A 137879-nucleotide genomic window follows, 5' to 3' on the forward strand; every position below is an offset into this window, starting at 1 on the left:
AGAAGAAAAGAAGGATGAGGGGTGGAAGGGTAGGTAGGTAGGTAGGTTCAGGTGCACAGTCACAAAGTAAGGAAACACTCCTGTTTCCAGCAAACAGTTCTTGTCGCCACTCTAGCCAGAGTGGGTATTGCTCACCCGGATAGGTCCCTCTCACTGGCCTAGCAGCCGGGATGGTGCACAAAGCAAAGTCCAGTTTCTGCCACAGACCTTCCTTTGTAGATGAGACACTTTTGGTCCGGAATCCCCTGGCACAGGATTCAGCACCCGGATCTCTTTAGCTTGGCTTCTTTAGAACTTCTAGATCCGACAGGCGACACTATCAAGCCTCTCGGTGTACGGTGCATCCTTCGATTAAGTTTCTGGGCCTTCCCCCAAGGTACCAGCCTCTTGCATGGCCCTCTCCAGGATAGGTCCTCCCCTGGCTTCCTTCATCAAGTGGCTTCCTCCCGCAGGACGGACAGCACAGGATCACCCCTTCAGCACAGGCCCCAGCCAGACAACTGGGCCCACAATGAAGCCGCGGCTCCGGGCCAACGTGGTCCCGGAACAAGGATTCAGGACGCGCACCTCGGTAATCGCGGGGGGGCGCGCAATAGCGGGACAATTGCACTGCTCGCGGGACCGCAGGATTTAACTCGAATCGCTAAATCCGGGATGGTTGGGAGGTATGAATACACCCTGACCTTGCTGCTACCACCCTTGGCCTGGGGTGGTAATGACACCCCCAGGCGAGCAATGGTGGATACTATCAGCACAGCCATGACTGGGACAGAGGCTAAATTGCCCTTAATTACTCTGTCTGAGCCAAATAACAGCTCAGACCCCCCACTAATTTTAAAGCAGCGCCTGTTCAACAGGAGCAGGGTGTTACATTAAAAATGGGTTTAAAAACTAACAAAAATGTTGCACTCACATGTGACTGTGACAGGCCCGGCACCAAGGTGTCTACAGCATGTGCAGATGGATATATCAGACTCGCGGCGGCGTGCATTCCATGCCGCCGCGTGGATCCCTGGGATGGAAAATTGGAGAGGGGACAGAGAAATCTGGTTCTATATGAGGGACAATCGGTGGGGGTACAGGGAGATTTGGTTCTGTAGGAGGGACAGTCAGAGAGAAGGACAGAGGGATCTGGTTCTGTATGAGAAACTGTAAAAGAGAGAGACAGAGGGATCTTGTACCCTAGAAAGGATGATTGGAGAGAGGAACAAAGGGATCTGGTTCTTAAGGAGGAACAGTCAGAGAGAGGGGCAAAAGGATCTGGTTACATAGGAGGGAAAGTCCGAGAGAGGGACAGAGATCTGGCTCTATAAGGGGACAGTTGGAGAGGGGGATTTGGTACCATAGTAGGGACAGTCAGAGAGAGACAGAGGGATTTGGTTCCATAGGAGGGACAGTCAGAGACTGCCACAACAGAATCTGGTTCCATAGGAGGGACAGAGGGATCTGGTTCTATAGGAAGGACAGTCTGACATAGGGACCTGATTCCATAGGAGGGACAGAAGATCTGGTTCCATAGGTGGGACAGAGAGACCTGGTTCCATAAGAGGGACAGTCTGAGAGAGGACAAGAGGGATCTGGTTCTGTCGGAGATACAGAGGGATCTGGTTCCATAGGAGGGGCAGAGAGATTAGGTACCATAGGAGGGACAGTCAGACAGAGGGACAGAGGGATCTGCTTCCAAAGAAGGAGAGTCTGACAGAGGGATCTGGTTCCATAAGAGGGGCAGAGGGATTTGGTTCTATATTAGGGACAGTCAGAGGGACAGAGGGATCTGGTTCTATAGGAGGGACAGAGTGATCTGCTTCCATAGGAAGGACAGTCTGACAGAGGGACAGAGGGATCTGGTTCTATTGGAAGGACAGTCTGACAGAGGGACCTGGTTTCATAGGAGGGACAGGGGATCTGGTTCCATAAGTGGGACAGAGAGACCTGGTTCCATAGGAGGGACAGTCTGAGAGAGGACAAGAGGGATCTGGTTCTATCGGAGATACAGAGGGATCTGGTTCCATAGGAGGGACAGAGAGGAACAGAGGGATTTGGTTTCATAGGAGGGACAGTCAGACAGAGGGACAGAGGGATCTGGTTCTACGTATAGGAGGGACAGAGTGATCTGCTTCCATAGGAAGGACAGTCTGACAGAGGGATCTGCTTCCATAGGAAGGACAGTCTGACAGGGACAGAGGGATCTGCTTCCATAGAAGAGACAGTTGGTATTAAGGTTGTACCTCTCAGATCTTGACATTATAAAGTTAAACTTTAACCACTCCAGCTCAGCAATTCTGTCCTATAAATCTGACACTTAAACACGGACTATAAAATGACTTTATGTTCATATTAAACTTGTTTTATATCAATAGAAATTTTTACACATCAGTATAAACACCACCTCTCCCCGACCTTGAATCCTTGTATCACCCTGACCTTGCCCTCCTGAAATGGCTCCTTACCATTGAAGAAACTTCCATATACATGGCAGAGATTAGGGGCTCAGTGGGGTCCTTTAGGGATCGCAGCAGTCTCTATACACAAATGAGGCCACATCCACACTTCTATGTGCCTTCTAGTTTTGGGCAAGTTGTGTGTGTATTGCCATTCATTTTCCATGACACACTAATGCATATACTGTACATGGACAGAACAAACGCACCTGACCTCAGCGCACAATAACAAACATGTGGATTGCCTTTCAACATGTTGGGAAAAAATAAGGCAGATGTGTTTATTTGTTCCATGGATGGGAGCTGAAGGCCCCCTGAAATGAATCGGCACACGCCACACAAAACATATCTCCATTCCATCAACACACATGCATGCACAAGTATGAATAAGCCAGGAGACACAGGGGTATGCAGGGGCACACTGGAAGTACTAGAGTCACAAGATGACCCATAGACTGGGAATGTATTTGGAGTCACTGGAAGTACTGGAGTCACAATATGACCCATAGACTGGGAATGCATTTGGAGTAGCTGGACACACTGGAGTCGCTGTAATTGGATGTGATCGGCAGTCACATAATCGGAAAACTCCCGATCGCAAGCAGCGATCAGGGGGTTTCCATTAGCCGCCGGTCCAAGCAGGAACGCTCCTGAGCCGCTGCACTGCATGTCTATTCACACACAGAGCTGCTGCTCGGCCCCGCCCCCACTCTCTCCTCATAGGCGCTCACAGGTTGCCCAATGACTTTGCTGCTGTTTCAGCCAATGAGGAGGAAGAGTCCTTGGAGAGCCTAGAATACATGAAGGTAAAAAAACTTAAGCCTTTAGAACCACTTTAATACATGACACATGAATTCACCGGGCGCACTCAGGGCTGGGACAAGGGGTGGGCAGGAGGGAGTCACTGGTTGGCATGTGACCTGGAAGCATACTTGGAGACACTGGGCACAGTTGGCATGTGACCTGGAAGCCTATTTGGACACACTGGAATCACTGGCTGGCATGGGACCTGGAAGCGTACTTGGAGACACTGGTCACACTGGAGTCACTGGTTGGCATGTGACCTGGAAGCGTACTTGGGCACACTGGAGTCACTGGTTGGCATGTGACCTGGAAGCCTATTTGGAGACACTGGGCACACTGGAATCACTGGCTGGCATGGGACCTAGAAGCGTACTTGAAGACACTGGGCACACTGAAATCACTGGCTGGCATGAGACTTGGGGGTGTACTTGGAGAAACTGGGCACACTGGAGTCACTGGTTGGCATTTGACCTGGTAGCGTACTTGGAGACACTGGGCACTGATGCCAATAATTCTTAGTGACATCACTATGCATCGGTAGACCGTGTGCATTTCCATGATCACCAAACCGCACATTAGAAAAAAAAAGGGTCAGGAACTTCTTTGCCTGCGTTTGTCAAGGGTGGTGCAGCCCATTGAAATGAATGGACTACCCTACATGTGATGTGCATGTGTAAACATGTACACATACACTATATTACCAAAAGTATTGGGACACCTGCTTTTACAAGCACGTGAACGTTAATGGCATCCCAGTCGTCAACCCGACAGAACACCTTTGGAATGAATTAGAGTGGAGACTGTGAGCCAGGCCTTCTCATCCAACATCAGTGCCTGACCTCACAAATGCGCCTCTGGAAGAATGGTCAAAGATTCCCATTGACGCACTCCTAAACCTTATAGACAGCCTTTTACAGAAGAGTTAAACCTGTTATTGCTGCAAAGGGTGGGCCAACTGAATATTGAACCCTACAGACTAAGACTGGGATGCCATTAAAGTTCATGTGCGTTTAACCACTTACCCCCCGGACCATATTGCTGTTCAAAGACCAGAGCACTTTTTGCGATTCAGCACTGCGTCGCTTAAACTGACAATTGCGCGGTCGTGCGATGTGGCTCCCAAACAAAATTGGCGTACTTTTTTTCTCACAAATAGAGCTTTCCTTTGGGTGGTATTTGATCACCTCTTCGGTTTTTTGTTTTTGCGCTATAAACAAAAATAGAGCGACAATTTTTTAAAAAATGAATATTTTTTACTTTTTGCTATAATAAATATCCCCCAAAAATATATAAAAAAAAAGATTTTTTTCCTCAGTTTAGGCCGATACGCATTCTTCTACATATTTTTCGTAAATAAAAATCGCAATAAATGTTTATTGATTGGTTTGCGCAAAAGTTATAGCGTTAACAAAATAGGGGGTATTTTTATGGCATTTTTATTAATATTTTTTTTTTTTACTAGTAATGGCGGCGATCAGCGATTTTTTTTTCGGTACTGCGACATTATGGCGGACACTTCGGACACTTTTGACACATTTTTGGGACCATTGGCATTTTTATAGCGATCAGTGCTATAAAAATGCATTGGATTACTATAAAAATGCCACTGGCAGTGAAGGGGTTAACACTAGGGGACGGGGAAGGGGTTAAGTATGTTCCCTGGGTGTGTTCTTACTGTAGGGGGGGTGGACTCACTAGGGGAAATTACTGATCGCTGTTCATACATTGTATGAACAGACGGTCAGGCATTTCTCCCCCTGACAGGACCGAGAGCTGTGTGTTTACACACGCGGCTCCCGGTCCTCGTTCTGTAACGAGCAATCGCGGGTGCCCGGCGGCGATCGCGCCCGCCGGGCACGCGCACGAGAGTCAGGGACGAGCGGGGGGCGCGAGCGTGCACCTCCCACGGCGCGCACGCATCCCTAGTGGCCGCTTCGAGAGCCGACGTATAGCTGCGGGCTCTCGCGCAGGGGAGCCGACCTGCCGCCAGCGGCTGGTCGGCAAGTAGCTAAAGCAGGTGTCCCAATACTTTTGGTAATATAGTGTAGGGCTTCACTTTTGTCCTTGACAAGTCATAAACTGGAGCTGACAATGAGGAAGGGTCAAGCAGAATCACTGTGCAAAAGTAATACATAGGAAGCAAAGCTCACACAGATAATGAGGACTCCATAGAATTATTAATTATACACGGGACCGCGGTTTATAGAAGGTGAACGCAGCCATTCCCCATGCCCCTCCCCCACCCGTGTATCTATAGGAAGATGGACGTGTCGTTATCTGTGCTGGAAGGTGAATCGTTTCTCACGGGTGATAATCTGTCACTGTCTGTTCTGTCCCTGAGATTCTCCGAGGTTTATTGTCCTATACCTGGAGCTAAATATCTCCGACCTCCACCCATAACTCCATCTTATCACCTGAGCTGACACCGGAGCCAATATAAATCAATAAATCTGCTGATCACTAAATCCTGGGAACTGTGGCCCGCAGAGACGCACGGCGCAACCCACAGGACCCCGGCCATGGGCAACATGGGCGCTAGGCTGGGCCGGGCATACCATTCCTTTTCATGGAGAGCGACGGGCATTGCTTATCATAGGCAGGGACGTGACCAATCAGGATGGGGGCTAAAGAAGTCTCACCCGATGAAGATATATTGGAAGCTGTTGGGGCTCCTGTCACACTCCTGCGTCGTAGCAATGTGCGCAAAAATGCGCACATTATTAACAGTGGCGTCACTAGGGTTGGTGTCACCCGGTGCGGTAAAACATGGTGTTACCCCCCCTCTGTCTAGGCGGCCCAGCACCAAGCAGGCAGCGCACGGGCACGGGGCGCACCCCAAACCAGCCCCTGTAAATGATAGTATAGGGCAGTATAGTGGCAGGTTAGGGTAGTATAGAGTGGTATAGTGGCAGGTTGGTGTAGTGGGGTGGTATAGGACAGGTTAAGGTGGTATAGGGCATGTTGGGGTGATGTAGGGTAGTTTGGGGTGGTATAGGGCAAGTTAGAGTTGTATAGGGCAGGTTAGGGTGGCATAGGGCAAGTTTGGATGGCATGGGAAAGGTTGGGGTGGTACAGGGCAAGTTAGGGTGGCATTGGGCAGGTTGGGGTGCTATAGGGCAAGTTATGGTGGCATAGGGCAGATTGGGGTGGTACAGGGCAAGTTGGGGTGGCATGGGAAAGTTTGGGGTGGTACAGGGCAGGCTGGGGTGGTACAGGGCAGGCTGTGGTGGGACAGGGCAGGCTGGGTGGTACAGGGCAGGCTGGGGTGGTACAGGGCTGTTTGGGGGGGTACAGGGCAAGCTGGGGTGGTATAGGGCTGTTTGGGGTGGTACAGGGCAGGCTGGGGTGGTACAGGGCAGGCTGGGTGATGCAGGGCAGGCTGGGTGATACAGGGCAGGCTGGGGTGGTACAGGGCAGGCTGGGTGGTACAGGGCAGGCTGGGATTGCACAGGGCAGGCTGGGCATGTCAGCTAAAAAAAAAAAAAAAAAAACGGGATGGTGTCACCCCTCTAGCGGGTGTCACCCGGTGCGGACCGCACCCCCCGCACCCCCCTAGCAACGCCTCTGATTATTAACATGCGTTGGCACAATGGATGTGGGGGGCACCACAAAGAGATTGGGAGGGGGAATTTAGGGGTAGCAGGGGGGTGATTGTGCTGGTAGGGATGAATAGGGGGATTTGTACTAGGAGAGGAAATTGTTTTTTTTTTTTGGAGGGGGGGGGGGGGGGGGGGTGATTATGCTAGTAGGGATTAATAGGGGGATTTGTGCTAGGAGGGCAAATTTTTTTCTGGGGGGGGGGGGGGGTGTTCTAGTAGGGATTAATATGGGATTTTTTCTAGGAGGGAATTTTTTTTTTCAGGTGGCTGGGGCGAAGTGAGCTGGGAGTGGGGATTTGTAGTGGGGGGAGAGGTTGTGCACACTGAGAGGAGAATATGATGGATCTGAAGGGTGGAGGATTTTTTCTGGGAGGGTGATTTTTGGGGGGGGCATTTGTACTGGGGGGATTCCAGCAGGGGGGGAGCGAATTTGTACTGGGAGGGGGAATTTATGCTTAGAGCAGGCAGATTGGTGCTCAATTTTTTTTAGGGGGGGGGGGTACACATAACACATAATGCTCATACATGTTGGGGGGGCAGGTTGGTGTGTTTCGCCCCGGGCACTAGAAGACCCCTGTGTCCCGACACTAGTGGAAAGATAATATAAAGACAGACGTCTGGAGGTCATATTAGTCGTATTTTACAATATATTCATGTTTTATTTAATGTATCGTCATATTATTTGGGGTCAATTCACACCAGAAGGCGGTGAGGGTAAGGCACGTTCTGCGGCCGCTTCCTGCGCCGCGTTCAAAACAGACTGCCTTTGCCGTCTGCTGCGGGTGCCAATGCATTGTTAACGGCGCCCCAAAAGCCGATCGCAAACGCAGTGCAGTTGTGGGCACCAGATCGCATGGTACCGCAGTACCATGCGATTTACTGCGGTGTGCGGGAGAACGCGTAAGAATCGCACAGGAACGCCGATCGTCTTCCTGTGCAATCCTGGTGTGAGCCGGTCCTGAGTGTTCTGTGTTCTTCTCTGGAGTTCATCCCATCCAGAGTGATTAGTCTATACAGGGTCAGGGCAGAGTGGAGATGGATTACTGTAACAGCCGTAATATCCGCATACACATTGTTATTTATAGTGCGTGATAGGAGACAATTATGGCGGTCTGTATATCACCGAGTGTCAGGGATCGGTAATACTGTATTGTGAGAAAACTCCGCCCATCAATTAACCACGACACCGCCACCATGGGAAGAATCACTGCTCATATTATTTGTATTATCATTATAGTAGTAGTATTATTGTTTATTGTTTGTTTAACAATATTGTTATTGTTGTTGCTTTTGTTATTATTATCATTATTAATATTATTTGTATTATTATTAGTAGTAGTAGTATTGTTTACTGTTTATTCATTGTTTAACAATATTTTTATTGTTGTTGCGTTTGTTATCATTATTATTATCATTATTATTTGTATTATTATTATTATTGTTGTTTTTATTTTTTATTTCCATTATATTGTTATTATTATTTTCATTATTTATTTGTATTAGGCTCCATGCACTCCAAGCTATAAAAAACGACAGTAGCTTTGCAGGGAGCCTTTCAAAGTTTTTTAGCGTTTTTGCAATAGCGTTTATTAGCGTTTTTCAGTGTTAGCGTTATTTCGCTTTTTTTTTCCCCAATGGATCAAAAAACGCTAAAAAACGCGGGCGAGCTGCTTATTATATTATTTATTATTATTACATATTATTATTTGTATTATTATTATTAGTAGTAGTAGTAGTAGTATTGTTTATATATTGTTTAACAATATTGTTATTGTTGTTGCTTTTGTTATCATTATTATTATATTATTATTTGTATTATTATTATTTATATTATTGTTGTTTTTATTTTTATTTCCATTATATTGTTATTATTATTTTCATTATTTGTTTGTATTAGGCTCCATGCACACTGGACGCTAAAAAAAAAGCTATAAAAAACGCCAGTAGCTTTGCAGGGAGCCTTTCAACGTTTTATAGCGTTTTTGCAATAGCGTTTATTAGCGTTTTTCAGTGTTAGCGTTATTCAGCTTTTTTTTTTTTTCAATGGATCAAAAAAAAAACGCTAAAAAAAGCGGGCGAGCTGCGTTTTTGAGCTTTTTTGAGCGTTTATTAGCCTTTTTTTGCGTTTTTTTTCTCGCCGAAAACTGCACTTTGAACGCGAATTTCTTGCGTTCAGGAAAAAAAACCATAATCTCCACTGCTCATTAACGCTAAAAAACGCCCATGTGTGCATGGACATAGGCTAACATATAGCTGGATTCAGAGAGACTGGCTTAATGTTGAGTCGGCGTAGCGTATCGCATATACGCTACGCCGCCGTAAGTCAGAGAGGCAAGTGCTGTATTCACAAAGCACTTGCCTCCTAAGTTACGGCGGCGTAGCGTAAATGGGCCGGCCTAAGCGCGCCTAATTCAAATGTGGAACAGGGGTGCGTGCGCCGTTCGTGAAAGAATCCCAGTGCGCATGCGTCAGATAGAATGCTTAAGATACATCGAACACTGCCTACGACGTGACGTAACTTACGCACAGCCCTATTCGCGTACGACTTACGCAAACGACGTAAAAAGATAGGCCTGTTCCGACGTCCATACCTTGCATGGGCTGAGCCACCTAGGGAGCAGCTTTATCTTTACGCCGGCGTATCTCTTACGTAAATGGACACGTACGTTCGTGCATCGGCGTATCTTGCTCATTTGCGTATTTTACGCTGAAATCGATGGAAGCGCCACCTAGCGGCCAGCGTAAATATGCACCCTAAGATACGACGGCGTAGGAGACTTACGCCTCTCGTATCTTAGCCTAATTTAAGCGTATCTGGTTTCCAGAATACGCTTAAACTTACGACGGCGTAGATTCAGAGTTTACGACGGCATATCTACTGATACGCCGGCTTAACTGTCTCTGAATCCAGCTAATAGAGTGCAGTTTATGGGCTTTAAAAAAAAACACCAAAACGCCAATAAGCTTCAGTCTCCATGGAGCCTTATTATTATTATTTGTATTATTACTATTGTTATTCTTACTACTATTATTATTAGGGGTTATTTACAAAAAGAAAATCCACTTTGCACTACAAGTACAAACTACAAGTGCAAAGTGCACTTGAAATTGCACTAAAAGTGCACTTGGAAGTGCAGTCGCTGTAAATCTGAGGGGAAGATCTGAAATGAGGGGAAGCTCTGCTGATTTTATTATCCAATCATGTGCAAGCTAAAATGCTATTTCTTATTCTCCTTGCATGTCCCCCTCGGATCTACAGCAACTGCATTTTCAAGTGTACTTTCAGTGCAATTTCAAGTGTAGTTTGCACTTGTAGTGCAAAGTGGATTTACCTTTAGTAAATAACCCCCACAGTGTATCTAAATCCAAACACAATAATGAGCTATATTGTATTGTTACCAATCTTTAGCTGCATTCATTTTCTTTTTCCTTTCTTTTGACCCGGTGATCCTGCCAGTAACACACTTCCTGTCTGGTCCTTCGTAGCCTATAATAGCCGATAACATTCGATGGCGGTAGACTGCGCTCCTCCACTTAAAGTGGAACTCAAACACCCGACACGTTTGCTGCATTCTGTTCATATTAACCCTTCTGCTGTTTTTGCTTTTTTTTTTTGCACACATGTTAAAGTATTAGGGCCAGATTCCCAGAAGAAATACGCCGGAGTTTCTACTGATACTCCGGCGTATTTTCAAATTTGCCGCGCCGTATCTTAATTTGTGATTCACAAACAAGATACGACGGCATTTGGCTAAGATCCGACAGGCTTACGGCTTTGTACGCCTTCGGATCTTAGGATGCAATACTTCGGCCGCCGTTGGGTGGAGTTTGCGTCGTTTTCCAGCGTCGGGTATGCAAATTAGCTTTTACGGCGATCCACGAAGGTACGCGCGTTCGTTACGTCGTCGCTAGTCATTTTTTCCCGTCGCAAAGTTAAGCCTGCTTTTACATGGCTTAACTTTAGACCAGCCATGTTAAAGTATGGCCGTCGTTCCCGCGTCGAATTTCAATTTTTATTTTTTTCGTAAGACGTCCGGGAATACGAAAGTACGTTACGCACGTTGCCGTTCAAAAAAATGACGTCACTTCGCGCAAAGCACGGCAGGAATTTCAAAACGGAGCATGCGCAGTACGTCCGGCGCGGGAGCGCGCCTAATTTAAATGGTACACGCCCCATTTGAATTAGGCGGGCTTGTGCCGGACGGCTTTACGTTACACCGCCGTAAGTTTACACGCAAGTGCTTGGTGAATCAGGCACTTGCGCTGAAAACTTGCGGCGGTGTAACGTAAAGACGATACGTTACGCTGCCGCAAGTGTACCTGAATCTTAATTTTTAGGCCTGAAGACTACTTAAAACCCCCCAAACATTATACACAGGTATATCCTTAAGTAGACAACCTGGACAATGAAATGGTGGTAACTCCAATTATTTATGTCACATGATATTAGCGCAACACTTTATCAAGCACAATTTTCAGTATAGAATACGCTAAAGGTTATTTTAGGGCACAATCACAATATATGACGCAATCTTTTTGGTAAAATATAAAAGATGAGGCACAGGGCCCACAGGTGGGATAGTGGAGCCTGGAAAGCATAGCGAGGGAAGGTGAACATACTGAGGTCTGTGGAAATGTTCCGGTGGCTGTACAGCGATCGCTGACACTCGGCTTTTCAGATTTACATTCTCTCCCGGCTGCGGATAATGTTTGAGTTAAAGCAGAACTCCAGTTTGGATTTTTTTACTCGTCTTTCCTGCAGAGGGCGTCTTACTCCACTTTTTTTTCCTGCTTATCACAGCTCTGTGTTCTTTATGCCCACCCCGTGTATTCTCCTCAAGCAATGGCTTTGCAGCTACTTCTGCCTGTGCAACATTAAGTCTCAGTGACCTCTAGTTCTTGTTTTACCACCACCCCCCCCCCCCCCTGCAGCTATTGGGGTGACATAGTGATGCAGCCCCCGCAGCCAGCGCTCTTTACTATTGGCTCAAAAAGCACAAGGGCCACACCCGCAGAATCCTGAATCGCATAAACCGGTGAAACTGTAAGCTCCTTTGGTGTTGGAAAGTGAAAGCCTCTATGTCCAATGAAAAGGGCTGTGCAAGTAAGTGCCCTGTGAACACCAGAAATAAATAATATTTTGGCTGCAAATAAATTATCAATAGATCTGTTATCACCAATATTTTTTACATTGTTTATTATTCCAACAACGAATGTCATTATCAATAAAGCTGAGCCCACATCACTATTTGTCCTCAATAAGGAGCTCCTGACAGCTGATCATATACAGTATAGAAATACACAGGACGTACAGTGCCATCTGGTGGTGAATCCAAAAAATGACAATTTATATATAAAAACTTAAAGTGATTGTAAAGTTTTGCAACTTTCTTTTTTTTTCTTTTTTTCTTTTTTTTTAAATAACAAACATGTCATACTTACCTTCACTGTGCTGTTTGCACAGAGTGGCCCCAAACAGCGACTTCTGGGGTCCCCCGGAGGGCTCTCTCGGCTCCTCCCCACCTCAGATAACCCCCTCTGGGAAGCTCTCTCCCAAGGGGGTTACCTTGCGGGCGTGCTCCTGAGTTTTGCATTCGGCATCCATAGCCGCTGCGGGTCGTTTGGTCGTTTTTTTCCGGCGTTTTGTCGCGTGTATTCATGCTTATTTGCGCGTTTGCATACAATGTCGTCCGACGTTTTTGTACTTCGACGTTTTTTATTTTAGCCAATAGGAAAAATTATCATCTTTTCAACACTTGTTGCTATGTTGGTAGATATGTTTTATCTTCTGCCTGGGTGAAATGTTCTATTGATCAAAGCGACAAAACGCCCGTAGCAAACGCTCGTTGTCGCGCTAGTCGCTTGAATCGAGCGTTTCCATTACTTTCTATGGGAAATAGAAACGCTCAGAAATGGCCAAACCGCCTGATTCGCGCGACAAAAAAGGGTCCGGAACTTGTTTGAGCTTCAGGCGTTCAGCTTCAGGCGTTTTGGCGTGGAGATGTGAACCATCTCCATAGACAGTAATGTATTTTTTACCCTCTAGCGTTTTTGAGCGTCGCGCTTTAGGCGACAAAACGCTCAGGTGTGAATGCAGCCTTACAACCCCTTTAACGTGCCATCTGGTGGTGAGACCAGAAAATGACAATTAATATATAACCAGGAGGAGCTTGCATGCCTAATCATTTATAATAATTATTATTATTATTATTTAGGTACTTATATAGCGCTGTCAATTTATGCAGTGCTTTACATATATATTGTACATTCACATCGGTCCCTACCCTCAAGGAGCTTACAATCTAAGGTCCCTAACTCACATTCATATACTAGGGCCAATTTTAGACAGAAGCCAATTAACCTACCAGCATGTCTTTGGAGTGAATTATTATTTATAAACCTATAATAATAGTGTATGACGGTGGGGGGGACATTAGAGTGTAAGCTCCTCTGGTACAGCTGATCATATACATTAAATAAAAACACAAGACGTACAGTGACATCTGGTGGTGAGACCAAAAAATGACAATTTACATATAAAACATAACGCACCATCTGGTGGTGAGACCAGAAAAATTACAATTAATATATACGACATAACGCGCTATCTGGTGGTGAGATCAGGGAATGACATTTGATATACTGTATTACCAGGAGGAGCTCACATGCCTAATCATTTATCATTATATTATTAATAAGCGTATAATAATAGTGTATGACGAGGGGGGGGGGGGGGGGAATTAGACATACAGTGCCATCTGGTGGTAAGACCAGAAAATGAAAATTTATATATAAAACATAACACGCTATCTCGTGGTGAGATCAGAAAATGACAATTTATATATTAGACATAACGCCCCATCTGGTGGTGAGATCAGGGAATGACATTTACCAGGAGGCGCTCACACGCCAATCATTGATACATATTAAAGCCAAAAGTGGAACTTCTGCTCCCCCCCCCCCTCCGGTGTCACATTTGTCACCTTTCAGGGGGGAATGGGGTTTTTGACAGGGCCCCTTCCTCACTTCCGGGAGATGGGCAGCAGCCCGACTTCTGAGAAGTTAGACCCTCCTTCCCCCTGCTTCCGGGCCAATTAGAAAGCGCAGCACGCTTCCCGCATGCGCAGTAAGGAACCAGAAGTGAAGCCAATACCAGGAATGGAATTGGGTGCTGACATCGCGGGCTCCCTGGGCAGGTAAGTGTCCTTATATTAAAAGTCAGCAGCTACCATAGTTGCAAGTTCACCTTTACAGAAAAATCTTTACACAGGACCCCCCTCAGTTCCGCTGCATGACAGCAATCACCCGTTCTGAGCCCTGGTATAGCCGCCTCACGGCTCCGGGGCTTAGAAATCCCCTCAGCTTTCTCTTATTCTTCCCCGCTGAGAGTACGTGCTACGCGGAATCTGATTGGTCCACGCCGACCAATTAGAATGATCCTAAACATACCTACTGACAGGGTACGTTTAGATTAAGCTCCGGGGATTTCTAAGCCCTGGACCTGTGAGTCGGCTATTCCGGGGATCAGGACGGGAGATCGCTGCCATGCAGGTCAGCAGAACTGGGGGGGGGCGAGGAGGGGGTCCTATGTAAGTTCACCTTAGGCCCCTTTCACACTGGGCGGATCACTAATGATCCGCCCCGTGAACCTCTGCTTGCTCAGCGGGAATCGCTCCGTTGATCCCCGCTGAGCCGGCGGATGACAGGGCGGTCCCTGCACACTGTGCAGGGACCGCGCTGTCTTTTCTCCGCTCTCCCCTATGGGGGGATCGGATGAACACGGACCGTCTGTGTTCATCCGATCCGCCAGACGGATGGAAAAGTAGGTTTTTCCTCCGTCACACTTTGGCGGATCGGAGCGGGTCGGATGTCAGCGGGCATGTCACCACTGACATCCGTGGCTCTATAGAGGAGCACAGAGCACCCATTCAGGTCCGCCTAAAAAACTGGCAGGCGGACCTGAATGGGCCGCCCGTGTGAAAGAGCCCTTACAGATTTTTGTGTAAGGTGAACTTACCCTTTAATAAGCGTATAATAGAGAGTGACTGTGGGAGGGCATTAGAGTGTAAGCTCCTCTGGTGCAGAGACTGATGTGACTGTCTCAATGTTCTCTGTACAGCACTGCAGAATATGTCAGAGCTATATAAATATATATTAATTAGGGATGTCCCGATACCGATACTAGTATCGGTATCGGGACCGATACCGAGCATTTCCCCGAGTACTTGTACTCGGGGAAATGCTCCCGATGCTTCACCCGATACTTGGGCTGGCAGGCAGAGGAGTTGCAAATCTTCTCTCCCCCATGGTCAGTGTTGTCTTCCCCTGTCCGTGCCGTTCTCTCTCCTCCCCTTCCCCCGTCCGTCCATCCATCCGTGCAGTTCTTTCCCCCCCCCCCCCCCGTCCAGATCTCTCTCCGTCCGTCTGTGCAGTTTTCTCTGCATCCTCCCCCCCCCCCCCCCGTCCGTGTCGTTCTCTCTCCCCCCCCGTCCGTCCATCCATCCGTGCAGTTCTTCCCCCCCCCCCCCCCCGTCCAGATCTCTCTCCTCGTCCATCCGTGCAGTTCTTCCCCCCCCCCCCGTCCGTCCAGATCTCTCTCCGTCCGTCTGTGCAGTTTTCTCTGCATCCTCCCCCCCCCCCCCGTCCGTGTCGTTCTCTCTCCCCCCCCCCCCCCCCGTCCGTCCATCCATCCGTGCAGTTCTTCCCCCCCCCCCCCGTCCAGATCTCTCTCCTCGTCCATCCGTGCAGTTCTTCCCCCCCCCGTCCGTCCAGATCTCTCTCCGTCCGTCTGTGCAGTTTTCTCTGCATCCCCCCCCCCCGTCCGTGTCGTTCTCTCTCCCCCCCCGTCCGTCCATCCATCCGTGCAGTTCTTCCCCCCCCCCCCCCGTCCAGATCTCTCTCCTCGTCCACCCGTGCAGTTCTTTCCTCCCCCCCCCCCGTCCAGATCTCTCTCCTCGTCCACCCGTGCAGTTCTTTCCTCCCCCCCCCCCCCGTCCAGATCTCTCTTCGTCCGTCCGTGCAGTTCTCTCTGCATTCCCCCCCCGCGTCCGTGCCGCTCTCCCCCCTCAATCTGTCAGGGGGGAGAGCGGAGGTAAGCCCGGCTCCTACCCGGCTCCTACCATTTCTGAATGAACAGAGTCGGTGATCACCGACTCTGTCCATTCATATAACTGAGCATCGTAACCTCCTGTGTTTACGATGCTTCAGTTTATGAATGGAGGAGCTTCCCTCCATTCATTTCAGCTGAGGCTGCTGAGAAAGGGACAGGGGAATCTGTGTCCTTGGTCCCTTTCTCTGTCTTAAAGGGGAGATGCCAGAGGTCTGTTAAGACCCCTGATATCTCACCAAAGACCCCCTACAGGGCTGATTAAAAAAAAAAAAAAAAATTGCAATAAATATTAAAAAATAAATAAAAATGTAAAAAAATAAATAAAAAAAAACACACTGACAATAAAATAAATAAATAAATAAATAAAAATCACTGTAAAAAAAAAAAATAGTAAAAAAAAAAAAGTGAAAAAAAATAAATAAATACTGCCACTGTCACATGACATTAAAAAAAGTATCGGTATTCGGTATCGGCGAGTACTTGAAAAAAAGTATCGGTACTTGTACTCGGTCTCAAAAAAGTGGTATCGGGACAACCCTAATATTAATAATGTGTGACTGTGGGGGAAATTAGAGTGTAAGCTCCTCTGGTGCAGAGACTGATGTGACTGTCTCAATGTTCTCTGTACAGCACTGCAGAATATGTCAGAGCTATATAAATGTATATTAATAATGTGTGACTGTGGGGGGACATTAGAGTGTAAGCTCCTCTGGTGCAGAGACTGTGACTGGCTCAGTGCTCTCTGTACAGCACTATGGTATATGTCAGTGCTATAGACAGTATAGAGCGCATTTAATCTCCCAGCAGCTAAATTCTCATCTACAAACACTAATATGTGCACCCTGTACTTTCTTCCCCCTTTATATATGGAGGGAGTTGTGTATCAGTGAAACCTCGCCGATCGGCATTCTCCTCCATCTCCGGGTTCCGGGAGGGTTTGGTTCCTATCATGCTTCAATCTTCCGATGATCTCTATTGGGTGATCATGTGAGGTGAGGGCGGGAAGAAGGCGCGGTGTGAGCGGGGATTGGCTACTGCTGGCTGTACAGAATATGACGGGGGCGGGCTCAGGATAGGAGGTGAGCGGTGAGCGAGTGGAGGCAGGAGAGATACAGAGAGAGGTGAGAGATCTACACTGATATAGTATGTGTATCCTATATAGAACTAATATAATATCTATACTATATACTGATACTATACTATATATATACATGTATGATATACTGATATATTTATCATTCTGGGGTGTCATTTATATATGTAGTACTGGTCAGGTGGCACAGTATGGGTGCTCTGTACATTGTATAATATATATATATAGAACTGATACATTGTATATATTATTGTGATAACTTATACTGATACAATGTATCTTATATATACATTTCTCTATGTATTAGTGATCAGGTTGTACAATGTATGGGGTGCACTGTGTACAGTATACGGTGTGATCTGTCTATGTATGATGTCATTGATCGGTATATGGTAAGGGATGCTGTCTATGTATGATGTCATTGATCGGTATACAATGTGATCTGTCTATGTATGATGTCATTGATCGGTATACAATGTGATCTGTCTATGTATGATGTCATTGATCGGTATACAATGTGATCTGTCTATGTATGATGTCATTGATCGGTATATGGTAAGGGATCCATGCGTGGATCTCTCATTAAACCTGAAATCTATTCCGTGTTCATTTGTACATTATATATTGTCCATGTAATGTATATGATGGTGTGTGTGTGTGTATATATATATATATATATATATATATATATATATATACGATCCATCGATTATTTCCAATGTTCCTCCATTCTGCACTCTTCTCAAATTGCCATTCTCAGACACCCTTTTCTCCTTGTCTTCTCTTTCAGCATCTCGGCTAAAAATGAGGAAGGTGACATGCACAGCGCCCGTAAACATCGCCGTCATCAAATACTGTGAGTAGGTGGAGTCAGGATAGATTGTATGATGTCATCGAATCACTATATACATGGGTGTCTGCTCCATAGGGCAAGGGGGGGCAATTCCCCCCCCCCCTGAAATCGTAAGAGAAGACACTTGACTTGCCCTCTGTGTTGCAATGGCCGCCACGGCCGCCTCTGCGGCAGCCGTGGACTTTTTTTTCTAAATCTGCTGCTGGCCTGGGGGCTGGGGCTGCTCTCAGTCTGTTCCGACATAATCACCACGATACTTACAGACACAGACATCTGTCCCTCCCTCCTCACCCGCGGCCCGAGCATCGGATTGGCTCTGCCGCTCGGGCCTCTGCTTAACATTTAGGCTGTTCTGTTCCGTGATTGGCTGCCTCAGCCTGCCTGCCTGTGTAAATGTATGCAATTGCTATGCCGGTCTGGCCGGCGTGGCGCAAGCTCCTCCCACAGGTGCGTGGCGTGCAGTGGTCAAGATGAGAGAGTACGCTGCCAGTGCCTGCCTTGGGCCTATGATCGATCGCTGAAGAACCACAGGTAACAGCAGCAGTGCCGCATACACTGTTACACACACACACATATTTTTCCAGCAATAGCTCAGCTGTCCAACTTTACAAGCAGCAAATTGCAATATATAATATATATATAATATTCTCCTCTTAACTGGCACAGTGTCCCTGAGTCAAAAAGGGACCGACCATGGATGACCTTAAAATGACCCCCTCCCCCCTGAAAAAAGTTCAGCGGACGCCCATGACTATATATATATATAATATAATAATAATAATAATTATATAATGGGCATTCTCCCTGATCCCGCAGGCCCTTCACAGTGCCTCAGTCAGCATGGGAATGCAGCTCTCCCCTCTGCCTCTTTCTTATGCTGATCTGTGCCCTTCCCTTGCCCCTCATTTTTGGGGGCTGGCGGGGATAGTAGGGGGTTTGAAAACTCTCCTTGTGATTGGTCAGGAGGTGTACATAGACTGTAGAAAGACTGATAGATTTGGGAATTCCTGACTTGCAGAATCACAGGCTCCACATCAGGTGTTTCCAGAAAAGATTCAGATTCTCCAACAAAATGACCAATACTTTAGAGAAACACTGCTGAGGTGGAGTCAGTTCCAACCAGTCAGAATTCATTGTTGGGTGATCTGATGGTGGGATGGGGTTGCTATGGGTTACAGCGCTCTGCTGGTCTTCAAGGGCTACTCCTGTATAATTAATCTTTACATTGAATTTGTGTTCCAGGGGGGAAGCGGAACGAGGAGCTCATCCTCCCCATCAACTCTTCTCTCAGCGTCACCCTGCACCAGGATCAGGTCTGTGGTCTTCATACAGAGAACCTGTCATTGGGTAATGGATGGTAGGGTGTATGATGGATGGTAGGGTGTACGATGGATGGAAGGGTGTATGATGAATGGATGGTAGGGTGTATGATGGATGGATGGTAGGGTGTATGATGGATGGATGGTAGGGTGTATGATGGATGGATGGTAGGGTGTATGATGGTAGGGTGTATGATGGATGGATGGTAGGGTGTATGATGGATGGTAGGGTGTATGATGGATGGTAGGGTGTATGATGGATGGATGGTAGGGTGTATGATGGATGGTAGGGTGTATGATGGATGGGTGGTAGGGTGTATGATGGGTGGTAGGGTGTATGATGGATGATAGGGTGTATGATGGATGGTAGGGTGTATGATGGATGGTAGGGTGTATGATGGAAGGATGGTAGGGTGTATGATGGATGGATGGTAGGGTGTATGATGGAAGGATGGTAGGGTGTATGATGGAAGGATGATAGGGTGTATGATGGATGGTAGGGTGTATGATGGATGGATGGTAGGGTGTATGATGGAAGGATGGTAGGGTGTATGATGGAAGGATGGTAGGGTGTATGATGGATGGATGGTAGGGTGTATGATGGATGGTAGGGTGTATGATGGATGGATGGTAGGGTGTATGATGGAAGGATGGTAGGGTGTATGATGGATGGATGGTAGGGTGTATGATGGATGGTAGGGTGTATGATGGATGGTAGGGTGTATGATGGATGGATGGTAGGGTGTATGATGGAAGGATGGTAGGGTGTATGATGGATGGATGGTAGGGTGTATGATGGATGGTAGGGTGTATGATGGATGGATGGTAGGGTGTATGATGGATGGTAGGGTGTATGATGGATGGGTGGTAGGGTGTATGATGGGTGGTAGGGTGTATGATGGGTGGTAGGGTGTATGATGGATGGTAGGGTGTATGATGGATGGTAGGGTGTATGATGGATGGTAGGGTGTATGATGGAAGGATGGTAGGGTGTATGATGGATGGATGGTAGGGTGTATGATGGAAGGATGGTAGGGTGTATGATGGATGGATGGTAGGGTGTATGATGGATGGATGGTAGGGTGTATGATGGATGGATGGTAGGGTGTATGATGGATGGATGGTAGGGTGTATGATGGATGGGTGGTAGGGTGTATGATGGAAGGATGGTAGGGTGTATGATGGAAGGATGGTAGGGTGTATGATGGATGGATGGTAGGGTGTATGATGGATGGATGGTAGGGTGTATGATGGATGGATGGTAGGGTGTATGATGGATGGGTGGTAGGGTGTATGATGGATGGATGGTAGGGTGTATGATGGATGGTAAGGTGTATGATGAATGGGTGGTATGGTGTATGATGGATGGTAGGGTGTATGATGAATGGGTGGTATGGTGTATGATGGATGGGTGGTAGGGTGTATGATGGATGGATGGTAGGGTGTATGATGGATGGTAGGGTGTATGATGGATGGGTGGTAGGGCATATGGTGCATGGTGTGGTATAGGGTATATGCTAAGGATTGACCAATTATCGGCGGCCGATAGTCACTTTTTCAGAAGTATCAAAAAACTGACCGATATTGCAGCTGCAGGCATCTCCCTCGGTACCGTTCTTTAGAGCAGACGGTCAGCTTTATTGCAATAAAAACCAATGCAGCTTAGCAGCCACTTGGCTGTTATTACAAGCAGCAGGAGGGGACAACCCCCCCTCCTGCCGCTCGCCCGGGTTCTCACGTTCCACCGGGAGGCCCAAGCAACCAGCCAGCGTGTCTGCTGGCTGGCCGAAGACCCGAGCAAGGCCGATGCTTTATTGGGGTCTCGGCTATAGTAACCTGGAACCGATGTCATATCATCACTTCCCATTTTAAATGCGCCTGTTAAAAAAAAATAAAGTAAAATGCAGATCTCAACGTTTGGAATACTTTCAAGTGCAGAGGAGGGGTTTGGGGTCTTATAGACCCCCGATCCCTCCATAAAGAGTACCTGTCACTGCCTATTACTGTCACAGGGGATGTTTACATTCCTTGTGACAGCAATAACAGTGATAAAAAAACAAAAAAAATGTAAAAGGACAGTGTAAAAATGTTAAATGTACAAAATATCGGCAAATAATATTGGCAGGAGAGGTGGCCGAAATATTAGTATCGTATTGGCACTGAAAAAATGATATCGGTCGATTCCTAGTATATGGTGTATGGTATGATGTGGTGTATGGTAGGATGTATGTTATGTTGTATGGTAGGGTGTATAGTGTGGTGTATGGTAGGGTCTATGGTGTGTAGTGGGGTGTAGGGTATGGTGTATGATATGGTGTGGTGTATAGTGGGGTGTACAGTGTATGGTATGGTGTATAGTTGGGTGTAGGGTCTATGGTGTATGATAGGGGCACCTATAGTACATTAGGAAGCATTGCCTCATTATACTCAAACCCCCCCCCCCCCGGCACGTTTTGGGGGTTCTGGAATCCGGGGAGAGTTCAGGCTCCTAATCTCTACTTTGCAGGAACTCTGAGATAAACACTCCCCCACATCCCATAATACATTGCACACACCTTTTATTGGCGGTACACAGAGCGTGACTTCTGTTCCAATCTGTATTATTTACCAGCCAATCAGAGCAGACACTGCAGCAGCTGGCAGCTCATTGGTCAGCTGGTTTACTCAGTATCCTGACTCCGCCGCTTCATTTTATCCATCCTAATGGCAGAATTGTTTTCCCTTTTAAATGTTTCAGTTAAAGACGACGACCAGCATTGCGGCCAGCCGCGAGTTCACCCAGGACCGGATTTGGCTGAACGGAAAGGAAGACGACATTAATCACCCGCGCCTGCAGTCCTGCCTGCGAGAAAGTGAGTGATCCTGCCTGCGGAGTTCCTCTTTAACTCGATACCATTCACCCAAATGTTTATTAATTCATTGCGTCCTCCAATCGCACTCAATGTGATCTTCTTCTCCATTGGCCTCCTCCAGTCCGCCGTCTGGCGAGGAAGAGGCGGAGCAGCGGCAGTGAAGATGGCGTCTCCAGGATCCTCAATGACAAAGTCCACATCTGTTCCATCAACAATTTCCCCACCGCCGCCGGGCTGGCGTCCTCTGCCGCGGGATACGCCTGTCTGGGTAAGAGAAGGGGATGGCGCTACATGGAGGCGGAAAATCATGAACGCCCACAAACCGCACATATACGTCACTGGTTAGCCAATGGTCCTGTGCTGAGAGTGCGCTAGCACTGAGACCGAGCCGTCAAAGACAACTCTCAGCCCCCGTTCACACCTAGGCGTATATACGCCTGTAGTGCGACGCCGCTGCATCCCCGAGACGCTGGAGGGATGATTTCAAATGCACCTCTATGGAGATGGTTCACATCTCCACGCCGAACGCCGTACGCCTGCCGCCTGAAAACAAGTCCCGGACCTTTTTTTCAGGCGGCTTTCGGCGTTCGGCATAGGAGATGTAAACCATCTCCATAGAGGTGCATGTTAAATCATCCCTCCAGGATCCAGGCTGCATTCACAATCGCGGCGTTTTGTCACCGCAAATCGCGGTACAAAACGCCGCAATTTGTCGCCGCAATTCGCGGGACAAAACTCTGCGATTTTGTACGCCTAGGTGTGAATGCAGCCTCAGTCTCGTCTAATGATCAATCGATGGCTGGACCAGCTCTCGATCATGTGACCCCTGTGACAGCCAATCACAGTGGTCACATGATCCACAGTGATCTACAGTAGGGAGGAAGAGACCATCCGTCCAGGGTAGGCACATCTGTTCTGTGTGAACTAACCAGCTGTTGTGAATCCAATGTTCTTAGGCTATTTTCCCTTCTGGAAGAAAGAATATTATGGACAGAAGTAAATATAGGTTAATTTATATCAAACGTGAAGTGAATCAGGAAAATATTGCATCATGACCACCAGATGGAGCTGAAGATCAGAGAAAATGTATACATAAGAGGTACAATGTAACAACTCTAGAGGACGTTGGAAGCAGTGGGAGATCCCGTAGTAGCATCCGTTACATTCACTTCCTAATTCCCTCCAGGGTTCTCTAGAATTGTTGCGTTGGGGGAGATTTACTAAAATTGGTGTAGTTAGAATCTGGTGCAGCTCTGCATGGTAACCAATCCACTCCTAACTTCAGCTTGTTCAATTAAGCTTTGACAAAAACCTAGAAGCTGATTGGTTTCTATGCAGAGCTGCACCAGATTTTGCACTGCATCTCTTCTCACTAAGATGTATTTATTTCCAGTGCTCCTCGGCTCCATCTAGTGGTCATAATGTGCTATACTCCCTGTTTGTTCTACATGAACCTGTCTTTACTGCTGTCCATAATTTTTAAAGAACATTTGACCAGAAGAGAACATTTGATTTTTGCCCCATTCTCACGGAACAAATGTACGAGTGATATCCCTGGATGAAAGCGGTATGGATGTTTTATAATACACCCCTTAACCACTTGCTTACTGGGTACATATACCCCCCTCCTGCCCAGGTGAAATTTCAGCTTCCGGCACTGCGTCGCTTTAACTGACAATTGCGCGGTCGTGCGACGTGGCTCCCAAACAAAATTGACGTCCTTTTTTCCCCACAAGTAGAGCTTTCTTTTGGTGGTATTTGATCACCTCTGCGTTTTTTTTATTTTTTGCGCTATAAACAAAAAAATAGCGACAATTTTGAAAAAAAAATCTATTTTTTACTTGTTGCTATAATAAATAGCCCAATTTTTTTAAATTTTTTTTTTTTTTTTTTTCTCAGGTTAGGCCGATACGTATTACCGTATTTATCGCGGTATAACACGCTCCCGCGTATACCGCGCACCCCTAAAGTGGCCCCCAATCCTGTGGGAAAAAAGTTTTTTTGTTTTTTTGTACTTACAGTTTTGGTGTCTTGCGCGGCGTCCATCGGCGGCCTCGTCGGGTCCGGCGGCCTTCTGCGGCATCGGGTGTCCGTCTTCGGCGGGTCGGGGGTCCTCTTCGGCGGGTCGGGGGTCCTCTTCGGTGGGTCCGGCGTCCTTCTCCGGCGTCCTCCCCGCTCGTTTCCCGCCACGAGTTTGAATACTGCGCCGGCATATACCGAGCGCAGTACACTCGTGAATCTTCGGGCAGGCTCGGCAACTGTCGCGCTGACGTCCTGTACGTTCAGGACGTCAGTGCGAGAGGCGCCGAGACTGCCCGAAGATTCACGAGTGTACTGCACTCGGTATATGCCGGCGCAGTATTCAAACTCGTGGCGGGAAAGCGGGTATCGGCGTATATCGCGCACCCACGATTTTGCCCTGATTTTCAGGGCAAAATAGTGCGCGGTATACGCCGATAAATACGGTATTCTACATATTTTTGGTAAAAAATAAATTTAAAAAATTGCAATAAGTGACTGGTTTGCGCAAAAGTTATAGCGCCTACAAAATAGGGGACAGAATTATTATTTTTTATTATTTTTTATTTTACTAGTGATGGCGGCGATCTGCGATTTTTATCGGCAATGCGGCATTATGGCGGACACTTTTGACACATTTTTGGCACCATTCACATTTATACTGCGATCAGTGCTATAAATATGCACTAATTACTGTATAAATGTGACTGGCATTGAAGGAGTTAAGTGTGTGCCCTGCATAGTGTTTCTAACTGTGGGGGAAGGGGACTGACTGGGGGAGGTGACCGATCTGTGTCCCTATGTACAAGGGACACAGATCGGTCTCCTCTCTCCCTGACAGAACATGGATCTGTGTGTTTACACACACAGATCTACGTCCTTGTCTCTGTAACCGCCGATCGCGGGTGCCTGGCCGACATCACGGCTGCCAGACACGCGCATCGGCATCTCAGTGATGCGGTGGGCACTCGCGCGCCCCCCAGTGGCTGGAGGCCGTATATAGATGGCCTCCCGGCAATTAAGATCCACACTGCGGCCGTATAAAGTCATATAAAGTCGTGGTTAAACACTTCCTGCCCAGCCTATTGTCAATAGGCGGGACATTTGTCGATCGGGGTGGACATCACATGACATCCTCCCGGATTGCGCAATCTGTCACCGATGACTGCTCAGTGTACCGGCTCAACCAATCCCATGACAATTGTAAAAAATGGATGGCTTCCTTTCATGCCATCCATTGTATACAATTGTGCTGCTAGCTGTGATTGGTCACAGTGATTACATGGTACAGACAGGGTCAATCGCAGCCCATCTGTACCATGTGATTAGCTGTGGCTAATCATAGCTAAACACTCCTGAATCGGTTTCATTTAGTAAAAATGGTTGCTTTATAGCAATGAAATTCACTGGTATAAACGATCATCATATGTAAAAAAAAAAAAAAATCCTGATCACTTCCCCAGAGTAGTACAATGTTACTATGGTAACACTTTATTACTCTGGTCACAGTGTGTAAAAAACAAAAAACAAAAAAAAAGACATACACTTGAAATAAGGACGGATTGTTCCACGTCTCCTATATGATGATTGGGGAGGTGGTATTGGTTGGATGTGATTGTGTAAATTGTTGGATTGCGGTCCTGATTGTCATGCTGATACATTGTTTCCTGCCTCTCAGTCTACTCCCTAGCCAAGCTGTACGGTGTGGAGGGCGAGCTGTCCGAGATCGCCCGGCAGGGTTCTGGTAGCGCCTGCAGGAGTATGTACGGAGGCTTCGTCCAATGGCTGATGGGGGATCGGGAAGACGGTAAAGACAGTCTGGCACAGCAGGTGGAGGTGGAGACTCACTGGCCAGAACTTCGCATCCTCATCCTGGTGGTAAGGGCAGAGCAATCCCCCAGCCTGTGATGGCGCCCCCTGCTGTATGGAGACAAGACATCATGGTTTAGATATAATGAACGTTCGATCTGGTTCCATGTTTCAGGCCAGCGCAGAGAAGAAGCATGTTGGCAGCACAGCTGGAATGCAGACCAGTGTGGAGACCAGCCCGTTACTGAAGGTAGGGTCCGCGGTCACATGACAGGGTGACCAAATTTAATCAGTGCCTCATTATCCGCATTACCAGACATGCACTAAAATACCTAAATCTAGATGTTCAGATGGTGGAGAGTGCTGCATAATCACCAATTGTCTGTTTCAGTTTCGGGCGGAGTCGTCGGTGTCGGGAAGAATGACCGAGATGATCGAGTCGATCAGGAAAAAGGATTTTGAAAGCTTCGGGCAGCTAACGATGAAGGACAGCAATCAGTTCCACGCTACGTGCCTGGACACCTTCCCCCCAATCTTCTACCTGAACCAGGTGTCACAGCAAATCATCAGCCTTGTCCACCGCTACAACACCCACTATGGACAGACCAAGGTACTGCAACCTCTACAGCACCTGCTATGGGCAGACCAAGACACTGCATTCTCTACATTGACCACTATGGGCAGACCAAGGTACTGCAACCTCTACAGCACCTGCTATGGGCAGACCAAAACACTGCATTCTCTACAATGACCACTATGGGCAGACCAAGGTACTGCAAACTCTGCAGCACCTGCTATGGGCAGACCAAAACACTGCATTGACCACTATGGGCAGACCAAAACACTGCATTCTCTACAATGACCACTATGGGCAGACCAAAACACTGCATTCTCTACATTGACCACTATGGGCAGACCAAAACACTGCATTCTCTACATTGACCACTATGGGCAGACCAAAACACTGCATTCTCTACATTGACCACTATGGGGAGACCAAAACACTGCATTCTCTACATTGACCACTATGGGCAGACCAAAACACTGCATTCTCTACATTGACCACTATGGGCAGACCAAAACACTGCATTCTCTACATTGACCACTATGGGCAGACCAAAACACTGCATTCTCTACAATGACCACTATGGGCAGACCAAAACACTGCATTCTCTACATTGACCACTATGGGCAGACCAAAACACTGCATTCTCTACATTGACCACTATGGGCAGACCAAAACACTGCATTCTCTACATTGACCACTATGGGCAGACCAAAACACTGCATTCTCTACATTGACCACTATGAGCAGACCAAAACACTGCATTCTCTACATTGACCACTATGGGCAGACCAAAACACTGCATTCTCTACATTGACCACTATGGGCAGACCAAAACACTGCATTCTCTACATTGACCACTATGGGCAGACCAAAACACTGCATTCTCTACATTGACCACTATGGGCAGACCAAAACACTGCATTCTCTACATTGACCACTATGGGCAGACCAAAACACTGCATTCTCTACATTGACCATTATGGGCAGACCAAAACACTGCATTCTCTACATTGACCACTATGGGCAGACCAAAACACTGCATTCGCTACATTGACCACTATGGGCAGACCAAAACACTGCATTCTCTACATTGCCCATTATGGGCAGACCAAAACACTGCATTCTCTACATTGACCACTATGGGCAGACCAAAACACTGCATTCTCTACATTGACCACTATGGGCAGACCAAGACCACTATAGCGACTACTATGGGCAGAGCTAGGTACTGCAATCTCTACAATGCCCACCATGAGCAGACTAAGGTACTGCAAACTGTACATTGCCCACTATTAGCAGACCAAAGTGCCACAAACTCTACAATGACCACTATGGGCAGACCAAGGTACTGTAATCTCTATATTGCCTGCTATGGGAAGATCAAGATACTGCAACCTCTACAGCACCCGCTATGGGCAGACCAAAACACTGCATTCTCTACATTGCCCATTATGATCAGACCAAGACCACTATAGCGACTACTATGGGCAGAGCTAGGTACTGCAATCTCTACATTGCCCACTATGAGCAGACTAAGGTACTGCAAACTGTACAATGCCCACTATAAGCAGACCAAAGTGCCACAAACTCTACAATGACCACTATGGGCAGACCAAGTTACTGTAATCTCTATATTGCCTGCTATGGGAAGATCAAGATACTGCAACCTCTACAGCACCCGCTATGGGCAGACCAAAACACTGCATTCCCTACTATGGGCAGAGCTAGGTACTGCAATCTCTACATTGCCCACTATGAGCAGACTAAGGTACTGCAAACTGTACAATGCCCACTATCAGCAGACCAAAGTGCCACAAACTCTACAATGCCCACTATCGGCAGACCAATGTACTGTAATCTCTATATTGCCTGCTATAGGAAGATCAAAATACTGCAATCTCTACAGTGACCACTATGGGCAGTCCTAGGTACTGCAATTTCTGCAATGCACACTGTGGGTGGATCAAGGTACTGCAAACTGTACATTGCCCACTATAGGAAGATCAGGGCACCGCAAATTCTATAATGCTCACTATGGGCAGACCAAAGTAATGCAATTTCTAGAATGTCAGCTAAGGGCAGACCATGGTACTGCAATCTCTACTATGGTAAGATCAAGATACTGCAATATCTACAATGCACACTGTGGGCAGACCAAGGTACTGCAAACTGTAAATTACTATAGGAAGACCAAGGTAGCACAAAGTACTGCAATGTTTACAACACCCACTATGGGCAGACAAAGGTGCTGCAATCTCTACATTACACACTATGGAACATACCAGCGCCTGCTATGGGCAGATAGGGTACTGCAATCAATGTTTTGCCCACTATGGGCAGATCAAAGGTACTGCACAGTACTCTCTCATTTGCTTTCACTCGCTCACTCTTTTGCTTGCTCTCACGTGCTTGCTCTGTACTCATGTTGCATGCTCTCTTTTGCTCTTGCTTACTTTTTTTCGCATTCACTTGAACTTCTGCTGCCTTTGATACAATCTTTTTTTCTTCTGTCTCTCGTCACTCTCCTCCTCTCCTGCAGGTTGCATACAGTTTTGATGCAGGTCCCAACGCCGTCATCTTCATGTTGGAACCAACTGTCAACGAGTTTGTGGAAGTCGTGAAGCGTTCCTTCCCTCCGGCCTCTAATGGAGACCCGTAAGTTTATTATTCCTTCACATTATAACCACCCTCCTTCCCGCCATGTGAGCTTCGGTGTGCATCAGTGATCCGTCTTGGGTTGACTTGATCTCTGTCTAAAATGCTTAGAGTGTTCTTTACCTAATTCTTCTAGGGATTTTCTCCACCTAAATTCCTGTTTCTAAGTTCTTGTTGCTGCACTGGAGTCATCAGTGAGGCAAATGGACATATGGTTGAAGTGTTGCCAAGACTGACCAGGTTTCTCCATAAATAATCAGCCTGGTCCACTGCTACAACATCCACTATGGGCAGACCAAGGTACTGCAGTCTCTACATTGCCCACTATGGGCAGGCCAAGGTACTGCAATCTTTGCTTTACCACCATGAGCAGAAAAAGGCAATGCATTCTCTACATTGCCCACTATGGGCAGACGGAGATACTGCAGTCTCTACATTGCCTATTATGGACAGACCGAGATACTTCAGTCTTTACATTGCCAATTATGGGCAGACCGAGGTACTGCAGTCTCTACATTTCCCATTATGGGCCGACCGAGGTACTGCAGTCTCTACATTTCCCATTATGGGCAGACCGAGGTACTGCAGTCTCTACATTTCCCATTATGGGCAGACCGAGGTACTGCAGTCTTTACATTGCACTGCCTTGGTCTGCCCATAATTGGCAATCTCTACATTGCCCACTATGGGTAGACCAAGGTACTTCGATCTCTACAGTACCCTCTATAGGCAGACCAAGGTACTGCAATCTCTACATGGCCCACTATGAGCAGACCAAGGCAATGCATTCTCTACATTGCCTGCTATGGGCAGACCAATATACTGCAGTCTTTACACAGCCCATTATGGGCAGACAAAGGTACTGCAGTCTTTACATTGCACTGCCTTGGTCTGCCCATAATTGGCAATCTCTACATTGCCCACTATGGGCAGACCAAGGTACTTCGATCTCTACAGTACCCTCTATAGGCAGACCAAGGTACTGCAATCTCTACATGGCCCACTATGAGCAGACCAAGGCAATGCATTCTCTACATTGCCTGCTATGGGCAGACCAATATACTGCAGTCTTTACACAGCCCATTATGGGCAGATCACGGCACTGCAATCTCTACATTGCCCACTATGGGAAGACCAAGGTACTTCGATCTCTACAGCACCCTCTTTGGGCAGACCAAGGTACTACAATTCTTCTGGGGATTTTCTGCACCTAAATTCCTGTTTCAAAGCTAATGCTGCTGCACTGATGGAGTCATCAGTGAGGGAAATGGGCAGGTGGTTGAAGTGACTGACCAGCACTGTTTGGCAAGCTGTAAAAAGCATTTTCTCTTCATTTCATTATTAGTATTCCTATTCAGCCTGCAGGAGAGCCCTGGAGGATGATGGGATTTGTAGTTCCCAAAAGCAGAACTTGCAGTAGTAATGGAGGATGGTACTTTGTTAGTCATTGATCAGTTCAGGAAGTTGGGGGTTTGTGACACCCAATATTGCCAAACTCAAGTGAATAAAGACGAACGTTTTCGAAACACATTGAATTCAGGCAAGATAGCTAACGTCTTTCGAAAGCTAACATCTTAGCCAATACTGGGTGTCACCTAAACATTCTGCAAAATACAGATCTACTAAGCTAATGACCACATCCTCATTTTTTTTCTCTCTGCCGAGCATAAAATTAAGGTGCTCTATATTCTCTCCAGAACAGAAGCAGGTTGGAATCTTCAAATTGTTAAAATACTCTCTGCAGATCCAGTGAGGTACATAAGACACAATCTAAACATGGCTGCCGTTTTGTTTAAGCCCAGACGCTCCTGATGAAAATGTTCGGCATCTGAAGTTTAATTTGGAATAAAGAAGAGGATTTTTGAAGTGCATATAATATACTCCGGGCAATGACGTTCCGAGAGCTAATAATGATTTTACCATACACATAATGGCCCCAAAATGACTATGGGCCAGATCCACGTACCTGAGCGCATTGTTGCGTCCGGCGTAGCGTATCTCTGATGCACTACGCCGCCGTAACTTACAGCCCATTTTCCTTATCCTGAAAGAATTTGCGCCGTAAGTTACGGCGGCGTAGTGTAACTTTGGCGGCGTAAGGGCGCGCAATTCAAATGGATGTGATGGGGGCGTGTTTTATGTTAATACGTCTTGACCCGACGTAAATGACGTTTTTTTTTTTTTTATGGCGACTGCGCCGTCCGTGGGGGTATCCCAGTGCGCATGCTCGAAATGAACCCGCAACAAGCCATTGCTTACGACGTGAACGTCATTCTACGCAAAGCCCTATTCACGAACGACTTAGGCAAACGACGTAAAAAATTCAAAATTCGACGCGGGAACGACGGCCATACTTAACATTAAGTACGCCTCATATAGCAGGGGTAACTATATGCCGAAAAAAGCCTTACGGAAACAACGTTAAAAAAAAGCGCCGGAAGTACGTTTGTGGATTTGCGTATCTAGCTAATTTGCATACTCAACGCGGAATTCGACAGAAGCGCCACCAATCGGCCAGCGTAAATATGCACCTTAGATCTGACGGCGTACTAAGACGTACGCCAGTCGGATCTAGCCCAGCTTCAGGCGTATCTTGTTTTGTGGATACAAAACAAAGATACGCCGTCGTAAAATAGAAGTTACGCGGCGTATCAATAGATACGCCGCCGTAACTTCTTCGTGGATCTGCCCCTATAACTTTATTACCAAAAATGAACAGCATCCAAATCCAATCCATGGCCTTTACCATAAAATGACAATGGCACTGATAAATCGGGGGGAAATGGCACCACGGTGACCATGCTGGTCTATAAGAGGTCCCAGGGCACAAGGAAACATTCTCACACATTGGGCCACATATAGATCCGGCGCTCATACACGTGTGTTTTTTGTACACAGTTTGCGTAAATTGAATTCACAGAAGCGTGAAATCTTCTCCTACTGTGCTCACTATGTCAGGAATTCACAGTAGGAGATGCAGCCGGCCAGATCCATCCAGTTCTGTGTCTCTGATGGTGAGCCGCTAGTTGTAGATCATCGAGTGATCTGCCATGTTGTATCAGGTGCTATGGGTGCAGAGGGCTGGAACACTCCCACTTCTCCATCCTCCAATGAAATATCAAAACATGATTCAACATAAATATCATCTATTGGCTATCTATATGTGCTTTATACATGGTACAGATCAGATCCAGAAGATGGTGCCCACCAGGTAGAGATGTTTCCACTTGGAGTGATATTCTGCCCCCCAGAGACGCCAGCAGTGAGATCTCCCCATCGGGATTCACAATTTAGCCCAACCATTGTGGGAGGGGCAGAGACACAAACTACTGCAGGAAATCTCCCCATTGTGGGAGGGGCAGAGACACAATCTACTGCAGGGAAATCTTACCATTGTGGGAGGAGCAGAGACACAAACCACTGGGGGGGTCTCACTATTGTGGGAGGGGCAGAGACACAAACTACTGCAGGAAATCTCATCATAGTGGGAGGGGCAGAGACGCAAACTAATGCAGGAAAATCTCGCCATTGTGGGAGGGGCAGAGACACAAACTAATGCAGGAAAATCTCGCCATTGTGGGAGGGGCAGAGACACAAACTACTGCAGGAAATCTCGCCATTGTGGGAGGGGCAGAGACACAAACTACTGCAGGGAAATCTCACCATTGTGGGAGGGGCAGAGACACAAACTACTGCAGGAAATCTCACCATTGTGGGAGGGGCAGAGACACAAACTACTGCAGGAAATCTCACCATTGTGGGAGGGGCAGAGACACAAACTACTGCAGGGAATCTCACCATTGTGGGAGGGGCAGAGACACAAACTACTGCAGAAAATCTCATCATAGTGGGAGGGGCAGAGACACAAACTATTGCAGGGAATCTCATCATTGTGGGAGGGGCAGAGACACAAACTACTGCAGGAAATCTCGCCATTGTGGGAGGGGCAGAGACACAAACTACTGCAGGAAATCTTACCATTGTGGGAGGGGCAGAGACACAAACTACTGCAGGGAAATCTCACCATTGTGGGAGGGGCAGAGACACAAACTACTGCAGGAAATCTCACCATTGTGGGAGGGGCAGAGACACAAACTATTGCAGGGAATCTCATCATTGTGGGAGGGGCAGAGACACAAACTACTGCAGGAAATCTCGCCATTGTGGGAGGGGCAGAGACACAAACTACTGCAGGGAAATCTCACCATTGTGGGAGGGGCAGAGACACAAACTACTGCAGGAAATCTCACCATTTTCGGAGGGGCAGAGACACAAACTACTGCAGGGAAATCTCACCATTGTGGGAGGGGCAGAGACACAAACTACTGCAGGGAAATCTCACCATTGTGGGAGGGGCAGAGACACAAACTACTGCAGGAAATCTCACCATTGTGGGAGGGGCAGAGAAACAAACTACTGCAGGAAATGTCATCATTGTGGGAGGGGCAGAGACACAAACTACTGCAGGATAATCTCATCATTGTGGGAGGAGCAGAGACACAATTTAATTGGGGAAATCTCACCATTGTGGGCGAAGAAGAACCACTGGCATATCATCTACCTTGGCTGATTATTGCCATTAAATTATGACCCCTCATAGGCTTAAAACGAGCTAAAACTCTGGGATAAGAATACTTAGTTTAAATGAAAGTGAATAGTTATTTTTGGCCCAATGACGATTTACAAATGTCAATAACATTCCTAAAAATAACCATACTTATTCTTGCGTAACGTTTTGTGACGTGAAGCCTATAGTGGGAAATAAAACATTTCATTGTGTTTCTGTCATTAAATCTTTCATCTTTTGTTGTCGTGTATTTAGGTTTATTAAAGGTCTACCAGTGAGCCCCGCCCCCTTGTCTCAGGAGCTGACATCTACCATCGAAGGTGACGTGTGCCCAGGAGGAGTGCGTTATGTCATTGTTACACGGGTAAGAATAGAGCGCAATTATTTGTGCAAATAAAAGAGAACACCACAAAATATTCACTTTATAAAGGAACTCAATTTCCTTTGTTTCCTGAGATAGACATCCCCTGTGTGATTGAAGGGTCACTGATACAGTTTATAAATTGGAGACAATGAGGGAGATTTACTAAAATGTAATCTGGTGCAGCTGTGCATAGCAACCAATCAGCTTTCATGTTTGATTGTCAACACTTAATCACTTCATCGCTCTCCCCATTCGTGACCAGGCCATTTTTTGCGATACGATACTGCAATACTTTAACTGGCAATTGCGCAATGCTGTACCCAAATTAAATTTATGTCATTTTTTTACACAAATAGAGGTTTCTTTTGGTGTTTTTATTTATTTATTTTTTTACATTTTTGCACTATAAATAAAGACCAACAATTTTGAAAAAAAAAAATGTTTTACTTTATAAAACACATCCAATAAAAAAAATGTTCTTCATTATTTAGGCCAATATGCATTCTGCTACATACTTTTGGTAAAAAATCCCAAAAAGCATATATTGATTGTTTGCGCAAAAGTTATAGGCCCAGATTCTCAAAAGAGATACGACGGCGCATCTCCAGATACGCCGTTGTATCTATGCGTCTGATTCTTAGAATCAGTTACGCATAGATATCCATTAGATCCGACAGGCGTAAGTCTCTTACGCCGTCGGATCTTAACTGCATTTTTTTTTTTGGCTCGCTAGGTGGCGTTTCCGTCGAAATCCGCATTGAGTATGCAAATTAGCTAGATACGCGAATTCCCGAACGTACGCGTGTCCGACGCAGTAAAGTTACAACGTTTATGTTAGGCTTTTCCTGGCGTAAAGTTGCCCCTGGGTCTGAGGCGCAGTCAATGTTAAGTATGGCCGTCGTTCCCGCGTCAAAAATGTATAAAATTACGTTGTTTGCGTAAGTCGTCCGTGAATGGTGCTGGACGTAATTTACGTCCACGTCAAAACCAATGACGTCCTTGCGACGTCATTTAGAGCAATGCATGCTGGGATATTTTGGGGACGGCGCGTGCACAGTTCGTTTGGCGCGGGAACGCGCTTCATTTAAATGAAACGCGCCCCCTACCCGCAGAATTTGAATTCCGCCGGGTGATTTACGATACGCCGCCGCAACTTTACAGGCAAGTGCTTTGTGAATAAAGCACTTGCCTGAAAAACTTGCGGCGGCGTAACGTAAATGAGATACGTTACGCCCGCACACGTTTGCGCCCATCTATGGGATATTTATTTTCTCTTTTTATTTTTTATTTTTTTTTACTAGTAATGGTGGGGATCAGCGACTTATAGCTGGGCTGTGATATTGCGGTGGACATACTGACACATTGCCTGGAACTTGTGACACTAATACAGTGATCAGCGCTGAAAATGTACACTGTCACTGTACTAATGTCACTGTCTGAGAAGGGGTTAAACATCAGGGGAGATCAAAGGGTTAACTGTTTGCCTTGCCTGTGTTTTCCTATACTGTGTGTGATGCTTTTTCTAGGGAAAGAAATGGAATTTATTCCCTGCTTTGCAGGGACACAAACTTTATCCCATCCCTCCTGTCAGAACAGCGATCTGCCTTGTTTACATAGGCAGATCGCAGTTCTCACTCTTAGCCTAATGATTGGCGGGTACCGGAGGACATTGGGTACCTTTCCATCGCCGATCGGCTGGCAAGCGAGCACCAGCAGTGTGCATGCGTGCCCCCTACCCGGAGGTATATATATATATATATACATGATCTTGCGCACAGGTGTCGCCCTGTAGCAGTAAAACTCCTATAGGTAGTAGAAGTGTATACTATCGATTTTTCATTTTACCTTCACTACCCTTTTTTTTTGTTTGTTTTAAAAAAAAAAATTATAAAAAAATAAAAAAGCTGCTATAGGGCGGACCTAAAGTGGATAATTGAACAGGCTGAAGTTAGAAGCTGATTGGTTATCATGCACAGTGGCACCAGATTGTTCCAGTTTTAGTAAATCTTACCAAAAATTTCTGTATTATGTATGTTCATGGGGGGGGGGGGGGGGGTAAATTTTACAGTTTATTCCATTTAAAATGAATTTGTTCTAAATATATTTCCTGATTTTATTTTATTTTTTTCTCTTTTTGGATTTTGATTACATGACATTGCAGCCGGGACCAGGCCCAGCGCAATCCCAGGACCCCTCGCTGGATCTATTAGGAGCAGACGGGCTGCCCAAACCTTCCACCTAGGAGGAAACCTTCGAAAAGACATTTTATTAATACACAAGAAGTTCCGCCGCCTTTGTTACTGGTTACCCAGCTATGTCAACACTGAGAAATTTCTATCGTCTTCATATAAAGAACTTTAATTACGGGTGTGACCAGCACTAAATATTTATTTTCTCAATGGTAATTGGCCAATTTTCGTACAAGTCCCAGTTTATTATGCAAATAAAAAAACAAATCCTTCCATTTTGTTTGGGATTTTATTTTAAGTCCGAAATTTGCACTAACCCGCATATACAGCATGTCAGACACCTTGTCATGTATTTACAGATCTCTATCAATCATAATGTTGTCTGTGGAGGGGTCGGGGTACAGTAGATGAACCACTGTGGGGGAAAGGGTGTGGAGGGGTCGGGGTACAGTAGATGAACAGCTGTGGGGGAAGGGCGTGGAGGGGTTGGGGTACAGTAGATGAACAGCTGTGGGGGGGTTGGGGTACAGTAGATGAACAGTTGTGGGGGGAAGGGGACAGAGGGGTTGGGGTGCAATAGATGAATGGCTGTCGAGTGAAGGTGATGGAGGTTTCGGGGTACAGTAGGTGGACAGAAAAATGAAAAAGTTGGGGTACAGTAGATTGAGGGCTGTGGAGGGAAAGGTGATGAAAAGGGTGGGGTACAGTAGATTGAGGGCTGTAGAGGGAAGGGGACAAAGAGGTCAGGGTACAGTATATGGATAGCAGTGGAGGGAAATGAGTTGGGGTATATAGCTGTGGAGGGAAGGGGACAGGAGGGTTGGGGTACAGTAGATGGAAGTCTGTGGAGGGTTGAGGTACAGTAGATAGACAGTCGTGGAGGGAAGAAGACGGGAGGGTTGGGGTGCAGTAGGTAAAGCCTGTGGAGGGAAGGGGGCGGGAGGGTTGGGGTGCAGTAGATGGAAGTCTGTGGAGTGAAGGGGGTTGGGAGGATTGGGGTGCAGTAGGTGAAGCCTGTGGAGAGAAGGGGATGGTTGGGGTATAGTAGATGGAAGTTCGTGGATGGGAGGGTTGGGGTGCAGTAGGTGAAGTCTGTGGGGGGAAGGGGACGGGAGGATTGGGGTGCAGTAGGTGAAGTCTGTGGGGGGGAAGGGGACAGGACGGTTGGGGTGCAGTAGGTGAAGTCTGTGGGGGGAAGGGGACAGGAGGGTTGGGGTGCAGTAGATGGAAGTCTGTGAGGGGATGGGAGGGTTGGGGTGCAGTGGGTGAAGTCTGTGGAGGGAAGGGGATGGGAGAATTGGGGTGCAGTAGATGGAGGTCTGTGGAGGGGAGGGTTGGGTTGCAGTAGATGGAGATCTGTGGGGGATGGGAGGATTGGGGTGCAGTAGATGGAGATCTGTGGGGGGAGGGGATGGGAGGATTGGGGTGCAGTTGGTGAAGTTTGTGGAGGGAAGGGGATGGGAGGGTTGGGATGCAGTAGGTGAAGTATTTGGAGGGAAGGGGATGGGAGGATTGGGGTGCAGTAGTTGAAGTCTGTGGAAGGGGAGGGTTGGGGTGCAGTAGGTGAAGTCTGTGGAGGGTTGGGGTGCAGTAGATGGAAGTCTGTGGAAGGGGAGGGTTGGGGTGCAGTGGGTGAAGTCTGTGGAGGGAAGGGGATGGGAGAATTGGGGTGCAGTAGATGGAAGGGAGGGGAGGGTTGGGGTGCAGTAGGTAAAGTCAGTGGAGGCAAGGGGATTGGGGTGCAGTAGGTGAAGTATGTGGAGGGAAGGGGATGGGAGGATTGGGGTGCAGTAGTTGAAGTCTGTGGAGGGGAGGGTTGGGGTGCAGTAGGTGAAGTCTGTGGAAGGGGAAGGTTGGGGTGCTGTAGGTGAAGTCTGTGAAGGGGAGGGTTGGGGTGCAGTAGGTGAAGTCTGTGGAGGAAAGGGGATGGGAGGATTGGGGTGCAGTAGGTTAAGTCTGTGGAGGGAAGGGGATGGGAGAGTTGGGGTGCAGTAGTTAAAGTCTGTGGAGGGGAGGGTTGGGGTGCAGTAGATGGAAGTCTGTGGAGGGAAGGGGATGGGAGGGTTGGGGTGCAGTAGGTGAAGTTTGTGGAGAGAAGGGGACGGGAGGGTTGGGGTGCAGTAGATGGAAGTCGGGAGGGGAGGATTGGGGTGCAGTAGGTAAAGTCAGTGGAGGCAAGGGGATTGGGGTGCAGTAGGTGAAGTATGTGGAGGGAAGGGGATGGGAGGATTGGGGTGCAGTAGTTGAAGTCTGTGGAGGGGAGGGTTGGGGTGCAGTAGGTGAAGTCTGTGGAAGGGGAAGGTTGGGGTGCTGTAGGTGAAGTCTGTGGAGGGGAGGGTTGGGGTGCAGTAGGTGAAGTCTGTGGAGGAAAGGGGATGGGAGGATTGGGGTGCAGTAGGTTAAGTCTGTGGAGGGAAGGGGATGGGAGAGTTGGGGTGCAGTAGTTAAAGTCTGTGGAGGGGAGGGTTGGGGTGCAGTAGATGGAAGTCTGTGGAGGGAAGGGGATGGGAGGGTTGGGGTGCAGTAGGTGAAGTTTGTGGAGAGAAGGGGACGGGAGGGTTGGGGTGCAGTAGATGGAAGTCGGGAGGGGAGGATTGGGGTGCAGTAGGTTAAGTCTGTGGAGGGAAGGGGATGGGAGGGTTGGGGTGCAGTAGATGGACAGTTGTGGAGGGAAGGGGATGGGAGAGTTGGGGTGCAGTAGATGGAGGTCTGTGGAGGGGAGGGTTGGGGTGCAGTAGGTGAAGTCTGTGGAGGGAAGGGGATGGAAGGGTTGGGGTGCAGTAGATGGAAGTCTGTGGAGGGGAGGGGAGGGTTGGGGTGCAGTAGGTGAAGTCTGTTGAGGGAATGGGACGGGAGGCTTGGGGTACAGTAGGTAAAGTCTGTGGAGGGGACAGGAGAATTGGGGTGCAGAAGGTGAAGTCTTTGGAGGGAAGGAGACGGGAGGGTTGGGGTGCAGTAGATGGAGGTCTGTGGAGGGGAGGGGAGGGTTGGGGTGCAGTAGATGGAGGTCTGTGGAGGGGAGGGGAGGGTTGGGGTGCAGTAGGTGAAGTCTTTGGAGGGAAGGAGACGGGAGGGTTGGGGTGCAGTAGATGGAGGTCTGTGGAGGGGAGGGGAGGGTTGGGGTGCAGTAGGTGAAGTCTGTGGGGGGAAGGGGAGGGTTGGGGTGCAGTAGGTGAAGTCTGTAGAGGGAAGGGGAGGGTTGGGGTGCAGTAGATGGAGGTCTGTGGAGGGGAGGGGAGGGTTGGGGTGCAGTAGGTGAAGTCTTTGGAGGGAAGGAGACGGGAGGGTTGGGGTGCAGTAGATGGAGGTCTGTGGAGGGGAGGGGAGGGTTGGGGTGCAGTAGGTGAAGTCTTTGGAGGGAAGGAGACGGGAGGGTTGGGGTGCAGTAGATGTAGGTCTGTGGAGGGGAGGGGAGGGTTGGGGTGCAGTAGGTGAAGTCTGTAGAGGGAAGGGGAGGGTTGGGGTGCAGTAGATGGAGGTCTGTGGAGGGGAGGGTTGGGGTGCAGTAGGTGAAGTCTGTGGGGGGAAGGGGAGGGTTGGGGTGCAGTAGGTGAAGTCTGTGGGGAGACGGGAGGGTTGGGGTGCAGTAGGTGAAGTCTGTGGGGGGAAGGGGAGGGTTGGGGTGCAGTAGGTGAAGTCTGTGGGGGGAAGGGGAGGGTTGGGGTGCAGTAGGTGAAGTCTGTGGGGGGAAGGGGAGGGTTGGGGTGCAGTAGATGGAGGTCTGTGGAGGAAGGGGAGGGTTGGGGTGCATTAGGTGAAGTCTGTGGGGGGAAGGGGAGGGTTGGGGTGCAGTAGGTGAAGTCTGTGGGGGGGAAGGGGAGGGTTGGGGTGCAGTAGATGGAGGTCTGTGGAGGGGAGGGTTGGGGTGCAGTAGGTGAAGTCTTTGGGGAGACGGGAGGGTTGGGGTGCAGTAGATGGAAGTCTCTGGAGGGAAGGGGAGGGTTGGTGTGCAGAGCTGATCACGCAGCGTAGCGATTGGTTGTGAATCTGGCGAGCTGTCCAGTCATATTCCAGGACCGGACATGTTCTCTTCTCCTATAGCTGGGTATACATTAGTAGAATTTCATTTGCACGTTCGCTCATTTCTCTACTGGGGACAAATCGACATTCGCTTTTCATCGCTGTGACCAGAACATTCGAGGGCGGGTGGAATTTTTCCCTCGAATGTATGAATGTCTAACAGTGTATGTGATGTTTGTTTGGTAAAGTCCTTTGACTCCAACATCGAATGTTAACAGCAAACCAAATCTTGCAATCCTTTCAGAAGCCGATGAGTCGGTGTCCCCTGTGACATCACACAGTGCGAGGATTAGGGATGGGGGTGTGGGTGTGCAGTGGGAGTGTCTGTTTGGAGGGGGCGGGGATGGGGGCGGTCCATGGGAGGAATTCTTTGTATATAGAGCAGGAAGTGATACTTTGTAAGAAGTTTTCTCTCCAGTCTGTGCAGATCGATCGTCTCCTCCACCATGGGGCAGATCGAATGGGCGATGTGGGCCAACGAGCAGGCGCTGGCGTCCGGACTCAGTGAGTAACTCTTTATTTTATTCTTTATTCCACCAATCAGATCTTCACCTGTAGAGGAACTACAAAGGCTCAGCATTGGGCAGATCGGGGATGCTGGGGCTTGTAGTTCTTCTACAGATAAAGATCGCAAATGTCCCAAAGTCAGCAAAAAATATTCATGAGATCGGAAAAACGATTATCGACACTTGGCCGGTGTGTGGGGACGATGTCTGATTGGACGATAACGAAAGATCGAGGGAGATTATTTCTTACAATAAAAGCAAATAGCCGTATTCGGCGACCGATCTGACCTATCATCCTGAATCCGCATTCCTGGACACGGAAGATTCGCGTCGTTGGTTTTGTAAAGAAAAACAGTAAAATAATCGATTTTTCATTTCCTGGACCTTTAAATGGAAAATCAGGAAGTGAAAAAATAACAAAACGACATAAACGGGACGACGTTAACGTTTTTTTATTTTTCTAATTTTCACCTTTTTTATACAGCAGAAAAGATTGGGCAGATTTCCCATTAAATTGGACAGCTGGAATCGTTTGTAACCGTTCTAAAGTTCACCATATACGTTACAACCCGATTGTCCAATCAACTCCCTCCTTCATCCATCCGTCCAATCAGATGTCCCTTGTGCTTCTTTCTTGTTGGTAGATCCAAGGCTGTACAATCTGATTGTAAAATCTCCTTTTTTAGGTTTATCAAAATGTAATACGAGGACACGCCTTAAACAATCCATTAAAATGCTATCCAACCAGAGAGGGCCCTTGCACTGGATACTTGTTGAATGAGATTGTACAATCAGATTGTAATATGTGTGTGGTAAGGTTATGCAGTTCCAAGGTTTTTTCTTTCCTGCCTTAGATAGCCATGTCTAGGCAGTTTGGGATGGACTGGCCCTTTAAGTTTCTATTAACCCTTTCATGTCTCAGATGACAGAAATTTAAAAGGCCAGTCCACACAAAACTTTAATTCCTCAGCGGTCTCAGCTTTGAGTGGATTGGCCCTTTAAGTGTCTATTAACTCATTCCTGCCTTAGCTAGCTCTGGTCCCCCCATCCCCTGCAGGCTCCACCCCAGGGGCGGACTGACAACTCATGGGGCCCCCGGGCAAAAGAAGATTATGGGGCCCCCGGCAATAGGAGATTATGGGGCCCCCAGGCAATAGATTATGGGGCCACACAGTACACACACACATACAGTATACATACACACATACAGTATACACACACACACGGTATACACACACATACAGTATACATACAGAATACACACACACATACAGTATACACACACAATACACACACACACACAATATACACATACACACACTGAAAAGGTACTGGAGAGGCAGGGCAGCTATAATCTTGGGAATTTTTTTTAAAACACTGGGGTCGATTCAGGTAGCTTTTACGGCGGCGTATCTCCAGGTACGCCGCCGTAATTTCAAATCTGCGCCGGCGTATCGTTACGCCGATTCTCAAAGGCAGATACGCTGAAAAAATAGGCTTCCTCCGCCGACGTAACTTGAATGCGGCGGCGTATAATTGTGTGCATTCTTACGTTGGCCGCTTGGGGCGCTTCCGTTGTTTTCGGCGTAGAGTATGCAAATTACCTACTTACGCCGATTCACAAACGTACGTGCGCCCGGCTGTAGTTTTTAACGTCGTTTGCGGAAGGCTTTTTCGGCGTAACGCTGTTCCTGCTTCTATGAGGCGCACGCAATGTTAGGTATGGACGTCGTTCCCGCTTCGATTTTTTAATTTTTTGCGTAAGTCGTTCGCGAATGGGGCTGGACATAATTTACGTTCACGTCAAAACCAATACGTCCTTGCGGCGTATTAGGAGCAATGCACACTGGGAGATTTCCACGGACGGCACATGCGCCGTTCGTGAAAAACGTCAATCACGTCGGGTCACAGTACATTTACATAAAACACGCCCCCCTTTTCCAAATTGGAATTAGGCGGGCTTACGCCGGCCGATTTACATTACTCCGCCGCAACTTACGGAATAAAGTGCTTTGAGAACACAGCACTTGCCCGTCTAAGTTGCGGAGGCGTAACGTAAATCGAATACGTTACGCCGCCGCAAAGATACGCGATTCTACGAGAATCTGGCCCACAGATTTTTACATACTGTCCCTGGTTTTACTGAGGCTGGCAACCCTAATTGGGCCCCTAGTGGCATGGGGCCCCCGGGCAGTGCCCGAATGGTCAGTCCGCCCCTGCTCCACCCCCTGCAGTTTAAGGCTCGATTCACACCTATGCATGTTGCTTTTGAGCGTTTTTGCAGTGCTTTTTGCAAAGCTTGCTGCGTTTTGACAGGTGTTTTTACCGCGTTTTGCGTATTTTTTTTTGTCTGCAATTTTACTGCTTATTTTATTACATTTACTATCTATAAACAGGTTAAAAAAAAAAAACGTAAGCCGCATATCGTGGCAAAATCGCGGTATTTGCGTTTTGGATGCGAGTCCATTGAATTCTATTACATGCAAAACGCTGCTTTTTGCGGGGGGGGGGGGGGGAAGTCCCCGACCCTTTCCAAAAACGCAGAGGCATAAAAAAGCATTGATGTGAACGAGTTCCATAGAAAACCATGTTAAAAACTTTCCCTGCATTTCTGCAAAATGCATCAAAAAACGCATCGGTGTGAATGGAGCCTAAGGCTGTGTTCACACTACTGCGACTTGGATGAGGCTTTTCTCCGCATCCAATTCTCATAGCAGGCGATTGGACCGGCTCCATAGAGAGCACATACCTCAGGAGCAGCTCCAGAGGGAATCGCACAGGAGCCCTGTGCGTCTTTTGGTCCGTTTTTCAGGTCCGAATTCGGCCCAAAATTTGGGCTGAAATTGGACCTGAAACAATAAATGGAGACGCACCGGACTCCGGCTGGCAGCCTCTGCGTTCTCCAGTGTGAACCCAGCCTGAGGCTTTAGAACCACCTTAAAGTCACAGCGACTTCAGAGTAGGTCATGCGCTACTTTGGTCTGACTTACTTCAGGGCCATAGAGTTCAATGTTTACCCTCCAAAGTCGCATGAAAGTTTTACATGCAGCAGTGGGTCTCACTTTGCAGAGGGAAACCAAGTCGCACCCATCCAAAGCTGCATTAAAGTTGCACTCCAAAATCGTACAAGTGTGAATGGAGCCTTAGTGCATAGGGGGCGCCATTCAGGATAACCGGTACTGAAACGCATGTTGCTGCGACACTTGGGTCACACCTACAGCTGCAACTGAGCGTGCTCTGATTCTAATTTCAGTGGACTGCCCTGCGGGCAAGAAAAGAAGCGACTCTTTTCTAAGAATGCGCCACCATGCAGTTTGACACCACAGGGCGTCTTCTAAAGGGCAGCGCGTTTCTGTGCGTGTCGGAAAGTGCACAGTTTTGCATGCGTTTCCAACATGCAAAGGTGAGAGCCTGGCCTACAGTACCATCCACACCATGGGTGGGTGGGCATTCCCGTGTGGCACAGTTCATTTCAAGCGGCTGCCCTATGCACAAGAAATAAGTCCCCGATCCTTTTTTTTTTAAATCCAGCCGCACCATGCGTTTCGGTGCAATGCGAAAACACGAATGTTGGCAGATACATTAAGAATAAGGCTGCATTCACACCTAAGCGTAGGCGATTTGCGGCGTTTTTACCACGATTTGCCACAACAAATTGCAGCGTTTTTTACCACGGTTTTGTACAGGTCATTGATACCAATGGAAAATGCCCAAGCCGCCCGATTCGCGCGTCAAAAAAGGGTCCGGGACTTGTTTGAAATTCAGGCGTTCTGCGTTTTGCGTTGGGGATGTGAACTATCTCCATAGAGAATAATGTTTTTTTCCCCTCTAGCGTCTTTGAGCGTCGCGCTTCAGGCGACAAAACGCTCAGGTGTGAATGTAGCCTCATTGCCACTGATGGACGTCTGCTAAAGCGCAGCATGTCAGGAAAGTGTGCGATTTTGTGCGCACATCCCCCGACATGCGCAGATGTAAACGCAGCCTTAAAGGACAGCGCAACTAAACGCAAAATAAGTCTGACCATCTCTAGCACCCTTCCCCCACACTAAGTTGGGCTGGAGATGGGCTTTAAGCTTTTAACGATGTCGGCGACCTGTTCAGTGGCGCGGTACTGGAGCTTCTTGTCGTAGAGCTCAGCAGTCACCTGGGTGGGGGAGGTGAAGGGGTTAATAATAACGCAGTAAATGAGGAAGTGAAATGAGGAAGTCGGGCGTTCAGTCAGAGCCGGGAATTCACCTCCTCCGCCCAACCTGAAACCCGGAGATTGCACCACGGCTCAACGGATCGCAAGCTCTTGGGTCAACACCGGTTGTGTAATGCAGCTGATTTTTCAGCTGTTCCAGGTGTGTGTGACCCTCGCCTCGTCTTTTCTGGAATCCTCTGTGTGTTAAAGGGTCACTTTTTTTTTTTTCCCATTGCCCAGATGTGCAGAAAAATAAAACATGAAGAACCTTGGCACCCCAGATGTTTTGGAACTACATTTCCCATGATGCTCATGCACTCCGCAGTGTAGGTGAGCATCATGGGAAATGTAGTTCCAAAACATCTGAGGTACCAAGGTTCACCATCACTGCTATAAAGTATCCAACTCATTTCAGGGACCTATAGGCTTCTCAGATGTCTCTTGCGCGACCCGTGTTACACAAACCCTGACACCTGCCGTAGCCCCTGAGTAATCATTATGGTGTGTCCCCCCCCCCCCCTCTGGGGAGAGTCACCCCTCTCCACATGTCACGGTGTCACTGAGAGCATTTCCAAACTGTTAGTTGTCACAAGAGCAGGAAGTGGAAGGAAATCATCCAATGGGGCCTCCTGTTCCACTGAGATTCCCCCTCACTTTGAAGAGCTTTGGGCTCACTTCCTGTTGTGTGTCTGGGACAGGAAGTGAAGGGAAATCTTCCCAAGAGACATTTGACAGGTGTGTAATCCGGATGTTTTTTTTATTTGTATTCTTTTGATTGCAAGTTAAATCTCGAGGCACCGCATTCTAAAATGGGGTCCCTCCTTCACATCAAGGGCCCCAATCCCCCTCCATCATGACATCAGAACCTCTCCTTTACACCTTCAAATTTGCCTCCCCCCTCCACAACCACCAACCCCTTCATATCAGAGTCCTCAGCCCCCCTTTTTTGATTAGCGTCCCCCCTCCCACTTCACATCAGAGCCCTCAGTCGTCATCCCCATCCCTTTTCACATCAGAGTTCTCAGGAACCCCTCCCCCCACCCCCATTCACATGAGAGTACTCACATTTGCCCCCCCCCCCCATCTCCTTCACATCAGAGCCCTCAGTTGTCATCCCTATTCCCTTTCACATCAGAGTTTTCAGGACCCCCCCCCCCCCCATCCTCTTCACATCAGAGTACTCACATTTCTCTCCCCCCCCCCTTAATATCTGAGCTTCCGGAACTCCCCCTGCCACCAACATCAACCCCTTCAGATCAGGGACCTTCACATCAGGGTCCTCAGATCCTCCTCCTTCACATCAGGGTCCTCAGATCCTCCTCCTTCACATGAGGGACCTCAGATCCTCCTCCTTCACATGAGGGACCTCAGATCCTCCTCCTTCACATCAGGGTCCTCAGATCCTCCTCCTTCACATCAGGGTCCTCAGATCCTCCTCCTTCACATCAGGGTCCTCAGATCCTCCTCCTTCACATCGGGGTCCTCAGATCCCCCTTCTTCACATCGGGGTCCTCAGATCCTCCTCCTTCACATCGGGGTCCTCAGATCCTCCTCCTTCACATCGGGGTCCTCAGATCCTCCTCCTTCACATCGGGGTCCTCAGATCCTCCTCCTTCACATCAGGGTCCTCAGATCGTCCTCCTTCACATCGGGGTCCTCAGATCGTCCTCCTTCACATCAGGGTCCTCAGATCGTCCTCCTTCACATCAGGGTCCTCAGATCGTCCTCCTTCACATCAGGGTCCTCAGATCGTCCTCCTTCACATCAGGGTCCTCAGATCGTCCTCCTTCACATCAGGGTCCTCAGATCGTCCTCCTTCACATCAGGGTCCTCAGATCCTCCTCCTTCACATCAGGGTCCTCAGATCCTCCTCCTTCACAGCAAAGTGCTTAGCCCCCCATCCCCTATTCCTTTACAATAGAGTCCTCAGTAAAAACTCTTCTCCACTCGATCTGGGACACCGATGTTGGTATTTGCCCGGTATGTCATCATGGTTGGGTTGGTGCCCCCGGCTGCGGAATCCTGATATTAAACCTAATGGTGACCGCAGACAAGGACCGGGCACTCCATCTCATCCGCCCCCTTTTTATTTTCTATGGTTGTCGCTTTGTTGGAATATCTTCCCCTCGTTCATCTGAGTACAGATCCAGGTTTGTTCAAAGCATATTTAATTTACATAGAGGTCTCTGTATAATAAATCCAGAGCCATTCATCCTGTGAGTCTTCATGTACCTTTGTTCTGTGTGATTGGAGGGAAAATCGAATGTTATTCGGCTATTTTCTGTCCAACTTGGATCTCTTCATTCATACAGACTAGAATAAATCAGGAAAGTACCCCATTATGACCACTAGAAAGCGCTGATGAGCACTGCAAATAAATACACATCTACTATGATGGTCGGCTCCATCTAGTGACCATAATGTGGTATTTTCCTAAATCACTCTATTTATGAATTGCTAATATTCGACATGGAGGGGAAAATGTCTTAACATTTGATTTTTGCCCCCAAATGCACAGAACATGCAGAACGAAGAGCTCTATGATTTTTTTTTTTTTTTTATATCCACCCCCTTAGTAAGTTTAGTTCTAAACGTTCCTCCATCTAGTCTGAGGTCATGTTTCTGATCCTATCTTTATATTGAACATCCTGTGAGCCTCATCCACACCCTTTCATAGATCTAAAGCAGGGATCTTCAAACTACGGCCCTCCAGTTGTTCAGGAACTACAATTCCCATCATGCCTAGTCATGTCTGTGAATGTCAGAGGTTTACAATGCCTCATGGGATGTGTAGTTCTACAACAGCTGGAGGGCCGTAGTTTGAGGATCCCTGGTCTAAAGGGTCCAATCATGTCCATCCTTTCCCGTCTTTCCTCCAGCCTGCACATGGGATGTTCCTGACATGTTTCGCCCCCCTCAGACCTTCCACCACCCCGTCTCTGGATTACTTCTATCTTATGAAGCAAGTCTCCCTGGTGGCTGCTGATTGGGCAATTGCACATTTGCAGGAGCCGAGCTCCTTGGCCTTTGTGGAGGGAAGTGGGGAGCGTTGCTGCATCGCCTCTTTCATAAATCGGTATCCTGTCCTTGTATTGCTCCAACCCCGGGGGGGGGGGGGGGGGGGGGGCTTTAGTAAGAGGTGACAAGGGAAGTAAAAAACGGGCGACTCAGAGACGTGACACAGCATTTCCACCCAGCAAGAAGAAGGAGGGGGGGGGGTACTTACTTTGTAATTGACATTTATATACGGTAATGGTTCACTATGAAGAAGAGTATTAAAGTGCAGCAGGTGTCCCCCATCAGAGCCCCCCAGCAAGTGTCCCCCATCAGAGCCCCCTCCAACAGGTGTCCCCCATCAGAGCCCCCTCCAACAGGTGTCCCCCATCAGAGCCCCCTCCAACAGGTGTCCCCCATCAGAGCCCCCGCACAGCAGGTGTCCCCCATCAGAGCCCCCTCCAGCAGGTGTCCCCCATCAGAGCCCCCTCCAACAGGTGTCCCCCATCAGAGCCCCCGCACAGCAGGTGTCCCCCATCAGAGCCCCCGCACAGCAGGTGTCCCCCATCAGAGCCCCCGCACAGCAGGTGTCCCCCATCAGAGCCCCCGCACAGCAGGTGTCCCCGTAGATCAGTACTTGTCCAATAGATCCATGCAGCTCGGGCGCGCTGGGAGCAGAAGCACATTACAGGGGGCGGGCATACGTGGCATCTTTGGTTACTTGGAGGGTGGCACTCTGAGAGCATTTCTGGGAGTGCACGGGATGATTGGCAGCAGCTCCGGCCAACCCAGAACCTCTCATCACACCGCCTATGGGAGAAGAGCCGACACGCGCAGAGGGGGCGGGGCAGACAGGAGACTGCTCCATGCGCACCGGACAGAATTCATTAGTGGAGCCTAGTGCCTGTCATTGAATGTTGTATACAGAGAGCTGACGTCTCACTGCCTGCATTTATATCTATTTCTTTTTTCTTTTTCTCTACAGTTCTCCTCTCCGGCGGTATTGTGGCGGTGGCCGGGCAGTTTAAAGGATGGCAGTTTGGTGCTTACTCCATGTATCCTTCATAAAAACTAAATTTTCCCAGCAACAACTTGGAGGATGTCATCTCAGGTTCTCCTTCAGTGATGCATTGTGTCCATACAGCGCCTTGAAAAAGTATTCATACCCCTTGAAATTGTCCACATTTTGTCACGTTGCATCCAAAAAGGTAAATGTATTTTATGTGATAGAGACCAACACCAAGTGACACATAATTGTGAAGTGGAAGGAAAATGATAAATGGGTTTCAATTTTTTTTTTTATATATTTTTTTTTTTTTTTTTACAAAAGAATATAAGAAAAGTGTGGCATGCATTTGTATTCAGCCCCCTTTACTCTAACTAAAATCTAGTGGAACCAATTGCCTTCAGAAGTCACCTGATTAGTAAATAGAGTCCACCTGTGTGTAATTTAATCTCAGTATAAATACAGCTGTTCTGCGAAGCCCTCAGAGGTTTGTTGGAGAACCTTAGGCAGGCCAAACATGGGTTGAATCTTATCTAAGAATTTTGGTTTCTATTTTGCACCATTAGTGGGCTCTGTTCAATTCATCATCCGGAAATGGAAAGAGTATGGAACAACTGCAAACCTACCAAGACATGGCCGTCCACCTAAACTGACCAGGCCGGGCAAGGAGAGCATTCATCAGAGAAGCAGCCAAGAGGCCCATGGGAACTCTGGATGAGCTGCAGAGATCCACAGCTCAAGGGGGAGAACCTGTCCACAGGACAACTATTAGTCGTGTTCTCCACAAATCTGCCCTTTATGGAAGAGGGGCAAGAAGAAAGACATTGGGCCAGATTCACAGAGAGATACGATGGTGTATCTCCTGATACACCGTCGTATCTCTGAGTTAGACCGGTCGTATCTATGCGCCTGATTCATAGAATCAGTTACGCATAGATATGCCTAAGATCCGACAGGTGTACCTGTGTTACACCGTCGGATCTTAACTGCAATTTAAAAATGGCCGCTGGGGGCGTTCTCGCTGATTTACGCAGAGAATATGTAAATCAGCGAGATACGCCAATTCACAAACGTACGCGGGCCCGACGCAGTGTTTTTACGACGTTTACGTAAGGGTTTTCCCGGCGCATAGTTACCCCTGCTTCTTTGAGGCGCAGCCAATGTTAAGTATGCCCGTCGTTCCCGCGACGAAATTTTAATTTTTTTACGTCGTTTGCGTAAGTCGTTCGCGAATACGGATGGACGTCATTTACGTAAGCGTCGAAACCAATGACGTCATTTGGAGCAATGCACGCTGGGAAAATTTCCGGACGGCACATGCGCTATTCGATCGGCGCGGGGACACGCCTGATTTGAATAGCACACTCACCCTAGCCGCGGAATTTGAATTCCGCCGGAGGAATTACAATCCGCCGCCGCAAGTTTGGAGGTAAGTGTTTTGTGAATTACCCACTTGCCTCTAAAACTTGCGGCGGCGAATCTTAAATCAGATAGATTACGCGGATCTAAAGATCCACTGATCTATCTGAATCTGGCCCATTGATGAAAGAAAGACATAAGAAGTCCTGTTGGCAGTTTGTGAGAAGCCATGTGGGGGACACAGCAAAGATGTGGAAGAAGGGGCTCTGGTCAGATGAGACCAAAATTCTACTTTTTGGCCTAAAAGCAAACCGCTCTGTGTGGGAAAACTAACACTGCACATCACCCTGAACACACCATCCACACTGTGAAACATGGTGGTGGCAGCATCATGTTGGGGAGATGCTTTTCTTCAGCAGGGACAGGGAGGCTGGTCAGAGTTGATGGGAAGATGGATGGAGCCAAATACAGGGCAATCTTAGAAGAAAACCTGTCAGAGTCTGCAGAATGGTCCAGTCACAGTCCAGACCTAAATCCAATTGAGAATCTGTGACAAGACTTAAAAAATTGCTTTTCACAGACGCTCTCCATTCACTTTTTACATATTTATTTGTAAAAAAAAATGAAAACCATTTTATCATTTTCCTTCCACTTCACAATTATGAGACACTTTGAATTGGTCTGTCACATAAAATCCCAATAAAATACATTTACTTTTTTGGTTGTAAGATGACAAGGTGGCATAAAACATCGATTACCTGAGTCAACTGGACTATATAGCCCAGTGATGGTGAACCTTGGCACCCCAGATGTTTTGGAACTATATTTCCCATGATGCTCTTGCACTCTGCAGTGTAGTTGAGCATCCTGGGAAATGTAGTTCCAAAACATCTGGGGGTGCCAAGGTTCTCCATCACTGATATAGGCTCTCCCCAGCAGGCCAAGGGAATCAGGTAAACCCCTGCCCATTGACCAGGGGTGGACTGACAACTCATGGGGCCCCCGGGCAATAGGAGATTATGGGGCCCCCGGGCTTACAAATGGCCAGGAGGCAGTGCAGAGGCCAGGCAGCTAAAATCTCAGGATTTTCACATCAAAAGCATGTCGGTTTCAGACATATAAGGGACAGATGTAAAAAAAAAACACAGATTTTTACATACATCCCTGGTTTTATTGAGCCTGGCAACCCTGATGGGGCCCCCTAGTGGCATGGGGCCCTCGGGCAGTGCATGAGAGTCCCAATGGTCAGTCCACCCCCTGCCATTGACTGAGATACCCCGTATACCCATAACCAGACCTTAGGTTGCCGTTCTCATATCTAGTACCACCAAATTTCTTGGCCACCTAGTGGTAGAAGAGAAAAGTGCAACAATCTATCGACCAACCAGATAACTACTCCTGGCAAGTGAATTTGTGAGGAGCCCGTTGCCTAAACTCCAGGGGGTAGATTCAGTAACATTTGCGCTTTTTTTACGTAGGCGCAGGGCACCGTTTTTGCCCTGCGCCCCCGCAAATTTTCTGCGCTACCCTCGATTCACGGAGCAGTAGCTCCGTAAATTGCGTGGGCGCTCAGGCAAAATGCCCCGTGTAAGCGCGCGCAATTTAAATGATCCCGTAGGGGGCGGGAATCATATAAATTAGGCGTGTTCCCGCGCCGAGCGTAGTGCGCATGCTCCGTCGGGAAACTTTCCCGACGTGCATTGCGGTAAATGACGTCGCAAGGACGTCATTTGCTTCAAAGTGAACGGCGTCCAGCGCCATTCACGATTCACTTACGCAAACAACGTAAATTTCAAATTTCGCGACGCGGGAACGACGGGTATACTTTAGCATTGGCTGCCCCTGCTATAGAAGGGGCAGCCTTACGCAAAAAAAAACGCTGTACGCAAACGACGTAAACTGCGTACGCAGGGCTCGCGTAACGTTGTGAATCGGCGTTAGTATGCAATTTGCATACTATACGCTGAGCACAACGGGAACGCCACCTAGCGGCCAACGTAAGAATGCAGCCTAAGATATGACGGCATAAGAGCCTTATGCCGCGCATATCTTAGGCTGCAGTCGGCGTAACGAGGTTCCTGAATCAGGAGAAGTCGTTACGCCGGGGCAAGTAAGCAATTGCGCTGCGTAACTATGGTTACGCAGGCGCAATTGCTCTCTGAATCTGGGCCCAGGGGGCTCCACTCACAACACTGGGCCCTTTATAATTCCACACCCTGCTGAGTAATTCACCCATTGAACCCTTCTATATACATGTACTGGGGTGGGAAGCCCATACTGATAACTTCACTCCATTGTTCACAACCCATCCCGGTGCCCCCCCCCCCCCCCCCCCCCCCATCCCCATACACCGAGTCCTACAACAAAGCAATATAAAAGTATAAAGAATCCGATGTCTACAATAGATGAAGTCTTTTCCCAAGGCCCTTCCCCCTCCGGGGAATTCCCTGTAATTACAAGATAGGCCAAGTGTGCGCTCTGTAATTACTTCCCCATCATTACTAAGAAACGCTTCACTGGAATTCCAACACAATGATTGTCCCCAACTTCCTCCTTACTGAGGTCACCATAGGAGGAATTATTATTATTATTATTCAGGATTTATATAGCACTGACAATCTTAGGAGACAGTACAATTACAATAAAATAAACATAACAATCCATATATACCACCTACATCCAGAGTCCTCCAGCAGTGCAGAGTATTTCAGGAGAGTCAGGGAAAGGAGCAGAGTTCTCCAGCAGAGTATTTCAGGACAGGAGAGTTGGATAGAGGAAGGAGCAGAGTCCTCCAGCAGTGCAGAGTATTTCAGGAGAGGAGAACTGGAGGAAGGAGCAGAGTCCCCCAGCAGTGCACAGTATTTCAGGAGAGGAGAGCTGGAGGAAGGAGCAGAGTCCTCCCAAGAGAGCAGAGTATTTCAGGAGAGGAGAGTTATAGAGCAAGGAGCAGAGTCCTCCAGCAGTGCAGAGTATTTCAGGAAAGGAAAGTCGGAGGAAGGAGCAGAGTCTTCCCAGCAGTGCAGAGTATTTCAGGAAAGGAAAGTCGGAGGAAGGAGCAGAGTCTTCCCAGCAGTGCAGAGTATTTCAGGAGAGGTGATCTGGAGGAAGGAGCAGAGTCCTCCAGCAGTACAGAGTATTTCAGGAGAGGAGAGCTGGAGGAAAGAGCAGAGTCCCCCAGCAGTGCAGAGTATTTCAGGAGAGGAGATCTGGAGGAAGGAGCAGAGTCCCCCAGCAGTGCAGAGTATTTCAGGAGAGGAAGTATTGTGATTTTCTTGTCAGTTTTGGTCCTTAGTGTTCTGTAATGCAGAGCGGCCGGCGTGTTCATCTCCCTCCTGGAATACCCCAGAAGTAAGAGGAAGAAGGGCTCCACCATAGAGAGATGGTAAGGGGGATTGAGCACTTAAAGGAGCACTCCGCTCCAGGAATGTAAAATCTGACATGGAGATAAACACTGAAGACACAATCCATCCTTTCTTTCTACTTCTCTCTGACTTTATCATTGGCTATCACTGTCCAGTCATAGGCGGGGGGAGGGATATGAACTGCGAAGTGTTAATAAACCACAGCAGCCTCCAATCGGTTCCCTCCCCCTGCTGGGCGGGGCTATGCTGAGGGCGGAGCTGTGTAATTCTCAGGACTGGATGGCCAGGAACACCAATCCTTTGGAATAGCAGGTCACCCGGAGTTCTCCTTTAACAGAAATCAGCACAAGGAGATCAGTGATTATTTTATTTGGAGGGTCAGATCTGACAGGTCCTCTTTAAAGATTTCCCGATCCAGAGCCTGACTGAAATATATACCCTCTGCTATTGGGTGGGGGGAGGGGAAGTATGGTGAGTGAATAGACAAGGGGAAATAATATTCGTTGCATCTTTTGTCTTTACAGCGGGCAGAAGCACATGACGGCGGTGGTGAAAGTATTCGGACCCCTGACGCGCAATTATTATGTTCGTGCTTTTCTGCATGCGGGGTGAGTATCAGGGGGGCCGGGGGTCACGCCAATGCTTTACAGAGCAGAAAAAGTCTCCATGTATCTCCTTGTGTTGTGTGTTACATTGTCATGTCCCTATAGATGGGATACATTGTTTTGCATTTTAACAATTTTGAGTTTTGGGGTCTATTTACAGTAAAATGTGCAAAGCCATTCATCCAGCGACTCTGCCTGTGCTAATTGGCTGTTCTTCTTGTCTCTCGCAGTAGTAAAATACAGCATTATGGCCACTAGATGGAGCTGATGAGCATAGGAAGTACACTTTAAAGAGGCGTTCCACCTAAAAATGGACCTCCGCTTATCCCACTCCTCGCCCCCTTACATGCCACATTTGTCATGTATTTTTTTGGGGGGGGGGAGTGGGGGCTTCAGGAGAAGGGGACTTCCTGTCCCACTTCCTCCTTCCGCCGAGGGGCTGGAAAGGCGATTAGCTTAATCGCCTTTTCACAGCCCCTCCCTGTAGGCGAGCGCCTGTCCAATCGGACGGCGCTCGCGCATGCGCAGTGGGTGCCCGGCCGTGAAGCCGAAAGCTGTCACTGCCGGGTGCCAACACTAAGAAGGAAGACGCTGGCCGGCGAGGGGGGGGCGAGGAGCGGAGCCCCGGCCGGCGCGTCGCTGGAGCCGTGGAGCAGGTCAGTGTCTGTTTATTAAAAGCCAGCAGCTACACTTTTTGTAGCTGCTGACTTTTAATAAACTTAAAAAAAGGTGGGAAACCCCTTTAAAGGGGTTGTAAAGGTTTTTTGTTTGTTTTTTCTAAATGGGTTCCTTTAAGCTAGTGCATTGTTGGTTCACTTACCTTTTCCTTCCATTTCCCTTCTAAAAAATTTTTTTCGGATTTTCTCACTTCCTGTTTCTCCTCAGTAAGCTTGCCCCCATCATCCATGGGGGTTAGTCAGCCAGAACTGCTTACTGAGGAGGAACAGGAAGTGAGAAATTCAGACAAAGGGAAAAAAAAACATTTAGAAGGGAAATCGAAGGAAAAGGTAAGTGAACCAACAATGCACTAGCTTAAAGGAACCTATTTAGAAAAAAAAAAATGATGGCTTCTGAGCCCTGACACCGTGGTCAGTTTGTGCCTCTGTCATCCGCAGCTCTCCTGTCATCCTCCCCCCCCCCCTCCCTACCTGTCAGCTTTTGTGTGTGAGAGCCGCCCCTCCCCTTGTAGCACTGCTCACAATCCCTGCCAGCCCCCACTGCTAGTATAACATTTTTTTTTTTTTTTTTTTTTAATTCATCTTCTAAATACCTTATCTATTCTCCCCGATCACCATTGCTCTCTTCCTCTGATGTATACACTACAGAAGGAGGTCACGTGACCACCCGGCAGCCATCAGAGGGAGATCTTGGCCCCTCCCTCTGTAGAGTATACATTAGAAGAAGAGAACGACTGACAGTCACGTGACAGCTGATCGGGGACAATAAATACATTTATTTTAAATGGCATGCAGTATATACTACACGTTATACTAGCAGTGGGGCTGGCAGTGATTGTGTGCACTGCCATAACAACCCCCTTTAAGGGAATTCCTTAGGGAGCCCCAGGTCACCAGAACAATAGGGCAGAACACTAGTCTTCCCAGTGAATGGCTGTGTAAGTGGGGGTGGGGGGGGGGGGTTGTCAGGACACATCTGATCAATGGAGGAGAGTACACAGAGTTCCCAGCATAGCTAGAGAACTGACCACAATGTGTTCTGCTTAGTGTGGTCAGTTTTAAATAGGAAAGCAAAGGAACTGACAGGAACACCAGGGATATCGCATTAAGGAAGCCATACAAAAAGAACATGATACTTTCTCATACGAGTACATGGTACAAACTGGAAGCTAAATGGTTTATAGAAACTTTCTATGCAGAGCCCTTCCAGATTTTTCTCTCTCCAGTATTAGTAAATCAACCCCAATGTAACACGAGGTGCAACTGTTTGTTACATTCATTTGCTAATTCCCTCTAGCATTCTCTAGAATTGTTACATTGAATCTCTTGAACCCCCCCCCCCCCGAACACTCCTGGATGGGCTCAGACCATGTGATGATGTGCTGAGTACTTCGGCAGAGATTGGCGCATCATCACAAAATCCATTTTCACAGCAGAAAATCACTTTTCAGATCTTCTAGTCCCATTTCCTGATATCACACAGAGCAGACAGGTCCTCTTTATTGGGGTAACATAACAACAAGTCATGATCTGTAGTTCCCAGGATCCACCCCTTAGAGTCATGTGACCTCGCTACTGCTCAGGCACCCGATATATAATCTTTCCTTTTGTGCCCTACAGGCTGGCCGTGCCCGGAGGCTTCATTCTGGCCACCGTCCTGGGCACCGTGTGTCTCGGCATTGCAGCCATCATCTACCTTCTGGTGAGTAACGCGGCGCCACGTCCTGCCATGTATGATGTAGAGGAGCTCTGGATATTTATTGGATGGAGTGGGGGAGGGGCTAGGATCTCTCCAGAATTTTCTATAAAATTCCCATCACTTCCTGTGCTAGGGACAACTTTTGTTCCAGCGATCAGAGATTTCATCCCTTGTGTTACAAACTCAATTAATCTCCAAAAATGAATTTATTGCACCCAAAATGTAACAGACTCCTGCAAAACATCAACCAACCTTTTATCTTATAGTAAAGTCCGCTTTTTATTTTGTACCCAAAGGTAAGCCTATTATAAGGCTTACCCGTAGGTATAGCAAATATCTCCTATATAGATATTTCCATGTGTAGCAGCCGGTGACGTCACCAGCGCATACACACTGCGCTGTCAGTGGATGCCACGCCGTTCACTGAGAGAGCTGTGCCGCAGGAGTGACGTCACCAGTGCATACACACTTCACTGTCAGTGGATGGTACGCCGTTCACTGAGAGAGCTGTGCCGCGGGAGTGACGTCACCAGGGCATACACACTGCGCTGTCAGTGGATGCCACGCCGTTCACTGAGAGAGCTGTGCGGCGGGAGTGACGTCACCAGGGCATACACTCTGCGCTGTCAGTGGATGGCATGCCGTTCACTGAGAGAGCTGTGCGGCGGGAGTGACGTCACCAGCGCATACACACTGCGCTCTGTCCCTAACAACTGATGACTCATCAGCTGTCAGCGGACTCCCCCCCCCCCCCCCCCCCCTGCTGACAGCTGAAATGTTAACAAAAGATGAAAAATTCAGGGGGGGGGGGGGGGATGTCTAAGCATTTTTTTTTGGTAATAAATATACCCCATGGTGTTTTTACAATGGCCTTCACTGAGTACCAATAACGGTTCAGAGAGGTCTTTAGCGTGACTCCAGGGCTCCCACATCTTGTGCCCCTGTCCTCCAATGTTTGTACTCTACTCTACTCCACTCCCTCTACAGGCAGCAATTCGCGGCGAGGAATGGCGTCCCATCGAGATGCGAGAAGAACCCAAGTTGAGAGTGGCGGAGACCATAAAGCGCCCACCGCAGAACCCCCCTCCTCGCCCCCCTCCAGAAGTGCGCAGGAAACAAGTGGATGAGGGTCACGTCAACCCCATCGCCGTCCAGGATGAAGTATGACGCTTCCCCGAAATATTCACCCGTCCAATGAAAGGACTCGATACTACTGCTCAGTACTGTGAGGGCGGGCGGGTCATGTGACCTACTGCTGCGACTACTCCACCTTTTAAGAACTAAAAAACGTCCCCCGTGGGGTGCTCCCCCCTCAGATCTCCGGTGTGTGTGATTGGATGAGCAGAAGACTTATGGCAGAAATAAAAGACAGCGCAAATGCCAACAGCAGCAAATATTTGGGGAGAATTTTGTTCATTTCAAGACGCAGTCAGTATTTACAGACGTATAATGAGGCTTCCTAGTTACATGTTGGTTATGTTAAAAATGTATATAACTGCAATAAACTTTTTCTTTTCTTTTTTTTATATATATTTATCTAATTTCTGCAGGCAGCTATTTCTTCCTTTTACATGAAAATACAAATGTTTGTCTTTGTTATGGCAACCAAATACAGATCATATTTTGGGGAGTATTTGTAAAAAAAAAAAAAATATGTCCATCAAAACTGTAAATTTAGTTTTGTGCAAATGGGGCAAGATCGAATGTTCTCAGGTAATAGTCTCTGCATTCTGAATGTGTGAATGCAGAAAATTCAATAGTAGGCCTCGTATACAAACAGGCAGTAAACCTCGTACAGTGTGCGTCCCTTAACATGAGTACCATTTGAAAACGGGTGTGTATCTTGGCCTGCCTTAGCCGTCTGTGCTACACCTGTGCCCCAAAACAATGGCTATATATATTTTTAATTTAGAGTATTGGTATCGAAAGACCTCTTGGATTCTGAGAGTGGATGCGGGGAAGGAACCTCTGCCCAGAAAAACTCAGATGGTAAACACAAACCTGCCTGGATCCATTCACATTCTTCTATATATTATAGAAAGAGGGTAGTACAGAAAAGAGAGAAGAAAAAGAGATAGAGAGAAAAAAAGGGAAGGAAATGCAGGGCACCACTGGGGGAGTCATAAAAACATGAATTGGTGCCGCGACCCAATATAGAGCTGGTACAAAGGAACCGTGTGTGTCACACATGTTACAAGTATTCCTCAGAGAAACAGAAGCGATTCCATAGAACCACCAAAACACTGGAAGAGCCCTGCACAGCATAAAATCCACCTGTGTGCATTAGGCTTTATGGCCACTAGATGGCACTGACTATCATAGTAAGGAAACAAGTGCTTACCCATGCCATCTAGTGGTTATAAAGCATACTATTTTCTGCATTCGCATATTTACATTTTTAATGAGTACCCCCCATTTGTGTAATTACTGCACACATTTTCTAAACCCCGCCCCCTTAAAAATATAATAAAAAGATAAAAACTTCACATATAGTGTTTTTGTATAAGTAAACAGCGCTAATGGTATTATGTTCAAATAAAATATATACAAGTATATGAAATATTCTGTGTGTTGTACTTCCTTCTATCTACCTATAAGTTGGTGATACCAAATAAACACAAATGTGTCAAACTGATTACTTCCTGCATTCAATGCTCTATTATACGGCAAACAGGGGCACTGATAAGGCACTGTTGAATTATTTACTTATACATTTATTTTATGGTTTTCACTGTATCATGAAGCAGCGTTTCTCAACCATTGGGAGGTGACCTACCTCCTCCCAGGTCTTCATTTAGCTGCAGATCCCCCAACTTTCCACAGTGCCTCCCAGCTCCCAAAGTGTCACTCAGCCTGCCTTTAAGAACTGCTCCCAGCCTCCTGGAGAGACCTCATCCCTCATAGTTGCCCCCAGCTGCCTCCAGAAGCCTCATCCCCTACAGGGCAAGCAGTTCTGCCACAGAGTCCCCCTAACCCCTCCAGAACCCCCATACACATCTAGATAGGTGGAGCCTCGACCATGCACATCAAGCTGGGTGGAGCCTTGACCATGCACATCAAGCTGGGTGGAGCCTTGACCATGCACATCAAGCTGGGTGGAGCCTTGACCATGCACATCAAGCTGGGTAGAGCCTCAACCATGCTCATCTAGAACAAGGTGACCAGATTTTTAAAATGAAATCCGGGGACATTTTTTTTTTACTAGTAATAGCAGCAATCAGCGACTCTCTGCCCATCACCTCCACCGCCCACCTCACAGCCTATGAAGACTCCGGGCTCCGGCTACTACTGGGTGGGGAGCGGAGGAACATCACTCTACCAGGGGAGGCAAGGAAATAAGCAGGCAGGCGGCTGGCCGGGACTTGAGCCAAGGCAGAAGAACATGGGAGCGAAGCTGAATGGGCATGCGCCCGAAACTGAAGAAATATTCCCTCCGCTCCGACCAGCACATGATCATCAGAAAGGGGCACAGATAATGAAAAAAAAAAAACACACCTTGGCATTATTATGATATTGCCAGCTGGATTGGCCGGGCTTGTGCCAACCAAAACCAACACCAAATACTGACTGGCCTGGGGCACTGTACCCTTAGTGGGTGGGAAACCCCAATATGGAAAATGGGGCCAACCATACAATCTGGATATGAATGTCCCCCTGATGAAGCCAGACAAAAAAAAACACCAACATCAGCAATACATCCAATTCCAAAGTAAAAAAAACTGCCATTGCCATTTCCTGACCATCACTATTGGGAAAACGGAACACGGCCATAAATCCATCAATTTAGGGCCAGATTCTCAGAGGAGATACGACGACGTATCTCTGAGTCCGGCCGGTCGTATCTATGCGCCTGATTCATAGAATCAGTTACGCATAGATTTCTATTAGATCCGACCGGCGTAAGTCTCTTACGCCGTCGGATCGTAACTGCATATTTACGCTGGCCGCTAGGGGCGTGTACGCTGATTTACGCCTAGAAATATGTAAATCAGCTAGATATGCAAATTCACGAATGTACGCCCGGCCGACGCAGTACAGTTACGCCGTTTACGTTAGTCTTTTCCCGGCGTAAAGTTACCCCTGCTATATGGTGGCGTAAGTGCAGCGTACCAATGTTAAGTATGGCCGTCGTTCCCGCGACGAAATTTTAAAATTTTACGTCGTTTGCGTAACTCGTTCCGTGAATGGGGCTGGACGTAATTTACGTTCACGTCAAAACCAATACGTCCTTGCGGCATATTGGGAGCAATGCACACTGGGAGATTTCCACGGACGGCGCATGCATTCGTGAAAAACGTCAATCACGTCGGGCCACAGAACATTAACATAAAACACGCCCCCCTGTCCCACATTTGAATTAGGCGGGCTTACGCTGGCCGATTTATGCTACGCCGCCGCAACTTACGGAGCAAGTGCTTTGAGAATACAGCACTTGCCCGTCTAAGTTGCGGAGGCGTAACGTAAATCGGATACGTTACCCCCGCGCAAAGATACGCGGATGTACAAGAATCCGGCCCTAAGACTTTACCTCTGAAAGCAGAAGCACCAGTTATGGTGTCTTCTCCAATGTCCCCACAAGGTGGCAGCAGCTTGATAGTAAAGTGATAATAAATGTAAACACAGTTTGTTGTTCTAAACTGAATTCTCTCTGAAAATATTACAGGTATATACATTCACCGCCAGTTTATTAGGTACACCTTGCTAGTACCGGGCTGGACCCCCCTTTGCCCTATAGAATTGCCTTCATTATTCGCAGCATAGATTTAACAAGGTGTTGGAGGGGGCGTTGTTAGGGGTGGGCTGGGGAGGCTGGCGCCCCGAATGGGTCGATAAAAAGCCCTGAGTCTTGGCCATAGAGCATTTAATAAATAGCCCCGAGTGCCGCCGAGCAGAGACCATTTTGTTTCCGAGCGCCGCAGAGTGACAGAGCAGGTCCCGCCTTCTGGAGCCTGCCGCATCTATGATGGACGTCCCACTGGTCCAATCCGGGACCGCGGGACGTGTGACGTCCATCATAGGCGCCGCAAGCTTAGAAGGCGGGAATTACAATGCCGCCCAGCGCGCAATGCGACATCCCCGCTCGGTTCGGGGGCTCTCCATGGCTCCTGAGCCTCCTCTCCTCTGGCTGACTGAGCCTCTTCTCCTCTGGCACCACGGCTGCCCGCCACGCCACATCCCCACTCCCTGCTCGGCGGCTATCCTCCCTTCCTTGGCTCCATTGCTATGACGGGCACATTGGGCGTGCACACCACGGCTGAGGTATGTGATGTCAGTGATTGTGTATGTATGTAGGACAGGTCAGTGTAGTCAGGTCAGTGTATGCAGGTCAGTGTAGTCAGGTCAGTTCAGTGTAGTCAGGTCAGGTCAGTGTGGTCAGGTCAGTGTAGTCAGGTCAGTGTAGTCAGGTCAGTTCAGTGTAGTCAGGTCAGGTCAGTGTGGTCAGGTCAGTGTAGTCAGGTCAGTGTAGTCAGGTCAGTGTGGTCAGGTCAGTGTGGTCAGGTCAGTGTGGTCAGGTGAGTATAGTCAGGTCAGTGTAGTCAGGTCAGGTCAGTGTGGTCAGGTCAGTGTATGTAGGTCAGGTCAGTGTAGTCAGGTCAGTGTGGTCAGGTCAGTGTGGTCAGGTCAGGTCAGTGTAGTCAGGTCAGGTCAGTGTAGTCAGGCAGGTCAGTGTAGTCAGGTCAGTGATTGTGTATGCAGGTCAGGTCAGTGTATGCAATGCAGGTCAGGTCAGTGTAGTCAGGTCAGTGTAGTCAGGACAGGTCAGTGTTAGTGCATGCAGGTTATGTCAGTGTGTACTGACACATACACACACTCACATAGGTCTGGGTATTTGTCAGGTAGGTCACCCTGCGCCACTCCACCAGCAGCGCCCACAAGCCCCCCCCCCCCCCCCGGTGCCGGCTTGGCTTCGGGCTGAAGCCCCTGGTCTTTTTGGAACCTAGCAACGCCCCTGTTGGAAACATTCCTCAGATTTTGGTCCATAGTGACATGATAACACCACATCCCAGAGGAGCTCTATTGGATGAGATGTGATGAGTGTGGAGGCCATTGGAGTGCAGTGACCTCATTGTCCAGTGGTGAGATGATTGGAGATTTGTGACATGGTGCATTATCCTGCTGGAAGGAGCCATCAGAAGATGGGGACACTGTAGTCATAAAGGGATGGACATGATCAGCAACAATACTCAGGTCGGCCGTGGTGTTTAAACGATGCTCAATTGGCACTAAGGGGCTCAAAGTGTGGCAAGAAAATCTCCCCCCCCACACCATTACACCACCACCACCAGCCTGAACCGTTGATTGATACAAGGCAGGCAGACCATTCAACGTTTTTCCAATCTTCTATTGTCCAATTTTGGTGAGCCTCTGTGAATTGTAGCCTCAGTTTCCAGTTCTTAGCTGACAGGTGTGGTCTTCTGCTGCTGTAGCCCATCTGGTTCAAGGTTTGATATGTTGTGTGTTCACAGATGGTATTCTGAATACCTTGGTTGTAACAAATGGCTATTTGAGTCACTGTTGCCTTTCTATTATCTAGAACCAGCCTGCCCATTCTCCTCTGACATCAACAATGCATTTTCCTCCACACAACTGCCACTCACTGGGTATTTTGGTGAGTGTATATTTTGTACATATTATAGTCAGTTTGTTAGGTTTCTGGTACTTTCTGCTCTGGCTGCGACGATCTCACACGGAAGTCGGAGCGGATATCTGGCTTTGACAGGTATCCACTCCCCCTGAAAGGTACCAAATGTGGCAGCGGGCTGGGGGGAGGGTGCGAACAAGCGGAGCTTCCACTTTTTTAACCTGAAAAGTGAAATCTGCTATTAAGCCGCTAATTATCTGGCTCCAACCTCCAAGGTGAGAGTATAAAGAGCATGGTGCTGGGAGTGGTTTTGGAAGCGGATCACCATTTCTATAATTATTATTGAGCGCACCAATCACGGAGTGATTTTAAAGAGACTGGTTATTAGGTCTTTTTTGATCATCTTTATACTTGGTACACACATTGGAACTGTATTGTTGTATTTGTATAGTATATATTTTTTATATGTGCATGTAACAATTTATTAAGGGGTTTGAAGGAATATCACTGTGTTGCAGAATTCTCTTAAAGCGGAGTTCCGCCAAAAAAAAAATATGAAAAGTCAGCAGTTACAAATACTGCAGCTGCTGACTTTTAGAATAAGAACACTTACCTGTCCAGCGCGCGGCGCGCGCCAGCAATGTGGACACCCGAAGGCCAAGTATTCCTCGGCTCCCGGGTGGAGGTGCTGGCATTGCTAGTAAAGGAATCAGGAAGCGAAGCCTTGTGGCTTCACAGCCTGGTTCCCTACTGCGCATGCACGAGTCGCGCTGAACGTTCTGAATGGTCCCTGCTGTCTTCTGGGACCCGAGTGGTCCTTGCTGTCTTCTGGGACCTGAGTGGTCCCTGCTGTCTTCTGGGAACTTTGCCGGCGCTGCCCATCGATTTCAATGTGCAGGGGTGCTTTAGGAGCGGTGTATTCACTGCTCTTAAAGCACTGCAAATAAGCTGCTTGCAGGACTTTAGTCGACATAAGAAGGAGCTCCTGACGACAACTCATTATGTGTGTGTATAAAACATCCGTCCACAGAATCTTTCTTTCATTCAAACCTCACCATCATGGGAAAGACCAAAGAACTGTCGGGGGACATCAGGGACAAGATTGTAGACCTGCACAAGGCTGGAATGGACTACAAGACCATCAGCAAGAAGTTTGATGAGAAGGAGACAACTGTCGGAGCGATTATTCGCAAATGGAAGAAATACAAAATAACCATCAATCGCTCTCAGTGTGGAGCTCCATGCAGGACTTTGCCTCATGGGGTGAGGATGGTCATGAGAAAAGTGAGGGATCAGCTCAGAACTACACGGGAGGAGCTGAAGGATCTCAAGGCAGTTGGGACCACAGTCACCAAACAAACCATTGGTAACACAATATGCCGCCATGGATTGAAATCCTGCAGTCCTTGCAAGGTCCCCCTCCTCAGGAAGGCACATGTACAGTAGGGTGTCCAAACGTCCCCGGTTTCCGGGGACAGTCCCTGGATTGAGGACAATGTCCCCGGGCCATGTCTGTCCCCGGGTTTTGTCCCCGGATTTGATTTGAACAGGGGCAGCAGTGATCCTGCATTTCTGGGTATTGGAGCCAATCATCGGCTCCGGCAGACTCGATGTCCATCGGTACACAGGCAGAACAGTGGTCTGGCTATGTAAACAAGGCAGATTGCCTTTCTGTCATTATACAAAGCAGGTACAGGGATCTATGCCTTCCCTTAGTAAAAACATCTCTCCCACAGTAAAAAAAACACTTGTTAGGCACACATTTAACCCTTTGATTGCCCTAGATGTTATCTCCTTCCCAACAAGTGTCGTTACTACAGTGACAGTGTATATTTTTAGCACTGATCACTGTGTTAGTGTCACTGGTTCCCACAAAGTGTCACTTTGTGTCCGATTTGTCTGCCACAATATTGCAGTCCAGCTATGAGACGCTGATTGCCGACAAAAAAAAATGTCCCCGGATTTAATTTTAAAATCTAGTCACCTTAATGTACGGCCCGTCTGATGTTTGCCAATGAACATCTAAATGATTCAGAGAAGGATTGGGAGAAAGTGCTGTAGTCAGATGAGACTAAAATCGAGCTCTTTGGCATTACCTCGACCCGCTGTGTTTGGAGGAAGAAAAATGCTGACTATGACCCTAAGAACACCATCCCTACTGTGAAGCATGGTGGTGGAAACATGATGCTTTGTGGCTGTTTCTCTGCTAAAGGTACAGGCCGACTTTGCCGCATTGAGGGGCCAATGGACAGGACCATGTATTGTAAAATCTTGGAGGAGAACCTTCTTCCCTCGGCCAGAATATGGAAGATGGGTCGCGGATGGATCTTCCAGCATGACAATGACCCAAAACATACCACCAAGGCAACAAAGGAGTGGCTCAGAAGAAGCACGTTGAGGTCTTGTGCAGCGTACACGCGATCTGACATTCCGACAACAAAACCGTAGATTTTTTTTTCCGACGGAATGTTGGCTAGGGGAGCATCTCTGTGGTTGAGTCATAGCCATAGAAACATTTGTAAAGAGGAGGAGTTAGTAAGATGACCACGCCCATGTGGGGTCGCCAGAAATATTTCTGCACCCAGGCGTCTGTGACCCTAGGATCGGCCCTGCCAGTCTCCAGACCTTAATCCTACAGAGAATTTATGGAGGGAGCTGAAACGTTGAGTTGCCAAGGGACAGCCAAGAAACCTTTAGAGAAGATCTGTAAAGAAGAGTGGACCAAAATCCCTCCTGAGATGTGTGAAAACCTGATCACCAACCACAAGAAACGTCTGACCTCTGTGATTGCCAACAAGGGTTTCTCCACCAAGTACCAAGTCATGTTTTGCTTGGGGATCAAATACCTATTCTCCCCACTGTAGGAAGCAGTGTGACACTTCCTATTGCTACATAATAGAGAGTTTCCACTGTGAGATAAAACAGGTGTCTTGTCATTTCATCGCCTTCCATTTCTCTAGAATTTTATTTGACAAAAGCACATGGGAAAAGTGTGAGAATTGTAAACTATGCAGACGGACGGGATTTCATGGCGTAGTGTATAGATACAGAGAACATGATAAGCCAATTTATAGAATTACACCTGCCTGGTAGCGGGGCGAGGAATGGAAAGAATTTCACACAGATTTAAGCTGGAACTAAAAATAAGGAAGTCTTCTTCTTCTTATTTTCCAGTCTCACCCGGGGTGTAAAAATAAGATCAGCCCACGCAGGCGCTACGGGGCCTCCAGTGGAAGGGAGACCCATCATGGAATTTTGTTGCAACAATATAAACAGAAAATTAGAATTCATATGAAGATAACACATACCGATCATTCTATTACTAAGGATTGCAGTGTGAGAATTACCGATCATTCTATTACTAAGGATTGCAGTGTGAGAATTACCGATCATTCTATTACTAAGGATTGCAGTGTGAGAATTACCGATCATTCTATTACTAAGGATTGTAGTGTGAGAATTACCGATCATTCTATTACTAAGGATTGCAGTGTGAGAATTACCGATCATTCTATTACTAAGGATTGCAGTGTGAGAATTACCGATCATTCTATTACTAAGGATTGCAGTGTGAGAATTACCGATCATTCTATTACTAAGGATTGCAGAGGTTGCTGTAGTCGCCGGCCCTGTATTCAAGGGGTGTCCTAACTTCTTTCAAAGAGGACCAGATTTGATGAAGTGAACATGCTTGAGGGCCGACCATTTTACCTGACATTCTGTGAACCATTAAAATTCGATCTAAGTGTGTTCGTCCGAGCAACTAATTCACTGCCCAACAAGAATTATTTTGCTTTTGTGGCTGTGTGTGGTGAAGAGATGAGCTTGGGCGTTCCATGAATGCCGCAAACCCCATTGCCATGAATGCCGCAAACCCCATTGCGATGAATGCCGCAAACCCCATTGCCATGAATGCCGCAAACCCCATTGCCTTGAATGCAGCACCCACATTGCCATGAATGCAGCACTCCATTGCCATGAATGCAGCACCCCATTGCCATGAATGCTGCAAACCCCATTGCAATGAATGCAGCACTACATTGCCACAAATGCAGCACCCATACATGGGCGTCCGCTCCATAGGGCAAGGGGGGCAATTGACCCCCCCTGGAAAATGGAGAAGGTGTTGAAGAATCTCGCGGCTGTGGGCTGTCTGAGCAGTCCCGGGCCGGATGTCACACAGACACAGTGAGCAGAGTGAAGCCACCTCCCCCTCCAGTGTTTATGTGTACACAGGGAACCTGCTGTGCCCATGCCGTGCTGATGGCTGATCTGAGGTACTGAATGGGATGGGGGGGGGGTCCATCTGTGCTGAAGGGGGGGTCTGTGCTGAATGGGGGGGCTGTGCTGAAGGGGGGGTCCATGTGTGCTGAATGGAGGTGTCTGTGCAGAATGGGTGGTCTGTGCTGAATGGAGGGGTCTGTGCTGAAAGGGGGGTCCATCTGTGCTGAAGGGGGGTCTATACATTCTCTAGGCTATATTTATATGGGCATGGAGTGAAGCTGAATTATCCCAAGAGCTATTTCACACTACCAGCTGGCCGCGTTATCGGTAAAGCACCGCTTTACCATCGTTTTAGCTGCGCTATTTGGCCGCTAGCAGGGTGCTTTTAACCCCTGCTAGCGTTTGAAGAAAGGGTTAAATGCGACTGTGTATTGTCACTGCGGAAGCACCCCCCCCCTGAAAAAATTTCAGCGGACGCCCATGCACCCATATTGCCAATAATGCAGCATCCCATTGCCATAAAAGCAGCACTCCACTGCCATGAATGCTGCAAACCCATTACCAAGAATGCAGCACTCCATTTCCATGAATGCAGCACTCCATTGCCATGAATGCCGCAAACCCCATTACCAAGAATGCAGCACTCCATTGCCATGAATGCAGCACTCCATTGCCACGAATGCCACAAAATCCCATTCCCATGAATGCAGCCCTCCATTGCCATGAATGCAGCACTCCATTGCCACGAATGCTGCAAAATCCCATTGCCATGAATGCAGCACTCCATTGCCATGAATGCAGCACTCCATTTCCATGAATGCAGCACCCAATTGCCATGAATGCAGCACCCCATTACTGTGAATGCATCACCCCATTGCCGTGAATGCAGCACCCACATTGCCATGAATGCAGCACTCCACATTGCCATTAATGCAGCACTCCATTGCCATGAATGCAGCACCCACATTGCCATGAATGCAGCACCCCCATTGTTGCCACCTTTTCTTCAAGTCAAACCCGAACACTTTAGCAGCCTGGGACACCTTTGGTGTGTAGCAGCGAACAATGGGTGTGCTCAAATTGCTCCTGCTGACATCATGGCTTTTACCTTAGTGATGCTGAACCTGCCCCCAGACAGCCGCCTGCAGCACCCAGACGGCAGCAGTGATTTGGGTGTGACTATCTTGGTTACTTGAGGAGCTACAGCCTGGTCTGAATAATGTGTCTGGGTTTCAGTCCACCTGAAACCCGGACACATGATTCAAAACCTGGACTGTCCAGGTGAATCCTGGACAGGTGGCAACCCTAGCAGTACTCCATTGCCATGAATGCAGAACCCCATTGCCATGAATGCAGCACTCACATTGACATGAATGCAGACTCACCATTGCCATCAGTGCAGCCTGATTCATGCCCATCTGCAGCCTGAAGACAAGGAGGGGGCGGGACGAGCGCTAACACACATACAGGAGAAACTCCTGTTTTCTCAGGAACCTCTTTAATAGAAAGTTCCACCTCCTATGATGGACAGAACAGTTGTCCAATGGCAGCTCAGGAGATGGAACTTCCTTTTAGTCAGGACGCTGTGTAAGCAGGAAATACTCCTCTCCTGTATGCACGGCACTCATCCCGCCCCCTCCAAGGCAGTCAGCATATATATCTTTTGTGGCTCCCGGCGCTCATGGATTCGTTGGGGGCCACAAAAGATATATATGTCAAAATTACCAGGCGGGCCGTCTGAAACAGGAACGTGGGCCGCTTTTGGCCTGCGGGCTGGATTTTGGACATGCCTGTTGTATTGTCTGTGACATCAGATGTATAGGAGGAGACTTCAGAATGGTTGTCACCAGTCACAGATCGATGTGAATTAAAGTATAGCCTCCAAAGTAGTTATACATAGACGTTGTAATAAAAGTACCATCATCCGGGGATTAAGGGGCGGGAACCCACATGGGACAAGATAGCAGACGAGGTACAGCCCCGGGGGCGGGGCTGTTGAACTCGCCAAGGTGATACCTAGGCCGCCGCCGGATGGAGTTCCGGAGACGCCCGTCCTCACCTGGAGCTAACTGGGGGGAGGCGAGCAGCTGAGCCCAGTAGGAAAATTGAATACATGTACACGGAGAATACAAATTGATGTAACATATACAATAAGAATACAATTAATAAAAATACAGTACAAATAGAGTACACATTGTATAATGATGCTCAATAAGTAATGAGCACCAAGGTGGACCGAAGCAACCAATTGCGAGCGCTAGGGGCATGTGGGAGTGGAGCAAAAAGGCTTTGGTGGTGGCATAATACATCCCGGACATACTAGGGGGAGTACAACTGGGTGGATCCGTAGTGGAGAAGGATCTGGGGGTTTTAGTTGATCATAAGCTCAATAATGGCATGCAATGCCAAGCTGGGGTTTCCAAAGCGAGCAAAGTCCTTTCTTGTATTAAGAGAGGTATGGACTCCAGAGAGAGAGATATAATGTTCCTCGGTACAAATCATTAGTAAGACCTCATCTGGAATATGCAGTCCAGTTTTGGGCACCAGTTCTCAAAAAGGACATCGGAGAACTGGAGAAAGTGCAGAGAAGGGCAACCAAACTGATAAGAAGCATGGAGGAGCTCAGCTATGAGGAAAGATTAGAGGAACTGAATTTATTCGCTCTTGAGAAGAGGAGAATAAGAGGGGATATGATCCACATGTACAAATATATAAGGGGTCCATATAGTGAACTTGGTGTTGAGTTATTCACTTTACAGTCAACACTGAGGACAAGGGGGCACTCTTTACGTCTATAGGAAAAGAGATTTCACCTCCAAATGCGGAAAGGTTTTTTCACAGTAAGAGCTGTGGAAATGTGGAATAGACTCCCACCAGAGGTGGTTTTGGCCAGCTCAGTAGATTGCTTTAAGAAAGTCCTGGATTCTTTCCTAAATGTACATAATATAACTGAGTACTAAGATTTGTAGGTAAAGTTGATCCAGGGTAAATCCGATTGCCTCTTGGGGGATCAGGAAGGAATTTTTTCCCCTGCTGTAGCAAATTGGATCATGCTCTGCTGGGGTTTTTTGCCTTCCTCTGGATCAACTGTGGGAATGGAGTTGGGTGTATGGGATTTTACTGTGTTTTTTATTTTGTTTTTTTTATTTTTTGTGGTTGAACTGGATGGACTTGTGTCTTTTTTCAACCTGACTAACTATGTAACTATCCCGCTACGGCAAGGAACTGACCTTCCCTGCCGAGGGGGATCACCCAAATGGGGCTGAAGGTATATACTCAAGGGTGGTAGGGAGGGGGATGCTCAGTGTGTCCTTGCAATTGTGATTTGCGTTGGGCAGACTTGAGCAGTGGTCTTGGGGGGGGCTGAGGTTATCCAATCCAGTCTGATGGTAGGTCAAACACTGGATAGAAGGGACAATCCAAAGCCTCTAATACAGACTAAGCCACAGCAGTTGGCAATGAGAGGTCGTCTAAGTGACACCATTGAATATGGTGAACTACATAAGGTTAGGGTAATAATATTTAAGCAGAGGCTACTCCCCAAAAGCTGGGGAGTGCTAAATGGTGGGATGCGAGGGGCCGGAGGCGGAGTTAACCACCCCAATGTCTGTCGCATGCCACCCAAGGGAGGCCCTTTGTTGTCCCCCACCCACATCCTCACATTATTTTTTCTCATTTTCTTCATCAGGCCCCGTTCACACCTAGGCGTAAATACGCCTGTAGTGTGAACGCCGCTGCCGCCCCGACACGCCAGAGGGATGCTTTAGCATTGCCCTCTATGGAGATGGTTCACATCTCCACGCCAAACACCTGATGCCTGCCGCCTGAAAAAAGGTCCCGGACCTTTTTTTCAGGCGTCTTTCGGCGTTCGGCTAGGAGATGTGAACCATCTCCATAGAGGGGGTCACAGGCTGCATTCACAATCGCTGCGTTTTGTCGCCGCAAATCGCGGTACAAAACGCCGCTATTTGCCGCCGCAATTCGTGGGACAAAACGCAGTGATTCAGTACGCTATAGTGTGAATGCAGCCTCACTGGTAGTCAACACGTGCGATTACGCACCTCCCCAACAGTCCTAGGCCAGGGCCTCTTACACTAACCATTATATTATATTATTTTACATATTTGACAAGCAGATCCTTCCCTATACGTCTGCCCCCTGGCTGCCACATGGGACTCTTTATGGTGACCCCCGCCTCCCTCCTTTGCGGGGTCCCCTTAGGTAAGCAGCTGAGCCCCTTGCTCCCCAATTTATATCTTGCAACTTGTTATTTGTATAATTGTTTGTTTTTCAATTCTATTGTAGACATGCTTCTGACGAAGCAGCTATCGCCGCGAAACTAGTCAAGACTAATGTGGCGACCGTCAACCCACACATTTTCCCCTCTCTGGGAATTATTTTATTGGTGTTATGTATGGTCGTTACCATTTTAATTTCTTTATTGTGTCCTTTTTGATTCTGTATTTAATAAAATCATATCTCTTATAATTTCAACTGTATTTTTGTTATCCAATTTACCAGTACCGCAATAGTCCAACTGTGCCCCCCCCCTTTTTTTGGCTCTTTGGTTTGGGGACCTTAGACCCAATGGGGGTAGTCCACAAAAGGGATACACCGGCGTATCTACTGATACGCCGTCGTATCCCTGTTTTTATCTTTGGAACTGATCCACAGAATCAGTTTCCAAGAGATAGACAGAAGATCCGACATGTGTAAGGGACTTACACTGTCGGATCTTAGGATGCAGTACCTCATCCGCCGCTGGGGGCATTTTGAGTCGAAATGCCACTTCGGGTATGCAAATTAGCACTTACGGAGATCCACGATGCTTTTCAACTTTCTTTTTTTTCTCCGTAAGTATTAGTTTGCAATCGTAAAATTAGGGCTGCTTTTACAAGGCCTAAACTGTTTACACCTTGTAAAAGTAGACCCTTCTATCCCACGTCGCCGTCTTTTTTTTTTCCAATTTTTTTTTCCCCGCCGCAACTCGTATTTTTTTTTTTACGCCCGTCGCGATTCTCAAAACCCGGCGCAACGTAAAACCGCGCAAAGCACGTCGGGAAAATGACGTCGTGAGCATGCGCAGTACGGCCAGCGCGGGAGCGCGCCTAATTTAAATGGGACTCGCCCCATTTGAATAGGAACGCCTTGCGCCGGCCGGATTTAAGTTACACAGCCGAAAATTTCTAGGTAAGTGCTTTGTGGATCGGGCACTTAGGTAGAAATTTTCCGGCAGTGTAACTTAAACGGGAATATTTAAGTTACGGCAGCTGGCTGTGGATCTGGCCCCATATCTCTATACCAGTCACAGGTCCCCTTTGCAGGCCGTCTACTAAGATGAACTTGTTTATCTTCGTAGTGTAGATTTATTACCCTCAGAGCTTCTGATCGTCCCGACCAGCACTGAAATTATTTTCTTTTAAATGAGTACTACACCACCTCTTCCAACACTTCTTGTACAAAATTGTAATGTAACTGTAAAGTTTGCCTTCATTTTGTTGAGTGCTGCGCAAACGGTGGGCACTATATAAATCCTGTATAATAATAATAATAATTCCCTGCACTGCTGCTCTGCCCTTACCTCCTCCATCCTCAACTCTGCTCCTGTAATGTACTGACTGAGCTGACGGCTCTCGATAAAGGCATACTTTGTGTTATATGATCAATGACAATAGGAGGTCACCAGGGGGCCCTATCACAATTATATATCAGACAGGAGGCTCATATCTTATGCATTATCTTTCTTTCTTTTATTAATGCTCACAGCAGAAATGTGTTTCTAAAATTCTTCAGTGTAAAAAACAAAACTAAAACAACTACCACCCCCAGCAGTCCGTACAGTCACTAACCACGCCCCAACGGGGGTCTCCATAAAAGGGGGCTGCTTGTGGTGGTTCCTCCTCTTTCTTTCTGCTCACAGGATCAGATAAGTACTTTTGTTGTTATCATCAGTTTGATGTCAGTTTTTTTTTTTTTACTAGGGACTTCAGGGATCCTTCCATCCCTGTTCCTTTTCTTCCCTCTGTTTACTCTTATCATCAATGTACTATATACCAGTTTATGTACTTTTGCCATCTTATTTCCCACTGTGATATTCTATCACTGTTAATGTCCCCCTAGATCGCTGTTCTGACAGGAAAAATTTTTCCCTCTAAGATCGCGTTTTTCCCGACATTCTAAACCAGCAGCGTTATTGCAGTACCCTGCTGACTCCCCCGCTGCGTACCTGGCATTTCTCCGCCATTCTGAGGGAGAACACGTCTCCCTCAGCTTTCACTACAGACAGCGCGCGCGTTCGGGGGGGGCGGAGCGTCTTCCCCGAGCGCTCCTCCAATCAGCACCAAGCGGCCGAAGTCTCGCGAGACTTCGTTCCCGGGCCGCTGGGACAGCCCAAGCTCCCCTCCCCTCCGTCGCCATTCGGCGCCTACGGAAGGGAGGACAAGTTGGAGCCTGAGGCAGTAGATTTCCCCTGCTCTTCCCGGGTAATAGCGTTACCGCTCGCACCCCCTTCTATTAACATCCCTATCTCTACAGGATTTATAGCCTAGCAGGGTATATCACTACAGGACCTATAGTCCATAACTGTCACTGAGAGGGCCAGTCGGCTTATTTACAGTAGATTCACAGTATAGAGATACTGTACAGCGGATCAGTATAGAACATATATATATAATTCTAGATACATTCAGTGCTATCCCTGCACTATTTGATTCTCATTCTACAGACTAGATATTTATATTGAAATGTCTGAGATTAACCCTCAATCCCTTAATGGAGAAGGTAACCCCAATAGCACTTCACATACCTTAAGTGCTTCGCAACTGCAGGATATTATTCAAATGTCCATCCAAGCAGCCCTGGCCTCCACTGCCCCGTCCGCTTGGGCTCTACAGCCCACTGTGGTACCTACACCACCGCCTCAGAGCGGCGAACCACCTTTAAAAAAGGGTAAAGTCTTACACAAAAGAAAGCACACCCTGGTGGTACTTGACTCCCCGGCAGGGGAAGAAAATAGCGTGCAACAGGTAGCCCCTACCACGGGCCACCGTCCCCAGCATCTATCTGACTCTGCTCGACCCCTGGACCCCAGGGAGACTCAAAAGGGGTATAGGTCCGCTAGAAGAACTAAGCCGGACTCCTACGAGGATTCCTCTGCGGAGGAATCAGCCGACTTTTCTGACGCATCAGAGTTATCAGATTCCGAATCTATCAGTCATGATGCTGGGGCCATGGCGACTGACACAATCGCCAATCCTGCTACGCAGGACGATGTCCTCCTGGACGCTTTGGGGGAACCATTATTCCACCCGGACGCGATTACGCACCCGCGTTCCGGAGACTGGACACCCCTGCCACATGTGGCACAGTATGTAGAGCTATGGGCCAGGAAATCCCTGGACAGAACAGCTCGCAACAAATTGAGGGCTGAGTGCCCCAGACCCTCGTTGCCCAAGAAAGTGGTGGCTACCCCGGAGGTAGACCCAGTCCTTACAAAATACCTGATCAAAACAGGTAAATTTCAAAAGAAGGGCATAGAGAGGTCCTTTCGATCAATACAAGATCGCGTCCTGGATCTTATGGGACCATTGACCAAAATCCTCAACTTGTCCGAGCAGGCAGTAACCTCGGGACAAGCAGTTGATTTACCACAACTGAGAGGTTGGGCGCAAAGAGCCCTATGCTTAGCAGGCACCGCCAATACGGCATGTTCTGTAGAACGGCGCAGGTCCATCCTGATGCGCCTAGATCCCCAACTCTCACACCTGGCAGAGTCTGAACCCGGCCCATCGGCCGAGGGCATGCTATTTGGGGATTCGGTCATAAAGGACATCAATAAGTTTGTCGGCTTGTTTTCCAGCTTAGACAAAGCGCAAAACTCTTTGAGACGCACGGGAGCCAATAAGGTTTTCAACAGGGCCGGCAGAAGTAGAGGCCGTTCTGCCGGCCGCGCTAACTTTTACAGGCCACAGGGTAGAAATTCCGCCCAATACCAGTACCAGGCTCCAACCTACTCCGCCCCGGTGGCTCAACCAGCACCGTTCTTCCCTCCCAGAGGCAGACCCTGGCGCGGACGTGGGGGACGCGGCTACCCTCGATCCAGACCCTATACCGGTGAGTTCACACTATACCACACTCGATCACATTCCAGTGGGAGGTCGGCTGAGATATTTTACCCACGCCTGGTCTGCGATTACGGCAGACGCGTGGATCTTAAGTTCTGTAGAGGGGTTCGGGATAGAATTACTTACCCGGCCACCCCTCAATATCATTCCCCCTCCCATTCGTTTCGCAAAACGAAACAGCATTCTCATAGACAGGGAGGTGCAGGATCTGATTACCAAACAGGCCATTATGGAAGTGGACCCTTCTTCCCCAGGTTACATCAGCAACCTATTTTTGGTACACAAAAAAGGGGGGGGCTACCGCCCAGTGATCAACCTCAGAAGTTTAAATCAACACGTCCAGTATCGACACTTCAAAATGGAAGGGATTCACTTCCTAAGAGACCTTCTCCAACCCAGGGACTGGCTGGTGAAAGTAGATCTCAAAGACGCATATCTGACGGTCCCCATACATCCGGACTCCCAGCATTTGCTGCGGTTCCCGTGGAAGGGCAAGATGTGGCAGTTCACTTGCCTCCCCTTCGGCCTATCATCCGCCCCATGGTGTTTCACCAAAATCATGAAACCCGTGGTGGCAGCTCTAAGGAGCAGAGGAGTGCGCCTGATTATTTATCTGGACGACATCCTCATTATGGCCCATTCAAAACCCCAAGCTCTTCTCCACATGTCATGGACCATGTCACTCATACAGAAACTAGGATTCATAATCAACCACGACAAGTCGGTTCTAATCCCATCCAGACAGATGGAGTTTTTAGGGTTTACAGTGGACACCATCCAGTCTACCCTCAGCCTCCCCAAGACCAAACTTACGCTCATCCGCAAGGAGATTCGCTCTGCCCTTCGCAGGGGATGCCTCTCCCTACGTACTCTGGCCCGGCTGGTGGGCCTATTGGCGGCCTCTATCCAGGCCATATTTCCAGCCCCTCTGCATTACAGAGCCCTTCAGAGGCTCAAGATCATGCACCTAAGACAGGGCCTCGGATACTCGGACGAGATCCCTCTTTGTCAGGAGACCACCGAGGAATTGAAATGGTGGCTTCACCATGCCGTCGAGTGGAACGACAAAACCATATTCAGTCCCAATCCAGATGTGGTCATAGAGTCGGATGCCAGCCGCTTGGGCTGGGGCGCCCGGTGCGGCGTAGCCTCTACAGGAGGGACCTGGTCACAAGCAGAGACATCCCTCCATATCAATGCACTAGAACTACTGGCAGCTCTGTTTGCTCTCAAGAGCTTCATGCCTCACTCTCCCGCACGCTGCATTCTTTTTCGCATGGACAACGTTGCAGCGGTGCAATATGTCAACCGCCTGGGGGGCACCAGGTCCAAAGCCTTGGCATATATCGCGAAGGATTTCTGGCACTTTTGTCTGGCCCACAACATCACTCCTATAGCGGAGTACATCCCGGGTACACTCAACTCCGTGGCCGACTGGAACTCTCGATATCTTCGGGACTCCAGCGATTGGAGACTAGAACGATCAATTTTTCTCCTCTTGCAAGAGCTTTGGGGTCCGCTATCCTTCGATCTATTCGCCTCTCGACTCAACCGTCAACTGCCTCGCTTCTTCAGCTGGAGGCCAGACCCGGAGGCTTATGCAGTGGACGCTCTCCGCCAACCTTGGCCGGAGGGAACACACTACGCTTTTCCCCCCTTTCAAATAATATCCAGACTTCTCCTCCGGATAACCAACCTGGGAGCAACTGTGGTACTGTTAACACCATGGTGGCCTACCCAACCTTGGTTCCCACTGTTGTTAGCAATGTCGATAGATTTTCCCAGACTTCTTCCACAATTTCCTCACCTCCTCACCAACCCGACCGGGGACCCTCACCCCCTAGTTCTCGAGAGCAGCCTTCCGCTTCTCGCGTGGTTAGTATCGGGATCCCAACCCCTGATAGAGTGCTTTCAGAGTCAGCTCGGAACCTCCTCGCCATGGCCTGGGCCCCCGGGACTAGATCGGCATATCGATCAGCCTGGAGACGATGGGTTTGTTGGTGTGATCAACGACAAGTTGATCCCGTTCAAGCCCCTGTACCACTAGTGGTTAACTATTTGGCTGACTCCTTTGACTCCGGTAGCTCCTATAGCTCCATTAATATCTACCGATCAGCTATCTCAGCATATCATCATCCCGTAGATTCCCTACCCATTGGCAGACACCCTTTGGTGTGTCGACTTCTGAGAGGCGCGAAATTCCAACGTCCCCCCAGGCCTAGATACCAAGCGACCTGGGACGTTTCCAAGGTGCTGGATATGTTCGCCAGTTGGGGGGACAACTCAGATCTCTCCCTTAAAATGTTATCCATTAAATTAACAGTACTTCTATGCCTCATCTCCGTTAAGAGAGTGTCAGACGTTAGAGCCCTGGACTTTTCCAGGCGACAGTTCTCACCACAGGGAGTTGAATTTTCCATTACACGCAGGACGAAAACCGGCATCACCTCGGTTTTCTATCCTTCATTTCCGGATCATCCGCTTCTCTGCGTCGTTCGTTGTCTACAGACATACGAATCCCAGACCTCTGCTCTGCGCCCCGCGGGCTCTTCGCAGCTCCTTCTGTCCTATGTGAAACCCCATCTGCCGGTCTCGTCTGCCTCATTGGCGCGATGGGTTAGGACCGCCATGGACATGGCGGGGATTGACGTCACCCTTTTCGGGGCCCACTCCACCAGAGGTGCCATGGCCACCAAGGTGATCGTTTCAGGAGGCTCTCTTTACGATTTATTGAAAGCAGCGGACTGGTCCTCGGAGACCACGTTCCGTCAATTTTATTTCAGACCTAGGGATCACATTTCTAGGTCAGTTCTCTCTTAAGGTTATCATATACTATGTCATTGATATGTTTGTTACATGAGCTTTGAACTTGCATAAGATATGAGCCTCCTGTCTGATATATAATGGGAGATTTTCCTAGCTTGTGACGGAAAATATTAATTATATGAAGACAGGAGGCGAGTATCTTCCCTCCCTACCCTCCCTATTACGATTGTTTTCTCTTCTTTACAGGTTACTGACCGACAACCTGCGTGTTGCAGACGGAGTATCCAGTTTAAAGGATGACGAAATCCCGTCCGTGGGTTGAAACATAGACCTGCTTCGTTTCCTCGTTGGGATCGTTCGTTTCCTGGACCCCTGTTGGGTCACAGTGGAGGATTGCCTCTTCTTCACAGAAGACTCTGGACGTCGACCGGCCGGTCTAGATTCCAGGGTTACACCTCTACAATTTGTTTGGTGCCGTTTTACTCAAGGGAGTGTCGCAGCAAGAAAGAGGAGGAACCACCACAAGCAGCCCCCTTTTATGGAGACCCCCGTTGGGGCGTGGTTAGTGACTGTACGGACTGCTGGGGGTGGTAGTTGTTTTAGTTTTGTTTTTTACACTGAAGAATTTTAGAAACACATTTCTGCTGTGAGCATTAATAAAAGAAAGAAAGATAATGCATAAGATACTCGCCTCCTGTCTTCATATAATTAATATTTTCCGTCACAAGCTAGGAAAATCTCCCATTTTCCATGATCTGTAGTTACACCCCTGAATCTCACTAATTGCTTAGATGTATTTTTGTCAACAACATCCCCCCCCCCCCCCAGAAACTGAACCCAACAATTTAACAATTTTTTTTTCACACAGTACAATGACAGATGCATTCATGCTAATTGAACCAATCTGCAACATTGTTCAATTTGGTCTGGAATTGGCACCACTGACATGGATGTATGAGACCCCCCCGCTTTCCCTTCATGTAGGTGTGAGTTCAGATAAATAAAAATGGAGAAAAAAAGAATTTGCAAATAATCAAAACATTTTTTTTCCTTCCAAGAAAACTTTATTTTTTCTCTCTGGTGACGAACACCAAACCTCCGGGCCCATACAGAAAAATGGAGCCCAATTAAAAAATTACAATCAATTCACAACTTCATAAAGGCTCATATTCAAACCCCAAACCAATACATTCAGTACATAAAAATAAAACAAACAATCTCATAAGCGCACAGCGTCATCAGAAATAACACAAAATAATAAATAATATAAACGATATTACACATTCAATAGATTTAAATATTTAAATATTACTTAAATAAATATTAATCGGCTTATTAACAATTATTGATATACATACAATTTCATATACACATAATAATCCCAGACGATTATGTATATACTGTATACAGTTTATATAAAGAAAAAATATTTTTACTGGTAATAAGTGCTATATTATAGCACTCTTAGTCTGATGCCTCGTACACACGATCGGAAATTTCCGATGAAAAAAGTCCGACTGACTTTTTCCATCGGAAATTCCGACCGTGTGTATGCCCATCGGATATTCCGAGGAATTCCATCGGAGTTTACATAGAGAACCCGTTTTCTTTTCCTCCGTCGGAATTCCGATGTGAGTTTGGTCGGGCAAAAGCCTGATCGTGTGTACAGGGCATTGGATTAAAGATCAGGTTGTTTAGTATCAGGGTTGGTGGATCTGTAGCATTGGGACTATTGAAAGGGTCTGTGCAGGTAACGAGAGTTCAAGGACTTCATTGCGCTGCTCGGCCTGCACAGACCCATCCACCATACAATAAGACATAAGGCTCAATTCACAAAGCTAACACACCAGGGATAAGGCTCCTTAATTTCCACAAAAAAAATGGAAGTTATTTTCCGCTCAGTCCAAAGAGATTTGGAAAGGACAGCCACGTTCACAGCTGAACCCATAATCCTACTCCTCTCACACTATACAATTTATACCCCAAAAATAAAAAAGCATTAATCACACTATGCAAGGAAAGAATTCTCGTGAATACCGGAGAAGTCTACTTTACATGATTCTGTGAACCAACCAGTGATCCATTTTGAGAATCAAAAAAAAATGAAAAATGCGGTGGCCCCCGACACAGGACGAACATCGACACCACGGAGGGGCCACCGCTGAAAGCTCAGGATAAACAGTGAAATGTTTTAAAACAAACAAACTTTTTGTGACATAGTCACAACGTTGGGTCTGGTAATTGGAGGCGCTCCATAGGAGAGATCATTTCTATTAATAAAGAGGTACGACACAGGTGCAGGCCACGGGGACGTTCAGGTACTCTATCCTGAACGTGTACATGTTTCTGTTGTGTGGGCAGGTTTCCTTCCGCAGCACCAGCATGCTTTGGTTAACAGCGGCAGAGTTCAAGGAGCTGGTCTCTTTTCCGGTAAAGGTGCTGATGCAGTGGTTGCACAGGCACTTGGCAAAGGCCAACTTTTGGGGGAAGCGGTCCTCATCCACATCAATCCTGCAGAGATCGAGAAAAGTTGTTGTTAGAAAAGCAAATCTACATTTTAACTTCATCCCTACAGCAGAACTTTGTGATTGTAATGTTGTGCACAGGTGTCAAACACAAGGCCCGCGGGCCGAATCTGGCCCTCCAGGCCATTTCATGTGACCCTCGCACCTATCCTGGTCCTCCTCCAGACCCTTACTTTCTGCTTTCAAGCAATGCATCCAGCCTCTTCCCAGCAGCAGCATAAGGAAAAGGGTGGTGCGCTGTGATTTGAGGGAGATTGGGGGACTCAACTTCTGATGGTTGGGTGGGCCTTGACATCTAATGTAATGGGAGGGGATGCGCTGGACATCTAATCTTACAGATACAACTGGCCCTTTTGAGAACAATCATAATGCTGATGCGGCCCACGATAATATTGAGTTTGACACCCCTGTTGTAGGGTGTCAGTCTACAAGACTCAGTGGAGAACACTAATCTACTTCGCTATTGGTAATCAGATGATCCAAAAAGTTGCCTTTACGTTAAAGCTCTCCCTTAGTTGGTCTGCTGGGATTTTTTAACTCATCCTACTTTGATGTCACAATGTAACGTGTGGGATTGTTTCCTACCTGTAGGTCCAGGGTGAGATGGAGCGCTCGGATATGTCTATGCCTTTTGAAATAACTTCGTAGTTTGGGCAGCTGACTTGTGGGTTCCTCTTACGCCTTTTCCTCTTTTCAGGATTCTCCAGCTGCTCCACCAGCTTCACAGAGCTGTACTTATTCCAGTCCATCCGGTGACCAACGAAACGCTGCGCCACTTTTTCGCCCGATTCCGCCAGATCTTGGTCGCTGAAACAATTTGCAAGCTCATGGGACTTGTGTGATCCTCTTAAATGACGACTGGCATAGCAGTAACTGGCCGAGATAACTGCCAACAGTAAAAACCACTACAAGGGAAAAGAAAAAAATAATAATTCAATAAACGTTTTGAATAGTCACTAAACTGACTTGAAATTCCTCAAAAGATGACAATTACTTTAAGCCAGCCTTACTTAACCAGAGGTAGCTTGGGGTTCCTTGATCAATGAGCTAATTCTGCCTTTTCGATGAATAACCACTCACAAAAATTATCTTTTTAGCTACCAGTAAAGGTGAGGGATCCTTCCCAATGGCCACAAGTAATTATTGGCAGGGGTTCCCTAAGACCGGTAGGCATGTTCAAGGGTCGCCCATGTTACTAAGGTTGAGAAAGACTAAATTAAATAAATATACATGAATATTTTGTCTATTTTTACTGTGTTCAGTAGTCCAATTCCAATACTGATTCTACATTTCATGCTGTGTTATGAAAAATTACAATAAGCCTTAATAAAAATTGGTTAAATAAAGTTAATAAAATACATAAAAATTGTATATATTGCATAAAAAAATGAATATTAGAAGAATTCCAACAACTTATTTGGAGAATTTTCTATAGCTGATGGCTTAAAATGTATCCCAAGCTAGTAATTCACTCAAATATTTCAAAGTGCAGTACCCCTAGTAGACTGTAGGTGGTGTACTGAAATTTGACACCACGGTCTATTCAAAGCATCAGTTTTCCCTCTTCCTCTGCTGTGGCCCCTAAAATCCATCACAGTGCCCTGAGCTATCTGAATAGATAGTAATGTCTCCTTGCATGGAATTTCAAGCAAAGAAAAGTAGTAGACGGAACAGCAGATTGCCTGAGATGAGCTGAGACTTACCAGTGTATGCATGGCTGACAATGGATGCTTGTGCTTTGTCCTTTCTGCTCAATGGAAAGTTCTTTGTTATGATCCCAGAGAGGATTTTGAAGCCTTGTTGAGTCTGTTTTGTGGTCCTAAATGGGAGCATTTTATAGAGACACCTGAAAGGTTCTCCCTGCCCTCGGAAAATCCAGGTGTAGAGGACACTGCCTCCTCCTACGTAGGGGGAAGTGCCATTTACAATTGTTCCACTTCCTTGTTAGTTGCAGGTAAAGTTGCGAGAAGAATTTCACTCATTCATTCCAATCTATTTTTATTTTTTCACCGTGTATGCAAAGCTGCAAGGTTCCCTGCAGGGGGAGCAATGCTCCATCACACCTTGCCGGGCCTCAGGCGCCTTGCTCAGAATTTCCATATTGTGCAAACGTTTTTTGGTTTAGGATTTAAAATAAAAAATAAAAATTAAAAGGTGCGATTAAAGATACATTTTAGGTAGAATGTGTTCCAATTTTTGTGTGTGAAGCCTTACGGGTGCTATAGCTTAATTTTATGGCTTCCAATTTGAACTCGAAAAATTGGAACAGGATCAATAGAGGCCGGAGCTTTTCTTGCCTAAAAGTTTCAGACTGAATAGTAAGATTGGCTGTTGTAGCCATGACAGTTTGTATCATTTTAACAGTATAGTATTCTTTGCTGTAATAGTATACATTTCCCCAAAGCTTGCTGTTGTGTTGGCAGTTGGCGGAAATTGGTTGGCAAATGGGGTCTTCTGGCTTTAGGCTTTCAAAATATATGTAAAAAAAATTGTTCCACATGCCCCTTGACTCCTAACCCTGACCTTTAGGCTTCCCCTTGTTTACTATAAATCAGGGGTCTCTAAGTTTTGTAAACAAGGGAACAGTTTCCGGTCGTTCAGACTTTAGGGGGGCCGGACTGTGGACAGTTCGAGTAGCAAATGTCCCGACACCAGTAGTGAGTAAACAATGTTCCACCTTTAGTGTTAGGTGGAGAAATAGTGCCCATTATTTCTGTCAATGAAGAATTGCTTCCCTGTTGTTGGTGTCAGTGGGAGAAATAGTGTCCCATTGTTAGTGTCATTGCAGAATTGTTGCCCTGTTGTTGGTGTCAGTGGGAGGATTAGTGTCCCAAAGGTAAGCAAAGGGCCGTAGTTTGGAGACCACTGCTCTACATGCTTAACACTAAAAAACCTTTATCACCTGGCCCTAATCCTAATGCCCCTAATTCTTAACCCTGTCCTATGAATCATCCCTAACCCCAACCTATCCCCCTCCCTATCGTGAGTTCAAGAAAGGTGTTTGACCATTAAGATTAGAACTGGAAACTCCCATAAGCAACTAACCCTGTACCTAGATTTCAAACCATGACCCTAACTTATCCCCTCACACTAAATTAATTCCTCAACGTCTTTATCTTGTGTTCAGGAAAGGTGTCAGACCCTCAATATTATAACTGGAAGCTTCCCAAAGCAACTAACCTTGACCCTCGATCTCTAACCTTGACCCTCAATCTCTAACCTTTACCCTCGATCTCTAACCTTGACCCTCAATCTCTAACCATGACCCTAACCTATCCCCTCACACTAAATTATCTCCTCGACATCTCTATCTTGTGTTCAGGAAAAATGTCTGACCATCAAGATTGAAACTGGAAGTTCATAAAAGCAACTAATCTGGTCTCTTGATCTCTATCCATGACCCTAACCAATCCCTCACACTGAATGAACTCTTGGACATCTCAATCTTGTGGGCAGGAAAGGTGTCAGAGCCTCAAGATTAGAACTGGAAGCTTAAAAAAAATAAAAAAAAACACTAAACTCATCCTCTAACCATGATCCCAATCTATCCCCGCACACTAAATTAACTCCTTAACTTCTCTATCTTGTGTTCAGGAAAGGTATCAGACCATCAGGTTTAGAACTAGAAGCTCCCAAAAGGAACCAACATTGTCCCCAGATCTCTATCCATGACCCATAACCTATCCCCTCACACTAAATTAACTCCTCAACTTCTCTATCTTGTGTTCAGGAAAGGCCATCAGGTTTAGAACTAGAAGCAACCAACATTGTCCTCCAATCTCTATCCATGACCCATATCCTATCCCTCACACTAAATTCATTTTTGGCCATCGATATCTTGTGTTCAGGAAAAATGTCTGACCATCAAGATGGGAATGTAAAGATTCTGGTCCCTGCGCCAAAATCAATAGATGCCCATATGGAAAATCAACTGATGAGGACGTTGAGGGTCAGAATTAGGCATTCAGTTTAAATTATGGGTTAAGTTCTGGGGTTAGATTCAAATTTAGACTAGATTGAGGGTTGGCAGGTATCTTATTTTTTGTGCGCAAATAATGTTTTTGTAAATACTGAGTTTATATAAAGGTTTTGGACTTAATACATATACGGATGGGTACTAGGCAAGGATGCCCTTTTTCGCCATTATTATTTGTTATTGCCATTGGGACATTGGCTATAGCCATTCGATCTAACCCAAATATTCACAGCATCTCTAGCAGTGGAAGAAATCATAAATGCACCTTATTCACTGACAATCTCTTACTATTTATTACAGAAATGGTAACGACTCTGCCCAACCTACCCAATACCTTGTCTGGCTTTGGTGCCATCTTGAGATTGAAGATGAGCCAAACCAAATCGGAGGTGTTAGGCCGCATACACACGGTCGATCCATCTGATGAGAATGGTCTGACGGACAGTTTTAATCGATTCACCGCTGAAGCAGACTGATGGTCTGATGTGTGTACACACCATCAGTTCAAAAACCGATCGGGTCACACACAACGTGCTGAAAAAAACGAAGTTTAATGCTTCCAAGCATGCGTCGACTTGATTCTGAGCATGCGTGGGTTTTGAACCGATGTTTTTGTGTACTAACTATTAGGTTTTAAAGCAAGTTCTAAAAATTTGGTCTAAAGGACAAAAGTCCGATGGGCCATACACACGGTCGGTTTGGACCGATGAAACTGGACTTCGGTCCGTTTTCATCGGTTTGGACCAGTCGTGTGCACGCGGCCTTAGACATCAACCTCCCTGCACCAACTTTGGTGTCCATTACGACGTCCTTCCCCTTCAAATGGTGTGCATGCTCACTCTCTTATCTCAGGGTGAAACTTACCTCAGACATCTCGTTGTACTGGGCTAATTACATTCCCCTCTACTCCATTGTAAGTCTTAAGGGAGAAGAGTGTACTAGCAAATTTAAATTGCAGCCAAACTCCAGCTACACTAATAAGCAATTACAGCAAACAAATAATTAATAACCACGCTCCCTATTTTTAGGACCATATATCAATAAAGTGCAAGGTTAAACATATGATATTAAGGATATTAAGGTTTCGACTGGGTGCAAAATGGGTTTAAAACCCAAAAACTTCTTCTAAGTCCGGCACCAAAGCAAGAGTGTTCTGTGTCGGTTGGATCTTGGGTGACGCATCACTTCTGCCTTTTTGGTATATGGATGGAATGCAAGTCGGTGTCTCTGCCATGAGATTGAGCTCTGCTTGATCGTTCACATTGTGCGTGTATTTTAAGTGTGTTAATTATAAAGAAAAAAACATTGGGGGGGAATTTACTAAAACTGGAGAGAAAATCAGCTGCAGCTCTGCATAGAAACCAATCAGCTTCCAGGTTTTATTGTCAAGGCGTAATTGAACAAGCTGAGTAAAGGGGGATGAGAAAAATAACAGCACAAATAATAGTAAAAAACATTGTTCTGTAAATAGTTTCTCATCTGATACAATGAGAATTCATCGAATGCATCTGACGATCAAGCATCTAGATAAATAATAAAACTTTCAAATATTGAGATTCCAACATGAGACATAATCATCCTTGGTAGACGGCCATTCATGAATTGTTTAGGGTGGGTTGTTTTAGCACCCGTTTATGCAATTGTGGTTCTGTAACTCAGCAAAGGAAATAGTGTGAAACCCCTCATAACGGGCACAGCAGGTGTACAGACCCATAAATTCAGCACAGGGATGGTGGGAACCCCTCATATTGGGCACAGCAGGTGTGCAGACTTGGGAACTTAGCACAGGGATGGGGGGGAACCCCTCATAACGGGCACAGCACACGTGCAGACCCAGAAACTCAGCACAGGGATCGGGGGAACCTCTTATACTGGACACAGGAGGTATACAGTGCTGAGAACTATGTACAGGGATGGTGGGAACCCTCATAATGGACACAGGTGGTGTGCAGACACAGGAGTTTAGCACAGAGTCCCCAAGTGATAGAAGAGACAGTCAGAAAGTTCAACCCTATAACATCCACCAAACACTCATGCCGCGCAGGGCCGTCTTTACCGCAGGGCAAATGGGGCAGGTGCCCTGGGCCCTGTCACTGTTGGGGGCCCAAAGCAACCCCCTTTGAAAAAAAAAAAAAAAAAAATTTTTTTTTTTTATTTTTTTTTATTTTTTAGGGGTCCGGAGGCCCCCAGGGGCCCGGAGGACCCCATGGCCCCAGATGGCAACCCCCCCTTTTTTTTATTTATTTTTAAATAAAAAAATTATATATTTTTATTAAAGGGACAATTTTTTAATATATTTTTATTTTATTTTTTATTAAAGGGCCAATTTTTTTTAGAGGTCTGGGGGTCCCCAGGGGCCCATAGTTCCCCCAGGGCCCCGGATGACAACCCCCCTTTTTTATAAAAAAAAATCTTTATATATATATATATATATATATATATATATATATATATATATATAAATGTTTATTATTATTATTATAGGACCCGGAGGTCCCCAGGGCCCCGGATGGCAACCCCCCTTTTTTTTATAAAAAACATTTTTTTTATATATTTTATTTCTTTTTTTCTTTTTATATATATATATATATATATATATTTTTTTTTTATTAAAGGGCTCAGAAGTCCCCATGTGGCAAACACCCTTTATCTTTTTTATAAATGTTTATTTTTTTATTTATGTATATATATTTTTTTTATTTATTTTTTATTTAAGGGCCCAGAGGTCCCCATGGCCCTGGATGGCAACCCCCCCTTTTTTTTTTATAAATGTTTCTTTATATATATTTTTTATTAAAGGGCCCAGAGGTCCCGGATGGCAACCCCCTTTTTTTTGTAATTTATTCTTATTAAAAAAAAAATAATAAAGGGCCCAGAGGTCCCCAGGGCCCCAGATGGCAACCCCCTTTTTAAAATATATTTTTTATATATATATATTTTATTTCTTTTTTTCTTTTTATTAAAGGGCCCAGAGGTCCCCAGGGCCCCGGATGGCTACACCCCTTGTTTATATATATTTTTCTTTATTTCTTTCTTTATTTCTTTTTTTGTAAAGGGCCCCCCGCTTCTAAATTTGTGGCAGCCCCCCCCTGCTTCTCAATTTCAGGCGGCAGCACCCCCCATCCCGGTTCTCTGTCCAGGGGGCCCATGCCTGAAGCTGTGTAAGTGGCCCCATAATTCCTGATGGCGGCCCTGCCTCCCGTTAAGCCCCTGTGCTGCCCACAAATCAGGCTGAAAATCATCAGCGGCACGCAGCCAGTGACAGTACTGCTTCCCTTCCCAGTGTTTTAAAATGTACAGCACCCCTGGCTTCCCTTTAGACAGGCACTTCTCCCTTCCTGCCACTGGGTGCTGCTTGCATATAAAAGTGAATTAGAATGTGATTTTATAACATCCCCAGTTTGCTCTTCCTGAGGCTGACTTTTTCATGTCCTGCTCCTCAAGGTATGTCACTGTTTGCTAATCTATATTGTAAATTGAAGTTTTCTGTAGAGTGTGCCCAAAGTCTTTATAATATTTGATGATTCACTGCAGGTCTGGTCAGTGTTTTAAAAAGTTCCTCTATTTTACACATGGCATGGCATGGGGTCACAGCACCGTCTGTCCATTCTGCTTTAGCACCATGGGACCCCATGCCATGCCATGTGTAAAATAGAGGAACTCTTTAAATCACAGACCAGACCTGCAGTCCAGGCTGAGTAAAGCCTCAGAGTACATGACATTACTGTCTGTATTTAACTGCTTGATGGGCTTATTTTGGGCCTGGCTGGTTCACATGTATGTGTTTTGGTGGCCCACATTTGCGCAGGCACAGCAGCCCATTCATTTGAATTGGCCGCCATGCCTGCGTTTCCTGCAAAGAAAAGCGCATGCCTCATGTAATAGGCTGCGCACACGGCACGCCTATGCCCATCAAGCACTGAAATACAGCACTGTCTGTCCATTCTGCTGTCTGCTGTGACTTATCTGCAGTTCCCGCACTGTCAAACTTGCTGCATTTTTAGATGTTTAGGTCACGCTTTTAAAAACACAGTGCGTTTGTGTGTGCAAGAACTGAAGGTAAGTAGCATGGTGAAAAAGCAGAATGGATTTCAAGGCAACTGTATTTTTAAAATGCTGAATGCACCTTTTTTCTGCAGGAAACGCAGGCATGGCAGCCCATTCAAATCAATGGGCTGCTGTGCCTGCACAAATGAGGACCGCCAAAACATACATGTGAACCAGCCAGGCCCAAAATAAGCTGGAGGGGGGCCCAAAAAAAATGTTTGCCCTGGGCCCAAACCATATTAAAGACGGCCCTGATGCCGCATACACACGGTCGTTTTTTGTGATGAAATAAAACGACATTTTTAAAAACGTCATTTAAAATGATCGTGTGTGGGCTTCACATCGTTTTTTGTCTTCAGAAAAACGACAAAAAAAAAATTCAAACCTGCTTACATTTTTTATGTCGTTTTTGAAAATGTCGTTTTTTGTGTTGTAAAAAATGATCGTATGTGGGTTAAAACGTTTTAAACCCGTGCATGCTCAGAAGCAAGTTATGAGACTTGAATGGAACAGAGTGCCGTTGTACGTCACCGCGCTTTGCTAAAGCATTTTCAGAAAACGATGGTGTGTGGGCAACGTCGTTTTTTATGAAGAAGTTAGAAAAACTTTGTTTTTTTTCATGATGAAAAACGTTGTTTTATTTCATCACAAAAAATGACCGTGTGTACGCGGCATGAGATTTCCGTTTTAGGTGGACTGATGCTATAAAAAGGATGCGTTCCCTTAAATTACTATCCAAGCTGAAATATATCACTTATAAAAAGGTTTTTATCTGCTCATGTGTGATGTAATTTCAGGTGTGTCTTGTTGCTCTTCTAACCAAGTTGGCTGGGTGCCATAACCCTGTGTTTACGGGCTCCACACACCTACACTGATTGTGTCGCTTCTGCGCTTGCACCAGCAAGATAAATGGCCTGCTCCGGCAAGATAACTGTGTTTTACCAGCAAAATAACTGTGGACAAGTAAGATATCTGTCCTTCACCAGCAAGCCATTTCTTCTCCGGCATACTCAGACTCCCAGGCTGCAGTCTAGTTCCACAGCAGGGAAGCGGCACCTTTACCTAAATACCGCTTCCCCCTTATCTAGCAGGTGGCCCCACAACTCTATCAACGGCTGTTTAAATCTGAGGTTGCTCACACAGATAGGTCAAGGCAGGTCCACTTTAAGAGCACCAACTAAGAACAAGCACGTAGCCAGTGAGGTCAGCAACTTTGATAAGCATCGGCAGTCAATAACTCAAAGTATTGAAGCCATTAGAACAGCATGGAAGCCAGGCTATTAGCTTTTTCCAAGACATTTTAGAAATTGCAGCATCTGTGTAGAGGGAGCAGAGCTGGAAAGGTTAGTACAGAGGTCTCACCAATGGTGTCCCCAAGAGACAAGAAGGGGGTTAACTTTCCAGCATCTACCAAACACTGAACTATCAGTTGTAGTAGGTGGAGCGACCCTTTAAAACAAGTTTCTTCATGACCTTTCGATCTAAGATCATGTGCATGTGCATCATGTGCATCTGTTTATTTCATTGTCTAGTAGGGGTGCTCCACTGTCATTCTGACCCTCTGGCTGGTATGATGGTGGCCCTGAGGGACCTTCCTTGTGGGTAGTGCCGGGTAAGGTGTGGGTCGGTAGTACCTCCCTGGTGTGGAGGGTGTGATGATGTGAACTGTGCAACCGGACTGTCTGAGTTTTTCTTTTGTCATGCGATCACTGCCGGCGGCTATAGCAGGCAGGAATGATTATTGTGTGAGCAGGGCCGTCTTAATAGCATCATGGGCCCCTGGGCAAAGTAATGCTCTGGGGCCCCTACAATGATGACAGTGCAGGTAAACAGACATGAAGTAGGTAGGAGGCAGACTGCCTCCCCTGTGTATCTATCATTCTCAGTGCCATCATGGGGCCCCCAATTTCAGGGCAGCTTGGGCTCAAGGACCAGCTGCTTGGGGGAAAGTGCAGTGCCCCCCCCATGCAATTGGGGCCCCTGGGCAGTGCCCAGGTATGCCCTCTCGTTAAGACAGCCCTGTGTGTGAGTACTCTGTTCTGCTGACACTGTGTTGATCGGGGAATTGTGTCATTTTCTTTCCTTCCTCTCGTGGTGGAAGGAAAGAAAATTGCATACTCTATTTGCTGCTTAAGTCTTCCATGACATTTTGTAACAATAGGAGCAGTTGTGACCCCTCTTTCAGAAATTTACATCATCCCAGGAAGGTATCTTTCACCCTTTGATAACGTCATGTATGACGAAACATGTCAGGGCGGAGCCACGCACTGACGTCACCGCGTTAACGTGGTGTACGTTTGTTTTTTATGTTATTTTTTGCCGGCCATTTTAAAACCGTTCTAGTGTATATGTTACACTTTTTTTAATAAACCCAGTGTTTTGGTACTTCACCATCTCGAGCCTCCGTTTGTTTTTCCCTCTGTGATTCCCTGTGGGATACCGAGTTTAGAGCGGATCGCTCCGAGGAGACAGCTATCCGTACGGATTGGGTGAAGACCAGCTGGAAGTTGAGGAGCCTACAGCCTCTCCGATCTCCTATCATCGGATCGGGTGGATATACATGCCTTCTTGACCCCAACTAACAGGGGGTCCAACTTATCTGGTAAGAGCATTCACTTACCTTTCCCCTGGTGTGACCCTGAGGAATTCTTCCTTTCAATCAACACTTATCTGAATCGGTGGTGGACTGTATTCTTTAATTTTTTTTTACCTTTTCACTGTTTGGATATATTTGAAATTGGACACATTTTTTTAAATGTTTTTTTTTTTTTATGTTTTAATTTTCATTTCATTTTTTCATTTATTCATTTTTTTCTTATATTTGTTGTTTGAACACTTGGGGCCAGATCCACATAGAAATGGATAGGCGCAGCGTATCAGAGATACGCTACGCCGCCGTAACTTTTTCGGCTTTGGTTCGAATCCTGAAAGATTGCGCGCCCGAAAGTTACGGCGGCGTAGTGTATTTCTGGCGGCGGAATTCAAATCGGCGATTAGGGGGCGTGATTCATTTAAATGAAGCGCGTCCCCGCGCCGATTGAACTGTGCATGCTCCGTTTCGAAATTTCCCGCCGTGCTTTACGCGAAATGACGTCATTTTTTGAACTTAGACATGACTTACGTCGATCCCTATTCACGGACGACTTACGCAAAAAAAATAATTCAAATTTCAACGCGGGAACGACGGCCATACTTAACATGGCAAGTCTATCTATACGCCGCAAAATAGCAGCTTTAACTATACGCCGGAAAAAGCCGACTAGAGACGACGTAAGAGAATGCGACGGCCGCGCGTACGTTCGTGGATCGTCGGAAAAAGCTAATTTGCATACCCGACGCGTAAAACGGCGCGAACTCCACCCAGCGGACGCCGAAGTATTGCATCTACGATCCGAAGGCATACGAAGCCGTACGCCTGTCGGATCGAACCTAGATGCCGTCGTATCTTGGTTTGAGGATTCAAACTAAAGATACGACGCGGGTAATTTGAAAGTACGCCGGCGTATCAGTAGATACGCCGGCGTACTCGCTATGAGGATCTGGCCCTTGGTATCAGTCTGATCATTCAGCGGGACTATTTTGTAATTTTTTATTCACTTATTATTTACATATATATTTTTTATTTCATTCAGTATATTTAGTTTTTTATTCATGCACTTTTATGCACAATGGTCAAGTTGTGTCAAGTTTTCTAGCGCAACCTATTCCCCTCTTGTTTTTTTTTATCTTTCACAATTAAACTTTAGCTGCATCCAAACAGCCTCATCAGCATTTCGATAGACACAGAAGAACCTATTAATCAAAATCAAAACAAAAAGCATGGCAACTGGATAAGCTTTTGATATCTACACTCCATTAACTCCACTCCATTGGCAATCCACTCACAAGTCTCGGGCCTCGTACACACGGCCGAGTTTCTCTGCAAAAACCAGCAAGAAACTTGCTGGGATTTTTTTTTTGCCGAGGAAACCGGTCGTGTGTACATTTTTCAACGAGGAAACTGTCGAGGAACTCGACGAGCCAAAAAGAGAGCATGTCTTCTTTTTTCCTCGACGGGAATGGAGAAACTTGCCTTGTCGAGTTCCTCGACAGCCTAACAAGGAACTCGAGGAGGAAAACGATGTGTTTCGCCCGTCGAGTTCCTCGGTCGTGTGTACGAGGCGTCACTCTGAAGGCCTTCATAAAACTGTCACTTTCTGAATTGAGTATCTAGAAGCTTCACAGGCACCCCTCTTCCTGATGGTGTCAGATTTATTACCCATCATAAATGGTTTAGCCGGAATAGTTGGCAAATACACATTGCTTTCTATCTTTTCAGGTAAAAATTTTTTTTTTAAATAAGTGTTTAATTTCTTTAGCTTTCATGATGAAATGTGGAGGATGACGTATGATACAAGCGGAAGCTTCCTCACTGCTCAGGTGTGATGTAACTTCAGGTGTGTCATCCAGTGTGTTGGTCGGGTGCCAGACTTCGGCAATCATTGTCACTCTGATTATTGTCTCCTTACACAGGATGCTGATAGTTCTATTTACCAATTAGGAGGCGGATGAAGCAACTGAATTGAAGAGTGAAGGATCAATGTACAGTGTGTAAATCATGCAATGTCTGGCCAACCAACAACTGCGCTATCCTTCTTCATGTCCCCTAGAAGCTCACTTTCATACAAGCCTTTAACCACTTAAGGACCGAGCCTGTTTTACAGACTCAGGCCCAGATTCACGTAGGAGGTACGACGGCATATCTCCAGATACGCCGTCGTATCTCTGAGTCTGAGGCGTCGTATCTTGGCGCCTGATTCAAAGAATCAGATACGCCAGAATTTTTCTAAGATACGACCAGCGTAAGTCGCCTATGCCGTCGTATCTTAACTGCATATTTATACTGGCCGCTAGGGGCGTGTACGCTGATTTACGCCTAGAATATGTAAATCAGCTAGATACGCCAATTCACGAACGTACGCCCGGCCGTCGCAGTACAGATACGCCGTTTACATTAGGCTTTTTCCAGCGTAAAGTTACCCCTGCTATATGAGGCGTAGCCAATGTTAAGTATGGACGTCGGGCCAGTGTCGAATTTTCCGTCGATTACGTTGTTTGCGCAAGTCGTTCGCGAACAGGGCTGTGCGTCATTTACGTTCACGTCGAAAGCATTGGCTTTTTGCGGGTTAGTTTGGAGCATGCGCACTGGGATACTTTCACGGACGGCGCATGCGCCGTTCGTAAAAAGCGTCATTTACGTGGGGTCACAATAAATTAATGTAAAACACGCCCACATGTTCCATTAAAAAGCGTTTTAAAACCAATTACATATCATTATTGATTGCACCATACCATAGACAGAAAGACATAAGCTATAAATATATTATATACATCTTGTTCAGAATACTGATGATTCAGCATAATATTGCGAGAGGAGATACCACCATCCTTGTGCAATGCCTCTTCGTAGTCACCCACTTCCCTCAGCAGAAAGTGAAGATACGGCAATAACTCTGAACAGAAGTAAAGATATATAAATAGTATGCACTTATAATAAGGTTATGAACCTTGTCATCTTTGACTAACACACTTACTACAATTACAAACAGTTATTACAAGAGCAGAAGATGTCACAACAGAGAAAGATACATCACTGGGCGGAAACATGACAGAAAACGGGGGAAAATGCCCGACTGCTAAATGTATTGGATCATTGATTACTATAGAATACCATAAAGACGGGCCTTCCTCAAAATGCTTAGGACCTTCCAACTCTAGTTCACTGAGGGTTGAACAGAATATACTTTATTAGGTACAACTGCACAATTGCATGGTAACAGAAACCGCTAATCAGCCAATCACACGGCAGCAACTCTATGGGCCAGATTCAGGTAGGAGATACGACGGCGTATCTCCAGACACGCCGTCGTATCTCTGAGTGTGCGGCGTCGTATCTATGCGCCCGATTCTTAGAATCAGTTACGCATAGATTTGACTAAGATCCGACCGGCGTAAGTCTCTTACGCCGTCGTATCTTAGGCTGCAATTTACGCTGGCCGCTAGGTGGCGCTTCCGTCGATTTACGTGAGGAATATGCAAATTAGGTAGATACGCCGATTCAGAAACATACGTCCGCCCGGCGCATTTTTTTACGCTGTTTACGTTAGGCTTTTTCCGGCGTAAAGTTACCCCTGCTCTATGAGGGGTATCCTATGTTAAGTATGGACGTCGTTCCTGCGTCGAATTTTGACATTTTTACGTCGTTTGCGTAAGTCGTCCGTGAATGGGGCTGTGCGTAATTTACTTTCACGTCGAAAGCATTGGCTTTTTGCGGGTTAATTTGGGTTAATTACGCAAACGACATTTTTACGTTGTTTGCGTAAGTCGTCCGTGAATGGGGCTGTGCGTCATTTACTTTCACGTCGAAAGCATTGGCTTTTTGCGGGTTAATTTGGAGCATGCGCACTGGGTTACTTTCACGGACGGCGTTAGTCAAAAACGTCATTTACGTCGGGTCATGTTTTATTTACATAAAACACGCCCACCTCTTCACAATTTGAATTAGGCGTGCTTTCGCCGGTAGATTTACGCTACGCCGCCGTAACTTAGGGCGCAGGTTCTTGGTGAATACAGAACCTGCCTTACTAAGTTACGGCGGCGTAGCATATCGGAGATACGCTACGCCCGCATAAAAATAAGCCATTCTACGTGAATCTACCCCTATGTATTTAGGCATCTAGATGTGGTGAAAACGATTTGCTGAAATTTAAACCGAGCATCAGAATGGGCATTTAAGTGACTTTGAACGTGGCGTGGCTGTTGGTGCCAGACGGGCTGGTCTGAGTATTTCAAAAACTGCTGATCTCCTTGGATTTTTACACACAACCGTCTCTCCGATTTACAGAGAATGATCCGAAAAAGAGAAAATATCCAGTGAGCGACAGTTGTGTGGATGAAAATTCCTTGTTGATATCAGAGGAGAATGGGCAGATGATAGAAAGACAACAGTAACTCAAATAACCACTCGTTACAACTAGGGTTGTCCTGATACAGAGCATTTGCACAATTACTTGTACTCGCACACATGCTCCCGATGCCTGACCCGATACCTGGTCGGCAGGCGGAGTCTGCGAGCGGAGAGAGCGGGCAGAGTCTGCGAGCGGAGAGGGCGGGCAGAGTCTGCGAGCGGAGAGCGCGGGCAGAGTCTGCGAGCGGAGAGGGCGGGCAGAGTCTGCGAGCGGAGAGGGCGGGCAGAGTCTGCGAGCGGAGAGGGCGGGCAGAGTGGGAGGGAGGCATCCATAGGCGGAGTCAGTGGGGCAGAGAGCGAGTCCTCAGCTGGGTAAGCTGGCATAGTGCAGTGTCTTCTTCCAGTTGGTATCACAACAGCACTATGTGCCTCCTTTGGAGGAGGCTGTATCATTCGCAGCAGTGGGTCGGACTCGTAGAAGGATTGCAGCGCTGGATTATATTTTATTTTTTTATTAAAGGACTTGTCCCAAGCTAAACAACAAAGAGTTATGGTTGAACTGGATGGACTTGTGTCTTCTTTCAACCTGACTAACTATGTAACAATGCAACTATGGAGCGCACGCCGACTACTGAGCGGACAGCGGGCAGCTGCAGACTCCTGCCTGGTGATTCATGCGGTTATCCTTAGTGCCGCGAAAAAGCACCTCCAAATGTAAAGCAGTGACTTTGGAATTTGTTTTATAGTTGAGAGGAGGCTATAAATGAAAATTCCCTGATACATCTCCCTTGGTTTACAAGCAAGATTATTTATCCACATATCTGCCTTTTTGACCTTCATTTTAGCTAAAGAGGGCATGTCTGTTTGGTGCATGGTGGATTGTATAGTAAAATGGTACAGCAAAGGAATAACCAAAACAAGAGGATAGGGGCATTGCCAGACAATCAGCGAACGATAATGAGCCCCATTCTAAAACATCCAGTAGTAAGAATACAGCTGGGGCGAGTATTCACGGAGTCAGATGTAGGCAAAAGTGTAGTGGAGATCAATACGTAGTCCACACTTGGGACAATAGAGTCCAAAAGCTCTGTGGTCTAAAGAGGTTCACGTGTGCCCCAGGCTGCTACCCTACCCTGACATAGTACAGGAGATGCTCAGAGACTGCAGATATAATACATGAGATTGTCAGAGACTGCTACTATGGTCTCCGGCTACTTCGCTCTCTTCCTCTAACAGGAGGATGGACTTGGGCAGGAAACACAGCGGCGGCACAGTCTCTCCTCCTCTGATCCGCTCCTGTCAGTTGCCGGCAGAGAGAGCTGCCTCTGGACACAGACAAGAGGAGGCAGTAGAAGGGTAGCTCTCTGATGCTTCAGCGCCCCCACCTATGTGGCACCTGGGTGCGCTACACCCCGTGCACGTGCCCAGGATCGGCCCTGCCTGCAGGTATTTAATTTCTAATGCGATTGTGACTCCCCTGGATTGAACATACTGTACTTATCTGTATTTTATCATCTGTAATACATCTTTAATCAAAGACAAGTAAATCTCTTTTAATTACAATATTACTTATGTTTTGTTTTAATCATTGTACTTCCACAAATCTGAAGGGTAAATATAAATGAACCTGTCAATAAATGTAACATAATTTAACCCTTTGTTACACCTGGTCTGACAAGTCTCAATTGTAGCTGTGACTTTCAGATGGTCGGGTCAGAATTAGGTGTAAACAACATGAAAGCATGGATCCAGCCTGCCTTGTTTTAACAGTTCAGGCTGGTGGGGGTGTAATGGTGTGGGGGGGGGGATATTTTCTTTGCACACTTTGGGCCCCTTATTACCAATTGAACATAGATAAGACGTGGCGTTAAAACTGAGTATTGTTGCTGATCATGTCCATCCCTTTATGACTACAGTGTCCCCCGTCTTCTGATGGCTCCTTCCAGCAGGATAATGTCACCATGTCACAAATCTCCAGTGGCTAATGAGGTCACTGTACTCCAATGGCCTCCACACTCGCCACATGTCATCCTATAGAGAACCACTGGGATGTGGTGGAACATTGGGGGATTCGCATCATTGCTATGCAGCCTACAAAATGGCAGCAAAGGCTTAATGCTTCCAACACCATGTTGAATCTATGATGTGATAAAGGGCACTCCCAAAACAAATCACTGAAAGTGCAAAGAGTGATCTATGCACATAATAGGTATACTTTTATAACCTTGTTTAAAACGTGTATATACATACAAACAAGGTTATAAACGTATAGATATTATTTGCATAGATCACTCTCTGCACTTTCAGCGATTGTATTGGGAGCGTCCTTTATCACATCATCATCCCTCATTCATTTTTCACTAATTTCAGGTGAAGCAACTTTTTTTTGTTTCACTATTGGCGCCAGTATCCATTTATATACAATTCCTCGTTGAGCCTATGCTGCGAATAATCAAGGCAGTTTTAAAGTGGTTGAAAACCAGAGGGGGGGGGGGGACCACCAGCAAGCCAAAGCCATAATGAGCTAGCATACTAGCTCATTATGCATGCCTTACCTTAAATCGAAGCCCCTGAAGCCGTCCTCTTCTCCCCCTACGGCCGCAGACATCTCTCCACAGATAGCCGGAAGGATACTACCGGGTATCGCCGCTGGGATTCTCACTGCACCTGCACCGTAGACAACAGTGTATACCAGGGATATGCAATTAGCGGACCTCCAGCTGTTGCAGAACTACAAGTCCCATGAGGCATAGCAAGACTCTGACAGCCACAAGCATGACACCCAGAGGCAGAGGCATGATGGGACTTGTAGTTTTGCAACAGCTGGAGGTCCGCTAATTGCAGAAGAGGGGTGTATACCTTTTGGCAAATATCTCCTAAATCGTGTAGGTTTAGGAGATATTGCAAACACCTACAGGTAAGCCTTAATCTAGGTTTGCCTGTAGGTGTAACTTCCTGGGGGGGGGGGGGGGGACGTTTACAACCACCTTAAAGGCAAAAGGGGGGTACAACCCAGTACTAGCAAGGTGTACCCTAATAAAGTGTCCGGAGAGTGTATGTGCAATACTCACACATCACATTTAGTGGGATGCTGATAAAGGTCGACGTCATCTTGGATAGATGCGCATTTTCACCATTTGTTGTGTTATTAAAGGGCCTAAGGAATCCGAATAATACAATATCATATAATGACAAGGGGTAATAGTAACCTGTAGCAATTGGTGTTTAAAGTGATTGTAAATGATCACCCTGCAAAACAATCCATTCAGATTAAAATAGAAATGAAAGGCAAAATATTTGTGTATAGATCAAAAACGAAAATACAAAAAAACAAAACAAAAAAAAAAAACACACACCACACATCCTAAAGACCTTCCCCCACTTAAAATAAATAAAAAAAGTGATCACATTCCCTCTGTTCTCAGCTACATAAGAGCTGGGAGGAGGAGACACAGCAGTACAGTGGTCATCCCAGTGAAAGACTGTGCAAGGGGGGGGGGGGGGGGTTGTCAGCAAAAGTCTGGAGTCTGGTCATTGGAGGAGAGAGCAGGCCAAGTTCCCAGCATAGGTAGAAAACTGACCACACCTTGCTTCCCTGCCAAGTGTGGTCAATTTTTTTAATAGGAAAGCAGGGTGACTGGCAGGAAGACCAGGTATTTCACATAAAGGAAGCAATATAAAAAGAGATTAGGATCATTTTTTTCATACATGTACATGGTACAGCAGGCTCATATCAGAAATATGAAATGTTGGGGTTTACATACTCTTTAACAAATCTAGGTTAGTATCCCCTTATTTTGGGCCTAAAGAAAATGCCCCCAAGAACATCTACTATTACTCCCATCAGCCACCACTTCTATATCATAAATATGACCCATCACCGATTCAATTTATAGTATTAGAGATAATCACAAAGGACCAACGTGGCAGCAACTGGGAAACAAAATGGATCAAACAATTTAATACTACAATACACCCGGGATTAAACAAGAGGTTGTCCTATAAACCATGTTTATAGATATTGACAAATCAGACTCACTGTAAATACTGGATGGTACCCATCTTCCCCCTATGTGCTCGTTATATATGGATTTATGTCTATGACCAATTCTCGATTGCCATATTATGATTAAAGATATTACAAGTGTAAGGAAAAAAGTTATTTTTGTAAAGGCAATGATTTAGGCATTGGCTCTCCTTCCACAGGCACAAGTTTGCAGACCATTAGCAGGTGTGCCTGGAGAATCGCTGCACGGGATCCTCATGATTTGACATGGCACAGGTGGGCATGCATGTAGCAAAGAGGCAGAGGGACCTAGGAAAAGTGTGGGCGTCTCAGGCTGGGGGGTATATAGAGTGCTGACAGGGGATGGATCCCATCCTGGCTCCTGCAAAGGTTTATGCAAGGAAGGGTGATCCTGCTGCAATGAACGGCCACTCCATTCATTGCAGCAAAACACCATAGATGTGCGACTTCTAGGGGGTCACCCTTCCTTAGAGGCACAGAGGGAACCTAGAGTGTTAAAATGAATTAAGGTTGCCCTAAAAACATATGGTAGACCACAGAAGTGTTCTCTACTTAAATCTCCTTGCAGCCCAAAAGTCTTAAGAGAATCTAAAGTGCAGTCCATAAACCACATATTTCTGCCATGTAAAAAGTGGAGGGTAAGAAGTAGAGGGCAGAGTAACAAAGTGGACTTTGGCAGACAGGTGGGGACTGGACTTTGGGGGAAAGAGGCAGAGAGAGCAGGGAACAGAGGAGAGTGGAATAGGAGGCAATAGGGGCTGGGTAGAGGAGGTGGGGAGTGAAGATCAGCATTGAGGAGAGGCGAGAGGAAAGGTAAGAGGGCTGTGCAATTGAAAATGGTGTGCGATTTTGGGGCGGGGGAGTTTGAGCAGAATGACCAGAAAGGAAAACGAACCAAGGAGCAGAATTGAAAGGAGTGGGAAAAGACAAGGAGCAGAGTGGAGGTAGAAGGAAATGGCAAGATAACACATTACAGGAGTGATGTCAATCAAAGCAGAGTTTGCAGGTAAAGGAAGTGAACAACACTGAGCAAAGAGCAGAATGTAGAACAGAGATGTGGGGGGAGAGCCGCGTGACAGGTAGAAGCAAGTGGTGATAGTAAAATGCAGGGAGTATACTGTAAGAAGAGTGGATGGAGAAGAAAAAAAAAATAAGTAGTGAGGGATAGAAAGCACAGGAAAGAAAATAATTTGAATAGGAGAGTGGCGGGGAGCAGAGTAAATTGACATGAGTAGTAAGGAGCAGGAGTGCAGGAGTCAAAGGAAGAAAAGCACATTAAATAGAGTGGTGGAAACCATGGAGTGGCAGGGAAAAGCAGTAGGGAAGACAGTGGATTAGAGTGAAGGGTGGTAGGGAGCAGGGAGAAGAGAGGCACCCACAAGAGTAGTGGTGTGCAGAGTGCAGGAGAAAGGGGCAGGGAGGACACTGGAATAGAGAGGAGTGGTATGGTGGAGAGGAAAGCAGGAGGTAGGAGAGTGGTGAGGATCAGAGTGCTAAAGAGGTAGGGAGCACAATGGGTTTGAGAGGAGTGAACAAGTAGGGAGTAATAGGGAGCAGAGTGGATAGTTGTGGGGGGTGCAGGGAAAGGGAGAAGTTGAGAGTCTAGAAGGTAGAGTGGAGAGTACAAAAAAGCAGCTAAAATGAGGTAGTGAGGAGCAGAGTGCAGGAGAAAGGGGTAGAGAGGACAATGGGTTAGAGATGAGTGGAGAGCAGAGGAGGGCAGCAGGTAGTAGAGCGTTGGGAGGAGAGTGCAGGTGAAAAGAGCTGGGGAAGCAGAGTTCAGGAGAGCACATTGGGTTGGAAGAGTGAAGAGTGGTAGGGAGCTAGTTGGAGAGCAGAGTACTGCAGCAGGTAGGAGAGTGCAGGAGAATGGTTTAAGGAAGACAATGGGTTAGAGAGTAGTGGAGAGTGGTAGGGAGCAAAGTGGAGAGCAGAGTACAGCAGCAGGTAGGAGAGTGGCAGGAATGGGTATGGGAGGTGTGGAAAATGGTAGGAAGCAGAATGGAGATGAAAGTGGAAGGAGCGAGGAATGATAGGGAGCAGAGTAGATTGTGGCAAATGGTGAATTCAGAGGAAGGGGGCACTGAGGACAATGGATTTGAGATGAGTGGAAAGTGTTGGGGAGGAGCGTGCAGAAGAAGAGGACAATGGATTTGAGATGAGTGGAAAGCAGTGCAGAGCAGAGTGGGGAGGAAAGGGGTAAGGGAAAGGGGCAGGGAATTAGTCCGGCAAGATTTTTTTTACGACAAAAGCTCAAAAAATCTAAAATGTATTTTGTGGGCTCAAATTTTCCCCTTCATCAGGGCTTGAATGCTGACCGTAAATGTACAAAGTTACTGGGCAATGGTTGCAAAGTCAGTGGATAGTAAGACCGTGCTGGGGGTCACCAGATTGACAGCTGTGTCAGCATTCAAGCCCTGATGGGGAAAGGGAGAGGAGGAGATGTAGACTCCCAAAACGCGTTGGCCTAAGCCCTTCTCATGAGAAATAAAATCTCACTGGACTCATTCTAGTTTTGTGCCATGCTCACCCTTGTAATTTACTCCGGAGCATCAAAAAAGGGATTTTTTTTTAAAGCTGGATAATAAACATTGGGAATATAAAAGTAACAACTTGATACCCTTGTCATCCTTTACCCAGAACACAACGTTTATTTTTTTTTCATAAAAATACTGAAACTGTTTTATCAAAATACTTTATTTCCGGGATAAATTCCCCCTCCCCAAATAGGTCTCAAGTCAACAGATATACAACCAAACGAAGAGCGATGCGGTGCCTTCTTAAAACGTCCCTCGCTGTGACCCCTTCCCCACTCACATTTTTACTGACTATCGGGCCAATTTCATACAAACATTGAAGTTTTTCATCAAAGAATGGAACACAAAAGAGAAAAACAAAAATGAATATATATATATTCCTTGTCTTCTCTTCCCACGAGACCAGAAGAGGGCAAAAGAGCGAGCTGGAGGTCAGGGGCGTGGTTTCCTCGGAAAAAGCTTGTTTTCTCACCAGAGATGAGGAAATTTCTAATTAATAGAAAAAATAAAGTAAAAACAGGCATTCGGAGAAGTCATGTGACAGCTGATTATCCGAAACCCCAGGCACCGTCCTCTTCAGTCCGGTGTATGCCGAGACGGCAAAGGATGGCAGGCAATTCATCGTCTCCTCCCGCTGGGCATTTCCAATGAATAGGACAAAACTTTGCAGCCAAAACTCAAATAAAAAGGGGAGTCCAAAATCCGCCGCGACCGCCACAGTCGCTCTCATAACACACAAGTAAATCGATAAGTTTATCAAGACGGCAACTAGGACACCTGCGGCTCTGAAATTGTTGGGGAACGGTAAGTCTTGGCGTGGGCTGCGAGGCGAGCCGAGACTTGTAGTTCCCCGGCAGATTCGGGGTGGTGGGCAGGTAACTGTACTCGGATGAGCCAGCCTCGCTATACTTTGCCGGGTATTTTGGCCCGCTTGCGAGCGATGGCATCCTCCACAGCTTTGAGCTGTTTAAGAAGTTCCTCCCTGCGTGATAACGTGCTGGCTTTCCCGGGCTTGGCCCCTGCGGCTGGGGCGACTTCTGGAGCTTTGCCGGGGATGCTGGTGACTTTGCTGGAGCTCTTTGGAGGTGGTGAAGTAGGACGTTTCCTAAGGAAAAGGAATTGCAATTAAAGCACAAGCCATAGGGATCACACTACTGCGTATCTAGATTTCATATCAGCAGCTATTTAGCACTGGTGCCAACTGTACCGTCTGAGATCTTAAGAATTGAAACATATCAAAAATACAAAAGAAAAAAAGTGTAAATTTTGTCCTTTAGTTGACCTACCTGTCGGGCTGAGTTGGGGGTGGCTTGGCATTTGGAATCCGCAGGCGCTCCAGTTTTGGTGAAAGGGGCTTTCCAGGCTGTTTACGGTCTGGCACTACAGCAAAAGAAGGAAAAATAAAAATAAAAAAGTAAGCCACAAAGCCTCCTTCAAAGCATTAATAGCATAATGAATGCACTTCTACTCAGGCAGCAGTGATGTCACCAACTCCCACGATCTGACTGGTCACCTTTTCTGAGAACATTTTAGCAATAAAAAATGTGAGATGTCAGATTTGTCCTGCGCAAATCCTTGCGCAAAAAAAAGAAAAAACCCCACACGCTGATCGCCGCCACTACTAGTAAAAAATAAATAAATAAATAAATAAATAGGCCATAAAGATATCCCACAGTTTGTAGACGCGATAACATTTCCGCAAACCAATCAACATACGCTTATTAGGATATTTTTACCCAAAATAGGTAGCAGAATACACATTGGCCTAAATGAAGACATTTTTACATTGTTTTTATTGGATGTGTTTTATAGCAGAAAAGTAAAAAATAGGTTTTCAAAATGGTCGGTCTTTTCTTGCTTACAGCGCAAAAAAAAAAAAAACAAAAAAAAAAACAAAAAAAAAAACAAAAAAAAAAAAACATGCAGAGGCGATCCAATACCACCAAAAGAAAACTATTTGCGGCGAAAAAAAAGACATTGATTTTATTTGGGTACAGCGTTGCACGACCACCGTGCAATTGTCAGTTAAAAGAACGCACTGCTGTATCAGAAAAAAATGGCCTGGTCATTAAGTGGGTAAAACCTTCCAGGGCTGAAGTGGGTAAGATAAAATAAAATTCTGACGTTAGAACCACTTTACAGTCCCCGAAACCAAATAGTCCTAAAATAAAAAAATAAAAGTCTAAATTCTTAACTGTCTATAAAAAGGTGCAATTTTGTCTCAAACACAAAAAAAACTTGCAAACTGAAAACCAATACACATAACTGAAAGAGGAAAAGGGGGGGGGGGGGACGGGACAGTGCAAGAGTAGGTTTGGCGTAGGATGAAAGTCTTTTAAACCCAATCTTGTGGGTGAAACATGTCAGAAGAGGAGGTCCCAGGAGGGAACTTTGTCCGTTAGTCATGAGCAATAAAGATGGCAGCGTTTGAATAGTTTAATAATTTAATAAGCCCGAGATATAAGCAGGGGGTTATGAGCTACGCACTCGGGGATCCAGGGAGTCAATTCTCCAGGGATCAGACGGGTTGGGTATACAAGAGCCCTGATTGGCCACTTCCCAAGCCTTCTGATGATGCCATTATGGCGAAACACGTAGAGAGGGGGTTACTTGGTTAGTGACACCACATTCAAGTGATGGAGTATCTGCTTGCTGGAAAGCACGCCGAATCTCCATGCTAGGAGAAGGCGGCTTGAGACCTACCATACACGGCTCATATCGCTGGGTGCCGGCACCAACAAATGTGAGTTGTAACTTGACTGTATTATTAAATATTATAATTATGTAAGCTTGGTTGCACCATGAGGAGCATGTCTTCCTTTGGTTTCTGAGCTATTCATCGGGTGAGGAGCAGCGGTCTGGAGAGAGCACAAGCTGACCCATAACAAAACTGGGTCTTAAAATCCGTCTCCGCGTCATTTATCGAGTGAGGAATGGTGGTCTGGGGAACTCTATTGTCTGAGTATATGCAAGCTGACCCACAAAAAACTGGGTCCTAAAACCTGGTGAGTGGCAGTGTGTGCTTAAAGGGGTCGTAAAGGTTTGTTTTTTATTTTCTAAATAGGTTCCTTAAAGCTAGTGCATTGTTGGTTCACTTACCTTTACCTTAAATTTCCCTTCTAAATGTTTTTTTTCTTTGTTTTCTTTGTCTGAATTTCTCACTTCCTGTTTCTCCTCAATAAGCTGTTCTAAATGACTTTCCGCTGCTCTGATGATGGGGGCAAGCTTACTGAGGACAAACAGGAAGTGAGAAATTCAAACAAAGAAAAAAAACATTTAGAAGGGAAAGCGAAGGAAAAGGTAAGAACCAACAATGCACGAGCTTAAAGGAACCTATTTAGAAAATAAAAGACAAACCTTTACAACCCCTTTAAGGCGACATGAATGACAGAAAACCCGTCAACGGCACGATTGGAGGGGGCGATTCACCAGTGGTCACACGGTGGATGTTTATACAATGGACTAGACATTTTGTTTATATTAATCTAACAAGCTATTTGGCATCCAATCATAGCAGAGAACGGAAGGAGAGGACGGGAGAAGACATTGAGGAGTGTAGAGGACACCGCCGTGACCCGCTGCCCCACCAAACGGAGACAAGGTAAGTGCCAGGTGGGTGGGAGAAGCACAGTGGTTGCGTTAGATGTTTGCACCCCTCCCACCCCAAAAAAAAAAAAAATTTGAGCACCAGCCGCCACTGTTCCTGGATATTCTTGGACATGCAGTGGATGAGCCACAGGCAAGGCGCCCATCACCGGTGTCCTCGGAGAGAGACCTGTATATGGGCTTGGGAGCACGCATAGCATCGCTTCACGCTTTTTTTGAGGCGAATTAAGCCATTTTATTTTTGGGGGCCCATTCACGTCTTTTAAATACGGTAGAACATGCAGCGCCAAGAGCCTGCCAAGGTGTAAGAGAAGAGAGAAAATTATGTGCAGAGTTTATTTTACTGTCACCTCTGAATAAGGAAGAGGACAGAATATTGAAGGAAAAACAAAAATGAAATGTTACATATATACATGAATAAATGTGAAAAACATCCTTAAGGTATCGTCCACATTATTTTACGTCTGTTCAGGATACCATCTCTGGAAATTCTTGAATTTGCATACACTAAAAACATCAGTTTTTCCAAAATTAAAGTGCAAATATAGTTTGAATCTAAAATTAGGTTATTCCATTCAGAAAGTGAACCTTGCTAAGTCAGCATAGAGCTAAAAATAGCGCGATGTGTGGAATAACAATCCGCCATCAGGAAGGCTGAGCAGCATTGTCAGCCCGGCTTGTGTTAGATGAAGAGATAAAGTCGGCGTGCGAGAAAGACAATCGCCCCGGGGAGATCCCATTCACCTGCAGCATCCAGTCACCTCATGCCGAGGACAAGTTATAGCTGAACAGAGAACACCGAGTCAGTCTCTGCACCAGAGGAGCTTACACTTCAATGTCAACCTACAGTCACACACAGGTATAATTTTGTTTTAGCTCTGACATATAGTGTAGCGCTGCACAGAGAACACTGAGCCAGTCACATTCGTTTCTGCACCAGACAAGTATAAACACTGCATTAGAGTGTCTCAATTCCAGTCCTCAAGGCACCCCAACAGGTCATCGAGTTTTCCCTCAGATGAAACGGCTGTGGTAATTACTAAGGCAATGAAACTGATCCAATCACATGTGCAAAATAATGGAAATCCTGAAAACATGACCTGTTGGGGCGCCTTGAGGACTGGAGTTTGGAAACACTGTTCTAATGTACCCTCACAATCCCACATCTTCTACATTTTTATAGTGCCGACATATACTGCAGTTCTGTACACAGACAAACTCATTCACAGTACAGTGCTTTGGAATAGGTCATACACTATTATACACACACACACACACACACACACACACACACACACACACATACATACATACATACATACAGTTCTGACTGAGGGGGAACCTTAGCGCGTACAGCACTATGGTATATGTCAGAGCTATATAAAATGTATAATAATAATAATAGTGTGCGACTGTGATGGGACATTAGAGTGTAAGCTCCTCTGATGACTGGCTCAGTGTTCTCTGTACAACACTGCGGTGTATATCACAGCTATATGAATTTATAATAACAGTGTGTTACGGTGGGGGAAAATAGAGTGTACAGTACAAGTACAGTGCTTTGGAATGTGTCATACACGATTATTACATATTTATATAGTTATGACTTGGGGGGGAGGATATTAGAGTGTAAGCTCCTCTGGTGCAGAAACAAAATGTGACTGGCTGTGTTCTCTGTACAGCACTGCAGTATATGTCAGAGCTATATAGATGTATAATAATCGTGCGACTGTGAGGGGACTTTAGAGCGTAAGCTCCTCTGGTACAGAGATGGATGTGACTGGCTCAGTGTTTTCTGTACAGCACTGTGGTATATGTCAGAGCTATATTTAATAGTGTGACTGAGGGGACAGAGCACAAGCTCCTCTGGTACAGAGATGGATGTGACTGGCTCAGTGTTTTCTGTACAGCACTGTGGTATATGTCAGAGCTATATTTAATAGTGCGACTGAGGGGACATTAGAGCGCAAGCTCCTCTGGTGCAGAGATGGATGTGACTGGCTCGGTGTTCTCTGCACAGCACTGTGGCATATGTCAGAGCTATATAAATGTAAAATAGTGTGACTGAGGGGACATTAGAGTGTAAGCTCCTCTGGTGTAGAGACTGATATGACTGGCTCAGTGTCCTTTGTACACCACGATGGTCAGAGCTATATTGTTACATAGTTAGCTTGGCTAAAAAAAATACACAAGTCCAATCCATATCAACCAATAGAAAAATAAAAAAAGCCTACACAAAATAGAAAACCTCTATATATAAATGTAGAATAAAAATAACAGTGTGCGACGGTATGGGGACAATAGGAGCATAAGCTCTTCTGTTGCACAGACTGATGGGACTGGCTCAGTGTTCTTTGTACCACACTCCTGTATATGTTAGAACTATATAAATGTATAATATTCCTATATGTTACAACTATATAAATGTATAATATTCCTGTATATGTTAGAACTATATAAATGTATAATAGTGTGTGACTGCGGGGGGACATTAGAGTGTAAGCTAATCTGGTGCAGAGACCGATGTGGCTCTCTGTGCAGCCCTGCAGTATATGACAGAGCTTTATAAATGTACAATAATAGTGTGACTGGAGGGGTGGGGGGTTTAGACGACGACACTAGAGTGTAAGCTCCTCTGGTGCAGACAATGATTTGAATGGGGCTTTTCACTCTTCTGTATTGTATGATATAAAGAATGAAATTTACCGCAAAGGTCGCTGCAATAAGAATTCGACAAAAAACACTTTCCAGTATGAATCAAACATTAAAATAGCAGTTTTGTGCAGAGAGGCCCTTTAAGGTGTACTGCCCTCTTAGCGTTAGGAGGAATTGTGTGTCATACTCACCCCGTTCTGGGGACAGGTTGGACTTTTTAGCAGGCGGTGAATTCGGTCGGTCTTTATCGGAAGGTTCATATCTTTTCCTACTCCCTTTATCTGTGCCCTGGAGAAGGAGGAGAAGAGATCATTTTATGAGATGCAGGAGATACAGCCGGGCTTGTCCTTGCATGGGACTTGCAGCACCAACTGGAGGGGTGACAAAGAATCCAGACAGCAATGACCTTCATTATCCAAACCAGATTTTTCATTATATTTAACTAGTTGTGGATATCAAAGTCACATGGATGTGTACATTACACTTTAGTTTAAAAAAAGCTTTTTTGAGAATCGAAGAATTGAAGCTGAAGGGTTTTACAGCCATGGCAGCCCCCACTTCCCCTTTAATTGGGCAAAGTGACAGACTCTGAAAAGGGCATCCTTGGAGCCCCACAATTGCTGAAATTGATGACCCCTTAGGAGCCACTGACACCAGTCCCTTGGTCACGTGACCGTGCTTGGGCCGTGCGATTGACCCGCTAGGCACAGCATTGTCTAAAGTGAAAAGGTTTCACATTCTCCAAGAACTGGAGATGCCAGGTGCTCCCACTAGCTGGAGAGGAAGCGCTGGGAAGGGGAGTATATTGGGGGGGGGGACAACTTTGCTTACACACACAATTTCAGGTTCTCTTTAAGACCCCTTTCACACTGAGGGCATATTGCAAGCGCTATAGCGTTAAAAATAGCGCCTACAATCCTCCATTGTCTCCAGTGTGAAAGCCCGAGGGCTTTCACACTGGAGCGCTGCGCTAGCAGGACGGTAAAAAAAAAAAAAAATGCTAGCCGCATCTTTGGAGCGGTGTGCATACCTCTCCTCCACGGCTGCTGCCCATTGAAATCAATGGGACAGCGCGGCTATACCGCCCGCAATGCGCTGCTTCAACAGCGCATTGTGGGCGGTTTTAACACTTTCTCAGCCGCTAGCGGGGGTCAAAAATAGCGGCATTTTACCGCCGACGCTATGAGCAGTTCAGTGTGAAAGGGCTCTAAGAGCGATCATAGTTCATTTTGATTAACCAAAATGATGGTTTATATCCTAGATTGTAAGCTCTACCGAGCAGGGCCCTCTGATTTCTCCTGTATTAAACTGTATTGTGACTGAACCGTCTCCCTCATGTTGTAAAGCGATACGCAAACTGTTGGCGCTATATAAATATTATATAATAATTATTAGTGAGCTAGGAAAAAAAAAAAACAGTTCCGGTTTCCAGGCTTGTCCTGTCCCTCACCACAAACTCTTCCGTGTATAAAACAATCCGGCACAGGAAAGTACAGCTCGCCGTCTGTGTGGTGTTCGGCGTGCAGTGTGGTGTGAATGGGCTTTCCAGGCCGCTCCTCTGGTTACCTGGATAATATTCACCTTGGACAAGTGCCAGGGCTCTCCGTCTTCCATTGCTGGTTAATGACAAATTAGAAATGACCGAATACAGGGGGAGGAATTCGAGGAATGTGCCGCGGCTACTGAGTGAGCTGTATAGAGTTCCAGATGAGAAAGCTGCCGCTGTAATACAATAGTCAGGTGCATGCAAAGCCCTCCGGCCGGGACAGGCACCACACTCAGTTTTGTGATCTATTCACCTTACTTCTTTATGGCACTGATGCGTACATTACAGTGCAACAATTGAAGTAATATGGGGTTAAAAAAACAAAAAACCCAAACAACCACCTATATCAGTGATGGCGAACCTTGGCACCCCAGATGTTTTGGGCCTACATTTCCCATGATGCTCCTGCACACTGCAGTGTAGTGGAGCATCATGGGAAATGTAGTTCCAAAACATCTGGGGTGCCAAGGTTCGCCATCACTGACCTATATATACTTCTCTATTGCTGCAGCTCTGCCATGTCAGCTCCAAGCTGGGAGATCATATCACCACCAATTGTTCTCTACTCGGAGCAGACCGAGAACTTAGTAGTGACTATCCAGCACTTCTCTCTGCCTTTCCAGTGCTCACTGCAGCGCTGGGCTGGGGAGGGAGGGTGCAGATGCAGATGGCTCTCAGACATGCACTGCGGGGCCAGCTGTCAATCATGCATCTGGGTGGATCCCATCAATATTGTCAGAATCAGTCCAGTCCCTATAGTGAAACTGCCTCATCGGCCAATAAACGGGCAAAAGCCTGCTATTGGCTGACTGGGTCACAGGAGGACAAAAGTACGTAATACTTGTGTGACCCACAAGAAAAGTAGAGCCATAAAAGCTTTGACCATACATTTCTTGTAAAGAAAATGTCTCACCAGTATAAGGGAAGTTTTTGTACTCACAAATCCTTCTCTCCGAGTTCATTGAAGGACACAGCCGTGATCGGTGGGGTGCATGCTGTAGACTACGCTAACTGGGCATTCAGAGCACCTATACCAGGAAAAAAGTTCTACATGCACAATTTCCCAGGGGGGACAACGACTAGGGGATCCCATGAGGAAATGATGAGTATGGTGTGACTTCACTAAACTGTATGGTCAATTATTGGGCAACAGTTTAGCGAAGTCACACCATACTCATCGTTTCCTCATGGGATTTCCCCCCCCCCCCCCAGGAAATTGTGCATGTAGAACTTTTTTATATATATAGTCTGTTTGGATACTGTATGAGAAAAGCAAAAGGTTTTCTGTAAGATCTGAGCTCTAGGCTCAGCTAGACTACAAATAACGAGGCTCCAGATTAAAATGACATCCTCATAATACAAAGGGACAATCACCTTGCTCAGCAGAGTCAGTTTGATTTCCTTGTGAGCACTGAAGCCGCTCTGGGCCGGCGGAGGGGCAGCAGGCTGAACGGATATTTTCGGTGCGCTGACCGGCTTCGATGGCTTTGTGACAGCTGGCACTTTTGCCGTCGGTGGAGCAGGATCACGCACTCGTTTGTCGTCTTCACGCACTCGTTTGTCGTCTTCACGCACTCGTTTGTTGTCCTCCTCCCGCACGCGTTTGTCATCTTCACGCACTCGTTTGTTGTCCTCCTCCCGCACGCGTTTGTCATCTTCACGCACTCGTTTGTTGTCCTCCTCCCGCACGCGTTTGTCGTCTTCACGCACACGTTTGTTGTCCTCCTCCCGCACGCGTTTGTCATCTTCACGCACACGTTTGTTGTCCTCCTCCCGCACGCGTTTGTCGTCCTCACGCACGCGTTTGTTGTCGTCCTCCCGCGCGCGTTTGTCCTCTTTAGGCCGCTGGCCCTCCTTTTTGGTTTTGTCAGTGGGACCTAAAGAAAACAAACAGACATAAATGCAAATGAATAGCTTGTGTAGGGCGACTAGTCTCATCTCTGTCCTATCCAGAAGGATTCTGCAGGGGGCCTGTAGTGGGTGGAGCCTGCTGGGCCCCTCCCACAGCTCTGCACAGGCTATATACAGCACAGCGATGTCATTGCTGCTTCTACAAGGTAATATCTGAAATTGCAAAGACATTTGGTGCACACAAAATGGATTTATATCCCTTGTAGATGAAGAGACGTCTGTAAATTGGTATGTATATACATATTTCTTTACACAGGTAAGTTAGAATAGATCAGGGATATACAATTAGCAGACCTCCAGCTGTTGCAAAACTACAAGTCCCATCATGCCTCTGGGTGTCATGCTTGTTAGCTGTCAGTCTTGCCATGTCTCATGGGACTTGTAGTTCTGGAACAGCTGGAGGTCCGCTAATTGCATATCCCTGGCATAGGTGTCAGGAAGGGGGAGGGAAAGTTTTAAAGTGTTACTAATCCCAGGACCCTGCATTCACTATATATGGTCTCCCACAGTACACAGAACATGGAAATGAAATTATTTTAGTAAATATAAACGGTCTGGTTAAAGCTTGTAGGAGGAGTGCACATTCTCCCCAGTATGTCCTATGAGGTTGCATGACCCCCTGACCCTTTGTCTGGACAGCGCTGATTAGCCCTGTGCTGCTCACATGTACTCTCCCAAGAAAATAAAAACTCTCTAGCAATAGACACCAAACGGAGCATGTGCAGCTTGCCCGCACGGCTCTGCTCTCTCAGGAGAGGATTTGGTGACTGTGGAAGAAGGGGAGGATCAGAGAAGAAAGGAACAAGCAGCCTTTTTACACAAGGCAGAGGATTAACCCCCTAGGTTCCATATTGAGTATAACAAGCATGCTTAACTGTATATACAGACTGATTTTACTGTTGTGGGTTTAGTAACACTTTAAGGCTAGTCGGGTATAAGCTGAAATTCCACTTTACATGCAAGTTGTTGTGCCTATAGTTCAACTTTAATGTTTAGCTGTTGCTGCCCAAGTAACACATGTGTGGCAGCAAAGGGGATAGGCTTTAATGTCAACATGCCACACATACGCATCCATGGGCAGCGGAGGTTTCTGTGCTGAGAGCTTGCTCACTGTGTGCTCCTAGCACAGGGACTGAGATGTCAATGACAGCTCTTGATCTCCACCAATAATTAGTAGCCAGTGGGACCCGCTCCCGATCATGTGGCCACAGCCAATCATAAGGGTTATGTGAGCGGCGGATTCTTCTTGCCCCTTGGCGCAAAAACAATTTTAAAGGGATTCCGGGACTAGGCAGGAAGGGGTTAAGATAAAAGTGTCCAGTTACCTTTTTCTTTCTTTTGCTGTGCTGGAATCGGTGATCGAGAGCTTGCCGAGGAGATGGGGCTGGCGAGGTCGGCGTACATGTCATCTGAGTCGGCGCTACGCACAGAACTGCTGCTGGAGGAAACACTGGAGACAGAAGAGACGCTGCTCACACTGAGCGACCTGGTGAAAATACAGAAGGAGAAGGTGAGCGAGGGGGGAAGAGAACAACCCCACAAGGCAGACTTCAGGGGTAGGGGTAACATTCTGAAAAAAATGTAAATAAACAAAAAAATGAATAAAAAAATCTCCGTATTAGACCGCAGACACATGGAGTTGCGTCAATGCAGCATTTTTTTTTTTTGCGCTTTGTATTTTAGTGAAAACACACAGCTCCGCCTTATCACAGGTTAAAATGCTCCCCAATGCAACAAATTGAAAAAATACACAAAAAGTCTAATAAAACACAGACTAACCACTTGCCAACCGGGCCATAGTCAAGAGACATCATCAGTTGGCAGTGGAATAAAGGGGTTATGGCTGCAGCAATATGCAATTTTCAGCCAGCGATTCTCTAACCGAAAAAAAAAGTGGTCCGAGCAGCAGATTCGCCACTTCCTGATGGTTCTCGGGCTTACCTGGATGAGCGGCGAGCCCGGAAACCAATCCGGTGGTTGGTAACAGAGATAAGCGGAGAAAGATGGCCTCCTCCCATCTCTATGGTCTAGGACAAGGATCCTCAAACTACGGCCCTCCAGCTGTTACGGAACTACACATCCCATGAGGCATTGTAAAACTCTGACATTCACAGACATGACTAGGCATGATGGGAATTGTAGTTCCTGAACATCTGGAGGGCCGTATTTTGAAGACCCATGGTCTAGGACAGGGATCCTCAAACTATGGCCCTCCAGCTGTTGCGGAACTACACATCCCATGAGGCATTGTAACACACTGACATTCACAGACATGACTAGGCATGATGGGAATTGTAGTTCCTGAACAACTGGAGGGCCGTATTTTTAAGACCCATGGTCTAGGACATGATTCTTCAAACTATGGCCCTCCAGTTGTTCAGGAACTACAATTCCCATCATGCCTAGTCATGTCTGTGAATGTCAGAGTTTTACAATGCCTCATGGGATGTGTAGTTCCGTAACAGCTGGAGGGCCGTAGTTTGAGGATCCCTGGTCTAGGAGGACCGGAGCAGCGTCATGTCGCTTCCGGTTTCAGCTCGATGTAATAATTTTTTTTAAAGCACTAGCTTTTATTTTTATCTAATGCTTTACCTTATAGAGGAGAAATGTGGGGTCCTATTAAACACATGATCTCTCCATAACCTGTCACTGCTTATTTCTATCACAAGGGATGTTTACATTCCCTGCAATAGTAATAAAAAAGTGATCAAAAAAAAAAAAATAATTAAAAAGGGAAAGTGTAAAAAAAAAAAAAAAAAAAAAAGTGTAACGAAGTAAAAAATAAATAAATATATAAAAATATAACGCGCCACGTTCACGCACACAGTGGTAAATGCATATGTAGCTCATGCCCACATATGTAAACGGTGTTCAAACCACACACGTGAGGTATCTCTGCAACCATCAGAGTGAGAGTAATAATTCTAGCACTAGATCTCCTCCAACTCTAAACCTGTAGAAATGTTTGAAGCGTCACCTATGGAGGTTTTTTTTAAGTAGCATAGTTTGCCGCACTTTCATGCGCATGCTATATTTTAAAAGCATGACATGTTGGGTATCCATTTACTTGGCGCAACATCGCCTTTTATATTTTAGAAAACAAATGGGCTACATATTGTGTTTATTTTTTATTCCTTATAGTGTGCAAAAGACTGTGTGACATAAAAATTGCAATGATCACCATTTATTCTATAGGGCATCTACTTAAAATATATTAATATATACACAACTTTTAGGAGAAGTGCCCGAAATGGCCTGGTTGGCAAGGGGTTAAAGAAACCCTGTCTGCCCATTAAGGCTGCCGAGAATGGGTCCAGGTAAACCCCACGCCCAGGCCACCAAAATACCCAAGTGTGCCTTCCCTTCAGTCTTGCACAGTTGTACTGGCTCAGATTTCACTGCAAACTGAGCTTCTTACAGTTTCCAGCATCTATTAGCGGTTTCTTTCCCATCTTGTCGTTCCCTGGCCGCCTCTTTAAAAAGGGGTTGTAAAGGTTCGTGTTTTTTCACCTCAATGCATCCTATGCATTAAGGTAAAAAAAAAAACACCTCGCTGTCATGGGCCCCCCAGCCCCCCCCGTTTTACTTACCTGAGCCCTGAGGGGGGGGGGGGGGGACCAAGTCATACACTCTGCGTCTATGGACGTCGACTGTATGACACGAGAGCGCCCCCGCAAGCTAACCCCCTCGGGAAAGAGCTTCCCAGAGGGGGTTAGCTTTAGCAGGGAGGAGCCGAGACCCTAGAACAGGAGGATCGGGGCTACTCTGTGCAAAACGAACTGCACAGTGGAGGTAAGCCAACTCTCTGCTTGCAGGAGGAATGCTCTGAGGAATACTGAGGCCGGGTCCTGGGATATTTTCTATGTACAGCACCCTGCTGGCCGCCCCTCCCTCCAACCACTCCGTGGGAGGACAACATAACCAAAATAGTTTATTTTTTTCTTTAAATAAACATTAAGAGGAAGATAATTCAGAGCATACCTGGACTTCCTGATTCACCGTCATTTCAGGAACATGCAGAAAAAAAAAAACAGAAACAAGATGTATTAGTGTGATAACCAGGGACAGCTAAAACTGAACGCAGTACAAGATTGTTTTAGATACAGAGCGATTCTTTAATAGGGATGCGGATTTAAACATTAAAGGGCCGTAAACACTGGCCGAAAATCGGGGGTCTGCCGATCAGCACCCGAGCAGCGCTCTTAGACTCCACCAGATTTCCTTTTACCAAAACCATGAAATGGAAGGGCCTACCTGACTGCATACAAATTGAAACTCATACAAATGGAAACTCTTTAGGTTTGACCTCATATTTTATGGTTTTGGTAAATCTGAAGGAAAAAATAAATAAATAAATCTACAGAAAATTGGATAGTGTGTATCCAGCTTAAGTCTTCCCTCCACTCAGGTCTCAAATAACACTCAGCACCACATCCCCCCCCCCCCCCCTCCCCTCTGAGCTGGTCAGTGCGTGACATGAGATTTCTTCCCAATACTTCTGGAAGCTCAGAAAAGCTGTGTAAATTCTGGACAAACAGATGTAAAAGAGAGAGGGCTTACGATAAACACGTGCAACTTACGTAGGATTTATTTAATCTCGGTGTATGCATCTGATGTGAATTTGATGACGAAACACGCAAGGCGGGACCTACACTTGACGCAAGCACGCTGAATTCTGTGGCCATTTTTGAATCGTTTGAGATGCGCATTTCTGATTGTTTTTAATGTGAGTGAACATTTGACAAAGAAAAAAAACAAATAGTTTTGTTTTCAACTTACTACAACATGGCTTCCTTTACTAGGGTTAGGGGTTTTATAAAAGCAAACTTGGAGGAAGTCATTTAACCACTTGCCAAACGCATATATACTGCGGCGAGGCTGCGAAAATTGATACACCTGTACGCCGGTCTGTGCATGTGGTACTGCGGGCGGGAGCACACCTCTAGGGCTCGCAGGTCGAGCGGACTATATCCGCTGGCCACCCACGATCACAGGAAAAAGGCAGAACGGGGACCAGTCAGTCAATGTAAACAAACAGGAGAGGGAGATCGTTGGACCGCTCTAAAATTTGAGGGTGAATTTCATCTGTAAGGAGATTTGCCGAGATCACGGTGGTGCTCTGCGGATCCATCCAATACACTGAAGCTGGTGTGGGATTTTCACGCTCTGAATTTTATCATTCTAAATCTGTGGATTACTGGAGGATTTTAAAGAATATATTTCCCCCCCCCAATGAGGGTCCAGACAGGTTGAAATTACCGTAATTGGAACTGGCACCTTAACATTCTTTTTAGGAATCAGAGATGCTGCTAAACCGCTTACCTGGATTTTCGAGATGCGGCTGGAGAAGGGGACACGGAGGCTGAAGACGATCCGGAGGATCTGGACACCGATCCGGACCTAGAACTGGAGCCGCTGTAACTGCTGCCACTTCCACTGACGCTACCACTGACTGTTCTCCTGAAATATTTATACACCAGTCAGATGTGCTGAATAAGAGGCAAGCACCAAGTCATACAATATGCAAGGTTTGAGTTGTCGTACCTTCTGGGTGGAACTTTCTTCTTCGTCTCCTTGGCTCGTCCAATTCTGTTTTCAACGGTTTTAGGTGGTTCTACCCCAACTTTTGCAGGTTTTGGAACTGCTGCAGGCGCTGCGGGAGGGGCAGCTTTCTTCACAGTTGGTTTGTCACTGAACGAGAAGGAAAAATAAATTTACATTGTTGTATTTATTCAATCTCGGAGAAGATCCCTGCAATCTTCTACAGAGTCATTTAAAAGGCTCATTTTAGTTTTGGAGACGCCATCTGAATGCCAGCTCTATTGCAGGTCGAGCAGGGAACACTTCCTTCTGGCATTCACTCCATGCCGCTGTACTGCATTTAGCCTCATTTTACTACTGACATCACAAGACAAGTATTGCAAACCCGACCTCTCAAGCTGAGCAAATTTCATCTGGTGCCTGGCAAGATGGCTGAAATTCGCTCAACACAGCTCCATCTGCCCAAAAAAATATTGTTTGAGCAACTTCGAAGAAGCTGCTGGAATTTTTCTGGTCAAACTTGGGCCCCATTCACACTGGGGCGGTGGGTGCGGTGGCAGCAGCGCTTTACCAGCAATTATACGTTATTAGGCAGATAGCGGGGCGCTTTACCCCCCGCTAGCAGCCGAGCAAGGGTTAAAACCAAAGAAAAGCACCACTTTACCGGCGGTATAGCCACGGTGCCCATTTATTTTAAATGGGCAGGAGTGGTATATGCACCGCTCCAAAGATGCTGCTAGGACTTTTTTTTTACCGTCCTGCTAGCGTACTACTCCAGTGTGAAAGCCCTCGGGGGCAGCGGCTCTTTCAGGGCGATTTGCAGGCGCTATTTTTAGCGTTATAGCGCCTGCAAAGTGCCTCAGTGTGAAAGAGGTCTTAGGCTGCATCTAATCAAGTGCAGGTGGTGTTTAGGTATTCCGACAGCTGCTGTCAGAATACAACAGGCAGGCTAAACACCATGGGTGGAGGAATCTGTTAAGCTGGCCATAGATGGATAAATGTTATTTGTTCAGATCAGCAGGGACCGGCCGGATTTCCATGCATGTGTGACCATATGGATCTTGCTTTGTGCACTGGTCCAAATCATTTGGTGGATGGGGAATTATGGTGTGGGGTTGATTTTCAGTGGTTGGGCTTGGCCCCTTAGTTCCAGTGAAGGGAGCTATTAACGCATCGGCATACCAAGACATTTTGGACAATTTCATGTGCTCAACTTTGTGGGAACAGTTTGGAGATGGCCCCTTCCTGTTCCAACATGACTGCACACCAGTGCACAAAGCAAGGTCCATAAAGACATGTATGAGCAAGTTTTTTGGTGAGGGGGACACTTGACTGGCCTGCACAGAGTCCTGACCTCAACCCGATAGAACACCCACCGCCACGCATATTCCGGAGGGAAGTTACGGCCTTATTTCAATTTTTTTTAGCATTTGCTCCACAGACTTTTAAAAAAACTGAAATTTTCATTCTTTTCCATCTAAAATGTTTGGATCTGAATGTCCGCAGTTCTGAATTGCACTAGAAAGTTCCTTTTCATTTATCTTTTTGGCACGTCGCACTCCAGGAAAAAAAAAAAAACCCATGGGAATGCGGACATTATTAACAGCCCAGTTACGTCACAATTCAGATTTCTTTGTTAAATAGTTAATCTTAGATCACGAATGACAAGAAGTTACCCTCAGGGCAAAGCTGACACAATACACTTCTACAGAAAAAATGAAGCATAAAAAAACAAAGTTTAGTTGAGAAAAAAAAAAAAGGAAAACTGAACAAAAACAAAAAATTATCTAAAAATAATTCCCGGCAGTGTCCTGCATGCGGATTTGCTAAGAGGGAGGATGATAAAGGTGGGCTGCTAAATGCCTTCCCTCGGGGTCAGATCTTAATCATTGGAAATCTCCCCGCCATACAGCAGGAAACCCCAAGTGTCACGTGACCCTGAATTATGTACTCAGCTTGCAGCTGCTGGGAAATTGCCATTTGTGACGTGTGATCCAAAGGTTCAAGGGCGCCCTTTCCAACAGTTCTCAATTTTGAGCAATTACCACACTATTGTTAGGACCTTGATATCACGTGCACTTTTACTACAATAACTGCCAAGTTATCAACAGTGGTAAGCCAGTCGTTTCGATTGAATTGTGTGTCCCTATAGCAGTGGTCTCAAAACTGCGGCCCAGGGGCCGGATGCAGCTCTTTGCTTGCCTTTATTCGGCCCCTAGGGCACCATTTCTTCCACTTACACAAGACACTATTCTGCCATCTGACACCAACAATGGGACACCATTTCTGCCACTGATACCAATAATGAGGTACTACCCCCCTGCCATGATGCTACTGATGGGGCCCTATTTATCCACCAATACGGCGATGTTTACTTCCACTAATGACAGGAAAATTTCCACTCACACTAGCCACAGTTCGGCCCTCAAAGTCTGAAGGACAATAAACCAGCCCTTTGATTAGAAAGTTTGGAGAGCCCCTGCTCTATAGTAAAAAGATGCAGCTGAAAGATCTGTATAATGCAGACTGGCAAACCCAAGTGGCACTATTGGGCCCCTTTCATACGGGGTGGACTGCAATTAAATCAGCAGGGGGATCTGTCTGCTAATCCCCTGATCAGAGCAGAGTGGGCGGATGACAGGTCAGTGTCTGCTCAGTTTATGCAGAGTGGACACAGACTAAGCCCACACTGCTCCATGGACTGGTGGGTGTAAACGTACTCTGATGTTATGGAAATACATTTCCCATGATGCTTAAAGCGGAGTGCCGAAAAAAAAAGAAATAGAAAGAAAGAAAGAAAGAAAGAAAGAAAGAAGTCAGCAGCTACAAATACTGCAGCTGCTGACTTAATATATGGACACTTGCCTGTCCTGGGCGCCCGCGATGTCGGCACCTGAAGCTAATCGGTCCCTCGGCTCTCAGGATGCTGCCGCCATCTTCGGTAAGGGAATCAGGAAGTGAAGCCTTGAGGCTTCACTTCCTGGTTCCCTACTACACATGCGTGAGTCGCGCTGCGCGATCCCACTGGTTCCTGCTATCTTCTGGGATCTGTGCGTCTCCCAGAAGACAGTGGGGGGGACGGAGAGGGCACTGGACGTGTTGATCTATGTGGGAGCAAATACCTGGTTTACACAGGTATCTGCCCGCCCCCCCCCCCCCCTGAAACTCAGTTTTAACTACACTGCAGAGTGCATGACCATCATGGGAAATGTAGTTTGAAAATATCTGGGGTGCCAAGGTTCAACATCACTGGCCTAGATGGAGGGGGGGCCGATCCTCTTCCGATTTTTTTTTCTTTTTTTAGCAGATCGGAGGTAAACCGGTGTAAAATGACAAGTTGAGTGAGAAGGGACTTTCTTGGGAGAAAGGTCATTTTAGAGCGAGTGGTAAAATTAAATAAAATACCATAAGACTCATTAAAAACCTGTTACTCCACTGGACGGATACACATATGCATAAGAAATATCTACTAGGCATCACTGGCTGTTGTAAAGGATAGGCATTGAGGGTGAGTGTGCCTCGTGCACAGCTTGAGAAAAGTCACATGACCAGTAGGCACTCACACTTTAGGTGCAGGAACCGCGTCCCCTTTGCTTTTAGCGGAAGCTTTGTGCTGTGAGGGGGTTGGCGAGGGAGATGGAGAGGAGGAGAATGATCGGGACCTGAAAATAAAGAATCACACAATGAAAATCCAGAATCACAATTTCAAAAATGGACAATACTTTTTACTTCGTTTTGATAGGTTGGGGTAGAACTCCCGTCATATTTTATTTGAATATGTAAAACCTTGTGACCCGTCATATAAATCTAGTGGAGCTGCCAGCACTAAACACACTTCCTAAACATGCGAAATGAACAAAGTAAATCAGAATAATTTTTGTAATTCTGTCATTTCATTGTCCCCACTTCCAAGATTTCCCCTTTTTTAAATAGAAGGGTTTAGGGCTATCAGCCGATCGACCTCTACAAACTCAGCAGTGCCTAAAAATGGAGAGCAACTGAGCATGTGCAGAGCAGGGTGAGACAATGTATTATTGGATTTTAACCACTTGCCTAATGGGCATTTTCACCCTCTTCCTGCCCAGGCCAATTTTCAGACGTCAGCGCTGTCACACTTCGAACGACAATTGCGCAGTCATGCAACACTGTACCCAAACTAAGTTCTTATTATTTTTTTGAGACAGATAGAGCTTTCTTTTAGGTGGTATTTAATCACCACAGTTTTTATTTTTTGATAGACAGAAAAAAACGACTATCCTTCACCAATGTGTGCCGATAAGGCTGCACTGATGGGCACTTTAGTCGGCTGCACTAATAGGACACCAATGATCAGTGCCCTTATAATCAGTGTAGATGTCCCCTGTGTGGATTTGCTGGTTATCGGCTCTCCTCTCACGCTGTCAGCATGAGGCGAGGACTGCCGATAACCAGCAAATACGGTATACACTGATCAGCTGTGACTGGCTACAGCTGGTCAAACGATATAGAGCCACTGTGATTGGCTCATTACCCCAATCTGTGATTGGCAATTTCTGAAGGAGACCGCGATCACAGGTCCGCGCCGCTGGGGCATGCGGGAAGCGCAATCACAGGATGGAGGGCGTAGACCAGGAATATGCAATTATACCAGGAATATGCAATTAGCGGACCTCCAGCTGTTGCAAAACTACAAGTCCCATCAGGCTTCTGCCTCTGGGTGTCATGCTTGTGGCTGTCAGTCTTGCTAAGCCTCATGGGACTTGTAGTTCTGCAACAGCTGGAGGTCCGCTAATTGCTTATCCCTGGTGTAGACGATAAGGTGATGGGAGCCAAAAGGAAAGCAAAAGCCCTCCATATTTATTCACGCCATATCTACCAAATACAATGGATATAAAAAGTCTACACACCCCGGTTAAATTGTCAGGTTTCTGTGATGTAAAAAAACGAGACCGAAGAAATCATTTTAGAACTTTTTCCACCTTTAATGTGACCTATAAACTGTACAGCTCAATTGAAAAACTGAAATCTTTTAGGAGGGGGTAAAAAGTAAAATAAAATGTGGTCGCACATCCTCCTATGACTGGGGATATAGCTGTGTGCAGAATTAAGCAATCACATTTAAACTCATATTAAATAGGAGTCAATACACACTTGCCATCATTTTTGCATCCACTGTTGCATCGGGGCCCACAAGCTTCAAGCTACGTCTCTGGCTAGGACAGGTGAGCGTTTGATCGGTGGTGTCTAAAGATGCAGGGATTTTAGTTTTAGCATGAACTTCCACTTTAAAGTTTTGGAATGGCTGTGTAAAGGAGATGTCCTCGCAATCTGACAGATTTGGACCGTTTTTGTAAAGAAGAGTGGGCAAATATTGGCAAGTCAAGAAGTGCCATGCTGATAGACTCATACCCAAAAAAGACTGAGTGCTGTAATAAAATCAAAAGGTGCTTCAACAAAGTATTAGTGTTAGGCCCCATTCACACTAGGCCGACTGTCGCTACGGAGTTGCCCGCTCCCGCCAGCTCAGCGGGAGATCAGTCCGCAGATCCCTGCTGAGCTGGCAGATGACAGGCTCGTCTCTGCTCACTAAGCGGGGAGGGGCCTGTGCAGCGCCGCCGATTCCTATGGAGCGATCTGATGAAAACGGGCAGCATGTCCGTTTTCATTAGATCTCACCCGATCCGATATGGATGGATATGGACGTATCGCCATACGTCTGATTTTGGCGGATCGGATTGGGTCGGATGTCAGCGGACATGTTTCCGCTGACATCCGACGCTCCATAGGACTGCATGGAGCGGCCGTTCAGGTCCGCCGTCAAAACTGACAGGCGGACCTGAACGGTCCTGTCCGTGTGAATGGGGCCTAAGGGTGTGCACACTTATGCAACCATATTTTATTTTACTTCCCTCCACCTAAAAGATTTCAGTTTGTTGTTAGAGTTTTACATTTTATAGGTCACATTAAAAAGGTGGAAAAAGTTCTGAAATTATTTATTTTTTTGTCTCCTTTTTACATCACAGAAACATGACTTTTTATATCCACCATTAGGACAATTCGAGTCACCTTTTATTGGTTTGGCAATTTACAAAAGAAATGGTTATCCTGTCATGTCAGGGTCAAACGGAAACCATGACTCTTGCGAGTATTGACAACGTTTTAAAACAAGAGCAGAAAGAGAAGCTTGAACAATTGCAACACCTGAAAGTGTCAGTTTCCGGCAGCCGGAAGAACTGGTTTTCTCTTTTACAGTGGAAGGGCTGACAAAAAAAAAAAAAAAAAAAAAAAAAAAAAAAAGACAGAATTCTGCAATATTACATGATTATTAAACATAAAACAGGACACCGGCGCACCTGGAGCGGCTGCCGGAGAAGGAGCTGTGCCGGGAGGAGCGGCTGGAGTAAGAGCTGTATGAGGAGGATCTGGAACGCGAAGATCCGGAACCGGAATAGGAGGAGGATCGTGAGGAGGACCTGAAAAGGGAATTAAAAACGGTTACTTTCTTATTAGGAGTCCAATAACTAATGAATTCATGTGTTATCTGCATGCGCTGCCAACTCCTCCAAACTGATACCCACCTGTCAAGGAATTTTGGTAATTACATAACTCCTCCCAAGAGGCAGCCCATTACTTATATATCAGGGCTGAGGGCTCAGGAGAGAACAGAGTCAGGGGGCTGTGATGATTTCAGGAAGCCATGTACAGAACCCTACCAGCCCCTCCCATAAGCTATGATCTACCTGCACTGCATAGAGGAGCACATAGACCCAACTAAAAGTTGATTAAACTTCATTAGTATAACACAACACATGTTAAAGCTGAACACGTTTCACACTATCAAACAGTGCTATAGCTTTGATTAAGCACTGTTTGATAGGGTGAAACGCGCCAGCTCTTTTGAATAATAAAAAAAAGCAAATTTTTTTTGCGGCTGTCCAGAACTTCTTCCCATTTCATTGCTATATGCATCACCAGCGGCTTCTAAACTGGAGGAGAGGTTTTACCTTCGTCTGACCTATAGGGTTTGTTACGACAAAACTTCATGTTCCGGATATGACCCTGCTGTATGAGAAAGTATCCTGTTCTCTTTGTATCACTTCCTTTAGGTGCAGTCCCTGGCATTCCTGCTAGTCCCCTTTCTTTCCTATTAAACACTGACCACACTAAGCAAGAGAACACACAAGGGAACGATTGCTGGAAGGAAGAGTCTAATAAGAAATGGAACTATTTATGATTTTTAGGATATATTACGACTATTGTATTTGTATGTTGCAGGGGAGGGAGGGAAGGATAATGTGAATGCGCAGATGTATAATAAAAAATGGAATAATAAAGATATGAAGAAGAAAAAAAAAAAAAAAAAGTCAACAGCACCACAGAGCACAAATGCATATAACCTGCATTGCCGAAAATCAACGGTGTGAATGAACCATAAAAATAAGTGATGGCTTTCAGCAGTGCAGTGGCTAGAACTTCCCCCTAGCAGCACTGGGGTTGTTGGTTTAAATGCCAACCACGGCACTACCTGCCTGGAGTTTACATGTTCTCCCTGTGCCCACATGGGTTTCCTCCGGGTAATCCGGTTTCTTTCCGCACTCTAAAGATATGCTGGTAGGTTAATTGGCTCGTCTAAATTGGCCCTAGTATGTGTGTGTACCATAGTGAGTTCGGGACCTTAGATTGAAAGCTCAGTCCCTTGAGGGCAGGGACTGGTGTGAATGTACAAATATATATATATATATATATACACACACACACACACACACATATACATAATATATATATATATATATATATATATATATATATATATATATATATATATATATATATATATATATACATATATACATACATACATACATACATACATACATACACACACACACATATATATATATATATATATATATACACATACACACACACACACACACACACACACACACATACATACATACATACATACATAGCCGGTTCAGCAGAAACTTGTAACCACCCCCCCTGATGAAGGTGCAAGTTGGCAAACTTTTGTTATTCAGTGGTTGCAGTCGCTGATCTGTGTATTTTGACAGTGGGGGTAGGTTCCTAGGTTCCTAGGTTCCTTAACCACCTTGCTTGCATAGATGGAGTACCACCGGCTAAAAAAAATAAAAAAAAAAGCTACCCATCTATGGCCAGCTTTAATAAAAGCTCTGCTGAAATTTAAAGTGGTTCCAACGCCAAAACGTTTTTTATGGTAAAAAAAACATTTTTTTACAGCTTGCTGTCCTCCCTAAATACTTACCTGAATCGATCTAGTGCGATGCACAGCTGATCTCTTCTCTTTTCCTCTTCACACAGGGGCTTCAGTAGCAAACAAATACTGTGAGGAGGAAGTGGAGCCACTGTTTCCTTTCACTTTGCAGGCTTTTTTTTTGGAGCAAAGTGCCTCAGTGTGAAAATGGTCTTATTTTAATAATTAAAAAAAAAAAAAAATTGGCAACACCAGTGCTGCAGATAGAAGGCTGGGGCTTGACGCCGTTCCACAGATAAGGGGCAGGAACAAGTCACAATCTTAAAGTAATGTTGGCCGACAAGTACCAATGTTACTTACCGGGAGGAATTGGATCCAGAGTCAGAGGATGCAGAGGCGCGACGTCTCCTGCGTCCTCGGCTGGGTGAGCCAGATGTACCGAGCTTCTTTTTTGGGGATTTTGATCGGCGCCATGGGTCCTTCCACTCATCCGCCCGTTTGGACGATGTGGTTCCGCCTACCGCAGGGTTGGTAGCGAGAGCAATAGCATTCCCTCCTGTTAGAGGAGCGGTGGGGGACTCTTTCTTCGGTGGGTCATTGGTGCGACTGCCAAACAAACAAAAGAAACAGCAATGAGACTTTACACCACACAAGAAATGAAAGCAGATACAAATGACCAGTATAAAAATTTGGCATAAAAAAATAAATAAAAAGTCATGAAATGATACAAAACATGAAAAATCATATTTTTTTAAAGCAAAGGCCCTGGAGAATAAAATGGTGGGTGTTGCAGGTTTTTTTAATGTCACGTGATATTTGCGCAGTGGTTTTTCACACGGAATAGTTTTGGAAAAAATACACAATTGAATGAATTTTAGTGAACACAAACAATACAATACCGATTTTTGATAAACTATAAAAGATGACGTTACATTGAGCAGTGCTTAATCATAGCTTTGATTAAGCACCGTTTGATAGGGTGAAACGCGTCAGGTCTTCTGTCCGTTATGCTGTGGCATGTATTTTTGAATAAAAAAAAAAGCAAATTGTTTTTTTTTTGCGGCTGTCCAGAACTTCTTCCCATTTCATTGCTATATGCATCGCCAGCACCTGCGGCTTCTAAACTGGAGGAGAGGTTTTACCTTCGTCTGACCTATAGGGTTTGTTACCACAAAACTTCATGTTCCAGATATGACCCTGCTGTATGAGAAAGTATCCTGTTCTCTTTGAATCACTTCCTTTAGGTGCAGTCCCTGGCATTCCTGCTAGTCCCCTTGCTTTCCTATTAAACACTGACCACACTAAGCAGGAAAACACACAATAAAAGATGACGTTACATTGAGTAAATACATACCCAACATGTCACATGTTAAAATTGGTTCCGATGTCAGAGGGAGGAACAGCTTCCTTTCCTCCCACTGAGTACGGAGCTGGATGCCGCCGGACGCATCGTTCCTGGGCTTCCAGATCGCTTGGGAGAGCCCAGTAAAAGCGGTGGCGGAAGGGGGGCATTTTTTTATTCCAAAACTCTGTAATTTTATGTAAAATGCAATTCAATATGGCTACCTGCAGGTGTTCTGTGCACAAGTTAAGTCCAGAAACAAATTCCTGCTTGTGTGATTGGCTCACTGATTTTCCCAGAAGTCTGCCTTAGATACAAGTCAGATTTCAGGCATCCCCTGCAACAAAAGTCATTTTTGACAAAGTTTGTTAAAATCCTTGCAATGTGTATATACTGTACTGTAGATCACCCAGAAGGAAAAGTTTCTCTCTCAACAAAAGTGGAGTAACTCTTTAACAACTATTCACAATGGGGCTAACAAGCCCCCTATGCAACAGCATTGGGCAGGTGACAGCAGGTCCTTATGGAGACATTGCGGGTCTGTCTCTCTCTGCTGCAGCTAATCAATCGCATCGTGCTTGATTAGCTTAGATTGATTAGATTGTTTCCCCGGCTGTAGCAGCCAAGGAATGACTGACACTGAAAACAGTCAGAGGTAATCACTTCTGGCTTCACGGACATTCCCTGATCTCTTCTGGCTTACTGTCTTGACACCGTTAGATGCGGTCCTGGGATTCTGGGAAGAGTAATATATATATATAGTGTGTGTGTGTGTCTGAACCACATTTACATGACAGCTGACGAAAACAAGTTCATGGCTCCTGCAGCACCCTTCACACTCTGTAGTATGCCCAAAGAGCTGAAGTAGTAAAAAGCACCTAGAATTTTTTTTTCATCTGGCTTGAAATGCTTTTGAAAACATTTATTGGTTACAAGCAAATAAGGTAGGGCTGTGGAAATTAACTATTCATTTCTCGATTAATCTTTAATTCTTTTGATCGATCAAAATTCTATTGATCAGTACTTCTCTCCGCCAGCTTCCGGGTCTTGAGAGTTTCGTCGGAGATCCGGTGACACCGGTGGGGCTTGCCGTGTCCATCTGAAGGGCTCCTTTGCTGTGCCTTCATATCTGCATGCTGGTGGGACCTTACTATCTGCCATACACAAGGGCTGTTACTCTTCCCTCTATCAACCTGGGATTCTACAGCCATTCACTGGAAGTTGTGATAGTTCCCTTCACGGGACATCTACATGCCGACGGACTGATGTTAACCCCTCATCTAGATTCAGCAGTGGTATCTTTGTACACATTTTTATACCAGTATCATACTTGGCTACATTTTTTTATGACTGCTTTTGCTACCGTTTGGTATTACTCACAGTTTATGTAGCTACATCGATTTTATCTCCAGTGCAATATTTATTTTGTTACCTAAAGACTAGTGCCCCGTACACACTATCCGAAAATCGTACGGAAAATGCCGCTTTCTAAACGATCGTACGATAATCGGATCATTAGTACAGCGCTTCCGAGAGCCGATCAGGACAGCTCATCCGATTTTATTTATCGGACATGCACGGAAAAAAAATTTGTACGATGCCAGATTTTCGTATATTCAGTACAGCTGTCGTTCGAAAATGCAATACAAATGCATTACAACACATGACATCACTTCCGATTTTTTATTCTGCCGTACGAGAATTTGTGACTTTAGTAAACTCAGATTCTATGTGAGATTTACATACAAAAAAAAAAAAACAGTCGATCATTCGTCCGATAATCGGATCCTGTGTACGGGGCATAGGACTGCAACTAACGATTATTTTCATAATCAATTAGTTGGCCGATTATTGTTTCGATTAATCGGATAATAGCCCATTAAAAAAAAAAAAAATGCATTTTTAAATATTTTTGGGCCAATTTGTTGTTGGGCAGATTGCAAAACACAAATTGCAGAAAAAAAACACATTACATGCTTTTCTGCAGCTTCTCCATTGAAGTATATTGAACCAAAAATTTTTAAAAAATTAGCACCGTTTCGCGTTAAAGAGTCCTTGCCCTTACCAAATATGCAGCAGCTGAAAAAAAAATCATGGATGTGAACGTGTCCCATAGGAGAACACGTAAATGAACTGTAGTGTGTTTCTGCAAAAAGAACCAAAAAACGAGGCGTGATCCCGGCCTGAGATGTTAAGCAACACTTCACTTAGACGCTCACTTCACAGTGGGCATTCGGCGCCTAACCTAAGAATCAAAAATCAATCATAATGGGGGTTAAAAAAACAAAAATAAAGTACAAAAAGAACAAATAATCGCTACTGTAAGGGGTTCATTTTTTTACTGTGGGACAGTGAAAGTAATATTTACAGTAGCAATTTGCTTTTTTGTACTATAAAAGGGGCTCATTTTAGTTTTTTTAACCCCATTATGTTACTAGCCAATTAATCGATTATGAAAATTGTAAATCGATTAATTTCATAAACGATTAGTTGTCGATCGATTAGTTGTTTCGGCCCTACTAAAGACTATAAAAGTTTTAATGCTATTCCCATCGAGCGCTGCCTTTGTGTGTTTTTTGTATCCTGCTATCCATTTTTGCAGTGGTTGGTAGCTGCACTGGGAATCAGCCTGCAAGGAGAACAGCTAAAAGTAGTTGGATCTGTATGTGCGTTATAATTAATCGAAATTAGTTGATTAATTGATAAAAAAAAAAAAAACAATTAATCGAAACACGAAAATTGTAATCAGTAACAGCCCTAAAATAAAGCTATAACGCGTTTTGGGTACAGTACCCCCTTCCTCAGGGCTTAAATATTAGTTTGCAATAGAAACAGGATGGAGAATACTAGAAAGCAGGAACTGGGGTTGCATTAGGGACTGCGTGTCCTGATGGCAAAGTAACTAGCTGGTTGGATGTAGGGAAAAACAAAAACAAACCACCATCTATTGGTCAATGAAGTTACAGGGTACATTCCGAAGGTCCTCGGCAGGTGCCGTGACAGACCAGGTTTCACTGCTCACCATCCTATGTAAGAAGTCCGACTTACAAATTCCTCCTGTGGTTTAATGTTTGTTCATATAAAGGATTATATAACAGATGGAAAAAACAACCGGGAAATAGATCAGTTCTGGGTTGTGGAATATCTAAGCTGATGAGGCAAGAGCTCCACCGCTTTTCTGTTCTCGAATTCTGTGGTGCCCAGCTGTGGGTGTAGAGCGATACCAACCAAGGCCAGCTCCCCCACATGAAATACAAACAAGGAACAATTCGATCTCGCACATGAAGTTTCATTTTCACCTCCAAGAAAAGGAGAGAGAGCAACCATTTTCAAGGTAGACAACAGAGAAGAAACTTGGAATAAGGCCCAGTCTATTTACAAAGATGTAGAGTGATACCAACCAGGACCACTTACTCCCACATGCAACACAAAACAAGGAAACATACATACATTACATCATTTCATTTTCACACGCTTCTGATCGACTTTCAAGAAATAACGATAACCATTTCAAGGAAGATAAGCAAATATATGGCAGCTGCTCTGATCTGTTTGAAACTAGTAAAATAAAATGCAAATGGGAAGGGCACTATGCTAAACAATGCATTGGGGTCCCCAGGACAGTTTCAAGCCAGTAAAAAAAATTAAAAAATAAAACCAAATATCTGTTGAAATTTCTCAGGCTAGAGCATGGAACAAGACACAGATTGTTAACTTTAGTGATGAGCTTGGGTTTGGTTGACCCTGGAAATAAAGCTGGCCATAGATGGAGTGCTCGGTTTCCCCATCAACACAGCCTATGTAGATGGGGGAATCCCTCATGTGAAGCCATTGTGTTCTCCCAGCGGAAGGGTAGCGTGGGTTGTCCCGCTAACAACTGCATCCAAGATCTGCAAGGCTGGTTGTACTCAAGTCGGTTGATCAACTTGGTTGCATTCAGCCTGCCCATACATGGTTCAAATTTTGTCCAGTCCCTGCTGAACTGGCCAAGATCCGAACGAACGTCTATGGCCAGATTTATCCGGCGTTCCTGACGTCAATGAGCTACAGCTGAGACATAACCTACCCTGCAGCAGCGCATTCACAAGGGGTGGGACGCATGTGACATCACTGTCCTTTGTGGCCTATTATATGTCAATGACATGAACCTAATGGGGCAGATTTGCCAAAACAGGAGCACTAAGAATCTGGTGCAGCTGTGCATGGTAAAAAATAAGCTTTTAAAGTTAGCTTGTTCAATTAGGCTTTGGCAATAAAACCTGAACACTGATTGGTTTCTATGTAGAGCAGCTGCACACATACACTAATATATATATAATTAGTACAGCACTAAAAAAAAATGTATCAAACTACAATATCAGTGATAACATACGATATGTGACATAAATAACAAATAATGACTAAATAATAAAGTCTATGTGTGAAGACCAGATATCACAAATAATACGATACTGGAAAAAAAGGACACTAATGTGAAAATAGTCCATAAACAAAACAAATGTGTAACTCTCCAAAAACTCCTGCAAGAAGCATCTTTGAAGCGGTGAAGTGATTGAAATTAATGGGAAGGGCCGCCGAACCGCCCACGGCGCTTTATGAGCAAATTTAACTAGGTCCAAAACAGCTAATAGACAGCTAATCGATTACCATTTTCAAATTCGATTTATCGGGCAGTAACATAATGGGGGTTTTAAAAAAAAAAACTAGAATTAGCCCTTTATCTATATATATATATATATATAAAAATCAACGTGTGTATGTATGTATGTTCCAGCATCACGTCCAAACGGCTAAAGATATTAACATGAAACTTGGCACACATGTTACTTATATGTCAGCAACAAACATAGGATAGGTGGTTTAACCCTTACCCACCCCCATTTGTCATGGTCGGGGTTTTCCTTTAAAGTCCCATTCAACTCTATGGGAAATACATGTTACTTCATAACTTCCAAACGGCTGTACATATTTCCATAACACTTGGTCACATGTTACTTATATGTCCACTTAAACTATAGGATAGTTAATTTATCCCTTAACTACCCCCATTTGTGAGGGTCGGGGTTTTTGTTTAAAGTCACATGCAAATCAATGGGAAATGTATGTTCCCACATAACTTCTGTACGCCTGGAGATATTTCAATACAGTAATACCTGGTACACATATTACTTATATGCCAAATAAAAATATATGACAGTTAAATTACCCTTACCTACACCCTTATATAAAAGATGGGTATATTTATATTACTGTGATTTTCCTCCCCAAAAGGTTAAGATAGAAAGACCTGGCAACGCTGGGTATTCAGCTAGTAGTACAAAAAGGGCAAATCGCTACTGTAAAAATTACTTTCACTGTCCCACAGTAAAAATTAACCCCTTACAGTAGCGATTTGCTCTTTTTGTACTAATTTTAGTTTTTTTATAACCCCATTATGTTACTAAACATCTCAGGCCGGGGTCACACCTCTGTGCTTTTTGCAGAAACACTGCAGTACATTTACATGTTTTCCTATGGGACACATTCACATCCATGATTTTTCTCAGCTGCTGCGTAGTTGGAAAGGGCAAGGACTTAACGCAAAACGGTGCTTTTTTGGTTCAATATACTTCAATGGAGAAGCTGCAGAAAAGCATGCAATGTGTTTTTGCGGCAATTTGTTTTTTAAACTGCCCAACAACAAATTGGCCAAATTTTTTTTAAAAGCAAATCGCAACAAAATTACCATTTTCTTTTAGGTTATTAACCAATCAAAACAATAAAATCAGCTGACTAATCGATTATGAAAATAATCGTTAGTTGCTGCCCTAACTTTAACCCTTTTCGCCCGTTAGCGGGGGTAAAAATAGCGGTGCTTTCCCGCCGATGCCTCAGTATGAAAGCAGCCCAACTTTCCCATTCAATGAAAGACCATCTTCTGTCAAACAGGGACAGCCACAAATGGATCAAAATTCGGCCAGTCCCTGCTGAACCAAGCAAATTTCGATCCACGTATGGCTGGGCTTTTAGCGAGTTTGCCTGAGCAGATTATTCCAAAGATAAGACGCTATCAGCTGCACACAATAAACAACCCTCACACGGTCTTAGTAAACAAGTGTCAATCCTTCACAGCACTCACTGGCAACCCTAGAAATGATCTGCCATCTTTATCTGCGGGGTTCTCCTCAATATCATCATCAAGATGAAATGGAGTCTGAAGAATAATAATATTCAGTGACGTAAATAATCCACAACAAAACACAGCGGATGCTGGTGTTACATACACACATACGTCAACGGATATCAATCACTGCAAGCGACGGGTTGTAAAAGATATCCTGGTTAGATTCTACGACTTAATTGCAGAGGCTGGATAATATAATAATAATTATAATGCGTTATTAAAGTCACGAGCACCATTATACGGAGCAAACCCAGGACACCGAGGTCATCCATAGTACCAGGGCTTGCTATTGAATACTACAAGACCAGAGCCGAGGGAGGCAATGGGTTAAAGTGGACCTGTCAGCGATTGTTGGGTCTGCATGAATAACTATGACCTGTCACTATATACAACATATCAGAAAATATCCACCTTTTATCATTAAAAGGGTTCATCTTTATTTCAAAGAAAACAAAAAAAAAAGGGGGGGGGCTTGCCTTTAATGTAAAAAAATAAATAGGTACATTTTTACTCACTTCTATCTGGCTGTTACTAGGCACATTTCGTAATCTGCCTAGTTCCTGGTTCTAGGTGGTTCAACTTCCTGTGTGGTTCAACTTCCTGTCCTAAGACCACATTGCCTCCGGGGAAATGACGACGCTCATTTCCCAGGAGTCTCTGGGCATTACTGTGCCAAAAAAATAAAAATAAATAAAAAATGCCCACACATATGATGGATACGGCCACAACATTAGCTGGAGGATATAGGGCAAGTGTTTGCAATGATTTCTGGAACGATTGGGGAGCTATTAATGTTTTAGGGACTATTTAAATGTGATTAATTTTAGCTTGCAAATTATATATATATATATATATATATATATATATATATATATATATATATATATATATATACACACACACACACACACACACACACACATATATACATACACACACACACTATATATATATACATATACACACACACATATATATATATATATATATATATATATACATATACACACACACACACACACACACTGTCTATTTGTCCTATTTACCATCATCGTTGAAAGAAAAAAAAGAAGAAAAAAAGAAAGAAAAGAAAGAAAAAAAAAAGAAAGAAAAGAAAAGAAAGAAAAAGAAAAAAAGAAAGAAAGAAAAAGAAAGAAAAGAAAGAAAAAAAAAAAAGAGGAAAAAAAAGAAAAAAAAAAAAAAAAAAGAAAAAAGAAAAAAAAAAAGAAAAAAAAAAGAAAAAAAAAAAAAAAAAGAAAGAAAAAAAAGAAAAGAAAGAAAAAAAGAAAGAAAAAAAAGAAAAGAAAGAAAGAACATTTTGGGTTGTCCCCAGAATAATAGAGGGGAAATCTTCCAATGGGGACACTAGTTCCGATGACCTGGAGGTCTTCAAGAAATTCCCTTTATTTTCAGGGATTTCCCCTCACTTCCTGTTTGGCTTTGAGGCAGGAAGTGAATGTAAATCTCCCTGGATTGAGACACAGATTCTTCCACCCCCCCCCCCCTCACGGAGTTAAAAACGCTCTTACTCTATCCAAAATGAGAAAAAAAAATTGCCTATAGTTCTACTTTATTGTTCCTAAAAAAACGTATACAAATGGCTTCCTCAGGATCCACTTGCTTATCCCAAGACAACACAAGCAAGTGGATCCTGAGGAAGCAATTTGTATGCGAAACATGTTGATCCACTAAGACTTCTAGACTATGCATTATAGAATACACTTAGTGATACTATAGGACAGTGCTTCTCAACCTTTTCAAGGAACCCTTTAAAATGATGCACAATCTCGAGGCACCACATTCTATAATGTAAACAACTAATAACGCTACATATCGCAACATCCACACATATTGGACACCCAACATTGGAGGCAATTTACTCTTCCAAAGCAAATACACATTTGCACACTGGTACTGAATAGTATTCCAATTTTAGTCTTCTCCCTCTCAGCTAATGTGACCCCGGTGCTGATACAGGGGAGGGCAAACCAGGATGCTGTGTAGGAACCCTACATTCTTATCAACCTATGACAGCACTGGTTGTTAGGATGCCGGTGGCTGAAGGATTGCAATCTTCGCTGGCCTGCATAACATTTCTGGGATTTTTTTTTTGCCAAGGCACCCCTAAAGAAACCTTAAGGTACCCGGGTTGAAAAAAGCTGCTATAGGATACAGCTTTTTACTGGTCTTGCATTTTAATGTACAAATTAAAAAGCTGTATCCTATAGAATCACCAAGTCCATTACACAACACGCATTCTACAAGTATTAGTGGATCGACACGTTTCACATACAAATTGCTTCCTCAGGATCCACTTGCTTATGTTGTCTTAGGATAAGCAAGTGGATCCTGATGAAGCAATTTGTATGCAAACATGTCAATAGAATATTATATGATGGACTTGGTGATTCTGAAGGTAATGGCTTTAATTGTCTTGGATTTTAATGTACAGATAAAGTTATTTAATTTTAATGTGAACTTTTTTTGGCACATTAAAAATCCCCCTATTCTGATCTTCCTACAGGTGAATTGAAAAGTCTCTTACATAAATTGCTGTCAGTTGGGGGGGATGTTGCCTTGTAGAGACTACAGCTGTTACTGTGAGCCTTCTCCATCACAGGAGTGCGCTCTCAAACGCTGAGCAGAGTTCAAAGGAAAGAAATCACAAGGGAGGGGTTTGAATCAGAAAAATCTTGCTCCTGTAATGGTGAAGGGGAACAGTAACACAAGGTTTCTCTTGGCAACGTATAAAACAGTGCTTAATAGAAACAGTCCATATATCAAATAATACACAGTCCGTGAGATCTTCAGTGCTGATATATGAGAACTGGCATGCAGGTGAGTGCGGCTTTACTGCCCGTTTCCCAATGCACATGCGCGAGCCGCGCGGTGCTTTGTAAATGGGTCTGCTGCTCTCCAGGACACACACAGTTCCCAGAATGCAGCGAGTAGGACGGAGGAAGAAGACCTGCCGCGGACGATGAAGAGGCAGATTAGGGACTTCCGCATAGCAACCGATATTTCTGGTAAGAAAAAAAAAAAAAAAAAAAAAAAACCTAATTTTTTTAGGATTTTTGGTACAAAAAAAAATAAAAAATTTAATCCAGGGTGGAACTCCACTTTTTGAATGGTTTTGCTTTTTAAATTCTGAACACTTTTGCAAAAAAAATGTAAAATGATATTACACACACACACACACACACACACACACACGTCACAAGTGCTGGAAAGTGGGGGCAGGAACGTTTAGAGAGTAAGAAGAGATAATAGGCAGGTGAGACGTTGGCATAGGAAGTTGACGTATAACCAGGAAATAGAATTGATCCGAGTTCATCATTGCTACATTTGCTCGCTCTGTCCGTTGCGTAATCCCGGTGACCTGCTGTGTATTTGCATAGGGCTCTTGTCCGTCCGGCCGGCCAGCCAGCCATCCCTGCGGTGACATCAGCAGAGAGGATTGTGAATTTCCACTCTTACAAGCGATATACGTTCCTCTACATTCCATCACGTAGCTTTTCACCCTCAGGGCACTGGAAAAAAATACTAACGCTTCCATAGCTGCTGCTTGTAAATTAGGGCTGCAACTAACGATTATTTTCATAATCGATTAGTTGGCCGATTTATTGTTTCGATTAATAGGATAATAGCCTTAAAAAAAAAAAAAAATAATAAAATGGCATTTTTTTATTTTTTTGGGCCAATACGTTGTTGGGCAGATTACAGAACGCAAATTGACGCAAAAAACACATTACATGCTTTTCTGCAGCTTCTCCGTTGAAGTATATTGAACCAAAAAATACAAAATTGCACCGTTTTGCATTAAAAAGTCCTTGCCCTTTCCAAATAAGCAGCAGCTGAAAAAAAAAATCATGGATGTGAACGTGCCCCATAGGAAAACATGCAAATGAACTGTAGTGCGTTTCTGCAAAAAGCACCAAAAAACAGGTGTGACCCAGGCCTGAGATGTTTAGTAACATAATGGGGTTAAAAAAAAAAAAAAAAAAAAAAAAAAGAAGGACAAAAAGAGCAAATCGCTACTGTAAGGGGTTAATTTTTTACTGTGGCACAGTGAAAGTAATATTTACAGTAGCAATTTGCTTTTTTGTACTATAAAGGGCTAATTTTAGTTTTTTTAACCCCATTATGTTACTGGCTGATTATTTGATTATGAAAATTGTAATCGATTTCATAATCGATTAGTTGTCGTTCGATTAGTTGTTTCGGCCCTATTGTAAATAACAAAAGAGGCAGCGTTTTTTCTTTAACCCTTTTGCTACCAAAGCTGCATATGTCTAAAAAAAAAAAAAAAAATTGAAAACCTTAAGATGACTTCATGCCCCCCTCCCAAAGATGATATATTTTTGTAAGCAGACAATAGAGGTAGTTACATTTTTTTTTATGTCACACAATTTTATTAGTGCAACGTTTTATCAAATACAAATAATAATAAAAAAAAAAAATTGGGGCACCAAAACTTAACATATTGCCTAACTT

The 137879-nt window shown here is 45.9% G+C and overlaps 4 protein-coding genes across 7 annotated transcripts in view; 2 read left to right on the plus strand and 2 right to left on the minus strand.

Annotated features, from left to right (window-relative positions):
* Positions 1 to 16988: 16988 nt before the first annotated feature.
* MVD (mevalonate diphosphate decarboxylase) lies at positions 16989 to 36516 on the plus strand. Its single transcript, XM_040329366.1, has 11 exons — positions 16989 to 17074; positions 17837 to 17902; positions 19142 to 19212; positions 21956 to 22070; positions 22192 to 22338; positions 25768 to 25967; positions 26074 to 26148; positions 26290 to 26508; positions 29006 to 29121; positions 33944 to 34052; positions 36214 to 36516. The coding sequence occupies exons 2-11, from the start codon at positions 17851 to 17853 to the stop codon at positions 36292 to 36294; spliced, it is 1185 nt and encodes a 394-aa protein (XP_040185300.1). The 5' UTR covers positions 16989 to 17074; positions 17837 to 17850; the 3' UTR covers positions 36295 to 36516.
* Positions 36517 to 40637: 4121 nt separating this feature from the next.
* Positions 40638 to 59212, plus strand: LOC120917816 (cytochrome b-245 light chain). 2 transcript variants are annotated; one of them, XM_040329369.1, is made up of 6 exons: positions 40638 to 40765; positions 48930 to 48999; positions 53617 to 53691; positions 54196 to 54279; positions 56574 to 56655; positions 58565 to 59212. In XM_040329369.1, exons 1-6 carry the CDS (start codon positions 40708 to 40710, stop codon positions 58595 to 58597), a joined length of 402 nt encoding a protein of 133 aa, XP_040185303.1. In that variant the 5' UTR covers positions 40638 to 40707; the 3' UTR covers positions 58598 to 59212. The 2 variants fall into 2 exon arrangements, with proteins under 2 accessions (XP_040185303.1, XP_040185302.1); XM_040329368.1 differs by lacking the exon at positions 58565 to 59212 and adding an exon at positions 57640 to 58304 and having other exon boundaries at positions 40645 to 40765.
* Positions 59213 to 79953: 20741 nt separating this feature from the next.
* Positions 79954 to 82774, minus strand: IL17C (interleukin 17C). The gene is made up of 3 exons (XM_040329370.1): positions 82577 to 82774; positions 81459 to 81778; positions 79954 to 80859 (listed from the first exon to the last, which is right to left on the minus strand). The coding sequence occupies exons 1-3, from the start codon at positions 82586 to 82588 to the stop codon at positions 80622 to 80624; spliced, it is 570 nt and encodes a 189-aa protein (XP_040185304.1). The 5' UTR covers positions 82589 to 82774; the 3' UTR covers positions 79954 to 80621.
* A 19773-nt stretch (positions 82775 to 102547) lies between these two features.
* Positions 102548 to 137879, minus strand: part of ZC3H18 (zinc finger CCCH-type containing 18) — a 119371-nt gene continuing 84039 nt past the window's right edge. For all 3 annotated transcript variants that reach the window (XM_040329373.1, XM_040329371.1, XM_040329372.1), the window contains 11 exons: positions 126241 to 126486; positions 123998 to 124117; positions 121229 to 121327; positions 117669 to 117815; positions 117447 to 117584; positions 116106 to 116114; positions 113450 to 113610; positions 111588 to 112090; positions 108859 to 108955; positions 103693 to 103786; positions 102548 to 103511 (listed from right to left, as the gene is read on the minus strand). In XM_040329373.1, coding sequence (XP_040185307.1) covers positions 103310 to 103511; positions 103693 to 103786; positions 108859 to 108955; positions 111588 to 112090; positions 113450 to 113610; positions 116106 to 116114; positions 117447 to 117584; positions 117669 to 117815; positions 121229 to 121327; positions 123998 to 124117; positions 126241 to 126486 — 1816 coding nt within the window. In that variant the 3' untranslated portion in view covers positions 102548 to 103309. The remainder of the gene's footprint in view (positions 103512 to 103692; positions 103787 to 108858; positions 108956 to 111587; positions 112091 to 113449; positions 113611 to 116105; positions 116115 to 117446; positions 117585 to 117668; positions 117816 to 121228; positions 121328 to 123997; positions 124118 to 126240; positions 126487 to 137879) is intronic.

Source organism: Rana temporaria, chromosome 11, assembly GCF_905171775.1.
Source record: "Rana temporaria chromosome 11, aRanTem1.1, whole genome shotgun sequence".
Taxonomy (NCBI): Eukaryota; Metazoa; Chordata; class Amphibia; order Anura; family Ranidae; genus Rana; species Rana temporaria.

Coding starts and splice junctions, on each gene's coding strand:
- IL17C (XM_040329370.1), bottom strand. Junction 80,860..81,458: donor ATCTCACCCTGGACCTACAG/GTAGGAAACAAT, acceptor CGATCTCTGCAG/GATTGATGTGGATGAGGACC.
- LOC120917816 (XM_040329368.1), top strand. CDS start 40,708: ATGGGGCAGATCGAATGGGCGATGTGGGCCAACGAGCAGGCGCTGGCG. Junction 40,766..48,929: donor GGCGCTGGCGTCCGGACTCA/GTGAGTAACTCT, acceptor TTTTCTCTACAG/TTCTCCTCTCCGGCGGTATT. Junction 56,656..57,639: donor CAGCCATCATCTACCTTCTG/GTGAGTAACGCG, acceptor CTCCCTCTACAG/GCAGCAATTCGCGGCGAGGA.
- MVD (XM_040329366.1), top strand. CDS start 17,851: ATGAGGAAGGTGACATGCACAGCGCCCGTAAACATCGCCGTCATCAAA. Junction 25,968..26,073: donor TTCGCATCCTCATCCTGGTG/GTAAGGGCAGAG, acceptor TCCATGTTTCAG/GCCAGCGCAGAGAAGAAGCA. Junction 34,053..36,213: donor GTTATGTCATTGTTACACGG/GTAAGAATAGAG, acceptor ATGACATTGCAG/CCGGGACCAGGCCCAGCGCA.